Here is a 144,179-nt window from a genome sequence, read left to right as displayed (position 1 = left end):
GTCCTAGCCTTTTCTCTCCATATATTCTACAGAAATCTGTGCTAATGAATTTTAAAGCAGTAGTTGTGGAGAACAAAAATCTGTTCTTAGTGAAATGAAACACAGCAGCATGTTCATCTGTTGTATGCCTGCTAATAAATAGAAAGAAAGACTGCAAAGAACTTGTGGAGGAGCTGGTTACTGGTATCTCTAACAGTAAAATGAGCTATATCCAGAGGCATAACCTATTCACATCCTTTGTGGGGCCATGACGGCTTAACTGAGTTCACTGATCCTTCACCCCCTGCCCTTTCGCTTTTCTCTCCCAAACAAAGTGTAGCCACCACTGGCCATCTCCGTTTCAGCACTGCAGCTCGACTCAGACTCAAGTCTTCCGCATCTGAGGACTCCGGGCCAGAATTGCAGTTAAGCGAAATCAGTGAGGTAGTTTAGAGGGATGGCTTCAGAGCTATTTACAATGGAGGGTGTAACCTGAGCGTTCATGTGTAATAAGGAGCTCTCTCTCCAGTGCTGGATAGCCCTTTAGGTCTGTCAGCATGGCAGAGTGATTCAGCAAGAGACACTCAGGCCCAGTTTGACAACACTGACGCAGACACACACACACAGCCTGGATGAGTCACTGATGCTTATACGTTGCTTTCTCCATGTGGACTCTTTGGGGCAATAATCCCTCAAGATAGAGGGAGACAGTAAAAAAAATCTTCAAGTCTTAACCTTTTACTTCAACATGTTTCATCCACTCCAGACTAAATTCGACGGAACATGAAATTTACAAATAGAGTCCCAAAAAGCTTAACATACACAAGATCACGCCTCCAAACCCCAACAGAGATAAATTAGTGCTGTTTGGTTGACTCCATCTTTCCAAATACTCTTAGGATTTATATCACAAAAGCCTTCCAAAGTTGATAAAGGTACAAAAGAAGAAATTCAAACCAAAGAAATTCATTAAACCTTAGTATTGGTATAATTTGACATTTAATTTAGTATCGATTCAGTGTTTTGCAACACTTCAAACTGCGCAATAAGGAGGACTGAGAATGATTAACAATAATGATTCAGTGTATGGATATTGTGTCAGGGGTTATGTAATTTTGATGCTACTTATTAATCATCCCATGACCTTGAATATATGTTTTTCTTTATCCTTTCTAATTTAGACAAATATTTCCTATTAGTTTTCTTTTGAATGAAAAATCTGTTCATAAATAAAAAGTTGAAATGTGAAATATACAACCATAGTATGAAGATAGGTTAGCTTTTTGTTGTGCTCTATTACAGGAATAAAAGGGAACAAAAAACATGCTTAGAAACAATACAGAAATCAGAAAAAATCATAATATCATGCACATTGCAACAGGATTCCCTCCCAGTAAACAATTAGCCGTTGATTCAAAGTTGAAATAACTTAATGACTGATGTCTAATCAACGTTCTCTTAAGGTTGAAAATTAAAGTTGAATTGACGTTATTAATTGGTTCCGAAATAAATTACTTGTATAAAACGCGTTTTGGACGTCCACTGACGTTATCGATTGGTCACCACTTAACTAACTTATTAAGATGGATTTTGGATGTCCATTGACGTTTAAAATATGTCCTTGACGGACAGACTACTTTTAGACCTATTTTGAACGTCCAGGGACGTTCCTTGTTTGCTGGGTTCCTACTCCATTTTACTCCTTTTTTAACCACAAACCTCATGGCTAGGAAGCCATGTAATAATACTGTACAGCGTTGTGATCATTCACAGCAAAATAGGCCACAATTGTTTTTGAGTATATTGTGAATATCCTTAATAACTTCATAGCATTACTAAGCATTAATAAATAGTCATGACTAACAGGGCTTTTGTGTGCAATGTTGAAACAAATCCATGTAATCATGTTTTTTAACAACATTTTGAAATGTGGGGGGAAATAAGTGTAAATATCTCTTCACATATGTTGATACTGTATTTTTGCTGTACTCCCTACTCCATACAGACAAAGCCAGGTACAGTAATCATTAATTGGGCTGTGATTGACTGTAAACCCAAGATGATCAATGCCAACTTTTAGGATTCAGCATTTTTACTCACATCATCAATGTATTTGTACTGATCACAGCTAAAATGTGAGTCAGTGTATTGCCATGGTAATAATTAACATCCCAGGGAGCGGAGGGATGTTGCTTACACACAAACAGAGGTGTCAAAACCATAACATACCTAGAATTTTTAGGACAAGTGTGTTCCTAGCAGTTGGCCTACAGTGTGTAGCTAGTAAACAGAGGACAGCAGAGGCTTCAGGGATATGCAGCCTGAACACAATCGATTGCATAACTGCAAGAGATAGAGCCTCGGGAAATCAGTTATAAGGACAACCATCACAACATGAGTGATGATCAGGCCCCGCTAACTCTGTACTGTGTGGTTGGTCAAAGCTGAGAAGAGGTGGTGAGGTTTAATCAATAAATTAACAGTGTTTTCAGATTAGTCACTGCGACAGAGCGAGCGAGTGAAAGACAGACGATTCTTAGGAGGAAAATATATCATAAGAGAGTTTAATGCAGTTTGGTCATTCAAACTGTTGTGTCCTAATAGGATTATGGCCGTTTACCGGTATCTTCGGAGGTGGAATAAGAGCGGCACTGGAGGACAGATGTTGCGGGATTTAACTCCCGAGAGCGGCAGTGAGGTCAGCCCTCAGAGAGGTGGACGTTGCCGTAATGCAATGTAACGTTTAAGTGTATCTTTGGCTATAAGGGCAGTTTTATTTATTTATTTTTTATTTTTTATTTATTTTTTTGGCCAGGAAAATAGCAGCTCAGGAACCGCTTTCTTTCCCGCCCTCAGCAGCCACCAGCCCGGAGCGCTGCGGGCGTTAGTTTTAAACACACCCGTCTACGTGTATTTCTCCCACCTTGTTATGCTCTCATTGGCTACAGCTAACTCGCACCCTGTGCTGTGATAGGCTGACCGTTCGCACTCCCAGATAAGCAGCCAATAGTCAGAAGAGTTGGCCGATAGGAGGCGTGCCGTGTCTGTGAACAGGTGTGAAAAAAAAAACAGCGAGGCGCCTCTGCTGTGTGCTCTGAACTAGACTGAACTGGCTGGGGCCGCAGGCAGGAGGCCAAAATGAATTAAAACCAAAAACACAACAACGACACTGTTTATTTGGCTGTGTTATACAGCATGTTAATACGGCACCCAGACACGTTACAAAAACTCACATATCAGTGTCATTTGATGTTGGTGTAAGGAGCAACATGGAGACGAGCAGTTAAACTCTTCACACACACGCTGCACTGATTTCACTGATACAGACCCTTTAAGATTTATCAATCTGTCTGAGAGCGCAAACGAGAGAAAGAGGGAAAGAGGGAGTATGTCGCCCATCGTACCTCGTCCTCTCTTTCGTTCTTGAAGCATAGACATGCCGCTCGTCGCTTGAAGCCCTCGCCATCGTACGTCCTCGTCTGGTTGGGCTTGAACTTCATGACTGCTGCCGCTATAGACTTCCACGTAGGTGATGCAAGTCAGAAAAGGAACGAGAGAAGATGACCGAGTCCAATGAGTTCTCAAGGGGTTAAGTCAGTGAAGAGACCAAGAACAGCATCAGCGTTAACACAGGAGACCTCCGAGTCTTCAGCGGTCAAATGTCCTCACAAACCCTCCATAGACAATCGATATGGACGATATTCACCCTTTCAGCCGCATAAGGCCTGTTGCGTCCATTCTGTGTCCAGTTTCTCCTCTTGTCCGGTATATATATCTGTGTGTGCGGTGGCGTCTCCCACCCCTCAGCTCCAGTGCGCACGAGCAGGAGCACAGCACACACACGGAGAGAAATGAGTCTCCTGTAGGCGGAGTGCTGAACTGCTAAGGTATTTAAGGTCTTCACATCATAACATTTCAAATTTAATTCTCCACACACTTGACCCTGGGAAGTTAAAATGTATTATATAGGCTATTTTAGGTGATCAGAGAGTTAAAAAAACAAACAAACATACAAATAAAATAAAAACTGGTTTATAGTTGTAATTGTATTTATATATGTATAATTGTGCTATTTTATAACCCTTTTCCTTTCTAAAACTGGTTCTACAGCCAGTCGTGGTGTGTGAGAATGTAGTATGTAGTTTTAATTTCTTTTCCACAGTTAAAATGGCCGTTCAATATTGAATTCCATTTTCAGAGTCAGAAAATAAGGAAACATAGCCTACATGACAAAAAAGTACACAGAAGCCTTAACAGCTCAAAGTAAAATTAAATAATCTGTAGGCCTACGTATTGTGTTCATTCATTCATTCATTGGCTGTAACCACTTATCCAGTTCAGGGTTGTGGTGGGTCTGGAGTCTACCCGGAATCAGTGGGCGCATAACACACCCTGTAGGGGGCGCCAGTCCTTTGCAGGGTAACACACACTCACACATTCACTCACACCAATAGACAAAAACACCTATCAACGTGTGTTTTTGGACCATGGGAGGAAATTGGAGCACCCGGAGGAAACCCACACAGACACGGGGAGAACACACCAAACTCCTCACAGACAGTCACCCGGAGCGGGACTCAAACCCCCAACCTCCAGGTCCCTGGAGCTGTGTGACTGCGACACTACCTGCTGCTACCCTTATAGTTTTCCATAAAAATATGCAGGGATACTTTTCCACACCTCTATAGCATCATCTTAGATGTTGGCTGTTTTTGTTTCTCAATCCAGTAAACCCTAACACGTTCAGTGATGCTGAAATCTGGACTCTGGGGCAGTCAGTTCACCATTCTGTGAGCTACAGCTTCTTGATATTTTTGATGATATTTACATGTTTTTCCTCTCACACCAATATCACGGAGTTGTTGTCTTACAGCGCTGAGATAAAGTTGAGATTTTTCTCCTCCCTCTCAAAGGTGACAGATTTAATAATCTGTTTATTGGAGGGTAAAGACTAGTGGTAGCTTCTGAGTGGTTGTCTGGAGTCCCATATATTAATTTAATTTTAACCAAGCTGGGAAAGGATAAAAAACATTTCTAAGTGGAGCCACAGTCTGAGAGATTGTGTATGAATGGAGGAAATGGAGTGGTCAGCCACTCCAAGATGAGAGCATGTAATATTCTGAGAGGTCACCAAGGACCTCTGGGAATACATAATTTCTGAGCAACTATAGGCCTCTGTCACACATGCTTTTATTTAAAGGGATATATGATACCCATTTGCCACAAGAGAACACAGTTCTGGGATCTTAATTAAATGTCTGAGAAATGCTTAGTCAAAAGTACCATAAGGACCATACAATACAGCATATTTTTCCCCCCAATTAAAAGTTGTGTAATCAGTACCTATATTTCCCAGTGCTGTAAATGGATTTGTATTGTCATGACTGTCCAAATAAATAAATAATAATAATAAAAACAACAATAACAAAAACCAATATTAACCAAAACATTATTATTTATTCTTAGCAATTTGTTAAAGCTAGACATGAATCTGGAAAGAGCCGTTACACTGTGCATGTCCAGAGAGGGGTCTGCTATTCGATGATACCCTCTTTAAACTATAAATATTTGGCTTGGTTATTATACTGTATCATTTTGGGGAAAACTCCCTGTTTTTTCCTGTCACATATTTAGTAAAAGTCTACCAAACCAGAGAGAAGTTAGAAATAATGCATTTTCATGTTTAATGTTCATCAGTGCCTGAACACTGCACACTGAGTGAATATTGTTCAAGACAGGACAGAATCTGCAGTTGTTGTAGGTCTGAGGCTACCACTATGAGACTTTACTTGGCGTTTTACAGCATGCAGGCTACTGTATTTTGATGTTATGAACTAGTATTTTAAGTACACAAACACGGAGTGTCTCTTTTATACACATCAGTGTTTGTCTGTCTTGTTTTATGATGTTATATGATCCCACACACTTAATGATAACGTAAGTGTTGCCTCTTTTTTTTAGTAATTTATTTGAGCTTAAATTGAGTAAGACTAAAGAAAGCATTAATAAAAAAATATTTATTAAAGAACTTATTCAGTAAGTGCTCGAGCATATATTAGGTGTTCATTACTATTAGTTTATATCTTACATCTGTATAATCTGTCTCTAAACCTTCATTTTTATATGTGTGGTCAGATTTTAGGTGAAATATCCACCTTACTTTAAAGACTTTAAAAATAGCTATTGATCTGATCACCAAAAAAAAAATGATAACAATTTCAGCTTAAGGCTAAAGGAATGTGAAAATAGCTCTTTCAAAATGTCTCCTTATCAGTGAGTACACACAGTGATGGGCTGATGAAATCACTATTCATTGTCATCAACTGTAGTCACTGTTCTGTATATAAAATAACTATTAAAAATAAATAAAACAATAGAGACATTTATTTACTAAAAAGTAAAATCAATAAATAGTTATTAATTTATCTCTGTTTTGAGGGCTCAATATAGACAAGAGACCAGATGTCTCTGTTAAATAGGAATCAGTGCAACAGAGATGTAATTTTTGATCATTACCTCATCTGCACTGTTGGACATATACTCACACAATGGCCTTAAAATAGAGCGATAGTCTCCCATCTATCCTGTGTTTTCCACTTACCGTCCTGTACTCTACTTGCATTGCATGTTTCATGTTTTCCTGGCTCTAACACTTACTGTAAAAATCCTTTAGCATATAATTAGTAACTCAGGAGAAAAAAAAAGTTTGACACATGGGACTAAGCTGGTCCATGACAGAAGAGACCCTGCATTAAGTAATCTACCTATTCATAAGCATTGCAGAGCAATTACTATTTGAAGCATCAGTTCAGCTCTGCAATGCTTATGAATAGGTAGATTCCTTAATGCATAGGCTCCTCTGTCATGGACCAGCTTTTATAATATCAGTTGTTTAAACACTAACTAATTTTCACCATGGATTCTGCAAAATTAGACAACACTCAATTTCTGTTATGGGAATATGGGAATAAAATTGTAGAGTCTGAAGGAAATAGCTAAATGTCCATCTCTCAAGTTGTCTCAAGGGGTTGTTCTGCTGAGCACAACCTGAGTGGCTGCTATAATGACTCCTCTTGAGCAAGGAAATAAGATTAATGAATTCATTCATTTTCTGTAACTGCTTTATCATGTTCAGGTGCACAGTGGGCCCTGAGTCTACCGAGAATCACTACAACACTCAATTGTGGACACTTTCACGCAGCCATTTCACCTACCACCATGTGTTTTAGGACTGTGAGAGGAAACCTGAACACCAGTGGCGATTGCTCTAAGACTGCAAGGGAAGCTCAGCTTCTCTTAAAATGTAAAAAAATAAGTGATCAAATATATACTGTTGTGTGTACATGTCATTGAATAAATATGAACTACAACGCAATCAACTTTTGTTCAGAATCAGCTTCTTATCACTGGTAAAGACGCAGCTTTACTCTCAATCATTCCCGCAGCTTCACAGTGCTTTAAACAGCGTCCACAGAGTTCAATAGCGAAGTGCAGCGAAACGAGACGAGTCATCAGATAAATGCTGGGCTTTGTCCCGCCCATCGGACGCTCAGCGTCTCTGGGGGTCTATGGGGCAGTGGGCTGGCCTCGGCTGGCCCGGACGCTCAGCTTCTGCATGATGATTGGATGATCTGTCTGAGGCTGAATCCCTTTTTGATTGACAGCGAAATGAGCGAATCAGCGATCCTTTGGTGTAAAGATCCGTGGGAGCACAGGCGGACACACTTCACATGGGCCAAGGCCGTTTAAGCAGCCTAGCTCTGCTGCTTTATCTCATAAAATAAACCGACACATTTTATGATGTGGGCGGCACGGTGGCGCAGCAGGTAGTGTCGCAGTCACATAGTCTGTGAGGAGTTGGTGTGTTCTCCCCGTGTCCGCGTGGGTTTCCTCCGGGTGCTTTGGTCCAACAATCCAAAAACACACGTTGCAGGTGGCTTGGCGAGGTGAGTGTGTGAGTGAATGTGTGTGTGTCTGTGTTGCCCTGTGAAGGACTGGCGCCCCCTCCAGGGTGTGTTCCCGCCTTGCGCCCAGTGATTCCAGGTAGGCTCTGGACCCACCGCGACCCTGACTTGGATAAGCGGTTACAGATAATGAATGAATGAATGAATGAATGAATTTTATGATGTAGGCCGAAATTGAGCTTCCCCTCCTTGAAAGATCAGCATCCACCATTGCTGAAAACCTAGAGGAAACCCACACAGACACAGGGAGAACACTCCCCAAACTTCTCACAGGCAGTGACCCAACACTGGGATTGAACCCACAGCTCTAGGATCCAAAGTGTAGTGCCACAATGATGCCCCAAGAATGTTTCCTTAACTTTGCTGAGCTTCGTGACTGTGTACAAGAATCGAACAGAGATATAAAGCTTGAGAATTCATACCTAAAATTGATATATTTAGAAGGCAGTTTTAAGTATACCTCAATAAATCATCCTTATTTATTTAAGACTTAATTTACTTGCATTTTAAATAAGAATATACATATTAATAAATCGGGTGGCACGGTGGCACAGCAGGTAGTGTCGCACTCACACAGCTCCAGGGAACTGGAGGTTGTGGGTTCAAGTCCTGCTCCGGGTGACTGTCTGTGAGGAGTTTGATGTGTTCTTTACATGTGGGTTTTCTCAGGGTGTTCCTGTTTCCTCCCACAATCCAAAAAAAAACACACATTGGTAGGTGGATTGGCGACTCAAAAGTGCCCATAGATGTGAGTGAATATGTGAGCATGACCATAGCTGGAAGGCAGCTTGCACAGAGTTTAGGAAATTTCAAGAGTTTCCAATTAACTGTGAGACAAACTCCCTGCAATCTTTGTGTGTCATGATGTGTGTATGTGTGTGTAATACAGGTCTTACTACATTAATACAGAGGAGTTTCTTTGGATTTTGCAACTACATTATTTTCTTAATTTACAAACCTGATCACTTGACCATAATTTGACCTTCCTACTGTGCTGTTTTAAAAGTCAGCAAACAATTGCCCCTCAGGGACAACCTCCAGTGGTTAAACAATACACTGATGGTATCACATCTGGAACTGGCACAGGAATACCATAAATAGGGCCCAAGCACTTACTCATGAAGTTCCCAAATTTGACTGAACCAGTTTGTCTGTGGGACTTGTGGTAGAGTGCACACGAAAAGACAAAAGAATGACCAACTTTTGAGTTTTTGTGATGATAGGCAGAAACTTAATATTTGCTAAATTATATGTGTTATTAGCTTGTTGTATTGTTTTGGAATGTTAATGAATTATGAAATCTCTCTCTGTATCTGTGCCATGGCTTTTACTCCATCTGGGCAGAAGTAATGGCACTTGTCCAAGACGAAAGTGGAAGTCTAGATGATGACATGATCATTGGGTGGGAAGACGTTAGAAGAAATTGTACTGCACATACAAAACGTACTCTTGGTGAACTGAATATTTTATGTCCTCTGACAGCAACTGCATAAAAAACCCCTATGATTCCACACTGCCCTACCCATTAAGAGCACGGAGGGTATTTTTCCATAATTATACAGCATGGAGAGCCTGAGTCTGTACAAACAGTTCTTCTTATGTGTTTCAGGGGAGAAGCAGCATGGCCTATACTGGGCTTGGACCGTTGTTGTTTAAGATTAGACCTACAAGCAGAGACATGTGAAGCACTTATGGTAGTTGTCTACAGATAATAGATTTTCTCCATTCCACTCTCTAATCAGAAGCAATGGACTCGGGTGTTTGTATTCCTGAAAACTTTATACATCCATTACATGTTTTAGATTAAGAGCCAGAAGTAAAGAAACAAGGCCTATTCCTCCAGGAGAGTGTGTCTCCTTCACTGGCCCTGGCATATGTGATCTTGATTAGCATTAATGAGATTAAGAGGATTTATGAGATCAGAGCAGCAAATGTCACTGCCAGCTCCCTCAGTCTGTCACTGAGTGATACCTGGAGCCATTGCACCGCTGACTCTCAATTTCAGCTACAGTCCATATGCTATTGTAAGCTTTTCCTAATCACTGTTGGGACTTTGCCCAAAGCCTTTGCATATTCATGCTAATCACTACTGTGGAGACATCCAAACAATCAATTCTAAATTGATCTCACAAAAAAGCACACCCCAGCTCATTTGGTAAATACTTTTTACATACTCTACATCGGCAAAAATGTGTAGACACCAGCTTGCCAGATCATTCTTCTGAAATGATGGCTAATAGTAGTTTGGCTTTTGCTAATGTAGCAGCCTCTACACTTCTGGGAAAGCTTCATACCAGCTATTGGAACATTGCTTTGAGAATTTGAAAGCCACAAGATTGATGATTTGTTCTGGATCAGAGCCAGTAAGTTTTGGAAAGCCACTCCCAAATGCTTTGTTCCAGTGACATGGTGCTCCACTTCTGCTCTACCCAGTGTTGAGGGATATATACCTCTTTAGATAAAGACCATTTAATTCCATACTTTCTAATGGTGGTTATACAATCTGTGTGCACGAATTAACATTTGTGTCAACAATGTATGCACCTTAATGTAGAATTAGTTAATTATAAGATATGCTAGGAAACTTTTGGAAATACAGTTTGATTACATTTAAAGCACGGGTGCTATTGGAGTCAAACTCTCCAAAATATCCTTAGAGGAAAGAATAAGTTATAGTAACGTCATTTTAAACCATCACAAACATTCAAATGATGGAAAAAAAAACATTTACAATGCTAAAGTTGGAAAGTTTTTCCTATGGCAACAAGCAACAATAAATAAAGTAATCTTTTAAGTGAGTCTTATGTAGCTGTATGTACTGTTCTTTAATAATGCGAATATTGGATTGTCCAATATTCACACACACAGTACAGACTACGTTAACAGCTGCAGGGTCACCACCTGCTCATTCATCATATAGCTGTACAGTCAGTGCTATATCAGCCTGAGTCTCTTAGCCTGGATTCCTTCTGTGATGAAAGCATCTCATTGGTGGAAGTAAAATATAGATACTCCCTCTGCACACTCATGGCATGTCTTACAGGCATCAGTCCTTTCAGCACCAGTGGTCCAAAAATAAACTGGGAAACTGCAGGAAGATTTTCACAACTTAAAAGCCAACTACCCTGTACTATGTCCAGTACAACAAAATATCTAGCAGGATTCATTTAAATTAAACATGGGTTAGGGCTAAAGTTTGTAGACACTATTTATAATTAGTTAATTTAGCTACTTGAAAATGTACCCATTGATTACATTTTTTTTCCATGCAGTTTGTAAAATCTGCATGTGATTTAAGTCACCAATGTCAAGTGTGACTAGAGAGTCATTCATTCAGAGCTGGTTTCTAAGTGTATAAAACACACTTTTGCCAAGTTGGCGCCCACTGCCACTAAAATTACCCATAGTACAGCTATGTTTAGGATTAATGTTAAAGTTAAACTGGTGGATATGCTTAAATTTAGGGTGAGTTAGTAGGATTGGGTTAGTGTTATGTTAATGTTAGGATTAATATTAGGTTCAGGCTTGCATTTAACTGTTTGTTATTGATGTTTACATTTCATGTTTTAGTGGCACAAAAATTGTCACACTTACTGGTCTTCTTCCTGCCTCTGACAACTACAACTCCCATAATGCCCTTCTGTTGGAAGACTCACATGCTCACAGTCACCCAATCACAAACGGTTTTCCAGCTCGTTCTCACATGGCAAATGTGAAAAGCAAACCCATGAATCATTAACCCTTGTGTATATAAACCCTATCTGTTTCACTCTAACTTTGTGAAGTATTGCAATCTGTCCATGTTTTGTATTGAGTAGTCCTTTTTCTATCTGTTTTCCAGTGGTTGGATTGACTTCTTGTTTTGATTCTCCTGGATTCTGACTCTGGTTAGAGTGAGTCTGTCTCTATTCACGTCTGCTGTAGTTGCTCTTGTGGTTGCATTATTACTGACAACTGTTATAAGTTCCTATATATTAAAATTCACTGTACATTTTTTATCTGCAAGCATGTTCCCTGCTTCCAATGTTACAATATGACACATTGGTTTGTGGAGCAGTGGAACTGTGTTCTTTGGAGTAATGGAGTATCATTCAGTATCTTTGGGATGAGTTAGAGTGGTGTTTGCAATCCAGAACTAATCATCCGTCTCTTGCTAACCTTATAGCTGAAAGCTAACAAATACCCTCGGATATGTTTCAGTATCTAGTATAAAGACTTCCCAGAAGAGTAGAAGTTGTTACTGAAGGAACATTTTCTCCTAGAATCTAGGAGCCTTATTTTTTGGTGAGTGAATGCAGAGTTATGCAACAATCATATGAACAAAGAAAGAGCCCACCAAGTAAGCTGTCAGTCCAGGCCCCAAAATTGCCGTCATCATTCTTGGCGCAAGTTTAAGCCTGTGGCACAGTATACATGCCTTAAAATAAATGGCCTAATTGCATTTCAACAGTCCCTCAAACTGTATGTTATTCTGTGTTTGTGGAATTCCTGTCACTGTCTGCTGTCATGTCTGCTGGTTCTAAATGAGCTATGAGCCAGAATAGTTAGTTTTTAACATTGTTGGGTCTGACAATGCTGTAAGTTAGAATTTAACATCTGACTAGCTTGTGTTGAAAACATTACAGTACTAAATGGAATGCATAAATATCTATCTGGGCTGCCTTGTGGTTTAGCTAGGGTGTTTCTTTTGAGAATGTGTTCATTAAAAGTGCTGTTTTTCAACCACTGTGATTATACAGAGGCTAACTTCTCGGATGTGGATGGATAATTGTCATCTACCGCTTAACATTAGTCATTTTAGCCTTTCCATAAATATATGTCACATTATTAAGTACAGAATCTTAGTATCTGTAACCGCTTATCCTGTTCAGGGTCGCGGTAGGTCCAGAGCCTACTTGGAATCATTGGGTGCAAGGTGGAGATACACACTGGAGGGGGCACCAGTCCTTCACAGGGCAACACACACACAACTCACTCACACCTACGGACACTTTTTGAGTCGCCAATCCACCTACCAACGTGTGTTTTTAGACCTTGGGAGGAAACCGGAGCACCCGGAGGAAACCCACACGGACAAGGGGAGAACACACCAAACTCCTCACAGACAGTCACCCAGAGCGGGACTCTAACCCACAACCTCCAGGTCCCTGGAGCTGTGTGACTGCGACACTACCTAGTGCTCCACCATGCTGCCCTAGCAGTTATTAGTTAAGTGTTAATATTTTTCATTATTTCATATGCTCTATTCATAGAAGTACAGAACCATATACAGGTCACAAGTACACTATAGACTTAGGCTCACTAAACTCTAATGAAGGCTACCAATGAGAGCTCCTAGCCTTCAGGGAAGGCATTAGACCACATATTAGAACATTACAGTGACGATATTATTGGAATCAGCTGTATAAAAGTAAGACAGCCAGGAAACTGTTGGACTTTTAGATAGGATCACAAACATGAATAATTTCAAACGTATGAAGGCAGTTCCACTGCTCCAACCCCACCCCATACAGGTGGCATTATACCACTCTAGCTGATGTTGGACACTGGGCATGTGCAGCTGCTCCAGGGTCCCATTTCATTCCATGTTGTCATCCACAATTGGTTCACATAAAAATAGTGGAAATCACCTCAGAACACCTCATCTCAAAATCTAGAAATATAACACAGTTAAAAACAAACAAAAAAACTATAAAAAAAAAAATATATATATATATATATATATATATATATAAATAATAAATGGCCCTAATGTCTTAAAAATAAAGCTGCTACAAATGGTTCTTGAGGAATGCCATAGAAATGGTTCTTATGTTTCTATAAAGTGTATAGAAAGGTTACACTTATGAAGTCCCAAAGGTGTTGTTATACCAATATTAATAAATGACTAAGTTTGTCAGTAATTAAAGTCATAAGGCAAGAATAGAAAGGGAATCATTTTCTGTTTTTATGGCTGGCATTAACCACACTTGTAGCAAGCTATGGCATTAAGCGCCATTTATGAATAGTGAGTGTATACACAACAAAAGAGACATTACACTATAGCTGACAGTCTGAGAGCTACTAATAATACAGGGCATTTGAGGCCTTCGACCTTAAACAAGACCTCTGTTTTCTGATCCCACTGCCAGGGCCAGCATGTAATCAAGATAAGCTTTAAGTTTGAGACACAAACACACGGGACAGAGACATTATAATTTACAGATTGTGGGAAAGTACAGCCAAACAACAGATAGCAGTGTAATTGACATCATAACTATAGTCATTGGAGATATTCCTAAAAGCCTGATGTAGGCCTACAAAATAAACAAAGGCCTACATCAGGCTTACCAGACAAGATCTTATAATATCTGAGATTGGTTTGAACATGCCTGGTCTCAGCCAGAGGTGGCAAATTCAGATCCAGAAAGTCAAAATCCTTCCCAGAACTTTGGCTCAACTGACTTGACCCCTCTGAAGCTGGTTTGAGATGCTTAGAGAAGCCTGGAAGTTCGAATGAAAACCTGGATAAGATTTATTTATTTATTTTTTAATATGGATTGTTGCTGGTAGTCAACACAGATTTAAAATAACTGAACTCCTTAGGCGAGCTGCTTCCTATCAGAGATATTCTGTGGCTCTGACATGGAAGAAAGATATTTATATGTCCATGTTTGTGACTATTATTAATCAACTAAGTATTCTGGAGAGCACAAAGTCATACTGGGTGCTATAAAAGCTGCTCTTGCCTCAGAGAGGGGCTGGCATTAATCTGATGCTGGTGCATAAAATACTGCAGCAGTCGTTCTGTGTCTCTGCAGTCTCAGAGGGTTACATAATCATTCATTCATAAATCAGGACCAACCCCGTAGGCCAACTCGCATATAGAAAGAATGGGAGAGCACACAGAGGGATGGGTGAGAAGCAGGAAAACGTTGTTCTGACGACACAGCACTCTGTTTTATAATATAGTTGTCAGGAACGCGGGGCGGACTGACGGAGCGGACGCATTCGCTAAAACACAGATAACCTTTAATAACAAAACAAAGAGACTATTAACAAAAGACAAGAAACGGGGATCCAGGCAGGATAAACGGGACACGGGGAGTTAAACAGGACTAACGGGACAGACAGACTAAAGAACGAAACGACAGAGGAAATACAGCGACAACGTGGAGACTAATAACGGAGAGACTAAATAACTCGACAAAGAACGAGAGAACAAGAGAACACAACAGACTTGACATGATACAGGGAACAATGACCAACAAACAGGAAGTGCAGGAAGGGGACTTAAATACAAGACACTGACGAGACGCACCTGTGACAGATAACGAGGAGGACTGGTTAACAGATGACACGGACGAGGAGGCGGAGACAAGGACATAAACAAAACATAGCCATGTGCTAAAAGCACATGGCCGGGGACAACAGACATGACAGGACGAAGGCGTGACAGATGCCCCCCCCCATGAACGCGCAACTCCCAGGGCGCGTACACCTAAACCCCCCAGGAGTTCGCACAGGAGAGGGCACGGAAAACAAGACAGACTAAGACAAGACAAGGAACCAAGGGAGACAGGACTCAGGACAGGACGGGAACAAACACAGGAGCTGGGGACACGACAGGACCGAATATACGAGACGGGACATGGGACATGACAGGAGACTGACAAAGGGGGGCCACAAGAGACGAGAACAGACTGGACAGGACAGGAGTGGACACATGGGAATTGACGGGAGACTGGACTGGAGACAAGACAGGGGACTGAACGTGGACAGGTGACAGAACAGGGGACTGGAATGGAGACGGGACTGATGACAGGACTGGGTGCTGGGAATAGACGGAAGCAGAGACTGGTGACGAGACAGGGGACAAGACACTGGACAGGATAGGAACATTAGACTGGACAGGGGTATGTGACTGGACAGAAGACAGGACAGGTGACATGACACTAGACGGATACGGAGACTGGACATGACTAACAGGGGACTGAACATGAAACCGGACAGAGGGTTGGAACGGGGACTGGACAGGAGATGGGATTTGAGACAGTACAGAGGGTTGAAAGGGAGACTGGACAGGACTAACAGGGGACTGGACATGAGACAGGACAGAGGGTTGAAACATAGACTGGACAGGGCTGACAGGGGACTGGACAGGACTCACAGGAGACTGGACTGGACTTGGTAGGGGAACAGGGACCAAGACATTCAGGGGGACTGACACAAACACAGTGACCAGGACAGGGACAGAGACAAAGGCTGACACGGGCACAGGGACAAGGACAGAGACAGGAACCAAGACAGGGACAGATAGGGGAACCAATATAACAGGGGGGTGCCCAGGACTGGCTACTGTCTGTGGGGCAGTCTGAGGAACCAGCCTGGGCACAGTTCTGGGGATCGGCCCTGAAGTTCTACGGGCCGACCTACGGACATGGACAGGAGCGGCCGTAGCCACAGTCACGGGGACAGGAGCGGCGGGTGCCGCCATCACGGACACAGGAGCGGCGGGTGCCGCCATCACGGACACAGGAGCGGCGGGTGCCGCCATCACGGACACAGGAGAACGTGCGACGACGTCCACGGAGGCAGAGGAATCTGCGCCGTCGTCCACGGAGACTGGAGAACGTGCGACGACGTCCACGGAGGCAGAGGAATCTGCGCCGTCGTCCACGGAGACTGGGAAACGTGCGACGACGTCCACGGAGGCAGAGGAATCTGCGCCGTCGTCCACGGAGACTGGAGAATGTGCGACGACGTCCACGGAGGCAGAGGAATCTGCGCCGTCGTCCACGGAGACTGGGGAACGTGCGACGACGTCCACGGAGGCAGAGGAATCTGCGCCGTCGTCCACGGAGACTGGAGAACGTGCGACGACGTCCACGGAGGCAGAGGAATCTGAGCCGTCGTCCACGGAGACTGGAGAACGTGCGACGACGTCCACGGAGGCAGAGGAATCTGCGCCGTCGTCCACGGAGACTGGAGAACGTGCGACGACGTCCACAGAGGCAGAGGAATCTGCGAGGTCGTCCACGGGGACTGGAGTAAGTGTGACGACGTCCACGGAGGCAGAGGAATCTGCGACGTCGTCCACGGAGACAGGAGACAGTGCGACGACGTCCACGGAGGCAGAGGAATCTGCGACGTCGTCCACGGGGACTGGAGACAGTGCGACGACGTCCACGGAGGCAGAGGAATCTGCGACGTCGTCCACGGGGACTGGAGTAAGTGCGACGACGTCCACGGAGGCAGAGGAATCTGCGACGTCGTCCACGGAGACTGGAGAGGCACGCGTCGCGCTCACAAAGACAGGAGAGGCGCGCGCCGCGCTCACGAAGATAGGCGCGGCTGGAGGTGCCGCGCTCTCGAGGACAGGAGTTCGTGCTACTCGCCGGGCTCGCGCTGGAGCTGTAAAGGGTTTAGGGGGTTTCACAGGCGCACCCATTAGATCCCCTCGACGTGCGCCCCTGTTAGCCTCAGACCTCAGAGCTACGGAGGTGAGGCTAACAGCCCCTACCCTTAACGCCCCCCCAAAAATTTCCCCGGAACTGAGGGGGTAATCTACCGTCGAGGGGGGAACTCCAGCACGCTTCTTCCGCCGGCTCTTTCGACTCCCGCTGGCGCAACTACTCGATTCACGAGTCGACTCCTCCGGTTTAGGAATCGGAATAGCGCCAGGCAGGAGCTGGAGCCGGCAACTCCCGCTGTAGCAGTCCTTCTGTCCATAATTCGGCTCCTCTGACGTCCTAGAGGCTACCATTGCACGAATTATGGACGCTTGGACTTCTCCTAGCCTCCGAAGGTAACTGTCTGTGCTAGCTGTGTCCTGTCGGTTGGTCATTCTGTCAGGAACGCGGGGACCATCACCATCACGGACACAGGAGCGGCGGGTGCCGCCATCACGGACACAGGAGCGGCGGGTGCCGCCATCACGGACACAGGAGAACGTGCGACGACGTCCACGGAGGCAGAGGAATCTGCGCCGTCGTCCACGGAGACTGGAGAACGTGCGACGACGTCCACGGAGGGAGAGGAATCTGCGCCGTCGTCCACGGAGACTGGAGAACGTGCGACGACGTCCACGGAGGCAGAGGAATCTGCGCCGTCGTCCACGGAGACTGGGAAACGTGCGACGACGTCCACGGAGGCAGAGGAATCTGCGCCGTCGTCCACGGAGACTGGAGAATGTGCGACGACGTCCACGGAGGCAGAGGAATCTGCGCCGTCGTCCACGGAGACTGGGGAACGTGCGACGACGTCCACGGAGGCAGAGGAATCTGCGCCGTCGTCCACGGAGACTGGAGAACGTGCGACGACGTCCACGGAGGCAGAGGAATCTGCGCCGTCGTCCACGGAGACTGGAGAACGTGCGACGACGTCCACGGAGGCAGAGGAATCTGCGACGTCGTCCACGGGGACTGGAGACAGTGCGACGACGTCCACGGAGGCAGAGGAATCTGCGACGTCGTCCACGGAGACAGGAGACAGTGCGATGACGTCCACGGAGGCAGAGGAATCTGCGACGTCGTCCACGGGGACTGGAGACAGTGCGACGACGTCCACAGAGGCAGAGGAATCTGCGAGGTCGTCCACGGGGACTGGAGTAAGTGTGACGACGTCCACGGAGGCAGAGGAATCTGCGACGTCGTCCACGGAGACAGGAGACAGTGCGACGACGTCCACGGAGGCAGAGGAATCTGCGACGTCGTCCACGGGGACTGGAGACAGTGCGACGACGTCCACGAGGCAGAGGAATCTGCGACGTCGTCCACGGGGACTGGAGTAAGTGCGACGACGTCCACGGATGCAGAGGAATCTGCGACATCGTCCACGGAGACTGGAGAGGCACGCGTCGCGCTCACAAAGACAGGAGAGGCGCGCGCCGCGCTCACGAAGATAGGCGCGGCTGGAGGTGCCGCGCTCTCGAGGACAGGAGTTCGTGCTACTCGCCGGGCTCGCGCTGGAGCTGTAAAGGGTTTAGGGGGTTTCACAGGCGCACCCATTAGATCCCCTCGACGTGCGCCCCTGTTAGCCTCAGACCTCAGAGCTACGGAGGTGAGGCTAACAGCCCCTACCCTTAACGCCCCCCCAAAAATTTCCCCGGAACTGAGGGGGTAATCTACCGTCGAGGGGGGAACTCCAGCACGCTTCTTCCGCCGGCTCTTTCGACTCCCGCTGGCGCAACTACTCGATTCACGAGTCGACTCCTCCGGTTTAGGAATCGGAATAGCGCCAGGCAGGAGCTGGAGCCGGCAGCTCCCGCTGTAGCAGTCCTTCTGTCCATAATTCGGCTCCTCTGACGTCCTAGAGGCTACCATTGCACGAATTATGGACGCTTGGACTTCTCCTAGCCTCCGAAGGTAACTGTCTGTGCTAGCTGTGTCCTGGCGGTTGGTCATTCTGTCAGGAACGCGGGGCGGACTGACGGAGCGGACGCATTTGCTAAAACACAGATAACCTTTAATAACAAATAATAACAAAACAAAGAGACTATTAACAAAAGACAAGAAACGGGGATCCAGGCAGGATAAACGGGACACGGGGAGTTAAACAGGACTAACGGGACAGACAGACTAAAGAACGAAACGACAGAGGAAATACAGCGACAACGTGGAGACTAATAACGGAGAGACTAAATAACTCGACAAACTTGACAAAGAACGAGAGAACAAGAGAACACGACAGACTTGACATGATACAGGGAACAATGACCAACAAACAGGAAGTGCAGGAAGGGGACTTAAATACAAGACACTGACGAGACGCACCTGTGACAGATAACGAGGAGGACTGGTTAACAGATGACACGGACGAGGAGGCGGAGACAAGGACATAAACAAAACATAGCCATGTGCTAAAAGCACATGGCCGGGGACAACAGACATGACAGGACGAAGGCGTGACAATAGTACTCAAGGAGAATCTTTTCTCTGTAAGTGATTCTCTGTATGACGTAACAGCAAGGACAACAGTAATACATTTAAATTTGTAATATCAAGTGTATTTTGTAAAATGAAAATATTAAAAACTTGAATAACAGGGATGAACAGCCTGGCCAGAAGTATAAGCCACAGTCCAGTTAAAAGGGAAACAGCTTTTTTTCCCCAAAAAACTATGAAATGATCTCCCACTCTCACTTTATTAATTCCTCTCCTAATATTTATAAATCTCAGTTAAAAAGTTTATCTTTTGTGTTGTGTCTGGCTACATTTTGTATTCTTGTTTTATAATTTCTGTATGATACTGTTATGACTGTTGTCATCACATATAATTGTACAGCACTTTCTTTAGCATCCTACTATTTTAAAAGTGGAGTGGGTTTTCTAGTGCTTTTCATCTTTAACACCCAATACAGAACACAAATAATGTACAATAATGTTAAATGAATATGTTTAAATAAATAATAATTGTATTGATCCAATTCCAAATAACATACATCTTAGAAAAAAAAACACTTTACTAGGACTGAATCTCTCATATAAAAAATGCATGTCGCCACTGTCCAAAGAAAAACATGCATCTCCACTTTTATTCATTTTTAGTTTACCCCATCATTTTAACACCGCAGATGTCCTTCACATTGTATGAAAATTTCATGATGGACCAATAGAAAGGCTCCAAAAGTACTTGAAATATATATATATAATTATTATACATTTTCTAAAGTAATAAATATGTAATCAGGTTATATTTTGTCTGTTTATTTTAAGCAAACATTGGCTGATACTGATATGATGTGAGCAAGATCTCATGGTTTTGGTATGGTTTCAGACTTTATTTGTGCATGCAGCATAACATACTGTCTTTAATCCCTGTTTGGAGTGAACTGAGCTGTTAGTTGACATTCATTGTCTGTAACCACTTATCCAGTTCAGGGTTGCGGTGGGTCCGGAGCCTACCCTGTGGCTACGCCTAGCCACACACACGCTCACTCACACCTACAGAGACTTTTGAGTCGCCAATCACTGTACCAACGTGTGTTTTTTGGACCTTGGGAGAAAACCAGAACACCTGGAAGGAACCCACGCTGACACAGGGAGAACACACTAAACAGCCACCTGGAGTGGGACTCGAACCCACAACCTCCAGGTCCCTGGAGCTGTATGACTGCCACAGTGCTGCCCTTGTTAGTTGACATTCACATTTAATTTTTACCTATCTGTAGTAAAACGGGGACTGTTCCTTTAGTCCTTTAGATTTTTCGTTGTCCTGTAGTTACTTTTTTTGTGATACATATATTTCTTTGGGCAAAAATATGTGTTTTCCCCTATGGAACACTAGGCCACAGCAAATATATTTAATTAATGGCAAATTTAAAAGCATTTTAAAAATTTATGTTGGTGTGTTATGTGGGGAAGAGGATCAGGGTTGGGAGCTTTGACCAGACAGTAAAAAAAATGAGGTCTTATTTGAAGGCCAGACAGCGGCATTCAAATCCCAAAGCAGCATTTTTAGTCCTGGATTTGGTCATTTTCATGGTCATTAATAGGATCCTAAAAAATACTTTAACAGAATGTTTGAAGAAATCACAGTGCATCCACATTATCCAGTGGTCAGTTCTGAGAGAAACAGTCAACATTTGGAAATATAGATGACATATATATATTGATGATTTATCTTTTGCTGTCATTTTAGCAAATCTTAAATCTTATGCAGTGATTGAGTTCTTTAGCTCTATAGAGTAGCCTATTAGTATGGAGTTAATTTAGTGGCCAAACTTTGCAAATAAACAGAATATTATGTTGCCTGACATATGGAAGAGTTTCTCGAGCATGCAGCTGAGCACAGCTTTACGTCAGCATGTCCATCATGTGAGGTGGAGATTCCAGGGACAGAAGGGCTCAGAACAATCTGTTCTTAGATCATTAAAGGATGAAATATTCAGAAGCTACACCCTCCCTCACCCTGGTGCAAATTAAGTATCCCCCACTCCCCCCACCATCTCCCCTGTGCCCTTCACGATGGAGCAGCATGTCATGCATAGTACATGTGAGGTTATAAAACCTGATGTATATTCAATGACCCTGAACCTAATGTGATGCTGCAGCTTAATTACTACATTCAGCAGGACGAAAAATGCTTGAAACCATATCTTCCCACCAGGTTTTGAATACAACCGGCATATTCAGTGATCATTAAATTGAGAATTAGGTTTGCCTTAATAAAAACATTTAAAAAATAAAAGGAGTTAAAATCACCAGTAGTTTACTTAACCAAAGAGACAGGAAATTTGTGAATCTTTTATAGGATGAACGAAGGCAGACTGGATGCTTCAAATGGGTTTAAAAGTAGTTTAATTAAAACAGATTGCTGCAGACAAAAAAAAACAAAAAAAAAAACATCAATGCGCTAAAAATATAAAAATTATTATATACAGATTACATCTAAACCTACAGACAGAATGTTTGTTTTAATGTTTGAATATTTTTAAGCAGATTTTTTTTTTAGCTTTGTCGTTCCTTTGTTGTTCTCCTGTTTTCCACCTGAGGTCAGTCTCGAGCAGAATTGACTGTCTTTGCTGTTTTGTTGTTTATGAAATCTGCCTTCCTGTAACCGGCCTGTCACAGACAACAAAGATGAAAAAAATAATTAAATCCAAAAGGTGTGGTAGCAGCTTCCCAAGTGTACTGCCATTAAACACTGTTGGATAATTAAACACTGACCTTCTTATACTTCCCATGAAGCTCAGAATGCTTCCAAAGAGTCTGCAGCAGATTAGCAGAAGCTTGGCCCACACTGGTGGGTCTGTTGTTATTCCTTGTCAAAGAAATAAAATGAAGTGTTTGTTGAAATTCATTAAATGACAATCCAGAGTACAATAACAGAGCATATGACACATTGCTTGACTCTGATTTTACACCCTGTAAAAGAAAATTGTCCCTGCTAATGATTCCAAGCCAGTCACGAGGATAATTACACTGTGAACTGTGGGAATAGCATTTGTAGGGAGCAAGGCACAAAAGCTTTCAAAGGCCAAAAATGTCATTGTCCATTATCGGTACCTGACCTCATTATTGTGTGGCTGAATTACATCAAATCCTCCCAGCAACATCTAGTTACAAAGACTAGTGTAAAACATTCCCAGAGGAGCACAAGCTGCTACCCTGACACCCTTTATTTCAGAGGAAATGTTAGAAAAGCAAGGGTTTACACACATCTGGCCTTAAAGTGCATTTCTGAATAAAAATTATAATAATAATAAGAAAATTACTGAAGCTAATTGGTTGGATTAGTCCTTTTCCAGGCTCAGAATTGGCCACTCTCTGTGTACAAAGGTAATAATAAATATAAACCTCTACAAGTGTCTCCACTTATTAATATAAGTAACACAATGATCACTGACTCCATATCAAAGTGATCAAAATCAAAATGATTGTAGAACATTGGTTTAATAATAAATAATATTAATAATAAAGCTTTAATAAAAGAATGACATTCTACAGATTCATTAATAAAACTCAAGGTTGGGCAGTGTTTAATTTGACTACAATCCAAATGCTTTTATTTTTATTTTTGTCAAAATCAACTCTACACAAGTGGTAAAGGAAGTACAAGTCTTTGGCTTTAAAGGTGTTTTCATATGTTAGGGCCTGATGGGACATGTAATCACTCAAGGAAGCGTTACTTCTGTTTCATACAACAGGCAAATTTCCCACCAAAATGTAAGACTGATTCATCAGGCTGGTTTTAAAGATGAAAAAAGAAGGTGGAGCTGATTACTCAGATGCTGTACTTCATGTGCAATAATTTTTCAAGAGTATGATTATTTTTAGATTTTTGTTTTCAGATTTTTAGGTACCTATGGTCTTTGGTGTTGATTTTGATGATCCTGGGTAGAACTCCCTTGTTGAAAACAGCATCAGCGTTCTGCACAGATGCTTGGCTCAGGTTATTGAGAATGTGACAGACGGACGTGATCTCCACAGGCTGTTCTGAGGTTGTGTCAGATGTAGGAAGGATGTCTACCAGTTCTGGCAACACCTGCTTAACTAGACAAGATCCAAACAGCATTATCGCAACAAGCTTAAATGGAAATGGTGAAAAAAAAAAGCCTCTCCAAGAAACATGGAAAAACAAAAGAAATTTTGACTTGCCACAGCAATGAGTGCAAAAGAATGAATTTAAATACATATCTTTATTTAAAAAAAATTATATATATATATATATATATATATATATATATATATATATATATATATATATATATATATAATATTTTGTGAGGGCTAAATAGGTAAGAAATTAAGTGCACAGCTAAAATGGTGTTATTTGAGGCCCTAAGGCAATAAGACAAATAACTAATTTTCTCTTCTCTCAGAGAATGGTGATGCATGGTGGTGTGAGTAAATATCAATATTATAAAGAAAAACTGAGCAGTGGTAAAGTCCATATGGCATATGTTAGATTTAGATTTAGTAATGCATGGAGATTTTAAAAGTAGGATGCAGAACGTTCAACAGTATTTCATATAAATGCTAAAAAAAAATAAACGATTTTGATTAATTAATTATAAACATATTACAGTTGTATAACTTTGTATAGAAAAATAGGAACGTGAAGTACTTGATGTGAAGTACTGAACATCTCCAAAATGTTTTAAAGCATTTTTATGTAACGTATTTTTGTAATGAATTAAAAACTGAAACACTGTCTTCCTCTTTGGTCACTTTGGGGTTGTACAGTATTAAATATGAAGATTTTATTTAAAATAAAAGTTAAGTATCAATATGATACATTCCACAATATATTATAAATTACACAAATACACAATATACATTTAACAAAAAACACTTGTTTATCAACCTAATTATATTTTGATAAATCACATACTTGTATTTCAGCTTGTCTGAATAATAATAATGAACTATTGTGTTCTAACCTCTCCTTGTTAACCATTACCAACAGATCTCTGGGTTGAGTAAAGTTGGTAAGACACTCACTTATGTCTGTGTGGAGTTCTTTGAACCGGGATAAATTTCTGAGCAGGCACAATGCAACCCTCCTTACTTTCTCCTCTTCCTCAAGAATGGTCTTCACTTGCTGGAGGCCATTTTCTTTCTGCACTATGATGTGGGCTACTGCTTGTGATACCTGAGGGAAATGGAAATGAGTAACTTTAAAAGAGAGTCTGATTGAAGGTGAGGTAGCACCATTTAGCAGTTTATGGTTCAGTAGAATTAGATGGAAAAAAACAGAAAATGTATGAACAAAGTGTTGCTTAAATAAGAAAACCACCCAGTCTGCCCACAGTCTGTAGTAGTTCACATCTGAAAGGCAAATATGTTCAAGCATTGCTCAGTTGATTCATTTTATAACCTTGACATTACCCCTGCAGTTCCTGCCGTGAGGTTCTGCATGGCTCCTAGAGATGCCTCCAATGTCAGCTGGCGTTTGCTAATGGCCACAAGAGACAGATACATGCGAACGGTGATTGCACTCCACAGCCACTCAGCGCCAATGGGGTTTCCCTGTTCCTCCAGCAGGAGGAGGTCTGAGTCCGTATGCTAGAGCAACAACCAGCAAAATGTGAACACAGCAGAACAAAATATTCTTAGAAATTATGCTTGATTTCAGCGTGCAGTCTTTTACTTAAACATATCATCTGGTTTAGTATGGAGGACCAAACCTGCCAAAATTAAAAATTAATCTATTCACTAATAAAAGTAAAATTAAAATTTAAGAATAGAAAATAAATGAGGAACATAAAAACAAACATTAATTAATCAATATGGGACATAAACCCCAAAACAAATAAATAAATAAAAAATCCAGGGGGAAAATATATGTAAAGAAATAACTTTATAATCTGTATATTTTACATATTTCTCCTTTATTTTGTGCATTTATTACTGTGTATTTATTTCTGTATTGAATCTGCTCAGAGAGGCAGCTGCTTGACTCGATGAAATGGAGCAATGTATATATCCACTTGTTAATTGTGATGCCACCCGTGACATTTTACCATTTCCATCAGTTATGTGAACTTAGTTCAGGAATTTGGAATAAAATAAAATAAATTCAACATAAAAGGAAGCAAACGTTTTTTTGGTAGCATTTTATGCACATTGGCAGCTTATTTTGATCTGCGGTAGCTACCGTGTGGACTGACTGTGCTGCTCCATCTCTGGAGCAGCGTAGAGGGAGCCTTGTCTCCTGCAGCTCTGTCTCTGAGACAGAGTAGCCACATAGTGAGAGCAGTGTCTCCCGCAGCTCTGTCTCTGGGAGCAGAATAACCAGGGAGAAAGAGCTATTTCTCCTGCTCACGGTCAGTCCCGGTGTTCTAATGAGTTATGCTACGGGTGATTCCCTTCTATAAAAAGTAGGTACGGTTTGTACATTGTGGCGCAGCAGGTAGTGTCGCAGTCACACAGCTCCAGGGGCCTGAAGGTTGTGGGTTTGATTTTTGCTCCGGGTGACTCCCCGTGTCCGCATGGGTTTCCTCCGGGTGCTCCAGTTTCCTCCCACAGTCCAAAAACACACGTTGGTAGGTGGATTGGCGACTCAAATGTGTCCATAGGTGTGAGTGAATGTGTGTGTCTGTGTTGTCCTGTGAAGGACTGGTGCCCCCTCCAGGGTGTATTCCCGCCTTGCGCCCAAAGATTCCAGGTAGGCTCTGGACCCACCGCGACCCTGAATTGGATAAGCGCTTACAGATAACGAATGAATGAAAAAAAAGGTTTGTACAGAAAGTCACTGGTGCTAATCAGGTTTTTCCTAAATAACTCGCTAGAAGGTCTGAAAAATCACTAAATCTACCGGCAAAATCATTTGGCAGTAGTGACTAGCGGTTTGGACCTGCTGATGGAGCAAGACATGGATAATCGATCTATGGCATTGGGCATGGATCAACCAATAAGAATGTTTAGACTCCATGAAACATTTATAGACAGCCCCCTTATTATCATATAAGAGCAAGAAAAAATAAATTAATGCAAAAAATAAATAGTTATAGAAATAAAAGTATAAATTATTGAATTAGTACATAAAAATATAAATAAATAAATGAACAAAAATAATGAAATAATAATGAACAAAAACGTAGGAGAGAAAAATACACAAGTAAACTAAATAAACATGCAGGTTAACACTGATATTTTAATTTATTTAATTTAGTTTTCGTTTATTAATTCCTCTGACGTTTTTCTTTTTATTTATTTTTAGATTTAGTATCAATATTATGGATGGAGGAAATGCATTTTATTTAGTAGTTTATGAATTAATTGATTGATTTATTTTTAGCAGGTTTTGTCCTCCATAGCTTAGATCAAAACCTTGTATCCCCTGAAAACATTTTTTTCAGGACAGGAAAAAAAAATTATTTTAATTGGTTTTAATTTTGAGCTTTAATTCATGAGCTAATGGGACCACTTAGCATTTCTCCAAGTACATTTTAAGCATTTCTATTGCCACTGATTTGTTCTGAAAGTGACAATATAAATATATCATAAAACACATTTGAAATAAAGTGACTAACATTGTCTGTCTCAGCGATTTTGGTACTCTTGATACTGAAGCAGCCAGGTGTGTGTGGCTCGAGTGGGAGACTCTGTCCGGACTCCTGCAGCACCGGCCTTAGTGCTTCAGGAAGCTCTGACTCAAACCGATAGGTTAGGTTATGTAGGATACACACACAGTTTTCTAAAGCCTGCAAAAGAAAGAAGTTACAAGCTTAACAAATTTCATAATAAACATGTAAACATGGTATAACAGAAAAGAAATCAGAAAAGAGCATGAAAATAATTAGAATGCCTTGTCATCAGGTTTATGATCTGCAATGGTTCCACGGATGTAATAAACAAGGGAGTCGATGAGACGATCACAGTCTCTCATGGCTTTACGTCCATTTGGACCAGCTGAACTTACATTCCTACAAAACCAAATTTAGGCACATATGAGCATGAATATTCATCTCTTACATGTTTAAATGTGTCTTGAGCACCTTGCATGTATTTAGTCTGTAAAGCTAGCTCACAGGCTGGTAGTACCTCAGGCAGCCGGTAGCATTGAGGAAGACTTCAGAATCAGCCAGCATCTCCAGTTTGGGATCTTCCCCCTCTGAGACACCCGAGCAGGGCACCAGCACACCATCAGTGATAGGTTTTACTACGTCTTTGCACAGCTGCTCCTTCAGCATGTCATGAGAGGACAGATTCCACAGCAGTCCTGAGAGCAAATCCACATTTTGATTCTTTAAGAGGAAATCCACAAAATGTTTTGATCATTTCTGTAAAATTAAGTAATTTATGGTTGTTTGGTATCAAAGCATTCTATATGATAACTTATTTTGTATAGTAAATACGATGGCTATATTTGACTGGGAGACATAATGAAAACTTGTTTCTATCACCAGTCCTGTAAAGAAATCAGTGTAAGTTCTAAGATTTTCTGGGGGAAAAAAATCATAGTACATTAAACCACTCTGAATGAATACTCTCTTTAACATGACATCATTGTCCAACCCCAGGACAAATCCACTGACTGGGAACACGATACCTGCACAATACCTACACACTTTTAAGCAATCAGTTGTCAGTCATGACACTTTTGAGTCGCCGATCAACCTACCAACGTGTGTTTTTGGACCGTGGGAGGAAACCCACGAGGACACATGGAGAACACACCAAACTCAGGAGTGACTGTGACACTACCTGCTGTGCCACCATGCCGCCCTAAACAAGAAATTTTTCATGGTATTGACTTGTACGTTATACCTTTACAGCCCTAAGGAAGAAGCAGAAATTAAAAGGATTTAAAATCTTCCCTAGTGGTTAACCTCCTTCATTCATTGTGGGGCTTAGTATTACAATCTTACACACAACACAATCACATTATTATATACTGAGCTTAATAGTTCCAGGACAGCCTTGGCCAGTTTACTCCCAAAACAGAGGCTAAAACCAACATTTCACCTGTGATACATCTGTCAGTGACTGATATTTCAAGCTGATATTTCAAGTTTGGAAAGCTATGCTCACCAATTACCTATAATCTAAATCATCACACACTTCCATCAAACCACAATGGGTCCTTAATTTCAAAAGCAGACAAAAGGTATGCTACATAGCTTTAAAAAAATTGTTAATTATTTTTTTTTCTTTTTACAACAGGTAGAAATGGAACAATTCAGCATTTTTTAAAGAATCCTTCACCCTGTGTCAGCTGCAGGTGTAACTGAAGTAGCATCTAGATAGAGAGTTAAATAGTGATGGTAATACTTATGAAAGACGGGCTTCTAAAGCCATGGGATAAGCAGGTATCTGGTGGATCCTCTGAACTGCTGTGCAGGGCTATAATTCTAAACCATGGTTTAGTCATAACAAGGAGCAATTTCCTTTGAAGTGTGGACTGTTAGGATTAGACATTTGCATTTGATTCCTGTCCTGACTGAAAGCTGAGTGACTAAAAAAGCATGTTGCTAACTGAAGCAATATGCTTCACAAGCATTAAAAAAATTAACAAATATATGATTTGTTCCAAATTTCCAAAATGTTCCAAAATGATTCAAATTTAATTTATATGTAAATATGTATAATCATGGGGGAAACAAGCACATTATGAAATTAGACTAGTGACTGACCGGTGACCTGTCGTCGTATCTCAACCTCTCTGCTCGCTTTGAGCAGGTGCAGGATCATGTGAATACCATTGCTCTTATGAACCTCCATTTTGTTGTCGCTGTCATCAAAGACGGTGTTTCGTAGTGCTCCTGCTGCGGCTTCCTGCAGCTCCACACTCTCACAACTAAGAAGCTCCAATAGCTTTGGGATTCCACCTAGACGCAATAGCTGAAGAAAAAAAAAACAGATATTAGACTTAAAAAACCAGATTTGAGCAGATGCTTCTGTTATGACAGAAAACTGCTCGGTTGAAAATAACCCCACAAACCCAAATTAGGGCTACATGAAACTTTCATGAAACACTTTATAATGTGCACTGTTATTACTACTTGTAAATGTTCAAATTATGCAATTTAATAGGGAATTTTGACTTACATTTCTCTTAGCAGCTGCACTGCTAAAGCACTGGTTTTGAATGTATTTGGCAGCAGTCACCTGCCTTTCTGTGTTCTCTTGAGTAAGAGATTGTACAGCTGCCTTCAGTGTCATCTCTGTACTTTTCTTACCCCTTCTGTCACACACACACATACACATTATTTTCACACGGGATAAAAATAATTTCTTTAATGCTTGTCATTGGCGATCACAAAAGCACTTGTTCTATAATCATGCCAGTAACGTAATATTAATTTAGATTATGTATTTCTTAATTGAGACAAAGTAAGAAAATTTTATTCAGACTTTCACTCTGCCCTATGTTTTTGTTTGTAGCTAGAGAAGAAGATATTTTAATATGATTTAAATGTGATGAAATTACTGTTGAGTGTACGGACTCATTTTTTGGACATATTTGGTACCAAAACATAACAGAACAAGTCAAAAGTGCAGATTTATACCAGTCAACATAGAGCATGATAAATTAAAATAATGTAATTACTATGAAATTTATTTGTGCATAAATAACCCGGAAACTTGTTGTGAATAGAAATCAAATCTAAATCACAAACAAATGTTTTCATCTTAAATAGCAGTTAACAGCATTAGCAATAGTAGAAGCCTTTAACCTTACCCCATAGATTCGACCCTTGCTATTTGACTGGTCACAGGTTTTTTGACCGTTGCCACTCCATTTGTGTTACCTCCAGCATTGAACTTTGAGGTAGTCTGTGACCTGTGCTCTGTGGCCATCTTCTGTCTCTCTTGCGCATCACAAACCAGCCAAGACAAATCCTGTGATCCAAACAGCTGCTGTCCAGGGTGACTGCGAGAGCGCTGCAGATTCTGCCACTCTGAAAATATCTGATGATGTTCTAACCTGAGGGGAGACCCTTCAGGCAGGAAGACATCGTCAAGCATGTCATGCTCTACAACAGGCTTCCTGGGAAGATGTAGAGTAGCACTCCGGCCAGATATGAAACGCTGGGTGCTTTGCAGTTTCTCAGAGCGAGCATAGTGGTGTGAAGAGGCAGGGCCTTGGAGACGGTCAGCTGTATACACAGATCGCATCGCAGGAAGAGTAAACGCTGCAGAGCCCCAGCGGGAGCCTCTCCGAAATGAACCATACTTTAATGCAGCATAGTCCCCATTAACCTGAGGTACTTTCACAGAATCAGAAACATCCACCCTTCTTGTAGGTTTAAATGAGTCTGATGCATAAGATGAGGACTGTAGAGAAAAATTTTTTTTAGTGTTATTAAATAAATAGTTCTATCAAAAATAGAAATAAACCTATCATCATTATTGTGGAAGGTAAAAAAAAAATCCCTAAAATATACTAATTGTTTACTTTAGGGAATAACCCGTGTTCAAACTTTTCTTTAGCGTTAACATCAGTCCAATGTTTTGGAGAATTCCACTGGACATTTTCAACAATATAGAGTAATAAAAACATACATACACAGTAAGGGTGGGCGATATAATCCTAAAAGAATATCACAAAATTTAACGTTAAAAAAAATCCTGCCGATATGCCAAAATAATTACAAATATTTATATTAATTGCAATTTTTTTTCACTGTACCCCTAGAGGACCACCACAGAACAGGTATGATTTGGGTGGTAGATTATTCTCAGCGCTGCTGTGACATTGACTTGGCATGGCTGCTGGTGATTTTAAACACTGTGTCCTCTCACTATCCACTCTGTTATACACCCCTACCTCGTTGGTCCACTTTCTATTTTCTATTTTACAACCAGAGACTAGAAGCTCATCTGCTGCTGCACAGTTTGTGTTGTTTGTCCTCTAGTCTTTCATAAATGGACACAGGATGCTGTCGGCTGGATGTTTTTAGTTGGTGGACTATTCTCAGTCCAGCAGTGACAATGAGGGGTTAAAAAACCCCAGCAGCAATGTAGTGTCTGATCCACTTATACCAATACAACACACGTTAACACCAAGATCAACATGTCAGTGTCACCTCAGCACTAAGAATGATTCATGACTCGAATCATACCTGCTTTCTGGGGTCCTGACTATTGAAGAACAGGGTGAAAAGGGGCAAACAATGTACGCAGAGCAACGGTTGAACTACAGTCTGTAATTGTAGAACTACAAAGAACTCCTGTTTGTCCAGTGGAGCTAAAAGAATATACAAGTGAGTGTAAAAACAGAGCTGGTCATAATTTTATAGTTAATCTGTTAATACACTGGATATATATTAAAAGTTAAAGATTTTACCTTTACTGATCCATTCCAGAATGGTGTGGTGCTTGTTAGATGACTGCTAGACAGACTACCTGAGAGGGAAGAGACAGAAATAACAACATTTAATAGTCATGCTTGTGAGTCACGCATTTTTACAACTCTGTTTGTCTAGTACTCTGCGTCTGTCATGGAAAGCCTTATGGGGCACAATACACTAAATATACACAAACTTAATTGCTCAATGAATCCAAGCACAACTCACACAACTGTTTATTACCTTGTTATGAAACATCACATTACAAAGCTATCAACTATACAATCATTATTGTCTCAACAGTAATAACACATCCAAGGCCACATTTCATAGCAAAGCAATCCCTTTCTTTCTGGATCTTAAACAATGTAAATAATAAGTAATAATGCCAAATATACTTTGTACTAGATAATACTAGAAAATTTAAAATAAAACATAAACCATGGCACCTATGATGATTATTTAAATTATTAAAACTTTGCATATGGCTACAACTTAAACAGGATTTTGAAGATGTGGCTGAATCCCAAATTATATTCTGTTAGAAATGTACTATTTGTAAGACCTATATAGTGCACTATGCTGGAAGTATGGAGCCATTAGAGACTGAGACATCTTCTCAGGAAAAATAATAGCAGCTACACATGAATTAATCATTGCATTCATTCATTTCACTGCAATTATTCCTTAGTATGCTGTAATTTTCTTTTGGTAACTACAGAAAATGAGAGATGTCTGAAGTGAAACTGACTGTTAATGAACCGTGAATCACTGATTCATTCAATTTGTATTGCTCATTCATATTAATAATATGAACAACGGTGGTGTTTTTTTTTCATTTTCAGACAGAGTAAAATGTATGGAAAATGAAAAGGAAAATTATAAATCGACAGTGGTAACTTCTAAAAAAGTGTACTGTAAAACAACTCAGGCTATATTTAACAAAATACTAATAATAATAATAAAGCTAAAATTATGAAACAATCAATAGTACAATAATCAACCAGTAACTACCAAACAATAATCTTAGCTACGAAAAATAAAAAATACACCTGAATACGTTGTGGACTGCTCCACAGCGACATCTGGCGGGGTTTGACCCCTAATGTACATACACCCCTACAACATCACTCTCTTTTGTTCCACACTATCAATGGTGTATTTGCTTTAGAACAGACGCTTAATATCACTGCAAACGCTCGTTTCAAATATGTGTTTATAAATGTTCTGTATTCACATGCAGGTTTGTAGAAAACACACTACTGGTTAAAAAAAATCAAAGGATCCATTCAAGACTCAGAACAATGAGAAGTGAATTAGATTTCATGGCAGAAATCCATTACATTGAAATGGAGTCAATTTCCTCTATAGAAATTGCTGTACAATACATCACGTTTAAAATGTTTTGGAAAAATTATAACAGGGAGCACTTTTAGTTTCAAATGTCCTAAATCTGCCCAAAGAGGAGCAGTTTAAAACAGAACCTCCGAAACGCGAAGCTGTGTGTTGTTACCTGTGAGCGGTGTCCTCTTTCCTTTCCGGGAGAGAGTGAGCTGCACTTGTTGCTCTACTCTGCCTCGCCGCTCACTCACACTCCGAGAGACCCCCCGAGGACTGCGGTCCTCAGACGGCAGAGCGAGACTCGAGTCAACCGCTTTGCCCGAGTCCTTGGACGATAAAACGGTCCTCACGTACAGAGACTCCTCTGCGGCCATCCCTCTTCCCACGCTCCTCCGGGGAAAGTTCGTCTGAAAGAGTTTTTCTTTTTTGTAAGGGCGTGTTTTCTGTTTGCACTTAGGGCGTGGTCACTCGGACACCTAGAAAGTTACCGTGGCGACCGGAGGGCGTGGCTTACACCGCATAACCTGAGAAGAAGGGGAATGCTGCAGACCGGAGATAAAAAATTTGACAGTATCTCCGCCTACTCTCTACGCCCATTGGTTCTCCGGGCTGTAAAATGATTGGGTGATGCATGAAATGATTGACAGTATGTATCTCCGTCTACTCGCCACATGCTCATTTGTTCTCACACGTACTTGGAGCCTCACCTTAAATTATATAATTCGGTATGGGTTCAACCTGTTGATCTGATCATCAACAAATAAAGACAGAGTTGTTCAACCAGTCCACATATCACAGTTTTTCAATGGAACACATACCTCACACCAGACAACATTTCAAAAATACTTTTGTAATGAAATATCTCTCAGATCCTTCAGTGCATCTATTTTAGATATTCCTCAAATCAAAACAAAATGTATACAGGTGCTGGTCATAAAATTAGAATATAATGATAAAGTCTTTTTTTTTTTCACTAATTCCATTCAAAAAGTGAAACTCGTATATTATACTCATTTATTACACACAGACTGATACATTTCAAGTGTTAATTTTTTAAATTTGATTATTATAACTGACAACTAATGAAAACCCCAAATTCAGTATCTCAGAAAATTAGAATATTGTGAAAAGGTTCAATATTGAAGACACCTGGTGCCACACTCTAATCAGCTAATTAACTCAAAACATTTGCAAAGGCCTTTAAATGTTCTCTCAGTCTAGTTCTGTAGGCTCCACAATCATGGGGAAGACTGCTGACTTGACAGTTGTCCAAAACATGATCATTGACACCTTACACAAGCAGAGCAAGACATAAAAGGTCATTGCTAAAGAGGCTGGCTGTTCACAGAGCTCTGTGTCCAAGCACATTAATAGAGAGGCAAAGGGAAGGAAAGGATGTGGTGCAAAAAAGTGCACCAGCAATAGGCATAACCGCACCCTGGAGAGGATTGTGAAACAAAACCCATTGAAAAATGTGGCAGAGATTCACAAAGACTGGAGTCAGTGCTTCAAGAACCACCACACACAGACGTATGCAAGACATGGGCTTCAGCGTCGCATTCCTGGTATCAAGCCACTCTTGGAACAAGAGGCAGCGTCAGAAGGACTGCTTCTGAGTGGTCACACACACACACACAAACACGCACACAAAGTTCACTGCTCTCTGTTTATAATGATTACACAATCATGTTAAGGTTTTTTCAGGCATGTCAGTTTCTGCTTATTTCATCTCCAGAAGAAGAAAACATTCCTCATTTTGTCTTCATCTTCACCATATTATATTTGTGACTCATGGCCTTAGAATCAATGTTTAATACAGTGTAGATGGTTTTAACATTGTTAATGTTGGATCAAAATTACAGGAGAAGTAAAAATAAAATAAAATAATTATATATATCCATTTATATGGATAAACCTTAATAAAATGGGAATGGTTGGTGACATTAGCTTCCTGTTTGTGGCACATTAGTATATGGGAGGGGGGAAACTTTGGTGAGCATGGTGGGTGTTGTCCATGGCAGCCATTTTGAAGTCGGTCATTTTGGATCCAACTTTTGTATTTTAAATGGGAACAGGGTCATCAAAGTTCATCATTATTTACAAGTTTCTGACCACTTATAAAATGTGTTCGAAGTGCTGCCCATGGTGTTGGATTGTTAATGCAACACTCTTCTCAGACTGATAGCAACACCACAGTAGAAATGCTAGCACAGGATTCCAGTATCCATAGTTTCAGGTGCTGCACATCTCGTATATTCACAGCATAGACAATTGCCTTCAGATGACCCCAGAGATAAAAGTCTAAGGGGGTCAGATCGGGTAGGGTGAACAGATCTGAGATGGTGAAAAAGAGGACACGTCTGGGGCGTGGGCTGTCATTGTATGCTTAGCTGAACCTATGTGTGCTTTTAGGTCTTTAAACACCTTTATTTGCTACACAAAACATGGGAATTTCTTTTTTAATTCTTCAGAGAACTTACATTTACGTTTCGGCATAGCTACTTCAGATGAGGGTAGGTACATGAGCTTTGCCTGACGTAAACAAGGAATGTGCAGACTGACCAATGAAATGTTTACAGAGAAGGTTATCGACCAATAACGGTAACTCTACAATCAGACCGTGCAATCAGAAGATCTTAGGCTACTTCACCACTCTCCCTTCTCACTGAAGCGAACCAAACCGAGTAGGGGAGGGCATGACTAGTTCGTGAACGAAACGCTTCTTGAAATTCTTTGTAAGCTCTAGAAAAAAAAAAATCCCGGACGTTTGTGAAATTCCGCCCGGACATTTTTTTTTAAGTCTAAATAACAGGACATGTCCGGGTAAAAGAGGACGTCTGGTCATCCTAAGATCGGGAGACCTTGGGGGCCATTCAATTGGCCCATGATGACCAATCCACTTTCCAGGAAACTGTTCATCTAGAAATGCATCTAGACCTGACACCCATAATGTGGTGGTGCACCATCTTGGAAAAACTCAGGGAATGTGCCAGCTTCAGTGCATAAAGAGGGAAACACATCACCATGTAGCAATTTCGCATATCCAGTGGCCTTGAGGTTTCCATTGATGAAGAATGGCCCCACTATCTTTGTACTCCATATACCACACCATACCATCAAGATGTGCAGCACCTGAAACTACAGATACTGGAGGCCTGTGCTAGCATTTCTCCTGTGGTGTTGCTATCAGTGTGTGAAGAGGGGGTGAAGAGGGTTGCATTGACAATCCAACACAATGGGCAGCACTTTGAACACATTTTATAAATGGTCAGAAACTTGTAAATAACTCAAGAAAGAATAAATGTACGTTAAAAGCACACCATTGTTTTTCTTGTGAAATTCTCAATAAGTTTGATGTGTCACATAACCTTCTTCTCATTGAAAAAACAAAAGTTGGATCCAAAATGGCCGACTTCAAAATGGCCATCATGGTCACCACCCATCTTGAAAAGTTTCCCCCCTCCCATATACTAATGTGCCACAAAAAGGAAGTTAATATCACCAACCATTCCTGTTTTGTTAAGGTGTATCCATATAAATGGCCCACCCTGTACTCGCGATACCCAGTGGGTTGGTAATAACTTGGTGGCTTCGTGTTTGAATTTGGTGGGTGGCCTTATTACCTTTATTAATTAGTTATTTGATAGTTTTCTGTGTATTTTTCATGTTATTATGGTTTGACTGGTATTGGTTTAAGGGTAGAGATATACGTGCAGTTTGGCCATGCATTCGCGTAGACAACCATCTGTATCGTAACTGTTCAAATACTTTCTTATGTGCTACGCTTGTAACTGGAAGCTTCCACTAGAGGGCAGACCTGAAAAAGATGCAGGTAATTACAGATTTATCTCTGACACAAGCTGCGTTATAATACAGGGGCTGTATCTTTAGGATGCATTTGTAGACCGATTACCTCACAGCGGCATGACTAGACTGTCCCATTTTGGAGGCACCTTCATATGCAGCCAACAAATGTGTCCTCTTTTACAGAGAAACGAAGGATGCAACAGGAATATCCTTCACCAGCTGAGAATGTAGTGTATAATAAATGAACCTTTTATCTCTCATTTATCTCAATCCGTGGTGTTAAACAACACTGGTCTAAGGTAAATACACAGCGAATGAAGCTGAAGCAGAACATATATAGCGATGGTTTTTGTAAAATATTGTTTATAGGAGAGTGTTATTGAGCTCTGTTCATATCACAAAGCTATCATAGTTACTAATATCGCCTTTCCATTTTCCATGATCACTGATTACTGATTCTTACTGATCGCTGTTTATTTTAAAGATTACAGTTATGTGTATTTTGTATTACAACTACTGTGAGGAGAGCACACTGGAGAAAAGAGAAAGAGAATTTTTGTTTGTTTAATTAATTAATTCAATAAAATACTTCAACATCTAGGGTCATCGTAGGGTTTTTGTGAAAAAGTAAAATGAAAGGGTGCACTGATTATTATCACTATAAAAAAAATAACCAAAAACAAGTCAAGAGCCACAAAGATGTTATAATAGTAAATGCAGCAGGAGAACATTCAATCAAAAGGCTGTATCTGTTTCAAATTAAGATTCACTTATGATATTTTTTTCCATGAAATCCACTATAATAAAATACTTTCATCTCCATGTAACATGGTTAACAATGTATTTTTTTAAAAACTAAAAGATCCTGATGTTTTACTTTACTGTAGTGCTAAGTTACTTATTTTGAAATGTGAGTTTAGGGTATACTGTCACTTTAAAAGACTCTGTTTCCTCTGTCATTGCAGAAGTGCTCACCAGCTCTGGTTAAAACACGTATTTCATGTTATAAAACTATACAAAACAAGCAATGCACGGTTTTAACTGCTTGCATTAAGATTGTGAACACAGATATATGTTGTAGTACAAATGTGTACATTGTAAACTGTCCATTTTCTGAGTTTTATCTGAGACATGGGCTTCCCCTATGTGCATTTCAGATGGGCTGGTGACCTGCGTGTCTATGAGAGAGAGAGGAGCATGAATGTTCACACCAGATTTACTGCAGAGCTTTAACACTGTCGTGTATATGTTTATACAGGTATGTAGTTTCCCCAGTTTTTGTTAATTGAGACGCAGCTACAGCATTCTTCAAAGCTTTCCGCCAGTGTGATAGTGTTGATCGCCTGCACTGCTCCGACCGTTTACGTGGGCCTATGTCACAATCTACACACCAAACTGACACAGGATAAGCGAGGCAGCCATTATTCATACACAGACACATAGTTAACAAGAAGTATATCTCTACTCTAGGTAATATTGTGTGTGAAGGGAAATTTTAAATGTGTGTGTTTCTTTTATAAACATGTGCTCATTGAATCACTAGTATATAGTAGTAATCACTAGTATTTAGTAGTAATCACTGATTATTAGTAAAGGTCTTTTTTTTATAAAAAGATGAGCTGTTTTATGAAATGTATGTTGCATTATTCTGTCTTTAGACTGTCTTTAGTAGAAAAGGGATTTGATGGGAGTACACAGGAGTGCAGCTTGAAAGAGTTACACTCCTGCTTCCAAGGCATCAAGTATGTTTTTTCTGTCTTAATGAGCACGAGATGTAGCTGGTTCCTAGAACTTTGTTTTTGTATGAAACTGTTATCTTTTTCTCTCTGATAGGTGGCTCAGCTAAGAAAGAAGGGTTTTTGTTCTCTGTCTCAGAGCAGAGCGGGGCAAAGCAGAGTAGAAAGTTAGTGCATGCTTTTAGCTGCTCTCAATAAAGGTTACTCAAAGACCACTTTCAGTCTCATTTATTATTAGTTGATAATTTCCATGACATGTGAGTCAGGCAAGGTGACTCTTCTTTCAGCCTGAACTGGGTCAAAGTGACTGTTCAGATATAAAACTGCTCCAATCATCAACTTCACTGGCCTCTGATTCACCATCAGTGATGTGGCTTAAGGTCAGTATCGAGAGCACAACAGGTAACAATGATGGCAATCAGGGTCACAGTGGGTCCGGAGCCTACCCGGAATAATTGGGCGCAAGGGAGGAACACAGCCTGGAGGGGGCGCCATTCCTTCACAGGACTAAACACACACACACACACACACACACTCATTCACACACACTCACATTTATGTACACTTTTGAATCCCCAATCCACCTACCAATGTGTGTTTCTGGATCGTGTAAGGAAACCAGAGCACCCGGAGGAAACCCACAGTGACACAGGGAGAACACACCAAACTCCTCACTGATAGTCAGCCGGAGCAGGAATTCAACCCACAGCCTCCAGGTCCCTGGTGGTGTGACCACAACACTACCTGCTGTGCTATCGTGCCGCCAACAATGATGGCTAATTTTACATAATTTTAAATATCATGTATTGTTTTGGCTGACAGAGGAGTGTCAGTTGAAGGAGTGACCAAGAAAGGGAGTGAGGTGAGGTCCAAAATTGATTAGTGATGAAAAAGTTAGTCCAGTATTGCTTTGTCTGAATTATCATATATTTTTTCAGAAGAACTCTGATGCAGAATTAGAAGAAACAGGAGAAGAAGCTGCAGGGTGTGAGGTGAGGTTTTAAAATTGACTCATGAATGTAATGGAATAAACCCAGAAATAAGATCAATAAACAGAAATAATGCCATATCTTTAGTTTTTTATGAGCCTCTTGTGTCTTTTTCTGAATTGTTTTCAAGTGGCTATAAAATTCTCTGACCTCAGTGAGAACAAGGACAGAGTGTCCCACACCTAGAACCAGGGCTGGAGGCTTGGCGAATGTCTGATGGCCAGAATTTTACTCATAGTCCGAAGGAGCAACATGGGTCCACTCTCCCATGGGCCCACCAACGTTGGGAGAGAGAGTAATACGGGTCTGGTGCAATGTGGATCAGGTGGCAGCCGAGGGCAGGGACCCTGGCGTTATGTTCCTTGGTTATTGAAACTGGTTCTTGGAAGATGAAATGTAACCTGGTGCGCACGATTGAGAGGTACCGGCTAGATATAGTTGGGCTCACCTTGAGACACAGTATGGGCTCTGGAACCAATCTCCTCTAGAGGGGCTGCATGCTCTTTCACTCTGGAGTTGCCCAGGGTGAGAGGCATAGGGCAGGACTGGGCTTACTCATAGCCCCCCGGCTCAGCACCTGTATGTTGGGGTTTACCTCAGTGGACGAGAAGGTAATTTCCTTGCACCTTTGGTTTGGAGAATGGTCTCTGATTGTTGTTTGTGCTTATGCACCTGGCCTTCTTAGAGACTCTAAAGGGGGTGCTGGAAAGTAATCATTCTGGAATCATTGTTCTACTGCAGGACGTCAATGCTCACATGGGCAATGACAGTGAGATCTGGAGGGGCATGATTGGGAGGAACTGACCCCTGATCTGAACCCAAGTGGTGTTCAGTTATTGGATTTCTGTGCCCATCATAGTCTATCCATAACAAACACCATGTTCAAGCATAAGGGTGTCCATAAGTACACCTGGCATCAGGATACCCTAGGCCACATTTCAGTGATTGACTTTATAGTATCCTTGGACCTGCGGCCACCTGCGGTGCTAAGCTTCTCAACAGATCACCACCTAGTTGTGAGTTGGATCAGATGCCAGGATGGCTGGACAGACCTGGCAGGCCCAAACGTGTGCCAAGGGTTTGCTGGGAAAGTTTGGCAGTGGAACCTGTCAGAAAGATATTGAACTCGAACATTCGGCAAAGCTTGGCCATGGTCTAGAACTCCATTGTTGAGGCAACTAACCGGAGCTGTTGTTGCATGAGTGTCAGTGTCTGTTGTGGTGGCAATCCCCACACTCGGTAGTGGACACCCCGGGTGAGGGAGGCTGTCAAGCTGAAGAAGGAGTCCTATCGATTCTAGCTGGCTCAAAGGACTTCAGAGGCAGCTGATTGGTAGAGAATGGCCAAGCAGATTGCGGCTTCAGCTGTCGCCAACGCAAAAGCTTGGGTGTGGGAGGAGTTTGGTGGGGACACGGAATACGACTTTCGGATGGCTCCATGAAGATTCTGGTAAACCGTTAGACCACTCAGGAGAGGAAAGCAGTTTTCCACCAACATTGTATGCGGGGGTTTGACCTCAACTCATGACGTCATTAGGTGGTGGAAGGAATACTTTGAGGTTACCTGATTGGAAAATGGCCGACTGGCAAACACAGGTAAGTCATATCAATTATTTTTTAACAATAATCTCTTTTAGGAATGCACAGTTTGTCATAGAGGCTTAGGGTCAGATTACTAACTTGTTAATCTAGGGTGTGCAGAATGGGTGGGCGGGGCTTAACTTCAGCAGCAAATGACTATCTACAAACTAAAGCTGTGCAATATATCGATACATTCCATTGTACATTTTACACGATTTTGAAAATGACCATATTCGTTTGATCGAGTATGCGGAGAATACACAGGTTTCTATCTGAGTACATGCGCACACCCACCTACACATGCGCGTACATCCCCCCCATATATACACACATGCACACACACACCACGCTGTCCTACTATTGTTCTTGTATGCCGCTGGAGCAGTTCTCAGCACATTTGTCATGCCCACAGGTCTACCTCTCTGATAACGGTAAGTAAGTCATAAATTAAACCAGTGACGAAGCTTTACTCTCCCTCAGCCGGAGGGAGGGGCAGATACTCCACGGCTTAAAAACAGAGAATGCGCTTCTCATTGGTTGTCAATTTAATTTAGCCAATCAGCAGCCAGACTTAGCTGGCCAAAATTTAGTGCTGCAGCCAAAGGAGTCACAGTCCTGCCTTCAGGGGTTGGTTTTGTGGCGGTGCTTAGAGAAACAGGTTAGTGTTTAAAATAATAATGATAATACATAAAAATCTTATTTTAGCACCGTGTCTCAAAGAAACTACTTAAACATTTTCCCTCAACACATCAAAGTATTTCTTTATACATAAAAATCACATTAGATAATAAGATTAAAAATTATATCAATTTATGTATATTTGAAGACACCATATGTTTACTTTGTTTTTTAAACAATTAAGCAGCAACTTGGATGTAGGCAGTTTGTTTCTTAATGCGAGTTTACTTGAAGTGTGCACTGTGTAAGAGTGCTATCTAGGAAAATCAGATCAGGACACTTTCTTAGACATACAGTTTGATAATTACGATTAGATAATGCAGCATGATTTTTTTGGTGTTAAAAATAAACACTAATACTTTGACATTATATTTTGTTATGATTTTTATAATATTGTATCGTATCTCGCTATTTTTCATAGGCATATCGAGATATGAGTTTTTTGGTCACATTTCTCAGCCCTAGTCCAACTGATAGTTGAACCTCAGATCCTGGAGGGTGCATGGGAGTTTGCTCAACCAAGTTCACATGTGTTATGTGGATCTGGAGAAGGCATTCGACCGTGTCCTTTGGGGTATTCTATGGGGGGGGGGGGGTTCTGGGAGTATGGGGTACTGGGCTCGTTGCTACGAGCTATCCAGTCCCTATATAAACAAAGCAGGAATCTGGTTCATATGGCTGGCAGTACGTCTGACTGGTTTCCAGTGGGTATGAGAATCAGCACCTCCAAATCTGAGTCCATGGTACTCAGGGAGTACTTGAAAAGTAGGAATGGGAGGAATGCTCTCTCCAGGTTGGAAGTGAGATCCTGCATCAAGTGAAGGCATTCAAGTATCCCAGGTCTTGTTCACGAGTGAGGGAAAGATGGAGCGGGAGGTTGGCAGGCAGATCGGCGCTGTGTCTGCAGTAATGCGGACTCTGTACTGGTCGTTGTGGTGAAGAGAGAGCTATACTGAAAAGCAAAGCTCATGATTTACCTTTCAATCTACATCCCAAACCTCATCTATGGTCATGAGCTTTGAGTAGTGACCAAAAGAATGAGACCGCGGTTACAAGTGGCTGAAATGAGTTTCCTCCGCAGGGCGTCTAGACTCTCCCTTAAAGATATGGTTAGGAGTTTGACATCTGGGAGAGACTTGGAGTGGAGCCGCTGCTCCTCCATGTGAAGAGAAGCCAGTTTGAGGTGGTTCGGACATTTGGTCTGGATGCCTCCTAGACGCCTTCCTGGTGAGGTGTCCAACAGAGAGGAGGCCCCGGGGAAGACTCAGAACATGCTGGGTAGTTTATATGTCTCAACTGGCTTGGGAACACCTCGGTTACCTCCCTGGGGGAGCTGGAAGAAGTGTCTAGGGAGGTCTGGGTTTCTTTACTTACGTGGACCTGTATGGATCTCGGTGGCAGGGACATACATTTATTAAATATAATATAAATACATATATAAATATAATATATAAATACATTTATTGCTTATATTTATTTATAATGCATTAGTTTCAAATTGGACTACATTAAAGTAGAAATTCCTCACAGCAGTCATATTATACTTTAGGAGCAGGATTGCATTACTTTACTGTCTTATCTAAGACTTTCCATGCTTCAGACCAGCCGCCCACACTCCAGCAACCACCAAGTGCCTTGAAGCTGCCCCTACACTGAAGTTCTCACGGACTCCTAACTATTATTACCAGTAGATTGACCAGAGGAGGATAGGTCACCCCTTGTGAGCCTTGGTTCCTCTCAAGGTTTCTTTCTCAGCTGAGGGAGTTTTTCCTTGCCACTGTCGCCCCTGGCTTTCTCATCTGGGGATTTTTACATTTCATGTCAAATCTTTGTCTTACTGGAATTCTGTGAAGCTGCTTTGTGACAACATCAATTGTAAAAAGCGCTATACAAATAAATTTGATTTGATTTGATTATATAAATTGGAATCAGCTCATAGTTAGCTAATGTTCTGGGTACGGGGTGAGCTTTGACTAAGCAGATATGCCCCCCTCCCCAGTATGAAACTCATTCCTACGCCCTGCACATGCACACAGTATTCTCTTCTCATCCTGAAGTTCACTGTCTGACACACACACACACACACACACACACACACACACACACACACACACACACTACCAGCCCCTCGCTTTGCAGTTCAGCAGTGTGTGTGTGCATTAGATGGTAGTAGCAGGTGTGTGTGTTAGATGATGAGGGCCGAATATTGTGTGTGTGTGTGTGTGTGTGTGTGTGTGTATGGAGGTAAAACTTGTCGTAGCGGGTGGGGGGCTACAAAAATTATGAGAGATACCTCTGTGACCGTTTAAATGGTTGAGCTGGGTGCCGAGTGCCAGGTGAAACTCAGCTCCTCAAAGCCTCAACTGCTACTGGTGTCATCAGCGAAGCATCCAAACAGCAGGCATCTAGCAGCAAAGTAGTGTAGTGGCCAGGCAATGTAGCTGGAATCAAGACTCACAAGGGGCACCAATCCTCCTCTGGTCAAACTACTTACAGATTATTAATAAAAATAGAATAGAACATTGTTATGCTCAGGTGTATTGATCTCATCATAGTGGTGATGAAAGGACATACAGTGATGCTGAGTAGATTAATATTTACAGTTCAAGTTAGCTTTTATTTTGTTATTGGGAGTAGAAAACTCTTTTGTAGGAGGTGGTAACTGGTGGGTAAAGAGCTGAAGTGGGTAGAAAGAGAGCCTTATGGTGAGTCTTCCATCAGTATCAGACCGGACAGTGGACAGTAAACTGACTCAGAAAAGAAAAGAGAATGGAATTAGTTTTGTTCAGTATGGAAGCCTGTTTCCGCTACATAAAATAATACAAAAAGGCACCAGTTTTTAGTTTTCATTAATATGCAATTTGCTATCTTAATCTTATTTTGAGATAATAAGTCAATATATTGAGATACTAGTTAATTATATTGAGATACTAAGTCAATATATTGCAATAGGATTTCATTATTTTGAGATACTTAGTCAATATATTGAGATTGTATACTATCTCAATATATTGACTTATTATCTAAAAAAATTCATACTATCTCAAAATAATGAGATAGTATCTCAATATATTCACTTATTATCTCAAAATAATGAGATAGTATCTCAGAATATTGAGATAGCAACTTGCATATTAATGAAAAATAAAAATTGGTGCCTTTTTTTTTTATTTGTTGTGGAAGAAACAGGCTTCCATAGTTCAGGAATATGGAGGAGAACGAATGTGAATATTTTCAGAGTGGGCAGAGGTACTCTGTATTGTATTGTATGTATTTGTACACCATTATCTCTAAATCACTTGACCTCACTGAAGACAATTATTCCCAAATATTTTGAAGATTACTTTGCTTCTTTAATTATTTTGTTTTCAGATTTCTTTCATTATTTTCAAAATTTGGAGTAAATATCTTTAAACAAATACAAATCACAGGCTAAGGGCATATTCAGGCCTAAACCTTTAAAATGGTTTTATTTATTACATTAATTCTAATTAGGGACATATATGATTAGTAATTAGTTTGATTATTATATCATCTATTATTTTAGTAGTAAATAAATAAAAATAATAAACACTCACAGTCCCATCTTCAATTCTTCATTTCACAGAAGTGGACAATAATTCTCTTCTACTCACTTTTACATATGTAATACATAGTGATTTCAGCACCTGTGTTCAGCACAAAATGTGAGCATACAATAATTCCGTAATGATCCTGGTCCTTCTTTTTGATACTTTTTCTTTGTTGCCAGAAACTAATCATCAACATGTTATTTGAAATATTTTAATTATTGCAGATATGGAATCATGGCCCCAAATGTATGAAATAACTGATTTTAATGGTATTTCAACAAAAAGCCCACTTTTATTTGAGATATTCTGTGATTAATATTTAATAATGCTAATACATTTCAGATAGAAATAATTAAACCTCACTCCTTGTTATCCTTTATGTACCATTTCAGCTCAGTATAAGTGTAGAGTTTTAACTTGTTTAACTGGACAGGTTTCACCACAATCCTGACTAAAAATAATTTAAATTGTTTTAGGTTTGATTTACATGAATCACATATGAACTGCTGCTCATGTTCTTTGCGGAGCAATACTGAACTTTTTCCTCACCTCTATTGTGTTGTTCTTGTGTTGCTGCTTAACCCTCTCTGTTTATCTCTATTTTTATTTCGGTTTAAGTGGAGAGCATGGACCTCAGGGATCATACAATTTTTTTATATATTTAATTATTTGTTAATTTTTGGGAAATTAATTCTAGATACATGCACTTGATGAACAGAAATAAGTTAATTACTCACACATAACCACTCTACTGTTCTTTGTTCATCAAAGTTTCTCTGCAGGTGACCCTGAGGTGGGACTGAAATCTTTACCTAAAACTCTTCTGACTAACTCTAAGTGATAAGACACTGTTTATGACCTTGGAGACCAAAGCTAGCGCATACACACTGTGTGTATTTCCAGATGTCCAATCAGGGCATAACACGATATTTCTAGTCATATTCTGTCCATCCTCATTAATCTGAATGCCTTTAATATATTTCTGTAAGTCAATCATATTCAACAACATGCTTTTTGTGAGGTATTAAACCTCTTATCAGTTCATGGTTTTGCTCAGTGTCCTCTACTCGCTTGGCTATTTACTTATAAATAAACTACTTCACTGTGGAGGAAGAATGTTGACTTTTGTTCCTCTGGTTTTTGAGTTTATTAAGAAGTGGCAACCACACAAGGAATGATAGAAGCAGTAAGAAGAGAGGGGCAGGACAGGGGCAATGGCATCTTTATTGGAGGGATTGTGTTGTTGGGATGGCACAGAAATCCACACAAGTTGGACTGCACAAATTCTATAGAATTTTGTTCTGCCACTATTCTCCTCAACCAATTTGATTTTATTAAATAACATTCATTATCCGTAACTGCTTATCCAGTTCAGGGTTGTGGTGGGTCCAGAGCCTACCTGGAATCATTGGACGCAAGGCAGGAACACACCCCAGAGGAGGCGCCAGTCCTTCACAGGGCAACACAGACACACACACACACATTCACTCACACCTATGGACACTTTTGAGTCGCCAATCCGCGTACCAATGTGTGTTTTTGGACCATGGGAGAAAACCAGAGCACCTGGAGGAAACCCACACGGACACGGGGAGAACACACCAAACTCCTCACAGACAGTCACCCAGAGTGGGACTCAAACCCACAATCTATAGGTCCCTGCTATGTTATTGGGTTAAATGCTAATTCAGTCAATGATCTTAAATGCTTAAGTGGTCATAGGTTTTTTAAAATGTTAATATACCCCAGTCGGTTACTGTGCCTCACAGGGCTCTTCTTTACAACTAACCAGGAGATATCAAGGGCAGATCTACTCAGTTTTAAGCAGGGCTTGTTTGGAAATGGCCAGCAGGGGACAGCACTGTAAAGCAACCAAAATAAGATGTACTAACCATAGAGCAATTAAATAATGTGAGGTACTGAAGTGCTAGTTTTCTGATATTTGTGAAATGCTCAGTTCATGACACAGAAATGTTCATGTTTTCGTTTCATTTTTTAAAGTTATAAACAAACAAACAAACAAACAAACAATCACTGGTGCTGCAGGTATGCAAAAACACGTGTTCAAAGGCAGATTGAATTTTCAAGAGTGTGAGTGTGTGGCGCCCCATCCAGGGTGTGTTACTGCCTTGTGCCCAGTGAAATGGGATGGGCCCCTGACCCACTGTGACCCTGATCAGGATGATGAGTTTAAACAAACTGAATTAATTAATTAATTAATATGGTCTGCATCAGTCAGGATGTTCATTGGAACCCCCCCAAATAATTACGTCACTTCGTTAGCTTTGTTAGCTTCGTTAATTAATCCCCATTTTATGCTGAAATAATCACTTTTGGGATTAATACTTAATCTTAGTGAGTAGACAATTTTGCTATGTGTATTTAAAGCATTTTGTTTTTGTAAACAGTTGTAAGTTAATCGAGCTTTCGGTTTCAAGTCACCCGAATTGCTCTTGGCGCCAGAACAAAGGATGTGTCTGAAAATACCAGTCTACACTCCTAATTGCTTAATTTCTCACTTATTAGAACAGACTGTTGCTGGAACCAACATCTGAATGGATTGTGTATTTGTGTATGCAGGTATGTAATAGCCTCACTATAAATGATTTGCCTCTGTGTTTCAAGAAGGAAATATACACTATACAATTACTCACATATATTGCAAGACACAGTGCAGTGTTTATTTAATTTCATTTTAATTGCCGTCCTTCACTGTTAATGAGACTAACAAAAACCTAAATTTCACTTATAAAAAACGGTGGTAGAGTGGTGAGTCATATGGAGGACATGTTAAACTACGAGAAGCACATATCGTGCCATTTTAGCATGTATTAATGCTTGAATACAAATTTCACTGCTCACGTCAGGCCCTGTTACAGACCAATCTGCGTATGGTATAATGTGTGTGTGTGTTTTTAAACATATAGCATTGTCACATTGATTCTATATGGTAACATGATGTATAATTCCTGTAAGGAATGTCAGCAACATTTATGAAAATATATTAGATGATAATCACAAAGTAACTGTCTAGAACTCCTGTAATTAAAAAAAACTACATTTACATTTTTACTAACAGGCCATGGCAGATATATAATCCCACTGTTTTTTACAGAGTTAAAACATTTTAATTTATCAGTTGCTTCCCAAACAGTCTGTACTTTAAAAAATGAGTTCTTATCTACTTTTCAAGGCCATTATGTGCTTCTCATACTCCCTTCCATCCAGTTATTAAAGTATGTCTTTGTAGAGAAAGCTTGGCTCATGTTCATCTTTTCACTCATACCTAGGTTTTTTCCAGGAGCAGTTGAAGATATCACTGGTTTGTGATAACAGCAACATGTACTTTCCATTTAATGACTTTATGAACATTTTAGCCACATGGTTCCACTGACATGATTAACAATGATATTATTTTCTGGGATATTTTTTGACATGTCAGAACCTGACACATTACATGACACATACACATTACTCTGTAAACTTTGCTGGAGAGTTGCTGCAATTGCTGGTTCTATCATCTCAGTGGAATGTCTATGTATGTTTGCAGGAAAATAAGTCAAGAGAGGGGCGACTATTCTGTGCAAGTGGGTTCCTGATTCCAGAATCTTGTCATGGACTCATACAGATCCCAGATGCCGTTTCAGTGTTGTGGCTATATTCCAATGCACACAGGCCCTGAGGGCAAAGTAACCAAAATATTGAATAAGTTGAAAGAGCTTAGCAATGAACTTGCTAGGGATACTCAGAAGGGAAGGGAAGGTTGGTGGTCATGGTTGTTTTCTGGAGAGTGGGAAGCTGTGCTTACAGCAGTAGTATTGGTTGTGTTGGTAGTGTCACTGATCCTGTTGCTACTCTATTGCTGCATAAGACCTAAGATAAAAGGGCTTGTATCTAGAACTAAGGGTTCTGTGGATGGCCAGAATGCAGTATCGGTGAGCACTGACCAAACTGAAGTAATACTAATATACGCTACGGCTCCTGGTGCTGAAGTTAAGGCTTAAAATTTCAACAGGAGACTTCCATTTTTCAGTGAGGCTTTTAATTACAACTAGTTCTTCATTTAATCTCAGCTAATAGGGTGCACATGCTAATACCCTCTCCACATTTAATCATTGTGCCTTTTCTATGTGGGTAATAATCACAAACAGGCAGAAGATTTAACAGTATGACGGCCTTGTGTTGTGATTTACAAACAACTTCCCTTTATATTTGTTGCCACTGTAATGTTTCTGTATTCTGAATTGTGTTTTGAAGTATTGTATGCTGAAATCCATATCACTCATAAATGTGAGTAAGATGGGAATTACACTTATTGGTTACTGCCACCTCTTGAGAATGACCAGGTGTGAAATCTTAATGTTGTTGATTTCCTGTTATGTCAATAAACTAATAAACCAGTTCTTATAAACCTAGTCAGTTATGATAGTAAAAGCAAAATTAATTCATTATCTGTAACCACTTATCCAATTCAGGGTCACGGTGGGTCCAGATCCTACCTGGAATCACTGGGCGCAAGGCAGGAATACACCCCAGAGGGGGCGCCAGTCCTTCACAGGGCAACACAGACACACACATTCACTCACACCTATGGACACTTTTGAGTCGCCAATCCGCCTACCAATGTGTGTTTTTGGACTGTGGGAGGAAACCCACGCGGACACGGGGAGAACACACCAACTCCTCACAGACAGTCACCCGGAGCGGGAATCAAACCCACAACCTCCAGGCCCCTGGAGCTGTGTGACTGCGACACTACCTGCTGCGCCACCATGCTGCCTAAAAGTAAAATACATTCATTAAATGAATTTGTTGGATACAACAACCTTTCCTGTTACTTAAGTGTTTCAAATATACTTGCATCAACTCTATCGCATGTTAGTAAAAGTTTATTTACTTTTGAGGACATTTAATTCTAAACCTGTCATGTTAATAAAATGAAGAGCAATAAAGCACAGCCTTAATTAATTAATTAATTAATTAATTAATTAATTAATTAATACAGTTCAATACAAAACATGCAATGCACCTATAAGCCAGTAAAATATATTCTTGTCATCCATGTTCTTTGTCACACAGCAAGTAAGATAGAGGTGAGGAATAACTGCATATTTATAGATCCTTGTAGACAATGGCAAAGGAGTAGAGTACTAATCCAACTTTAAGGCACTATTTTTTTTGTCTTGTAGACTCGCAGTTTTGATAAACAGAGATGAGTTTGCAGAGGGGCGGCACATTGGTGCAGCAGGTAGTGTCGCAGTCACACAGCTCCAGGGGCCTGAAGGTTGTGGGTTCAATTCCCGCTCCGGGTGACTGTCTGTGAGGAGCTGGTGTGTTCTCCCGGTGTCCGCATGGGTTTCCTCCGGGTGCTCCGGTTTCCTCCCACAGTCCAGAAACACACGTTGGTAGGTGGATTGGTGACTCCAAAGTGTCCGTAGGGGTGTGTGTCTGTGTTGCCCTGTGAAGGACTGGTGCCCCCTCCAGGGTGTATTCCCTGCCTTGCGCCCAGTGATTCCAGGTAGGCTCTGGACCCACCGTGACCCTAAATTGGATAAGCAGTTACAGATAATAAATGAATGAATGAGTTTGCAGGAATTGGTTGCTGCTTTACTGTTCTAAAATGTTTCATGTTCTCTGGGTGTGTAATTCTGTTAGCAGAAAATTGATTCATTAAACATAAAACCACGGAAGGAAGCTAAACGTATAGTTTTTCCACGGTATGGGTGTTCGTATTTTGTCATCTAGCGGCAACAGAATGCAACTAGTGCAGCATTTAAGGTGAAAAAGAAAATCCAAATGAATCTATTGCTCATCCTTTGTATGCCGGATGTGTATCTGAATTTTTTTCACTCGTATTTTGGCATCTGAATTTCATCTACCGAATTTGAGCAACTTCAAAGTATAGTGTTTGAATTTTTTTAAGCTTGAATTTTTTTTATTTGAATTTATTAACCTTATTTATTAACAGTGAAAACAGGTTCTTCAAGAGCACTTATATTCAGATGCCTAATTGCGAAGCAAAATATTCAGAGGTGTATATCTGAAGACTTAAATTCAAAAGCAACAAAATTCAGATGCATAATTTCAGTGCAAAAAAATTCAGTGCTACAAATTCAAAGGTGGTAATATTTCAAAGTCTGATGATACAGATTTGCTTCCATAGATCTTGGTCCCGTGGTTCTACAGTTGCATGGCCAAGTTTTTTTTTTTACAAGAGAAAGACCAGGGTCTTGGAGAGAGACACTGTTTTACAGAGCATCAATTTTTTTGAAGCTTTCATTTTTAGGTAAAAACACTACATAGTGTTCCTTTAAATAAAATTCACTGTGGAGGAAGAATTTTGACTGTCGTGCCTCTGGCTTTTGGATTTCTTGAGAAGTTAACCACGCGGGTAAAGACTGGGGCAATAGCGGAAGATCCCAGACACAGCATATGGCATCTCTGTCAGAGGAGAGGTGTCGGGATGGCACAGAAATCCACACAACTGGATTGTACAAATTCCACAGGATGTTGATTGGCCCCTACACCCCTTCTTCCCCAACCAATTTAAGATATAATTTTATGTTTAAACAAATATATTAAACAATAATTCTAAGCTATAATTTTGAATGCTAATTAAGTCAATGAGCTTAAATCCAACCAAAATTAATTCATTGAAACCAGGCAGGTTCAGAAATGGCCAGCAGGGGACAGCACTGTAGAGCAACAGAAATGATAATGTGTTCAGGAAAAAAAAAACACCTCCAGAAAGAACTGTAATCTCACAAACAAACCCTCACTAGAATCAACTACTCTCCCTTTGGTCCTGATTGCTAAACCTGAACCTGAAAGTCATATACCCCAGTTTATCATTGTTTTGATGCACCTGGGCACATCATCAGTGGTGTATCCTTGGGTCACTGAGCATTTCAGGTCTTTTGGCAATCCAACAGATGACCCAGACAGATTTGATCACGTTCCAGCTTGTGTCCGGCTAGCCCAAATGCCTCTAAAGCTATGACTCTCCTGATCCACAGCCACTTCAAAGGAACTCCTGTTCCCTTGGTGGCAAAGTTTATGGCCCTTCACCTACTGGCTCCTGTGATGCTAAGCATGTTATAAATCCTGCAGAGTGATCTACATGCAGACCGTCTGGATCCCATCCCACCTGGATCCTGGGCTCACACCTTGCTCACCACCCACTAATTTGAAGGGCTCTGCATACTTTGCCCTCCTCCTCTTGTTGGCTTCCTCTATGTCATCCCTCCAGGGAATTGTAATTTCTGCAAGTATGATTTGCTTGAAGGTTTCTGAGATCAGTAGAGTATTTGGCCTCAGCATTGTTTTGGCCACAGTTTAGGAACGTCGGTTGCTTCCCCAGGTCAACTTTCAGCTCCCAGTGCTGTTTCTAGCAGGCCACAGGAGGTGGTTCATTAATCTGATGCTACACTCTGTCTGGCCATGACAAATGTTCTTCTTCACTGGGCAGGGATATTTCCCATGGCTAACTCCATTGTGTATGTTCTCTGCTATGGCCTTCAGTATTGGTCATGATGCCATTGCTAGCCCCTCTCACCCAGGGCTTTAAGCAGCTTTTGAGAATGTGCCCTAGAATTCATTTATTCAGACACAGAAGGCAAGATGGTGAGTCTGCTTTTCCCCAGCAGAACAAGTTGGATGAGCTTGGTAGATCATAGACAGCTTGGAATAAAAATACAAAAATACATTAACCATTTCAACAATATCAGGGTCACTATGGGTCCGGAGCCCACCCAGCACCATCGCATACACCATATACACAGTGCCAGTTCATTTCAGGGCATCGCACACTCTCCCAGTCTCTCAGACACTCACACTGGTAGACAATATCACACAGACAATCTACCTACCAACATGTGCTTTTGAACTGTGACTGGAGGCCAGAGAACCCAGAGGAAACCCATGCAGAGATGCAGCAAACTCCTCACAGACATTGACATGACAATAGCATTGAACCCAGGGCCCTGTTACCCTGGAGTCGTTTGGCAGTATCACTTACGACTGCACGGCCATGCAGCCCACACAGAAATTATTTTATTAATAAATAAAAACCATTCATAGGTACAGGAATTTAAGAAAAAATGAATATTAGAAACAGATTTTATAGGTAATTTTTTTAGGCAGGCATTATATTTCTATTGTTTCTTAAATTCCTGTATTTATTTCATTTTTATTTAGTATATTGTTGTATGTTTCTATATTACTTTATTTATTTTTTATTTTTAGAGCATTTTCAGTGTGGCCGTGATCAGTCAATAGACCTCTCCAGTAACTGCTGACCACATCTGATGATCTTTGTTTTTGCTATGTATTTGTACAACCTTTTCTAACCAGTGCTGCTCTCCAGTTGGTACCAAGGCAACAAAATGTCTGTAACAGTGTATAATAGATTATAGTTTAATTATGAGTTAAATGTACGCCAGAGAGTTTATGGAGCGGACACAGAGAGATGGTCAGTGAACGAATGAACAAAAGCGGTGTTTCTGCAGTTTATACCATGGTTCTGCTGAAAACAAGCTGATCTCCCCGAGACGCGCTATTATTGGAGGAACGCTGTTTAAAGGGGGCGGGCAGTCGACTGCCCGCCCCTCAGCCAATCAGCAGTCGACTGCCCGCCCCCTTTGATTGGCTGAGGGGCGGGCAGTCGACTGCTGATTGGCTGAGGGGCGGAGTGACCGTTGGTCAGTTCTGTGATTGCAAGTCTTGTCAGTGAGCACCGAGTCTGTGGAGGGTAAACACGCACAGAAGAGTCAAACACACCGTTTACTCCTGTCTTACGCTAGGTGTGTGCATTTTTGTAACGTAGTGATATTTGTGCTACGAGTCACTCCGCTTGATCCTCTCCGTTGGAACATGTTTGTGTTCTGGTCGTAGTGTGAGCGCCGCGGACCGCGCGGATCCCCTGAAAACGAGATGAGCGTCACTCCGGCGGGCTGTGGCTCAGCACCGCACCGCTTTGCCCACTACTTCGTCGTCTGTGGTTTAGACAACGAGACGGGCCTGGAGCCCGACGCTTTAGCCGGTAAGAAAAAGCAGACAAACATCTACAATAAGCATGGTAACAAATCATAGGGGATATTTTTTTGTCCTGTTAAACGAGAGCTAACGTTCACGTATAGGTTTTCAGAAGCTCATAAACCTTCGAGGGGCAAATGTGTTTGTCTCTCCCAATTTATTTGTCGGAGAGATTCAATACGTATGTAATTGTCTAGTTATATAGCACTAGTGTGTATTTGTGCGTGTATTAGCACATACCAAATCTGTTCGACTGAAGCAGGCGAGTTATTGGAATTCGTTTGGGAGATATCGCGATATTAACGACCTCCCACGAGCCCGTCAGATTTAAAGGAAAATGTACTGTTTAGCTAAATATCTGCATAATTCCGTCGTTGGCGTTAGCATCGTGGTTGGATGTGAACCGGTCTGTTGTAAAGTCCCAGATGTGTTTACATTTACGTTAATGAAGTTTGGAATAAGGGGTCAGTATATTTACAAAGGAAAAAAAATTTTTTTATTAGCTATTGCATTCGCTTAATGACCAGAGAACCGACCTGTGTTCTGAGTGTTTACACATCGATCAGCCATACATTTAAATTACTCCCTTGTTTGTACATAGATTGTCCATTTTATCAACTCCACTTACCGTGTAGGAACACTTCGTATTTCTAAAATTACAGCTGAAGTCCATCTGTTGCACTGAATAGTTCTTAGCCTGCTTTCACCCTGTTCAATGGTCAGGACCCCTAAAGGATCACCATATGACAGGTTTAATTTAGGTGGTAGATCAGTGCTGCAGTGACACTGACGTGGTGGTGAGGTTATGTGTTGCACTGGTAAAAGTGGATCAGAAACAGCAAGGTTGTTGAATGTTTTAAATGCCTCAGTGTCACTGCTGGATATAGAATAGTCCACCAACTGTAAATAGTCAGCCCAGACTGTCCTGTGTCCACTGATAAAGGACTGGAGGATGATCAACACAAACTGGGCAGCAACAGATGAGCTATTGTCTCTGAATTTACATTTCCAAGGTGGACAAATGAGGTAGGTGTAGAAATACAAGGTGCACCTATATGGTGAGTGAAACTAATAAAATGTACAATGAGTGTGTTTTTAGTAATTCCAGGTAGGGTACATTTTTGCTGATAATTCTAAAACATTGATAAATCTGAAGTAACTTATTTGGGTATGGTTAGCCTTACAGTGCTCTGTACTTTCCACCATGATCTGCCTATAAAGGTCTTTTGTATACATGTGTATTTAAACCAGTCTTATCTCAAAGATATCCTAATTTAATATCTCTAGCATCAGAGAGTTTATTTATAATCGCTTATGTTTTCAGTTCCAACAATTGGAACAATTTAGAATCAATGATTTTAAATCAAAATATTTTGAATTACTTTATGTGCTAAACACTGAATTATGCAGACAAACAATTGAGATTTTTGGGAATCTCTTGTATATTTAACAGCTCCACATGGATTAAAATATGATCATAAATCAGTGAACTTTTTGTTTTCTGTGGAGCTTCATAAGGTGTAACGTATTTCCTTGTGAAATAAATGAGGCCTGGGCATGACTAAGAAATATTACTAGTTTTGGCCTGTCTCATGATGTTGAATACCACATTACAGTCTATGTCAATGTGCTTGGGGCACTTTTGTGTATTCATGTTCTGAGGATGTAGCTCAATGAATATGATTTAATAGAGCTCTCACATTGCTTCATTTGTGTGGCAGTTAGGTTTCTGAAAATTGTACAGTGTTAACTTTGAAGAGTAGATCTGTTTACTAACATAATGTAATAGAAAAATGAAAGAAATAAAGGTGTGGGTTTGGGATCAACATGTCAGGATTTGTAATTGACAGAAGTGTGTTGTGAACAGTGTACACGAGTGCTGCACAGGGAACTTGACATGAAGGTCTGTACAAGATAGCACTGTATCAAAATAAATGCTTGTGATCATTATCATTTACAATATTACTTTATTATGTAAACATGGGTAAAGTTTCACAGCCTGTCATTTATTGCTCAGTTTGCACAGTCCATACATGGAAACTAAGCTGGAAAAAAGGCCTATATTATATTCACTGTTCTTGTTCACAAAAACCAGTGTGTTTGCTGTCTACAGCTATTTACCCTCATCTGTCATCACTTTTTTATAAGGGGTGTTTCAACTTGCACTGTTGCCTGAATGAGGAAAGCCAAACTAAACACAGTTCATCTTTAGTTGGAAAGGCACTGTAGCAAAACAGCTTGTTTTATTTTGTGGCATAAACAGAGGCTAGACAGTAATTCTTGGGGGTGCTGTAAACAAGAACAATCCAAAATTTGAGCCCTCGAAAGAAGGCTTGGAGAGTTGAGGCAGGTTTTAATTCATCTTTGCCAGCTTTTAGCTTCATCTCTCCTGTCCTGTCTGCCCATGATTGTAATGACTCTGAATTGGAATGTCTGGCTCCTTGTAAATCTTGACATCATTAAACAGTTAACTGTGTAGGAGCCAGCTTTGCTCCTACTTCCAAATGCTGTTCCTTTAGGTAAGGTGATTGTGTAGACTGTGCTTAAGTGTGTGTATAATGTGTGCAGAGGCAACCCTGGACTACGAAACCATGTATTTAAGTTGATTTATTTTTAAAAAAATGGCTTTCGACTGTTGTAGTCATCTGTATTTTTAGTTTTACATTCAGAGTTTTTTGAACCTATGATGTAATGAGATAGGAAACAAGAGTTTCCGTCTGGCCATGTGTGTTGTCTTGGTGTTCAGCTGCAGAGCCGGGAATCAGTGTGAAGTTTCTAAAGCTGTTGGAGTGTTTGAAACATTTTACTCAAAATGGCTTTTAAATCACAGCCTATTCTAATATTAAGGATGTCACATGTTCTTAAGGAAATTCAGTATGTAGTTCTCTGTGCATTAGATAAATGTCTGCAGTGTGTTTACTCTGCTCTGGAGCACATTACTAATTGGACACGGATATTATTCCTTATTTTTGTGCTCTACGATTGTAACAATACATAATTTTAGGTTTGATATAATGTTTGTGAAGGGGTGTTGCAAAGATCTTGATTCTGCATTGCTCTCGTTATTTAGCTCCTACACCGATTGAAATGGGGTCAGACAGGTAAAAGTTATGAAATGCAAGATCAGCTATATAGGATGACCCCTGTCATTTGAGTTTGGGTGCGACACGTAAGTGAACGTAAGGGAACGTAAGTGTACCTCGTTTTAGTATTGTGTCCAAAAATAATATGTACTAATGTACTTTTTATTTTACACAGTTCTATAATAACAGTTTACAAATATTCACATTCTGGAAAAGAGAATGTAATTTACCTTATGGGAAAAAACTGGGCTTTTTGAAAGGTACATTTTACACATTATACCTTTTTAGTGACCAATAATGTACCTGTACAGTACCCATTTTTCTGAAAATATAGTGTACATGGCAATAGTAATATGATAACCATGTGCTGTTTTCATTAATAACTGTAACATTTACTTACACAAAAATAAAAACTAGTGACCTTTTGAAATATGGATTTTTTTTTTCAATATGCTGATTTTTTTTTCCTCAATAAGGTTTTAAATGTAGTGTTATTTAATACCATTTTGAAATCTTTATGGTAAATGCAGCCCTCTTATATAAACATTTCAGCTGAACCTGCACCAAAGTTTAGATTACATTCTTTCTTTTTTTTTTTTTTTACACATTGTTTGTTTACTGTTTCTTTATTCATTGTGCTTATTCATTGAAAGTCCTTGGCAAATAAATGTCTGGTTCTGGAACGAGCCTGACGTGGCCCAGATGGTGGTGTCGTTGTAAGAGCAGATCTTCAGACAAAGCCAGAATCTCTGAACAACACAGATTAAATTACCACTTGTTGAAAACCTCTATTGCTGAACAGTTCAGTCTCAAGGGCGGGAAAATATGCTGCTGCAGCTGACCAAGATGAATAGCTCCCAGGCCTTGCAGGCATTGTTCGCTTTCTGCTGTCGTTGTAGCAGCGTTCTCACCTGTGGCCTGTCTTTGTGGTTGGGAAGAAGAGATGCCTCTTCCCTCACTCATCAGCCTCTAATCATAAACTTACTGCCATTTCAAGCCTTTGGAATGTGTAACTAGGGCTGGGCATTGGCAGCTATGGTGAACTTTATCATAAAATGGCACAAAAAATCACTCCAAGTATATAACGTTGTCTTTTTTATTGATTTTGATTTTATAAAGCATGGTTATAGTCAGATTATTTGGTAGAGGTTCAGAAAGCTAAAAAAATCCCTAATATTAAAATAAAAATCATTTTACAGTGAGTAGTGACATTCTGGATGTGACTGTGTTGATTTAACCCTTTCAAAATCTTGCCACAGGCTAATTGAGAATATCTTTGATTTATCTAATTTTAAGACTGTTGCACAGTATTGTACATGTAGACCCTGTGTAAATGTTATTTTGAAAATATTGATATGCATTACCAAGTACCTAACCAAGATGTTATTGGTATTGGTCAATTTCCTAAACCTAGACTCAAAATATTTTTCAATGGGGATTCACGAGTGTTGCTGCAATTACTCCAAGACTAGGCTTTGTCATCCATGTCTGGGAAACTGGCCCATTTGCATATCAGTATTTTGTACACTACTATATTTGTAAATGCCAAAAGGTCCAAATGCAAATCTAGCAAACATAAGAAAACACGGTGGGCGACAGACCAAGAAAGCATAGAGGGAAAAGGGAGATGGATTTTCCCGTTGTGTCCTGGTGTATTTCTGGCTGAATAGAGGGCTGTGTTTCCCCTCTCTCATTGTTATGGCCACAGAGACACATTTCCTGTTGATCACCACCTTATGTTTCTGCATGACTGAATGCATGGCTGTCCAATCCCAGAGGGCTTCCACATGCATGCTGTCTGAACACCCTCCTCTCATGCTTTTTTTTTTAATTTTTTTTTTTTTATTGGAATCAAGCACAGAAATCTTATTCTTTTGTTTTAATTATTGGTTTGTTTCTAAGCTTTGTTTGAATGTAGTAAGTTTGTTGTGCTAACTGGCTGTGCTAATATTTAATTTAAAATGGTCCTTGAGGTTTTTTTTTTAAACTGGATGTGTTGTGGTATTTAAATGAATTCACTTTTGGCATGATCCTCTCTGAATGTTATGTCACTAAATAAGCTCAGCTCATTGAGTTTCTCAAAGGGCTTTACCAACCACTCATTACCGATCTGGTTTAATTTGTGTGTGGAATTTGGATGGCAATCAGCACAGCTTAGTTAGAAGTTGTCTAAGCCACTACCAACTGTAATTCACTAAATGCTGTGGTGGAGATGCTGATGGTGTCTTTTTAAAATGGATTGCCTATATGACGTGTTTGCCCTGCTACTAATTAAAAAAAAATTAAATGGCAATACCTTAAAGGCGACTGCTATGATTGTGGGGAAACTGCAATTCTCTGTGGTTTGTATACATTTTGAAGCTGTGTCCTTTGAGGTGGAATGTATGTTTGAAAAGATAAATGACTGTTGTTTGTACGCTGCTGAAGCTTAACTTGTCTGTAAGTTTTAATTCATTGTTGAAATTACTACACAAACTCATTTGTAAGTCGAGTTGTTTAGTTTTGTAGCACTTTTGTTTACTTCATGCAATTAACAGCCTCCCAAATTTAGAGTGGGTTCCTACCTAAGTAATCAGGAACAGTAAAAATAAGATATTACCCACCTATGGAATAAAGCAATATTCTCACCTCTGGTCATGATTTTCAATGTTTTGGGGCCTCTTTGCTCTTTCTCTGCTATGAGCAGAGTGAAAAAGCCTAGCATGTCTGACTGAGCTACTCTGTGGGTTATTTATTTATGTAAAAATAATTTACTGACCCTAGGGTTTCGTAAACACATTACACCAGTTTTCAGCATGCAGATAGACTGGACGGCTATCAAATGGTGAGGAGACATAATTTGAATTGTAAAAAAACTGTGTTTTTTGGTTCGTGAATATCACCTTTATATTGCAGTCTACTTGTCGCCTCTTACAGGAAGGAAAAGGAAGATTTCAAAAAGGAATTTGGTGATAAGCATCTGGTGATCAAAGTATTTCATTTTAAACTTTAGATGACAAAACCGGATGAAGAAAAAGCCCAGTTTGTGCTATTAGTGATCCTCTGCAGTGTTATACAACAGGGGGTAAAATGTCTTGTGCATAATTTTAAGTGTAGTCTATGGCTTATCAGTTTCTTTTTCATATGGATATCTTCATTTAGGGGGGGAAAAAGTGTCGTTGTCCACACTGCTGAATCTGATTATATAAAGCTTTGCCTTTCTGTCCACAGAGCTTAATTCCTAAGCAAAAACAAAGAATCATGTTTTAAATAAGCTTTTTAATTTAAGTGAAAGTCATCTTCCAGACTCTGTGTGATTTAATTAAACAGGGACAAGCTGTTTCATGCCTCCCTAAGCTCATCACTTAGCCTGGCCTGGAGCAGTTTGCTGTCTAGTGATTCATGTTTACTGCTCTTATGATGTGGATACCTCTGAATTTAAAAACGTTGTCTTGGGAAACCTCCTTCATAATTTACTCCACTGGTGTTTGTTGATGTTTAGTCCATGACTAACCAGCATGTTTTGCTATGTCCTGGCTCGTCCAAATCAGCCAAGTCACTTAATATTTCTTGCTTCAAAAGCTGCTTATGCATAGAGAAGGAAGGAATAAGAATATTGGACCTCTTTCTCTATTGGCTTAAAAAATATTGCCATTGGACAGTTGTTAAATTTGAAAATGTTGCAAACCTGAATTTAATGTATTCAGGAAGAGAAGAATATTTTGTTAATGCAATGTGAGAATCTGTTTTATTCACTGTGTTTTAACTCCTCCCAAATATTTGTTTCTTATACTGATCTAAATTCTATCATTTTTTTATGAATTTTTATTGGCAGATATGTACATAAATACCAGATGTCTGTATCAGATACATTTGTGCAATCCAATTGCCTAAATGTGTTGTATACATGGCAGGAAATGTAGGGCTTATACAATGTTCCTGATTGTTAACTGCTCTTTAAGCTTGAAACAAAAAAAATCATAAGACTCAGAACAAAAGGAAATGGTAGATGGTTATGAACTAGCTCCTAAGTCTATTAAAACTGAAACTCTCCCATACTCTCCTAGTATTTCTAGAGTTTCTAAATTGCCATTAAACAACAAACTTTAATGCACGTGTTCAGTGCTTTCATAACTAAGGACTTGTTTCAGGTTTCAGGTTTCACTTTTAGTATTTGAGTTTTGGCATGGGCTACTGAACACATTTTAATCCAGCTGTACACTAAGCGCTTTTTATTTATTTATATATTTCAGCTGGTGTCAACCATTACAGCCATGTTATTTGTTATAGTGAGGTTTTAATGAGAAATGTATATCATTCTAGACGACTCCATGAATATAAAATACCCCATTTTTTTCAATTTGAAATGTGAAGTAGTCAACTTCAGTATAATTTTATTTACACTTTCTATTTGGATATTCTGCAATATGGCTTTGTGAGGATGATTTAAAAGCTGCATTCCCCATGCAGATGACCCAGCCTTCTGTCGTCTTGCCATTATGGTGTCTGTTTAAGCCTCTGATTCGTTCCAGATCTCTGAAGTCTCTCTTGTTTATAGAGGATAAAGTAACACTTGAGAATGTGTGGAATGCTTGTGTTGGCCTGCTTGGGGAAAAAACCTCACCGCGATGAGTGACCTGACCAGTGCTGTAGAATGAACATGTTTCGTAAATCTTAGTGGACCAAAATATCCACAACACTGCCCTAGATTCAAACTAACACCCATGAGGTATGGGCCAGGATTCTAAACATCTTTTTATTGCTTTGGCACTGTCTTTTTTTTCTTAAAACACACCATGAATGTTATCTACGTAATTTGTAAACTTTTATATTCAGGCACTGAAAACTTGTGAAAAGTACTGAAACATGGCAGAAAATACAGCAATGTTTAAATACTACGTTTAAAGGGGTCTTTGGTAGAAAATTGAGGATTGTAAAGTTATGCACAGATATGAGCTTCTTCCCAAGAGGACTGATTTACTCTAAAAATATTACCAGGTTACTATACATTGCTATACAACTCAATTAAATAACGTAGGCTCTCATGACATTAAGAAAATCTGTGATGTTTTATAATATTATTCAATACTGCAATGACATTATGACGAGTACATATCAGATATGGAGTTCTTATTTCGTTATTAAATGTGTATATAAAAAAAAAACAAATAAATAAATATATAAGGGTTTAAGAAGCAACCACAATCAGAGGAGCATTTTAACCTCTTCAAAAAAAAAGTGTAAAATATTTTTTTATTTTTTATAAACGAGCTGCTGTTGTGAGTCAGGTAAAAACAAATGTTGTTGCTACTGTCGCTTGAAGATTTACCAGGTGGCTAGTTTGTGCTGGAGATCTGTATTTCACCATGTCGACAAGTCTATCTGGCCAATCAGCACTCAGCAATGTTTACACACGTTTAGCCCCTACTCGCTTCACTTGGAACCACGTGCAAGCAGGGGCTAAATGTGGTCACTTCAAGGGAGCTGGTACTTGATTTGGCTAATGGAAAAGCATAAAAGTTGAGCAGAGCCGAGCTGAATCAAGTAGGGTTTTTAACAGTACCCTGCATATAACACTCTAAAATGTTATGTATTTAAAAATTTATTTTTGGCCAAAATTGAATATGCCAAAATAAGTCCCTTGCATCCAATTAAATGTGTTACCCTATTACCCTTAAGAGATGGCTTTATGTAAACGTTCTGACCAATAGAATGACACACTTCACAACAAACCACTCTAACAGATTTTATGCTTTAATGATTTAATTGTGTTTTTTTTTTTTTTAATTCTTCATTACACTATTGTTATTTCAAATAGTTTTATGGTTTTTGAGAGACTGAATTAGAAGTACTTTCTTAACTGGCTAAGACGGGTCTTTTTATTCTCGAGCTGTAACATCTTAAAGAAGTAATGAACTGTAGGACATATTTTAAATATTGTCTTGTTGATCTGACCTTGTATGTGCAAAGAAGTAATAAGAAGTATATATATATTACTTCTTTGCACATACAAGGTCAGATCAACAAGACAATATTTAAAATATGTCCTACAGATAACTAGTGCATAAAATGTTGTGGTCGTATGTGTGACATGTCACGATATCAGGCCAGTATATATATATATATATATATATATATATATATATATATATATATATATAGTACTAGCACTAGTTATCTGAAGCTTCCTTTTGTGGTTTCAGTTCTCTGTGAAACATGCTGCACCTGGCTGGATGACGTCTCTTGCTTCTCCAGATGTTTCAGACAGTTTCACTGTCTCCTTTCTTCACACCCTCACCAGTCTTATTGCAGTCTGATTGAATTAGCAACACTTACACAGGATTTAACACCAGTGCCAGCTAATGTTCTGGTTCTGTGTAGGCAGCCAATTGGTATAGTCCTTAATCCTGTATTTATTTATTCATTTATTTATAATGGCATACAATAGAGCCCTGTATTCTTACTTTTGCAATGCAGTAAATTGTTGGCGTCAAAACAGCAATTTTAGTCTTTTCCTCTACTAATGTAGGGCTGGATGATATGGTTTAAATATCTATCACAATATGTTTCTTACTTTCTGTCAATACAATATAATTCTGATATTGATATGAACAATATACAAGCCACAGAAAAACTGCAGTTAATTAAAAAAAATGACATCATCCTCAAACATAAACCTCTTGGCTTTGTCAATATTTATTTTACTGTTAGTTTAAAAAAATATTGAAATGACAGCAGTGCCCTGTCATGAACACCAGTCAGTGAGAGATGATGTAACTAATGTATGTTGAATTATTAAAAATTTATAGTAGTTATAATAATCATATTGTTATTGAAACATTTTAGATTTTAATATATGTTGAATTATTGTCCAAGCCTAGTCTAATGTAATTCACTACTGCATCATGGTTTGAACCACTTTAACAGATCTAAGAGTCCTTTCACTATTGGTGCCATGCAAACATGGAAGACTGAACGGTACTTGTAATGCTAGCAGATTCAGTGAGTCGGGAGGAGTATTGTTTGCGATTGCAAATGACCTGTCTTCATTTATTGTTGTTTAATGACATTCTTCATTGTGTATTGTAAGTGGAGACGGTGGTAAAGAACTGGCTAGTGGAGGACTATAGAGGGGATATTGTTGTGCTGAATGCTTGGCCATCTGTCCGAGAACTCTGGCTGGGGTAATAAGACAATGGCTATGCTAATGCTGTCACACCTCCTAGGCCTTCAATTGACTTTGCCCTTTAATGAGAGATTTTTTTAAGGCCAGGGGCTTGGAAGTATTGTCTGGTCAGATGGCTGCTTCAATGCCTTTTTTATACATTTGTGCTCAGGAAAGGGATTATACAAGGGGCAGAGTTAAAGCATTTTATATTTCCTCTCTTTATGTCTGGGTTTGTGTACAGTCGAGAGAAATAGTGGGGAGTGGATGTGTAAGCCTGTTAGTGTAATCTCTTCAGACTACTTTGAACATGTCTCTTTAATCTTCCTTGACCTGATCTCTAGTGTGGTGCTACTACTGTTAGTGAAACACTTCACCCTCTGTACAGTTCCATGGCTTTAGTTATTTCTTTACTTGCTTATGTCTTAGCATTTTGTAAATCAAATTATACAGTGCAACCTGGAAAAAAATCTTTCACTGATAAATAACTACTATATTGAAATAGAAGGTTGAATTTCTCTCTGATGCAAACTGCAGCTTCAAAATCATTGTGATGCTATACTGACCTGTACTAGGGAGAAGAAAAGTGCTCAGCACGGCAGAAACAGCATTATTTACCTTTGGAGGAGGGTTGGAAGCCCTCCCTCTCCCATAGTGCTTTTCCACCATTGAGGAACCAGAACGGCTACAGTTTATGAACCAGAAAAGTTTGTGCCCACCTGGAACCAAAGAAAAGTTGTTTTTTCAGCGCGGACCGTGATGTCTGCATATTGGACATATTGAGGTTCAGTAACTCTGAGTTCTGTGTGTGTTTTTGGGGATGGGTTTGGCGAGACACCATGTGCATTGGTCAGGTTTCTCCGCTGTCCACAAGTTCAGCAGGATGGCTCAGAACTCTGTAACCTTTACCATGTATTTTATCTCACCCTGGTGTGACTCCATGTTAAACAAAGTATAAACAATGACCCTGTCAAGGCGCTGACAGTTTATCTCGGTCTCAGGTGGTGTATTCAACCACAGCGACGTCCCCCACTGATGACATATCCTTGGTTCCCCTCTAAATTTGTAGAAACGTGGGTTGGTTCACTGGAAAGAACCAAAGTTCCAAGAATCAGGAATGGCACTGGTTCAAGAACCAGAGTTTTTTTGTTGGAAAAGCACTACTACTATAGGGGGGCCCAGGAGCCAAAATACAAATTTTTACCTAGTGTTACTTTAAAGGTCAAGGGAAAGATAATAAAAATATTAGAGCTGCACAGATTGGAATTTCTTTTGGCCGATTCTGATTGTTTTTTTTTTTTAAACAAATGGCTGGCAGAATCTGATTTTGGCCATTTCCAATTTTCTTTCTAAGAATTATTAATGACAGCATACAGAAACCTTTTACATCTCAACACAAATTGTGCACTAATATGTCAAAGTTTTCTTTGAAAACCTCCTTAATGAAATTAAGAGTTTTAACATTTCCAAATGAAAACAAGTACACAGGGTAGTACATGTTCTTTGTTACAACATTATGTAATAACATTATGGCTTTTGTTGTTTTTTTGATTGCTAATGAATGATAACACTGGCTGCTGGCTTGTACTTGGCTCTGCATTCTCACTTCCTTTAGCTTTAGCCGCTTTGCCAAATTCTGTATAGTCAGTGTGGTTATGCTGTTTCAAATGTTGTATTAAATTAGTTGTTCTGAATGGCCAATCAGTCGGTGCATTTGAGGAGAAAGTCAAACATCTTACTTTTTACTCCACTACATTATGAAAATATGCCGTTCCTTTTGGTTTGTATGAATAAAACCATAACATGTCTGAATAAATCTGACGGATACAATCAGAGCACTAAAACAAGCGAAAGTCAAGGTTCTCCGCCTAAAATCAAGTAATAAGAAAGGTAGACTGAGACTGTAAGTAATGACTTGTTTCCGTTCTTAGAACCGTTATGAATTAACAAAATGATTTGTACTGTTTAGTTGGCAGCTACTACTATTCATTCATATGACATGGTTTAGATGTCATTAATCGCTCCAAACCGAGGATGAGAATCAGTTTCAGGTTTATTTAAGTGTTTAACAATTTACAGCTGAAAATAAAACAAAACCTGACGCGAGGTCAAAACCTGAAAATCAGTACAGCGAGAAGTCCAAAAGGCAAATCCAAGTATAGAAAAAAATAAAACGAGTATCAGGCTAAAAATATAGAAACAGAATTGCAGAAATAGCTCAAACAATAGGCCTTCTTTGCAACTATGAAGACTTAACAAAGGGCTTAAAGGAACACTATGTAATGTATTTTTACCTTTTTAAAGCTTTATTACAGCTTTTTTTTTATTATTTTGTGATGTCTACTTTTACTGGAGTAATATTTTACATTTGAATATCTGTACTTTAACTCTGATCTGAAAGCAGAGTAGAGTTTGATTGTTTTCATCTCTCTGAGATAAAATCTTTAATCTTTAAGCACCTTGCTGCTTTAACCGGGTTCCTGATTTTCTTTTTCATTTTATTTTCATTTGATATCATATTAGAGATACTGACAAATGATCTGTCTTAGGAGAGTCGATCTGCGAGATGCTGTTTTGGCTGAGTAACTTATTTATGCCTCTCACTGGGGTGATTAATGTTCTGTGCGCGAGTGCTGTCTGGCGTCAACAGCGTTAAAACAACTGCTATAATAATATTGCAGTAAATACTGTTATGTCACTTGCTCCGTAAATCTGCTTACATAATGTCAGACCATCTTTATATCTCAATCTGCATCCCATCGAATAGACTAAAGCACCAAGTACCAAGGCTCTCTATAGAGTTGTGATTGCATAAACCACAGTCAATGGCTCATTAGTATTTATCATTGTAATTTAGAGAAGTAGTGTCTCCTTTATTGATCCACTTGGGAAAATTGCTGTCTGCATTTAACTTATGCATGGAATTGGACACAGACGCACACTAGTGAGAAATTCCTCACATGCACTACCAGAGCAGGGGGTGCCCAGGTAGCAGTTTGGAGGTTAGGTGTCTTGCTCAAGGACACTTCAGCCGTGTATGAATTTTCTTTTTTGCCGTCCCAGGAATGGAAACATTTCTCTAAGTTAAAGGGCACAATTGCCCTTGTGTTTTACATGCTTTTGCTGCCCCCCCTCACAATAATGTGTTTGTATTTTTTTTAAATACATTTTGCAATCAATATATAACTTGTATTTGTTCTTTCTGAACATTTAGTTTCTGATGACCTGTTTGGTGTTATGTTTTTATTTGTCCTCTGATTACTTGCAGCAGCTAAGAGCAAAGGCTAAAGCTGAAAATGAAGGACAGGTGAATGACTGTCTGGGGCACATGACAGAATGCCACTAAACTGACGTTTGGTTGAAAAACTGAAATGTTGAAAACTGAAATCATTCTAAATTTTGCAGCTATTTACTATTTCTTTGAAACCATTCCCAGAAGTATCGGCAAAGTAAATCTGAAATCACTGCATCATAGTTTAAAAAAAAAGAAATTGTGATCTCTAATTCTAAATATAGTTTTTGAACCTACAGAGCTTTGCTCATGAGATGTTTCCAAAAAATCAAACCTGCAAAAAGCCAGTCTTCTTGAAGTTTGGTGCATTACGTTATGTTAAGTTTGAAATGAAGTTGATATGACTTGATGTAATTTATGAGCTGATAAAAACAGAATCAGGATTGTTGTCAGTTATTTCTATTGCTTGTGTCAGTAAAAGATATTTACATTTTTATTAAAAACCAAAGATGGCTATGAATGAAAGGGTTAATGCAATTAAAAATAAAAAAATAATGAATATATTTTTCCTGTTACTAGTGTTGGAGCTTTAGGGACAGGGTGAAGTTTTTAATGGTTGTAGAGAATGCACAGTAGCTGTTGACAGCAGGTCTGTTTGCATGAGCCAGCGTGTGTCAGAAACTGAAACCAGCTGTAAATGCAATGAAGCAGCTAGCAAGACAAGCCCTCTGGGTGGGTTTGAATAAGACATGTTGACATTAAGCACACGTGACAGTATTTTCTCCCTCAGAAATAATACTATTTATAGAGCAAATATGTGCATGATTTTTGAACAGTTATTTTGAATATTTTTTTCAGTGTAGTATTGGATTATTTAAGAGAATTATTGCTTTCAAAAAACTATTTTAAATATTTGCTTATCATAATCATCATCTTTTTTTTAATTGGTCTCACGACAAACCTCCAGACCTCCCTGTCCCTGTTGCTCTTTCTAGCTCTTCCTTGGGGTCCCCAGACATTCTGAGGTTCCCAGCGCTACTCACCTGATCAGACTGAGCCCAGCTATCCAAGGGAGGAAACTCATTTCAACTTAATATTTGGGGAATTCTGCCATTCTGGTCAAGTCTTCTACATGCTTATGCCTTAAAAGCAAAGTCTACAATTGTGGAAAAACACCTTTCTCTTGTTTCTTTGCATTCAGAGGCCATATCTTTTAAGGTGGAATGGTATGTTTGAGGGGGGAAAATGACTGTTTTTATGTGGCTGAAGTTTATCTTGTCTGTTTTTATTTATTTTTTCTTGTAAGTTTTTATTCACAGCATTAATTACCAGAGGAACTCATTTTGTAATTGGTTGTTTCGATTTGTAGCTCTCTTGGCCTGTGTTTACTTTTATGCGCTTAGCAGTATCCTGTATTTGAAATCAGTTCCATCTACAGCAAATAAGTCAATATTACCTATGGAATAGGAATAGCTCAATATCCTCATTTCAGTTCATTCTTTTCAACTTTTGGATGCCTATTCTTAGTTTAATCACTGATGCCTTTTCTCTGCTGTGACAACAGAGGGAATGTCTAGCATAGTGGACCAAGACCCTTTGGGTTTTCCTTTTTTTTTTTTTAAACTTAGTAAATGCGTTAGACTGGTTTTGAGCACAAATGGTGAGGAAATATCCTCAATTTTATTTTTTTAAAAAAAATCTTTGGTTTTAAATTTGTGAACATTGCCTTTTAAAGCCACTGTTCACCCAGTTTTAGTGATCTGGAATATATTTTAAATTAAAAGATGGACCATGTTATAATGAATATACATTAGAGCATCTTAATAGTGAATGATGCTGCAAAAACCACTCTCTCTTGCCTGCACAGAACTGTTAGGGTGGGTCAAATAATAAAATGTGACATGGCACCAATAGGATGAGAAACAGCGGTTAAAAAAAATGTTTTCTATGAAAACCTTGGCTGGCTAAAAAAAACCCAGCAGTTTCAGGAAACTTGTTCTCCCTGTAGTAATTTTAATGCACTTTAAACGCAGTATAATCACTGAGGAGAAGTGTACAATGTTTAATTACAACCACCCCTCTGATAAAATACTAAAGTCCTCAAAGGTCTGCAGAGACTAACTCTGCTGAACATAAGTGTCCCTTATCAAGATGAGTGATGTAAACATATCGCGAACACTGGCTGCTGACCCAACACTGGTCAACCAAACTTGGTCCCACCCAGGTTCAACTGAAGAAAACTCTCAAATGTCTGCACCAGATTCTCAGAGCCACTTCAGAGCACATTCATCAGAAGATATGGAGATGATAATGGTTAGAAGATGAACATGAAAACGAATGGACAGTGGCTAAAATAACTGCAGAGCTTTCCAACTGTCTCAGTAATTTCAGCAAGGGGATTGGATACTGACCCCCGCAGCTGCCTCTAGGTTTTTGAGTTCCTCGGTGTTCCAATACCTGACAGTGTTCCTTTAGATTTCAGAGCTTCATCACCCTTGCCAAGCACGGCCTGAACCCTCCTTCCCCTCTTGAGCTGCTAAAATGTTTTCCAAGACCTCTTTAAAGCTGCTTGCAAATCAGAACTATTTCACTGAATATAATTTGCTTTTCACTTCATTTTAGCCATGGTCAGTTTCACTTATGGCCAAGCCCCATCACATACTAACACCTGGTTACCTAACTGAGATAGAAAATGCAAATTTTAAAATGTATTCAGACCTAACCTTTGGCATGAAAACATTATTTTGTAAAAAATTTAGACAAATAGCAGCACAGTGGCCTAACAAGTAGTGTCGCTGTCACCCAGCTCTAGGGACCTGGGGTTGTGGGTTTCAACCCTGCTCCAGGTCACTATCTGTGAGCTTGGTGTGTTCTCCCTGTGTCCACATGGGTTTCCTCTGGATGCCCCAGTTTCCTCCTACTGTCAAAAAAACACATGGTGTGAGTGTGTGGTGCCCTGTGATGGACTGGTGCCCCTTACAGGGTGTGTTCCTGCTTTGTGCCCAGTGATTCCGGGTGGGTTTGGGACCTGCTACAACCCTGAACTGGAAGGAAGTTTAAAGATGAATGAATGAATAAAGTTTAAATAATTGAAAATCTGCAATTGTCTGTGTATTTCAACAACCACACTGGCTATTTTAGCCAATCATATTTTATAGAGTTGTCTGTTTTTATAATAGTGAAGGGTTTATACATTACTTTAATTGATTCAAATGTACCCATGATGTTATGTTATTAGGGATCATTGGCTGTATAATCCAAATGTGTTTTAAAACTCCTCTAAGTTTGGGCTCTGGGCTTCTTTGTATTTTGTGAAAAGTGAAGTGTGTGTGTGTGTGTGTGTGTGTGTGTGTGTGTGTGTGTGTGTGTGTGTGTGTGTGTGTGTGTGTGTGTGTGTGTGTGTGTGTGTGTGTGTGTGTGTGTGTGTGTGTGTGTGTGTGTGTGTGTGTGTGTGTGTGTGTGTGTTGCACTTGAATGATCATTTCGACTTTGTTCCTTGAGTAAGCTCCAACACATCAGGTAACCTGTGGCCTCAGATAAGAGGACAGCTACAGGTCATAACACTGATTAACTGTTGAAGTGCTAGTTTGAAAAATTTGGCATTCATTCTACAGTTTTTTTTATTTATTTTTTTTAAAGATGCTGTATAGACAGGCCTTATGTATGTGGAGGGTGTTCCTAACAAAAGCAGCATCATTCACTATGGTTCTTCATTCAGGAAAAAAGGAACAGTACAGGCACATTATTGGTCACTATAGGTGTAAATGTACTTTTTAAAAGTCCATTTGTGTTGCCCAAAGACAAATATTTATAAGCTTTCATTATAAAACTGTATAAAAAAAACAAAAGTTGGGGAGATGAAATGGAGCATATGAAATCAATGCAATGTTAAAATCTACAATTTTATGATAGAATAAGATTATGTTCCCTAATTAAAGGTACTGAATGTTCGGTTTGAGGGTACCATCACAATGACAGCAAATGGGGACACAACAGTGTTTGTATGTTTATTTTTTTTTTTAAGGTCCAAATGAGGTACTGTGCCTGAGCAGACTCTGTAATTAGTGAGTGAGTTTTCTTGAATTTGAAGTATGTAATGAATTTTAATGGAATATGGTAATCATTCTGTTTGAGGCCCTCATTATCCAGCCTGCTGCTTTACAGTTATGTCTTGTACCCAGAACTGCCTGAGCTTGCTTTTAAAGGTGTGTGTGTGTGTGTGTGTGTGTGTGTGTGTGTGTGTGTGTGTGTGTGTGTGTGTGTGTGTGTGTGTGTGTGTGTGTGTGTGTGTGTGTGTGTGTGTGTGTGTGTGTGTGTGTGTGTGTGTGTGTGTGTGTGTGTGTGTGTGTGTGTGTGTGTGTGTGTGTGTGATTGATTAATAAAAACACACACCCATAGATATCAACACACAGAGCATTATATCATGAAAAATGTAACCGTGATCGATGTCAGATTTATAAATAAAGTTTTGGTGATCTACTTGAGACAAAAGCTCAGTGACGCTTGGCCAAGGCTTATGTGTTATGTAAGACTGATTTACATGGTCAAAGGCTATCCATGAGGCATTGTTTTGTCTCCTTTATTAGCACAAAGGGCTTGAAATAAGGACAAATCAATTCTAAACACTGCAACATTGGAATTTTAAACCTACCGGACCATACTGCTATTCCATTTTCATCATATAAGGTGACAATGATTGTGATGGTTTTGCAGATAATTACATCGCTTATGCTTGTGTTTCATTAAGGGATGATCGCCATGTGATTTGTTGGTAGTGGCTATACTAGTGATAGTGGTTTAACTACTACTGATGTTTGTGGTGTTCGCGGTTGGTGATGATGGTAATAGTGGTCTCACTAGAGGAAGCTTTGATTATGATGAATTGGCAGTGTTAGTAATTTAACCAATGATTGTTTTAGTGATTGTGATTGTGGTGGTTTGGCTGCTAATAATGGATGTGTTCAATGGATTTTAGTGCAATGTTTCTTTTTTTTTTAATGCTTTTATTTTGGGCATTTTCACTTTTCAATCCATTAGTAGTAGAATATCCCGCTGCTTTAATTATCCTCTATGTTGCTGTATTTGATTTATTATTCCAGTTCAATAGATTGAGTTCTGGGGGCATGGGTGGGAGGGGAGAGGGATTTGCATTTATATTTTTGGATGACTAATGTCTGTGAATGTTTGCTGTATTGTTTTTATATCTGCAGGACCCCACTGAAAATGTAATGTTACATTACAAGAGGTTCTTCTTTTCAGTAAAATCCATAATGGTTTAGTGTTCAATGGATGGTGGTGGTACTTGTTTCACCACTGGTGGTTTTGATAATGAGGACTATGGTTATGTTGGTAGTTTTCCTACTAGTTGATGGTGATCAATATGATGGTTGGAGTCATGCTTGTTTTAGTAGTGGGGGTTCACTGATTCGGGGGGTTCAGGGCTAGTTTGACTGATTACAATAATTTGTAATGCAGCCTGGAGTTTTACTGGGTTGGTTGTGATGGTGGTTGGAAGTAGGTTTACAACTAATGGATGTTTATTTATTTAATTTCATTTTTGTTTATTCATTAAAACTTCATTCACCTGCTTTCAGGTAAGCAGGACAAGTGCTTCCTTTATGTGCTAAGCAATGACACTTACAAGCACACTGTCTGAGTCACGTTCTAATTACAGTCTTGGCTGTTCTTAAGCCTACTGTTGGAGTATGAGGCTGACTTTAATAGTACATATGGGTTACTTGTGTATACTTTACTCATGGGTTTGGTCCATTTTGTCTGCCCCTTAAAATTGGCAGAAATGCCTCAGTCTGTTTGTAGCCTAAATATGAAGAGATTTTGAATGGCAACCAGTGTCAAAACAAAAAGAAAATCTGGTTTGTATCTTAATTAACCTTCATTTCTGAAATATCTTATTCACCCTCTGTGCCGTCTGTAATTATTCCCAGTTGATTTTCATTGAAAGCATAGCTCCTGTTCTTGAACTGACAGCTCAGTTAATCTCTCATCACATTCCTCATTAACATTCATAGTTGGAGGCTTCAGTTCCTCCACCTTCATCCGACTTACAAGCTAAAGCTCACTGTTGATCATGACATTGCTGTTTTTGACATGCACTCAGTCTTGCTTGTTTTAATTCAGTTTGTTTGCTTCTCCATATTTTGCCTTGTTTTGGTTTGACATTTTGTGTGTCTGTCTGTGTTTGTGTTTGTGCTTGTGCCATCCCAGCTTTGTACCAATGGCTAGAGGCAGACCGTCAGGGCAGGGAGCCAGAGGACGTGGCTGCAGGTAAACCTCATTAAACACGGTTATAATCAGCAGAATTGCTAACCCTTACTGCCCTCATTACCTTTCCTTTTGCTTTTCTGTTCATTGTTATGCATTATTCATTTGACCACCCCTTCCTGCTTCACTTCTTCCTAGGGCTTGGCAATAAATAGAAAATTAATCAAAACTGACATTTGGAAATTCTAATTGTAATCTTGCCTATATTGATTTTTCTTTTATTCTGTTTCCCACTGTTTTCATGTACTTTCTCTAAAACCATACCACTGGGCATAATGTCATATGATTCAGCCCCATCCAATCTGCTACATGGAAGCAACACGGAGGAGAACCTAAATACAGAGGCCTACTGAGCAACTTGAGGAGCTTGTACCAAATAAAAATACTGTGTCTGTCGTCTGGACATGTTTTCACTTTAGTGAACATACAGTAGTCAAATGTAAACACTGACCAAAAACAGTTTCAGGGATCAAAGTTAATAGCACCAGTCACCAAAAAAATAAATCCCAGCTTTAATACTTGAACAACAAACCTAAATAATTGTTAATTAATCCTAATCGAGGTAAAATGTTCAAATAATCATGATATTCATTTGTGGTCATACCACCAAGCGCTACTCCTGTCCTCATTCTATTCCCACTCATTATTATTATTATAGTTAAGTCGTTGCGGCTTTTATTTCACATTACTGCCTCTTTTCCACCAGGTTAGCCTATGTAGGGCTGCAATGCTGAAATGTAGGTCATTCTTCTCTGAGCTTGTTATTGTAAATGAGCTTGCAGTTCTCTGCTGCTGTTGATGTCAAATCATTCTCCTCCTCACGGCTCCTGTTTATCCTTAATGCTGTTTCAAACGTGGTGGGGGTTGATGCACCTTCTGGTTATGTCTCCTATTTTAAACTCTTCTTTTGTAAACACTGTACTGGAATAATTTCTCTTTCATTTCATTTATATCTGATAATGGGCAAATGGTTATATTTGGTTAATATAATATAAAAATATTCAGTGTGTTCATTGTAAAAAATCTTGTTTCTAGGAAAGTTGGGACATTGTGTGGGAGTACTCAAACCACCCTGTTGTCACTAAACAGAATCTGCTATTGCATTAAGGAAGTCCCCCTAAACAAAGAGAAGGCTATATGTCAATTCTATGCAGAACTACTAATGAGTTCTCTGGGCCCAAGCTCATCTCAGATGGTCAGAGGTGTCCATGTTTTCCGCTTTTTATGAACAATGAATGTTGTGTTTTGTCCATGCTAAATACTGTTATCAGTGACAGGTGCAAAAGCCAGCATCTCTCATGATAATGGAATGCATTAGTGACCACAGCATGGGTGACTTGCATATATGAGAAGTTTTCTGTTAATGTGGATGCTTAAGTCTTGTATTTATCCAGAATGGGCAAGAATTCAACTTGCAAACAAGTAACCGATAATATCCTCAGTTCCCAAATGATGAAACATTGTAATTAAAAGTAAAAAGTGATGTAACACATTGGTAAACATGCCTCTGTCCCAAATATTCAAGTATTTTTTTTGTGAGTTACAGGCATTGAATTCTAAATGTCTGCATAGTTAAAAAAAAAAAATTACCGTCAAGTTTGACAGTCAAAACATTGGAAAGCTTTTCTTTATGCTTTTGTCATTTAAATAAAGCTTCAAGAGAATATTCCCTCTCTCCCTCCCTCAGTACTTTTTTTTTCCTCTAATTCTTCTTCCTCCTCTGTTTTGTCTCATGCCTCTTTCACTCTGCCCCACAGCAAGCTAACCTCATGCTGATCCTCTAATCTGTGCTGCTGTGTGCCCTGTTCCTGTCTTGCTCACTCATTGCCTGTGTTAATCCCCCTCTTTATCCCTCACCTGTGCGTGTGCAAAAGTTAATCCAAAAATGTCAGTAAGTTGAAGCTATAAGAAATGTTCTCTAATAGCTGGTCCACTGTGTTTAAAATGATTAATTTAGAAGCATGCTACAGCCCTCAAATCTGAAATGATTTCAGTTACATTAGATGCAGCATGTTGGTAACTTGACCATTAATTATTATGAATAGATAAGCAAAGGTTAATGTTTATCATGAGTACATTTTTTTTATTGAGGTTGTTACCAAACAACTTCATATTAAATAGAACATCCAGAAATATGTTGAACTTGTAGTTTAGTCTACATAATGAAAGCTATTATTAAATAATACTTATTTTAGGACAAGAGATCTTGTGAGCCTAGTTTATAAACATTTTTCTCCACTATGGTCATCTACATTTGTGTTTATTATGTATATAGTACATATAAGTGCAATATCCAGATTATTAATAGTGAATGAAGTGTGTGTGTGTGTATCAATCATGGTTTGTTATTTGTAATCAGAAAACTCATAAGCACAAAAAAGTATCACTTGTCCTAAGTAATATATCTTGATTTTAATTGCCTGTGACCATTATAATGTGCATATCCACATTTAACCCATCTCTGGCAGTGAACACCACACACACACACTAGTGTACTAGGGGCTGTGAACACACACCCAGAGTGGCGGGCAGCCATCCACGATGCTTGGGGAGCATTAATGGTTCACTGCCTTTCTGAAGGTCACTTTGGCCATGAAAGTTCCTGCCAGTCCTGGGGATTGAGCGGGCAGTCTTCCAGTACCAAGCCCAGTTCTCTAACCATTAGACCAAGGCTGCCCCTGTATAGGCAGACCATGTATAGTTTGATAAGCAGAATCCTAAAACACTGACAAGGTTTAACTTAAGACATAAAAGAATGTTGTAACACGTAGTGACTCTGTTGAATACTTCTTGAGGAAATGTGATCTAACTATTTGTAGAGGATCATTACCAGGATTATCATCCCCAACAAGATTTATATGTCAGAGTACTTTCGTAATTAGACATGCAAAACAAACAAAAGGCCAGCTTAGTTCATGCATTTATAATGCTTCCTTTTCTCTTCTCTGCATTGGTCTTTCTCACTGTTTATGACCAGACTTTTTAATTATAGTAATCAAAATTTGCTCTGCTTGCTATTTTCCCCACTTTTTTTTTCTCATGCTTTCCCTTTTCCTAGGTGAAAACTTTGACCAGAGTCCTCTAAAAAGGACATTCAAATCCAAAGTGCTTTCCCACTACCCAGAAAACATCGAATGTAACCCTTTTGACCAGGATGCTGTTAACATGGTGAGTGTACAAAACATTTGTAAATTAATGTGATCATATTTTCCAAAGTTTTGCCTACATAGATTCATAATATTTGCAGCTTGCTATGCAGACTGTCCATGGTTATTATTTGAATGTCCAATTCATCTCTAGACAACAAAAGCAAACACTGTTTTTGCATTTGTTACTGTGGCCATTTCTCCATTTCTGTCATAGTTTGGAATCAAAGCTAATACTTTGCATAAAAACAAGGCAAATATAGTGAAAACTTGACTTACGAATTATCCGAGATACAAGCGGATGCTCGGGCAATTTTGTTTTTTAAATTTTATTTATTTACTGTTTTTTTGCCTTTTAAGAGATCTGAGTTATGAGCGAGTGAGCTTATGCCACCCCCCACTAGGAAGCCCAGCAAGCATTCAGTTCACTTGGTTATCTTGCTGTCTCTATTTTATCGCAGTTTTTTTTTTTTTTTTTTTTTTATAAAGCAAGTAAGTTATGTTAAGCGATGGTGCAAGAAAAGGAAAACTCCTCCTAACCTACTCCACCAGCGTCTTCGTCTGATCTGGTAAAATACACGTAATAAAACCAGTTTTTTGCTTTACATTCTATTTTATTATGTATTATTGTTTTATGCATTATTTGTTGTTTATAAATTTTTCTTATTTAAAAACACGTTAAATTGTGTTGAGGTTTTTTAAGGGGGGTGGGGGGGGGGGGGCTGGAAAGAATTAATAGTATTTCAGTTAATTTTATTGGGGAAATTTTATTAGATAATTAATTAATTTATTAATTAATTGTGTTACGAGCTCGGTTACAGAACGAATTAAACTCTTAAGTCAAGGTATTACTGTATAGACATTTAATTTCAATAATAACATGTTCTCTGTCTTTTTAGTTATACTTTGTTGGTATGGTCAAGTAGTGATCTGTCAGAAAACATGAGTCTTTAAACAGTCTTGGATAACTTTAATTTATTTTATTTATGCATTAAAACTATTGAAAGATGATGTGTCAGGTATTAGTCAGTATATTTATGATCATTTCATGTTACAGCTTTCTGCTGTTATACATACACTAGGTCAGATTATTTCACAGTGTTGTTGATAGGAACCAGATGTTTGAAACAAAACCCCTCTAAATTAAATTGTTTACCGATAGAGAAATTTTGAAACGAAGCAGTGCAGTGTGGGCCTTGATGTGTGTGCAATGCTTTGCTTAGGGTTAGACTTTTCCTCTCATGCCACTGCAAGCCTAGGGCCAAAGCACACTGGACAAGGTAGACACTACCTGATATATCCTTTTGTTCCGGTAGAGTGTAAACTCCACTGAAAAGTGGCATAATGGAACAAAATGCCTTTGGCCTGGACAGAGCAGGAAAAGGAGCAGCGTGCATGATTCAAAATAGTGCTCATCTATCATTCAGGATGAGAACATTTGCAGTTAGAGAGGGAGCCTGACTAACAGACGGGGCTAAATCCTCCAAACCTAACGCTTTTTCCCCTCAAGCTGCTTTCTGTGATTTTATTTAAGCTACAGATGCCTTTGCTCCATGTGTAATCTTTCCATATTCAACCTAAATACAAGCAGAACAACTTTGAAAAATTGGCTCCCTCCACCAAACATGTTTTATTTGTTCGTGCAACTGACCAGCTGCATTAATCATGCCAGAGATCCACCTCCTACACCTGCATCGATTTTAGTGTGACGTGCATATCAGGCCTTTCCTCGCTTAATACAAACACATCCACTCGTCTGGCTCTTCAATGCTCTGGGGTAATGTTACGGTCCATGGCCACTGAGAAGTAACTGGACTCTGACCTATCATTCTCATGCTGCAAGGTCATTTTTTTCCCCCCATCCAGAGTGTAAACAGATGCTTTCCACTGCCGATGGAGCCATCAATTATTCACTGTGGTTCTGAGCCTGTGTCAGGCCACTGTACAAAAGAGCACGAGAGCGGGCTGTTCTGTCCAGCAATGATGTTTTTACTGTGTATTGAGGTTCTTAGTGTACAGTAATTGGGAGCTGGTTGGGAGGGGCGGGTAATCATGGTGCTCATTCTTAGGACATGGTCCACAGAATCCGAAGTAAAGCTTCTCTCATAATTGCTTTTCAAATTGCAATTCTTATCTCTCTTGTATTTTCTGTCTGTTTCAACCATTCTTTCATTTTGCTTTCACTTTGCTTTTGTCTCTCTCTCTGTTGTGCTCTCACTATCCCTTTTTTAAATTCTATAATATATATATTATTTTATATAAATAAAATATAAATCATTTTTTTCTTTTTGTAAGGCACTAGATATTCTTTTAAGCTCTTTTCCAACTTACATACAAACATTGGATAATGTAAATAATGTGATTAAAAAGTGACATTCACAATCATAATTAAAATAAAAAAGACCCACTTCTTCTCAAATTAAGTAGATGCTTCTTTACCATTTGCTAGCCCTCCTATCTGTTTTTGTGCTGGAAACCAGTTTAATGTGTTTATATAAATGAGTAAAAAAACAAAGCAGACATGCTAGGCTTCATCTCTCTGCTCACAACAGAAAAACAGCAAAGAGCCCTCTAAGCAGTGAAAATCATTAGAATATGCTTTATAGGTGGGTAATATTGACTCATTTTTGTTGTTTCAGATTATTTAGGTAGGGACCCACTCTAAATTTAAATGACACTAACTGCATGAAAGTAAACACGAACAACATTTAAAATGAATAACATGAGCTACAAATGAGTTTCTCTGGTAATTCACACTGTGAATAAAAACTTACAGACAAGTTAAACTTGTCTTTACGACTGTCCCCACAGTCGCAGACCTTGGAATTTAAGTCTGAAATGAGCCGCAAAATTATTTGTAACCTATTTTTCTATTAAGAAAAAGCTTTAAATTCTGACTTTCAGCTTGTGTAATAACTCATGGACTAATCAGATGCAACCAAACTCATAAAAATCAATTGAATATATTTTCCAAGTTGTTCAGTCCTGATTGTGATCAGTGTGAACATGAGATTTATTACCCACTTTGATTGCACCCCTTGGTTGTAATATTCTAATAAACCGTAATACTTAAGTCAGCTTACACAGATGTGCTTTCCTGATTGCTAATACAATAATATCCACCACAAAAGCACATTATTATACTAAAAAAAACATTGCATGGCTCACTCTGAAGTTGCTTCTGATTAAATTCCATACACTGAAATGGTTTGGGGACAGCTGCATGCTTGTGTCTGCTGAATAATGTGAGAGACAGGCAGAACTAATGAATTAGCCATAGGGGCCCAATATAGTCTCTGAGAGAGTGCTGTATGTCATCCTACATAAATCTTAGTTTAACCAGTATTCTTGCTTATATACTGAATATTCCCCTCAGTGATTGGGTATGATGCATCTGTATGAAGACTGTCTCCCTCTTAGTCATGTGATGTCCTTCCGCTGCCTGTGCATCACATGGCTTAGCAACACAGATTCCTTCCCTAGTGTAGAACGTACACTGTGTAGAAGTATCCACAACGCTTTGCTCACACATGGCACTGAAGATTTTTCCTCACCTCTGTGTCCTCTCATTCCTTCACAGATGTGTCATTTTCATTTCATGGTTTTCAACAAGCCTTGTAGATATATTACAAAGGCTAACCTCAGAAATATGAAAGCCATTAAGCGGCACAAGAAAACCCACAATGCAGTATAGACTGCTCCAGTGCGCCCACCTCTTTTCTTTGTGGTACTTTTATGTAATGCTTCTGAAGTATGAAGCATTCCCTTTCATCTGTTCTCACTTTCTTTTCAATCTTTATTTTGTATTACTTTTGTTTTAATATTACGTATAATTTTTTTTCTCTAGGTATATCTCCCTTTTTCTTCGTTTCTTTCTTTCCATATCTTTCTTGGATTTCTGTCTCTCTTGTCAGCCTTCTCTTTTGCAAATGTGTGTGTTTGAATATTAGTCATCAGTGAAATATTCTAATAAGTTGTCAGATTTAAATCTGTTTACCCAAATGTTGGTGCTAATAATACTGGGTGGGGGGTGTGGACATTTTTTATATATAAAATCAATGTAGAATCATTTTAATATAAATTTGCAACCCTGTTCTCTCTTTCTCCACAGCTCTGCATGCCTAAGGGTCTGGCATTTCGCACTCAGAGAGACAGCCTGGCCCCTCGCTTCCACTCTTTCCTTATCACGCGTGAGGATGGCTCTCGCACCTATGGCTTCGTCCACACCTTTTATGAGGAGGTCACCAGTGCTCAGATCCGCTCAGCCATGCAGACACTTCACCAGATGCACCACGCTGAGCAGCACACTTCTTCCCACGCATGCCCTTCATCATCGTCATCCTCATCCTCTTCTTCCTCCAGTATGGACTCTCTGGCCAGCAGCTCGGATGAGGCAGAGTCTCCCTCCTCTCGTGCAGGAGGTCAAGGAGTCTGTGGCTGCTCAGGTTCAAGTTATGATTCAGAACGGGATACTCTCTATGTCTCTAAAGCGATCTGCCTCATCACGCCTATGCCCTTCATGCATGCTTGCAGACGATTCTTATCTCAGCTGCACAGGGCTGTGGTTTCCCAAACCCCTCCACCGCTTCCCCTTGAGAGTTACGTCTACAATGTACTCTACGAGGTCCCATTGCTGCCCCCTGGACGCTCCCTCAAGTTCCATGGAGTGTATGAACCTGTCCTGTGCCAGCGGCCAGGGCCCAATGAGCTCCCGCTGGGAGACTTCCCTCTGGGTGAGGCCTTCCAGCTGCTGGGGGTGGAGAACCTGGTTCAGCTCTTCACCTGTGTCCTGCTGGAGATGCAGGTCCTGCTCTACTCACAGGGTGAGCCATCTGCTCAAAGGTGTACAACAATGAACTGTTGTAGGCTCTCATTTAGGCCCATACTTAAGTTCCTTGCTCATAACATGTTATTTTTGTAGTCCTTACTGAAAATGTGTGCAAGTTAAATAAAACCCAATAGTTCCGCTCAAGTTTTTAAAATTATCCACTCACTGTCGACATTAACACACACCTCGTTAGTCCTGATAAAATGGACAGTGAGTGTAGATGCAACGTAGGTGTTTATCTCCAGTTTAATCCAGTGTAGATAATGCTGCTAATCCAGTATGGCTAATGCTAATTTAAAAATTATTTTTTAAATTGTTTTGCTCCCACAATCTGAGTTTCCTGGATAAACACAACATTAAGGGCTGGGAGGATCAGAGAGATCAGACAGCATTACAAATGCACGACATTAGATTGAGATAATTAGACTGGCAAGAACAACATCAGGATGTGTGCCCAAAAATCTGTGGGCTTATAACATCAGCTCAGACTCCCCCATGATGAGCAAGTGAGTTAAACAGATCTATCCTTTACTGGTTAAAAAAAACATTTTGTGATGATTCAATGTGTGAATAGCACTGTCTAATTGTAGCTACTGTCACAACAAACCTCCATCACCCTAAGAAGATTTTGGGGAAATGAAATGTACATTTAATGTATTACGTTTGTAGTAGTTTATGGGAGGTGCCAAGAATTGTTTGCCAATGTACAGTAAGCAATAAGTGATTTATTACTTTTGTTGTATACTTTTGATTAATGCAAGTTAATTATAGTTATTACTTGCACCACATCTAGTCTGGCTGGATCTATTTTAAACCGCTAACTAGGATTGCACAAAATTAAATGGGTGGGGGGATTCACAAATAATCCACAAAACCTTTTAAATTGCTCCTGATCATGGAGATGGATTGGAGGAATTTGGCAAGCATTCCCTCAGGCACCGTCATAATATCCTGTCCCAATATGACCTTGTGAGTTGTGAGGCATGAAAATTCATTAGTCTTTTCACTGCTTATCTGAATCAGCAAAAGAAGCATCTTCATAGGCCCTTACTATCTCAGCTGCTTGCTTTCATCACTACAGCATGGGTCAAACCCCACTAAAGTCAGCTGTGATGTATTCGCGCCTCCAACCCTGTCTCTGCAGTGCCTTTGATGTTGAGTGGGAGGAAGTGTAAAGACAGGAGAAGAGCTAATGAATATTCCATTGCAACGCAGTGCGTCTTTAGCTCTGTGAAAACTGAGTCAGTACGCATGCAAATTTGGTCTTTGGAGATGCTTTGAAATCATTGAGCTGGATCTACAATTGAAGCAAGTGTTGTAGTCAAGATCATCAAACCCATGTTCGAATGAAGATCAGTTTAAGAGATTTTTTTTTTCACCAGAATATAAAATTAATAGGAGGACAGTGGATACATTTGAAATTCATTTGCAGTTCACCGAGAGGCTAAACCTAAAATTAAATGTGTTTGAGAAGAGCTGTGGCATGTTTTGCCAAACTGGATTCAGATGTAGAGAAAGGGCTATTTTTATTATTTATGAATGTATTGTTGTTATTTAGCAAGGAGGCTAACAAACTTGATAGAATTTAACCGGTTTGTTTTGGGGGGGAAATTTCCAGAAAAGTTTCTGCAAGGCTGCAAGGTTTTGATTCAAGTAATCCAGTCCAAAGGTCAAGCCACCAGTTACTAACAGTGTATGTAAACAATTGAGTCATTGAAAATATGATACATTTGAAATAAATAAAGCCTGAAATAAATCAATATCTTGGCTATAAGTTTACAATAACGTCTTGTGGAAATATGATGAAATGAACCCAATATTACATGATATTTTGGTGTTGTAAAAAAAAAAATAATAAATAAAATAAAACAGCTTAAATCTTTTGCCTAGGTGTATTTAAACATTGGGTTTTAATTATATACATATTCAGTACAACCTAATCATATCACTTGGCTTTGCTTTAAACAGCTTTAGAAAAGTTGTGAATTGTGGTATTGAGTTATGTTCAAAACATGACTGTGAATAACTTTTAAACTAGATTGTGTGGTAAGTCATAATTATACTGCTGCAGACAAATAGCAAATTGTGTAATTATTCTTTTAATTGTAAGTTAAAATCCGTGATCTCAGTGTGTAATGTGACATGCTCCACATGGACAGATGTGGTGCCTTAATGACCAAAGACACTGTGCGCTTGTGTGTTTGTAGATTACCAGCGGCTGATGGTGGTGGCGGAGGGGATCACTACGCTGCTTTTTCCATTCCAGTGGCAACATGTATATGTGCCTATCCTTCCTGCTTCCCTACTGCATTTCCTAGATGCTCCTGTGCCGTACCTCATGGGTTTACAGTCCAAAGAGGGCACAGACCGCTCCAAACTGGAACTGCCTCAAGAGGTAACTGTGCAGACACTTGGTTAAAGGATACTTTTTCCCTTCATAATAAATGTAAATTAAATAACACAAGCAAAATCAAAAATCAAGATTCATGTTTTACATAACAGCATGGCCTACAGCTGGGGTCCTCATACTTTTTAATCAAAGGGCCAGCTCAGTTTTTTTTATATTATATTTTTTTTGCTTTCAGTCTTTGGGAGGCCGGATTGTAGCCAGAGAAGAAAACTTCTAGGAAAAAAAAACTATATACAATGTTATGAAATTAAAAGCATTTTTATATTTTCTTTCTAATATTTTGAAAATATAATGTCATTGTGCAGTACGGGATGGCAATTTGTTCCCCCTGCGCATTACCCCTGAGTTTCACGGTACACGTGTGTGAGCGCGCAGGGACCATTTCTCACTAGAAAGCACATATATTGAATTTAAAAGAGCTGGATTGAAGTGGCCATAAAACTCCAACCTAGCTGGTGGCACTGTCCCAAGATGTGGACGGCGTTGCTCACATAGCCATGTTAGGGAGAAACGGTAAAACCTATCCTGTTAGTGATGTGGGCTCAGGAGGCGTAACGAGATCTTTATTGTTTGTACCACATGGACTAGACACTGATCATTTTGGACGAATATTATAATGCAAATTTCCATCAATGATCAATTCATTAGTCGTTAAATTGGTATTGAGACATGTCAGTATCATCTCTACCCAACTCTTCGCCCTTGGCCAGATGACATGCTTTGCTTTTGTAGTTAAAGGGGCTGGTCAAACAAAAGCAGCAGGCAGTATTTTGCCTGTGTGCAATAGTTTGAAACCCCCTGGCCTACACTGTCAGAAACCACCTAAGCAAGTTTATTTAAGGCACTTAAGGGAAGGTTGTGGGGGATTTATGTGAAGTTTTGCTATGGACAAGGAAGCTGGAGGACCTCTGTTTCTTAGCCGGTGAAGAAGTCATAAACGAGGGGTACAAAGGAAACTGATAAGAGAGAAAGATTTGTAGGGGGTTGTAGGAGGGGTTTCTTGTGTGGTTCTTTGACCAAACCTAAATATTTTCATAACTCTGTTTTGTGTGTACAAATCACACTCAAAACTAAACCTGAGATGCTTTTAGGAGGTGAACTTCTGAGAATGATGGTGCAGTTCTGAGTGGCTTGGATATGGGCATGGAAGGCAGCCCCCCTAAATAACTGCAGATTACATAATTGGACAGTGTGATCAGGGAGTTCTGGAGGGTAGACACTGGGTATTAGGGTCTGGATGGGATTAGTATGGAATGGTTTCTGTGGTGAAAAGTCAGTATGTGGGTTGTCAGAGACATAGAAGGTAAACCATAGGATTCACAACAAATTTCTTTAAATTAACTGGCATGGCAAAAGGTTGCTAGGTTTAACAGGGCTCGGTAATGGAACTTGTAGGTAGAGTTGGGGCTCCCAGGAAGCAGAAGAATTATCAAACTCAGACAAAACATGGACGAAGTCGTCAAGCCGAGGGTGGGCAAACCATTATTTGGAGAAACCAAAGTGCTGATTAGATCCAAGATGGCTGTGAGGTAGTTATTTGGGACCTGCCCTCTAGAGGAGAAAGCAGAACAGAAGATCATGTAATGACTAGAGAAAGCAAGCACAAATATAGGATTAATCAGAACTGATGATGCGTAAAATTGTAGGGTGAGAAGAATGTCATTAGTGTCGATGGTGTCGGCAGAGGAGAGTAGCAGCAAGTATATAACAACTGCACTTTGGAGAACATGCTGATACAGGCTGGAAAAGGAGGAGTAGGGGTTTTGGTTGAGTTGTGGTTGAATATGGAGCCAGTATGGCCACAATGAGGCAAAGCAGGGGAAAGAATCATCGAGAGGGATTGGGATATTAAAATAAGAGGTTGAGGAAATTGATGGAAAAGCCCAGTGTGAGAAGCAATAGGTAGATGCAAATGAGTAAAGATATGTGTAGCAAATGCAAGCATTTTAGCTGTGGCTGATTAAGACTTCTCGGGGTTCAGCTCTTGGAGCGCTGGCATGTTGCAAAATTCCCCCCAGATAAAGCTGCATTGGTGAAGCTATGCTGTCGTGTCTAGAAGGCGGAGCAATCTGTAATACTGACAGCAAGCATTTAAAATGGGTACTGCACTCCAAATTCAAAACTCTGGAGAGAGTTTTCTGCCCCCTGCCCCTTTTCCCCAGACATGAAGCTCAAGCGGGTTACCCGATTGAGTAAACATGAATATACACAAACAAGTGCGTTCAAGAAATTTGGTTGTTCGTATCTAAAAAGAAATATACCATAATCCACCTATTTACACAGAATCATGTACATTATTTCACTAAAATATCAACCTACACTAGCAGAAAGTAATAATGAATGAGCCACCACCATTTTGTCTTGTATTCACCAGCATCATATATGATTTTTCCATTTCCACCTCAGTGTTCCATCTTAAATGTCATTTTAACTTCTTATTCACAATTTTTGTTTAGTTCTATCTTAAATTGCTCTGTTTACAAGGCTAATAATAATGGTGTCATTCACCAACTACTTTTTTTTTAAACAAACTTTATTCCTCGCTTTCTTTGGTTGAGACACAAACTACAGAGTTTACACCTTTTAATTCACACATACGTCACTGTACTTTATATAGTTTTTTGAAAATTACTTGATGTTACCTGTTTTAGGAGAAAATTAGCCAACTCTGCATTTGTCTTGTAGTCCTGCTGGGCTCTTAGCTGTGTCCGTTATTCAAATACATTTTCAGTATTTCCCATAGTAAAACTGGCCATGCTTTTTAGGTCCGGTACAAGCTAACCTTCTCTGTTCCCTTGTCCACTTCCATGGCTGCAGCACACTGCCTGTTTTTTTAATTTTTAAAATTTTTTAAATTTTTTAAATTTTTTTTATTATTATTATTTTTTTATTCCCCCCTCTTTCCCCTCTCTATAGTTGTACTTATTTAGTGCCTTTCTACACTCCATAGGACGCCTTACAATCAATACTACACAGAACACAATTTCATTCAACACTCAATCAGCACACACAGTGGCAAGAATCAGCAGCCAAATGCACACAGCATACTCTCAACCAGGAACAACTGTCCTCTTGGAGGACTGCATCCAGCACATCCATGCAATATGGAGTGCCAACCTGTATCTGGGCATACACACAAATACAGACATTTATTCACTCATCCCAGAACCATCATTAGAGTAGCAACTTCACCTAACCAACCATGTTTTTGAACTATTGGAGGAAACCGGAGACCCCAGAGGAAACCCAAGCAGACACAGAAGGAATATGGAAACTCCATCCAGATGGGACTTGAACCCAAGACTGTGCTGCTCCTGGCAGTCAGGGCTGTGAAAACTTAGCTGTGATTGAACAGAGGTTGGGATCACTGGATGAAACACCAAAGAAGGATTATGCAGACTGTAGCACTTTTTTGGGGTTGCCTGTGCTTCAACTTAACATTGCTGTGATCGCTGATGACACATACTAATCACTTTATGATTTAGTACAGTAAATATATTACAGATGGCTCTCAAGATCAAGAGATTTTGACTCTGAATCTGACTTGAACTCCAAGTTTATGAAAAATCTTTTCTTTTTTTTTTAAATGGGAACAATATCATGCGTATTTAATTGGCTCAGACCCTACTGTATGTTAGGCTTAAATCACTGGCAAAACTAAAGAAGCCCCCTTCAGACATTGAACATATCTTGGCTAGCCTCATTTTGGGGCAAGAGACACTTGTGTAAATTGGATCTACTTTGCCAGACTATAACTTTAAATTCATGCACTCGCTAACACACATCCTTGTTCCAATGCTCTGTCTTAGTGCCAAGGGCTGTCTGGAGACAATGTTGAACTGATGGCTGATGTTTTACCCTCCTATCTAATTGCTTTGTTGCATTGCTTTGCAGTGGGTTAGAGTTAAATATTCATAGCTTGCCTAGGATCCTTAAGAATCCCAAGAGGCTATTCCCACTTCCTCTCTCTTAAAGCCCATTCTCCATGCCCCCAACCCCTTTGTCTGTGTTCCCATGGCGCACAGCATCAGATTTTGTTCATCTTGCTATTGTTTGTCTAAGTTAAGCAAGTGTGGTGTCCTTGGTTTTTGAGACTGAAATTTGTACTGCACCTTATTCTCAAATACATCTTTGTTCAGCCCTGTTAATACGCATCTCAAATCTGAAGAGAGAATTGCTCCTGTCCTTGCTGTCTTTGGTTGCGTTCGATAAAATGTTCCTGTATTCTTGTGTTGTGTGTACTTCCTAGAATATGTGCTATGGATGTTAGTGTGTAAACTTTTTAGAGAATAATTTAAACAATGAAATAACAGTCTTGCGTGCTTTTGTGTTGCTGTAAGTGTAGCTAAATTATCTGTTTTCAAGTTTGAAGGTAGTTTTTGAAACATAGATACCTCCTTGCCTACTATTGCCCAGCTATTGAAGAAGCAAGATAGATAATATATTTCTAATAATCTGTGCAATAAAGTCTGTAATAATCTTTAAAATAGGTTATTAATTAATGCAAGAAGGCTTAACACTAGTATAACGTATATATGCAATGCATGAACATTATTGTAGTAAGGAAACACAGATGGATGGAAACAATTCAGTGTCCTGAATTTCAAATTCTGTCAAATCGGTGAGGTTGTATGGATACAGTGCGGTCTGTCCCCTCCATATCTGTGGCAAATTTTGACTGCTGTTCATAATTCTTGTGCCACCCTTCACATCACATTGAAAGTTCCCAAAATGAATTCAGAGCTAGGTTTGTCTGCATTTCAGTCTGCTGCAGCCAGAGACTGAAATTCGCTGCAAAATCTCTGAGACTCTTATTGTAAATAAGAAGCTGTTCTTAAAAAAAAAAAAATAATCAATTATAAATTACATAATATAAAAATACATTTATATATAAATTACAAAAACTGCACAACACCATAAATAGTTTGCTTTAAATTTTAGGCTTGAGTAGCCCTTTAAAAAATATAATAAAATATATATATATTTTGATTATGTAGGTGATTGCTTAAGAGTAACTTAAAAGTAAGATTACCAAAAAAAAAAACATCATGATTGCACAGCAGCTAGTGTCGCAGTCACACAGCTCCGGGGATCTGGGGTTGGGGGTTTGAGTCCCGCTCCGGGTGACTGTTTATGAGGAGTTTGACATGTTCTACCTGTGTCCATGTGGTTTTCCTCCGGGTGCTCCGGTTTTCTCCCAAGGTCCAACAAACACAGGTTGGAAGGTGGATTGGCGACTCATAAGTGTCCATAGGTTTGTATGTGCAAGTGTTTGTGTCGCCCTGTGAAGGATTGGTGCCCCCTCCAGGATATGTTCCTGCTTGCGCCCAGTGATTCTGGGAAGCATCCGGTTCCACCGTGACCCTGAACTGGACAAGTGGTTACAAACAATGAATTAATCAATGAAAAAAATAATTTTCCTGCAAAACAAGACTGCATATACATTAATAATTCAACCATAATATTAGCTGTTCGACTTGAACAAGTGAGCTATTGACTGAAACTTTAGATACTAGATACTTTAGATAACTTCAACAGAATTTCTGTCAATAAGCTGCTAGGACATAAGGATTTATTTTTTAATATATAATGTAGGATGGCTCATTATATTTTTTTTACAGTTGCAGAATAATACTTATGCATATGCTCACTCATGCTCCTTTGTCAGCATATCTTTCTTCTGGCCTGTCATTAGCACTAAAGCTCGACAGCATGGGCAGTGCTGCTGTGTCGCTTGACTGATTTATTTATACAGCAGGAGAATAAGGACACACAGCACACTTGACTGCATGTGTCACTGTGAAGCAGGGCGAACTGAGTGAACTGTGTGAGCTGAACTCCTGAAAGCATTTCTTTCATTTTTTCCCCCCCTTCTCTCAGTATTATTTCCATTAAAATTTCTTTCTCAAGGCCACTGATGTGCTGCCTTTTCAACTCCCTTCCATTTACAGCAGTATTCCTTGGTTACTGGAATAAAACCTTGCTTCTCCATGTCTTTTTTATTTATTTATTTATTTATTTATTTTTTCCCCCTCATATTTTGACCTCACTTGAAATACCAGATACTGTGTCAGGAATTCATAAAGAATGGACCAATACAGTTTGGGGGGGCATGGTTGTATTTACAGTGACATTCATAACTGTACTGGACACTTACTATTTCCAACTGGGGCAAGTTGACCACGGTTTTCCCAGCCACACTGCTTCATGTTTTTTCTGGTCTAACATACCTGATTTAGCTTATATGTGCAAGTCTGGACACATGGAGTATGTTGTTAATGCTGCTGTAGCTGCTACTACTGATTATGATGACCCCTGATATACACCCTCTTCCTGTCCTGGTTGGCGCATCACAATTCAAATGTTTTTTGTCTTTAATGCCATGCTGAGACAGTTGCATCAGTTTGGGCATTGAATGAGATCTTAATCCCCTGATATTCGTCTCACTGCCCTTAATACACTGAATTTTATTTTTTTCTGTATCTTTTCTTTTATCATGTGTACTCCTGCAGTTTGTATAAGTTGTGCTTTGCTTTCACATTCCTAAACAAACAAAATAATAAAACTAGGGCTGGTAATTGAGTAAAAAAAATAATTGCTGTGATTAATCACATTGTTCCTTAAGCATTGTATAATGGATCTTAAAATATAAAATAAAAGATGCAATATAAGATCAACACAATGGAATGATATTTATATTTGTTTTAGCTTTAGCATCAGACATGAGCTTTAATAGAGAAAAGCTACAGTGCAGCTTGTGGCTCAAACATGGATGGATTAAGCAAGGTTGATGACTAAACATGAGCTCTGTGTGTTTGACAGAGGGAGAGAGAAGGAAGTATAAGATTCAGATTTTAATACATATTTCAGAATAAATCAAATGCAATCTACTTTCTGAACTGTGTTTACATCACTACATAAAACTGCTAATGTGTTACAAGGCTCTGTAAAACGAATGAATTATGGGAGGAAGTTGTGGCCAAATTTGGTAAAGGATTAATTAGCATTAACACGTTCATTTTGGCAGCATTAAAAAATAATATACATCAACTGCTAATCTCCTGAATGAATATTACTAACATTCAAAACAAATATTTGTATATAGCATATTATTATAATCATCCAATGAATAATATAAAGTGGTCTTGTTTTCTCTCTGGAGCTACAGGGAAATAAATCTATCATGTACAGCTGTATTCAATAACACTAAGAGTGTGTGTAAAAACGTTGAATTAAAATCATTGCATTCATAGATTCTGAAATATACACAATTTAATGAAGCACTATGGGTTCTAATTTGCCAGTTCCAACTTAAACCTCAGCAAATGTAAATACTGTTATGCTGCATAATGTGCTGCTCATGAAGAATGGTACTTTTTATCATATTGCACACCACTAGACTAAACTAAGACCAATGGTGCTGCTGCTGCTTTATTTTTAGAATTTTCAGTCTGTTACATACTGTCTTTTATCTACACACCGTTTCAGAAGCCGTGTATCTAAATCAGAATTTGGGGCAATTGTATGATGGTTTAGGTATTCAGATTGCATAATGCGTTTTGCATAATAATTAATTTTAATAATTAATTTTAAATAATAATAATTTTTAAATATTGTTATTGTAGAATCGAGCAAGGACAAAACAAAGGAAGCAGCCTTCTTGTGCAAATGATATTCTGTTTTAACCAACAACATATGCGTTAAAGGAAAAGTGAGTGTAATTTAAGTAGTTCAGACCAGTTTAAACGGGATTTTGGAAAAATAACTTTTCATATCTCCCCTCTCTTCTCAGGCCAACCTGTGTTTTGTTGACATTGACAACCACTGCATTGAGCTGCCAGAGGATTTCCCCCAGTTCCCCAACAAGGCAGAGTTTATTCAGGAGCTGAGTGAGGTGCTGCAGAACTATGGTCTTTCTCCAGATGGGGGCGTCCCGTCAACTGCACCCACCACATGTCAGGTATGTGTGACAGGCACAGGACTGAAGACTACAGCCCTGAAAGAGCTGGTGGATGATGGGAGAAATGGGAACCTGCCTGGTGAAGCTTTAGACGTCCTAGAGCTCCTGCAGGGAAACCCAACTCTAGAGCGCCTTCAGGCCCTGGCCAAACGCACAGGAGTGAAGGTGGCACGTCTGGAGGCACTGGTGGCTGGGCAGAGAGCTTTAGGGGAGGAGAATGTAGGGGGAAGGACTGGCGTTGAGGAAGAGGAGCTGAAAAACTCCAAGCTGAATGTGCAGTTGAGGGAGGTGTTTGCTGCACGGTTTGCCACCATGTTCGCTGACTACGAGGCATTTGTCATCCAAAACTCACCAGACTTGGAGTCCTGGCTCACTAACCGAGAGCAGATGCACAACTTTGACAAGGTGTGTGAATAGGTGACAAGGGCAAATTGTATGTAACATGTTTTTCCATACAAATTTCTGCCAAATATTTGGCTTCTGAAATTTTATTTATTTATTAATGTTTTTTTTGTCTTTGAGCTGCAAGGCTAATTTAACTAAAAAGAAATAGAAGCACAGACACTAATTTGCATTTACTTGAATGATTTTTGACACTATGATATAATGTGGCAAAAAATGTCTAAAAGCAAGATTAGCCTGAATGAATTTTACTTTAATTCTGTCCGCTATCTCTGTCATAAAATGTCAAAATGGAAGGCAGGCAGTTTACTCCATATCATTTGCTGAGATATTAGCTTCTGATTACCTTGCTCACCTAGTGGTGTGGTAACATTCTCTCTTTTTCAGATGATTGTTCCCTTTTGCAGCAGGTGTTTTATTGTATTCCTGGCTCTCTCTGTACTCTCCCCAGGCGTCCTTCCTTTCAGACCAGCCCGAGCCCTTTCTGCCTTTCCTGTCTCGCTTCATTGAGACTCAAATGTTTGCCACCTTCATTGATAATAAAATCATATCTCAGTGGGAGGAAAAGGAGCCCCTCCTGCGTGTGTTTGATGGACGTATTGAGAAGGCTCGTCTGTACAATGTGCGAGCACCCAATCTGCGCTCCTCTGTTTACCAGAAATGCACTTTCCTCAAAGAGTCTGGTGAGTAGGTGCCTGGAGCCATTCACAATCCATTATATATTTATAAGGATTTCATGGCTGTTCATATATAGTACATTTAGAGGTAGAAAGTATTGTGAAAAGTGCAGACCATATATTGCTTTTTTTATTTTAAGCATTACTCACACATGGCAGTTGGTCACAACTATGTGAATAGTAAATAAATGGTGTGATGCTAAACAGCTGAGCTTCTTAAATACCAGAACTGTATTCTTGTTGCTAAGACATAACTTCATAATATTATTTCTACTGAGCCCCTAAGGTGACATAGTGGTTGCTTTTAATAAGGCCTAGCTGCAAAATAATACACCGAGGCCACAAAATTACATATTTGGGCCACAATATAATCTATTGATATTATTTTGTGGTCTCAAAATATAATGTCATGGCCACAATTATTTTGTTGTCACATTATATTATTTTGTATTATGGCAATGCCATGTCACCTTACGGGCTCTGTATGTTTCTTTTTTTTTATGTTCCATTAAAATATGCTAAAAGAAGTTAAACCTGAACAGCATTTGTCATTAATTTTCACCTTCTTGCCACATGCAGTTATTTGTATTCTGTTAAATTAATAAAGCAGCAATAATATTCACACACTCATTAATGTGTTCTGCATAGTCACAGGATACAAAAAGCTGAAGCCCTGCATGCTCTGATTCCAGTTCCCTGAAACTACAAGATTTTTGTGAAACTTGGAGAGCATTTTTAACTGAAATTCCTTCTGCTTTTTCAATAAAATCAGAGTGCCAATAATGATGGCAGTGGGATGAGGAGTTGGCGGCTAGTCAGAGAGAGATGAATAGAGGAGAGTGTAATGAAAGGACTGAACAGAATGTCCTTATGAGTCATATAAAAAAAAAAAAAGAACTCTTAGAGGCTGGCAGCGTTGCAGTGTGCCATCACTGAAGTGTGTATATGTACTTTGTGATGTGAGCTGACATATGATCACATGGTGAAGTTACAGCTGTTTTCAGATTTGCTGCTTTCAATACCAAGTGCAATACAAAATGATATTTTGGTACATATACTGACGTTATGGATATGACCAAAATATGTATCATGATATATTTCATAATTTCAGTCAATAGAGTATAATTTTGCTATAAATTGGAACAATATATAAGCTAAATAAAAACTGCAAAGAAAACACAAGAAACATGTCATCACTGGTCACACATAAACCTTTTGGCTTTCAATATTAATATATATTTTTTATATTAATATATTTAAACTAACCTTAAAATTAAGTGCAACAAACTGATGACAGCTGCTGGTAATGAATGTCAATCAGTGACAGCTGCTGTAAATGATGTATATTGAAATATTGGAAATATATTTTAAAATCATGTCATTGTTTTTGAAACATGTTTTATATATATAACTATTGTCAAACCTTAATTTAGACTCTGTGTACTACATTGCTAAACAGTGGTGGAGAGTAATGAAGTACATGTAATTCTTTACTGTACTTGGATGAGCAATCGGTAGTCTTGACACCAAGCATTTAAATTCAGAACTATAATAGTTTAAAAACGGTGGAAAGAGCTGTCTGCCTCCTCCCCCCCTCGGAAGAAACTCGAACAGGTCGCCAGTTTGAGGAAAACTGAACGAACAAGCAAGAGACGAATTTAAGAACTTAGGCTGTAATAGTGCAGAAGAATGTGCTATAATCAACACATTTTACACAGAAAAGTGTTCATCGTGTCACTAAAACATCTATCTACCAGTGAAACGCATATTTGCTGTGTACTACAAGCTTGATTTCTCTTTTCCACCTTAAATAGGTGAATATTTAAGGCTTTTCAAACACAATTCTTAAAACTTAATGCTTAATTTGCTAAAACACACACACCATGTAGAAACACACATGAATCTGCATCAAAATGTTTAAAACAAAAAACAATGGTATTTACACTTTTCAATGATGTTGTTATTTACCTATGTTCACGTGATCATTTCATTGCTGGGAGACACTTTTTGTAGACCTGACAACATAGTGGACTGTAAAATGATTGGACAGAGGGCTGTATGATGGGCAGGACCTCGGACGGCAAGATCTGGGCACTTTAGCAATGCTGTGAGAGGCAGCAATGTTTTAGCTTTGACTGTTTCCTTAATCTATGATCACACACCCTGGACATTTTATGACTAAGTACAGTAAATATCCCAGGGTGCACATGTACTTTTTTGTGTATATGTATTTTAAGTATTTTCATTTTGGGCAAGTTTTTACTTTAACTACACTACCTTTCAAAGTCAAATCTTACTATTTACTCCACTACATTATGAAAATCTGCCGTTCCTTTTGTTTTGTTTGTGAATAAAATCATAGCATGAACAAATCTCCTGGCTCCACAGAGCACTCCATGTGTGAATTTGAGACGGTATGTGTTCATTTTCAGTTCTTAGAACTGTTATGAATTAACAAAATGATTTGTACAGTTCAATATTTGACTGTATTTGAGTCATCAGTAAGTACTCTTCTTACACAGTGTATGGATCTGTAGATAACACAAATCACACAGAGGGTGAGAGTCAGTTGGAGATTTATTAAACACAATACGTGAAGCGAGGTCAGAACCAGAAGAAATATTCCAAAACCCAGAAATCACCACAGAAAGATATACAAGTCCAGATTTCAGAAGAGTCCGAAAAACAAAACCGTAGTCTGTTTAATAGACAGATGTCTCAGAATGGCAGAAATAGCTCAAACTATACTCTACACCTATGTTGACAATACAGAGAGGTTAAAGGAACACTGTAATATTTTTACCTTAAAATTACAGCTCCAAAATCATTGTGATGCTTCACTAAACTGTAATAGGGAGAACAGAATGTCTGTCATTGCTACTTTTGGCTAAGCACTGCAGAAACTGCACTATGTAACTTTTGGAGGAGGGTAGGTAACCACCCCTTCCATTCCCTCCTATGTACTAGGGCTGAATTTCAAGAATCTTCTTCAACTCTATGTAGTACACAATGTAGTGGTATTAGTTTTATGAATCTTTAAAGTGCACTATTTAGGGAGTGAATTGTAGAGCAGTTAATATTTCTGGACTTCTTGATTTGAGCAACTTGAACCATGTTTGTCCGACTGCAGACCAATCACAGTCGATGCGGTGAGTTACATTTCTGGAGAGGTGCACATCAGGCCACGCTGCCTACGGCATAGGTTCAACACAGAAGCATAAATTGGGCTTAATTCTCAGGGGCAGCACACAGCCTCGGGAACCCAGAGTGACACTACAATCTTTTCATCTACAGTGTGTAAAACATGAGTCTTGTTACAAAAATGATAATAGGATATTAGTCATGTATATGCCATAATACGTAATGGTACTTTTACTTTGGATACTGAAGTACATTTGAAGATAAATACTTTGTAGTTTTACTTAAGTGGAGATCTACAACAAGGACTTCTACTTTTACTGGAATAATGTTTTACATTATAAAATATTTTATTTTACAATTATCTGTACTTTTTCTCAAATACATGGCTTTATCCACCACTGTTACTAAACCTAGAAATAAGTAGATGTCTTTTTTAAAAGATTCCTTCAGTTGGAGATTTTTTCCAAAGGGCTCATGTAATCCTTATTGAATATAAAATCATTTCTTCTTTCCAGCTCAGGCCATTGAGCAGCGACTCATGAAGATCGACCACACAGCCATTCACCCCCATTTGCTGGACATGAAGATTGGCCAGGGCAAGTACCAGCAGGGCTTTTTCCCCAAGCTACAGGCAGATGTGCTCTCCTCGGGCCCAGCGAACAATAAGTGAGTTTTTGTACAAAGGCCCATTGTCAAATATACACAAGATTGGGGAGAGCTCATGAGAGCATGCTCAGCACTGGCACTCAAATCTGTCCTTTGTCCACTCCACCCACACTGTTTATTTAACCAGGTTTCCTGCAGCACTCTGGCACCATATCTGCAAATTATCAAGATTTCATTACAGAGTACGGACTTCCAGAATGATGAGATGAATAAAATATACTGTTTAAAGAAGGGATAAAATCCAATATGATGTGTCTTGCCATCACGGTTTTAATTTGTGTATGTAACTCTCTGAAACCTTAATCCTAATGCTAAATCAAATCAAATCAAATTTATTTATATAGCGCTTTTCACAACTGATGTTGTCACAAAGCAGCTTCACAGAATTCCAGTAAGACAAAGATTTGACATGAAATGTAAAAACAAATGTAAACCCTCAAGTGAGCAAGCCAGGGGCGACAGTGGCAAGGAAAAACTCCCCCAGCTGAGGAAGAAACCTTGGGAGGAACCAAGGCTCACAAGGGGTGACCCATCCTCCTCTGGTCAATCTACTGGTGATGATAGTTAGTAGTCCATGAGAACTTCAGTGTAGGGACAGCTTCAAGGCACTTGGTGGTTGCTGGAGCGTGGGCAGCTGGTCTGAAGCGTGGAGGAGGGTCTCGACAGTCATCCATCAGTGTCCAGACAGACAGGTGGGCAGTCGTTTACTCGGAAAGATGTAAAGGGATGGAATTAGTTTTGAACTGTTTTGTTTTTGTAAAGAAAATATGAAAATTTCCAGAGTGTGGCTAATGACTCCGGCAGATCTGACTATGACAGCTTTAACTAAAAGGAGAGAACCAGGAGGACACACAGAAACGGGAGCATCCTGAAACACTGGCATCCCTCCGCTCCACCGTCAACAAACCTGAGTGATCGCGAGAAGCGGCGGGACGACAGCACCAGCGTCTCAGTATACTATAATTCCCTGTGTCCATGGACCCCCGGGATCTGCCGCCTTTATCTATGGGGGAGCATTAGCTACCAAAAGATAAACTAAACAAATGTGTTTTTAGCCTAGATTTGAAGATTGCGACTGTGTCTGAGTCCCGAACATTTTCTGGAAGATCATTCCAGAGTCTGGGGGCTTTATAAGAAAAGGCTCTTCCCCCAGCTGAGGCCTTCTGAATTCTGGGAACAATTAAAAATCCAGTATTCTGTGATCTGAGTGAACGTGGAGGCTCATAATAGGAAATTGTATCTTGAAGATATTCAGGAGCAAGCCCATGTAGAGCTTTATATGTTAATAACAAAATTTTGTAGTCAATGCGGAATTTAACAGGCAGCCAATGAAGTGATGTTAAACTGGGCTGATATGTTCAAATTTTCTAGTTTTAGTGAAGACCCTAGCTGCAGCATTTTGAACTAGTTGAAGTTTTCTTAAATTGCTGCTGGTGCATCCTGACAGTAGTGCGTTACAGTAGTCAAGCCTTGAAGTAATAAAGGCATGTACTAATGTTTCTGCGTCCTGAAGGGATAAGGCATTTCTAATCTTAGCAATATTGCGAAGATGTAAAAAAGCTGTCCTAGTGATACTACCTATGTGTTGATCAAATGATAAATCCGGGTCAATTATGACACCAAGATTTTTTGCTGCTGAACCAGGTTTAACTGGAAAGTCAGCTAGATTTAAAATTAAATCTGATAATTTATTTCTTGCCACTTTTGGACCCAAAAGCAGGACCTCTGTTTTGTTGCTGTTTAGAAGGAGGAAGTTACGCAACATCCAGCCTTTCACGTCTTTTACACAGTCCTCTATTTTCTTTAATCTGTGTTTGTCATCGGGCTTGGCTGAAATATACAATTGTGTGTCGTCTGCGTAACAGTGAAAGTTAATGTCATGGTTTCTTATAACTGTGCCTAGCAGTAACATGTATAATGTAAATAATAATGGTCCTAAAATAGAGCCTTGTGGAATTCCAAATCTTACTTTAGAATAATTTGAATTTAGATTGTTTACTTTTACGATTTGATAACGTTCCGTTAAGAAAGATTTGAACCATAATAGGGCTGTCCCTGTGATTCCAACCATGTTTTCTAACCTTTCTATGAGAATATTGTGGTCTATTGTATCGAAGGCTGCGCTTAGGTCAAGAAGCACCAACAGGGATACGTGGCCTTGATCAGAGGCAAGAAGAAGATCATTTGTTATCTTGACTAGAGCTGTCTCTGTACTATGATGTTGCCTGATTCCAGATTGGAATTTTTCATATATATGATTCTTATGTAGATATGAACTAAGTTGTTGGGCCACAGCTCTTTCTAAGATCTTGGACAGAAATGGCAAATTAGAAATAGGCCTGTAATTAGACAGTGTACTAGCATCAAGATTTGGTTTCTTGATCATAGGTTTAATAACTGCTAGTTTAAAAGCTTTGGGTACATGGCCCAGACTAAGGAATGAGTTTACTATAGTTAAAAGAGGATCAATAATAGCTTGTAGTACTTCTTTGAGCAACTTTGTGGGAATTGCATCAAGTGTGCAAGTTGTACAGTTTGCGGAGGTGATAATCTTCTCTAGTTCTAATTGTGGGAGTGGGTAAAAGGTTTCAAGTCTTTCTTTTACAGTTATATTATGTTTTATATCATTCACATCGGGTGGCAGCAAGGATGGATTTGATCCTGTGGCTTGAGTTTGTTGTCTAATATTCTCAATTTTATTATTAAAAAAGTCCATAAAATCTTTACTGGTGAGCGTTGCTGGAATTAGTTGTTCAGAACCTGCTTGATTTTTTGTAATTCTAGAAAACACACTAAACAATGCTGTGGGATTATTATTATTATTATTGGAGATCAGTGAGGCCAGATATGCTGAGCGAGCTTTAGTGAGGGCATTTCTATACTCTATAAGGCTGTCCTTCCAGGCAGAATGGAACACTTCAAGCTTGGTTGATCGCCATTTCCGCTCTAGTTTTCGTAATGTTTGTTTTAAAGTACGGGTCTTATCATTATACCATGGTGCGAGCTTTTTCTGTCTTATACTTTTATGTTTAAGTGGTGCTACCTTTTCTAAAGTAGATCGACAGGTATTTTCTAGGTAATCAGTTAGTACATCTATGTCCATTGGGTCTGATGGAGTTGGAACTGGGGTCGATAGTTCTGGTAGGTTTTCTATAAATTGTAGGGCGGTAGATGGTTTTATTATACGCCTTGTAGAATAGCGAGGGTTCTTACATATATTATGGCTAAAACGTAGCTCATATGAAATTAAGTAATGATCGGAGATTGCTGAGGATGTGTGCTAAATCACACATTCACCTGTGTAAGAGGCTTTTTACAGAACTATATAGAATTTAAATATTTGAATGAGAGTAACTGTTAATGAATGGATGTTTGGCAATTGCAAGGAGGAATAGAAATCTTTGGCTGATGTCCGTATACATTCGCATGTGTTCTGTTTAAATTCCTTTGACTTTGCAAAATTGGCACATTATAGTAATGTGGGGGTCTTTTTTGTTTTTATATTAACTTTGTATTCATCATGTTTTATGTTCTTCTGGAGTATTTTTTTTTTTTCTCTTCCCTTTTTTGTTCTCTAACAATAAGTTTTCTGCCAGCAGGTGGGCAAATCGCGCTTGTACTGCTCAGCGTAGGAGGGAGTGGTCCAGGCAGCAGCCTGACCACCTCGGCCTGGACAATGACCTCAAAGAGGTACAGAAGAAGCACCTCCTTCCGTCCCTATTATCCATTCCCTTTCCTTCCCCGTCTTTTATGTCTGTTTTAATTTGCCTGGGTGCTTTTATTTTTCTGCCTTGCAAATCCAATGTAGTTTTCCTTTTCATGAAAATTATGCTAGGGGCAAAATAACTATGAATGGCTCCTTTATTCTGTTCAGCTTACTGAGCAGCTGCAGAGAATGACCTCCCTAGAAATGAAATGACCTATTTGCAGAGGAACCTAAACTAATTTAGTTATAAAACAGTTTTAAATTTGCCATACATCATCACACGTTAATGGCAGTTTATCAGAGTGCCATTATATATTTAAGCTGAATTTATGCAGCAATTGCTAGACTCTATTACATGCCCATTATTTCGTTTGAAATCCGTTTATGAATCTGCTGCTTACATTTCTATTATTTATTTATTTATTTTTCTGCCTACACTGTTTCTTGTTCATTTTAAACTTCTGTTGTGCTTCTTAATTTTGTCTTTTAAAGAAATTATTTCCTTAATTTATTCTGGCAGGTCTTCCTTTTGTTGTCTCGCCTGACTATGTTCTTTATGTGCATGCTGCCTTTTTTCCCCCTTTCCTTTCTGCTGTCTTTCTTTTATTTTTCTTGTCTTTTGTTTGTGGCGTCTGCCATTTGAATGCTGTGGGTGTGGGCTGTCCAACTCCGCAGCAGGTGGAGGGCTGTTTGGTGGTGCAGAATTCTATGGCGTTCTGGGAGTGGGACAAGGCCCCACCCCCTCCCGTTAAACCACCCAAAAAGTCCTTCTCGGCCTGCTGCCTGGTATGTTGAGGCCTGCCATTGTGTCAACCCTGTTTCAACATGCCTAGACCCTTAACCCGCAATTCTGTAGCAACATAACCCCCGGAAGCCTTGCGTGAACACTGAATGATCCATGACAACTTCACCTGTTTTAGCAGGAGTTACAAAGCTTTCATAGCATCCATCCAAAGTTTGAAAAAGTTTAATGCACCTTGGCTCAACGCCGTTACAGAAAAGCTTTCACTGTCCCAGACTATTTTGAGCACAGGCTTTAAAACCCACTTCTAAAACCCTGGCTAAACTAGGCATGTCACAATCATAAAGTTTTAACTGACTGTATTTTTGAGTATATGGTCTCATTAGATTAAGTCACATGCAATTTATTCTGTACATATATGTTCATACATTTTTTTTTCTTTTATTGTGTATATATAGCTTTTATGTTTTTGAATGTTTCAAACCTGTGAATCGCAGTGCATGCAGAGAGTGAGTTCCTGTCTAACATGCTCTTGTCTCTGCAGAAGTACATGCAGGAGGCGCGAAGTCTTGGGAAGAATCTGAGACAGCCCAAGCTCTCTGACCTCTCTCCAGCTGTCATTGCACAGACCAACTGGAAGTTTGTGGAAGGCTTATTGAAGGAGTGCCGGATGAAGGTCTGTTTCAGTGCCCCCATACCCCCACCTCCACTCTCTACTTATCAAACACACATGCGTGCACAAACACATACAGAGCACATGAGAACATCTTCATTATTTAATTGGAACTTTCTGAGAACAGGGAGACCTGAATTATATATAAATATTCTAGTTTGTTTCATTAAGTTCTGCTTAACACTATTTCTTATCACTGTTTCTTCAATTAATCTTTCTTTTGGGTGAAATTGAAGTTTTTTTTAATGGTCGTTTTTGCAGACTAAGCGGATGCTGGTGGAGAAAATGGGTCGAGAGGCAGTGGAACTGGGACATGGAGAGGCTAATATCACTGGACTGGAGGAGAACACACTCATTGCCAGTCTCTGTGACCTGCTAGAGAGAATATGGAGCCATGGCCTACAGGTCAAACAGGTAAATGTTGATGCAATTAAAATCAAATATGGGGGGAAAAAATAGTCTGCATTTTAATGTTTTATTTTTTGCAGTTACTTGCTGTTGTCACAGCTCATTAAAACTGAAAAGCCTCAAATATTTGATGTTTGTTTTTGAAAGACACATGAAAAACACACAATACATACATTTTGTGTTATAACATTGTTTTTGTTGTGGATTTTTAGGGAAAGTCAGCATTATGGTCCCACTTAATGCACTTCCAGGCCAGAGAGGAGAAAACAGAGCAGCAGCCTGACTTTCAAGGTCTTATGTACTTACATCCACACATTATCACAGTGTATGCTCATACTTGAACACTTGGTTGAATCATTTGTATTTCTGCTCCTGCAGTGTCTAATGGACAGGAGAGGAGAAAATCTGAGTCTTCTGTTGGCCTGCCAGCTCTGCGAGTATCTGTAGTGCAGGACATGAGGTGAGATGTTAATTTGAACACCCCAAATACACTGACATGCATTTTAATGTAGCCTCAGTGCTTTTTTTAAGATCTTTCTACAAAGCGAGGATATTTTTATGGACTGTTTCCATATATTCTCAACAAATCTGAGTACATGTTAATATCACACTACAGTGTGGGACAACCTCTTATCTCAATGTTTTAGCTTTGTTTTTTCATTTTTTTTTTCATGTAAATTGAAAATGCAATCTGCCCTTTACACCCTTTTCAATTTAAAATTTCATGATAAACTGACCACTAGAATGATCCAACACTACTTGGAATAAATCCTCTTCGCATTTACTTTACGTTTGTGTCTTTTGTTCTAACAGTAAAAGTAGACAGGGGAGCTGAAATACCAGCATTATATGTTGAGGAACAGAATGCTTGAAAGCTTTTGAAAGTTTCACAAAGCTATCTGAACGTCCATTTAAATGCGCTGACCAATGTTTTATAGCATGACGTCTTTTTATTATCAGTCCAATCTTGTCAGATTTTAATATGTAAAACAAGTTAAATGATTTCTTCCACATTCAGAATGTTTCTTCCTTGTCTTTCATCCTTCCCTTTATTCTTTTCTCCCACACAGGCACATCCAGAACATGGGGGAGATAAAAACGGACGTGGGCCGTGCACGAGCCTGGATCCGTCTCTCACTGGAAAAGAAGTTGCTCTCTCAACACCTTAAACAGCTCCTGTCCAACCAGGCCTTAACCAAGTATGACACACTCTCACAAATAAATAAACCAAATAAAACTATTCCCCATCAAACCAGTTTCAGCAGTTAGTGGAAATAGTATGAAATAGTAGTAGTGATGTTAATTTCATTAACATAATATTTGAATGGATTTAATTTAAAAGTATTTATTATAATTTTTATTTAATTACTGTTTGGTTAATTTTGACAGTCCTAATCATTTGGTACAGAGTTTAAAAACACCAACTTCCCTTAATGTATACAACATGTTTCAAGATGAATGGACCAAAAGAAGTGGGCAAAAATGACAGATATTTAAAATTTGGAGGTTTTGTTAAGACCTTTTTGTTGTGATCTGTGTATATTAAGTTTTTAACACATCTGCAGGAAACTGTATAAGCGCTATGCCTTTCTGCGCTGTGAGGAGGAGAAGGAACAGTTTCTTTTTCATCTGCTGAGTCTGAACGCTGTGGACTATTTCTGCTTCACCAGTGTCTTCACCACCATCAGTGAGACCATATGCACTCATAAAAAACACACTAATGCATCTAATGTGTTTGTGATCATGAGGCACTCTTAACATAACTTTGTAATGGAGATATTTTAGGCCTGGTAAACTACATTTCCAGGAGGACCAGTGTATATATCCACTTGGAGGTGTACTTAGTCGAACAGTCAGCCAGTTAATTGTGGTTGTGTTGTCTTGTACACAACACCTGAGTGTTTGGTTGCTTTTAATTAGTGTAAGCTATCTGCAAGCATTTTACAGAATTTGTTAGTTTAAATATACTTTGGGCTGTGATAAATATACTTTTTAGGAATATTATGCTTTTCAAGTGAAATGTTGACAATTTAATGTACGTTTTATGTTTGTGCCTTTTAACATCACTTTTTTTGGGGGGCTGATAAAAACTTAGAAAGCATAAAAGCATGTTTGTTTTCTTCCTCCTTTTAAAAATCAATAGAAGTAGGTTTTTTTGTATCATGCACTCATCATTAAATCTGAGCTCTTTCCCCACTCGTCACTAATCTCATCTCTCTTCAACCATGTGGTAGTAATATTCCTGACAGAATTCAAATAACATTAAAAAAAGACTCCTTTTATGACTGTAATTGACTGGAGATAAAACTGCCTGTAGGAAGCTGTCATTTAAGATCTCTGATGTGGTAAGCTTGAGATGATATAAAAAATCTCATGGTCAATACAGCCACATTGTGTTTGCACTTTTGAAATTAAGAGGCTGTAGTCTGCCTTATACCTCTTCCAAGAGGGATTATGTTAGTGTATTTAGAAATGATAGTTTCTTTAAAGGCTAGAATTTAATTCACTAGAATATGTGAATGTTTTTTCACACCAGTATTATTAACTGCTATTCAGCATGCTCTAAAGCTGTATTTTATTATTTATTTATTTATTTTTATTATTTCTTGTAGTGATCCCTTACCGGGTTGTCATCATCCCTATCAAAAAACTGAGCAACGCAATGACTACGTCAAACCCATGGGTGTGTGTGTCAGGTGAACTGGGTGACTCTGGCATCATGCAGATTCCCAAGAATGTTCTGGAGATGACTTTTGATGTGAGTGCTCTGGCATCATACTATTATTGTGCTTTTTATTTTATTATTATTATTATTATTTTTTTTTTTTTTGCAGGTGCTCTATTCATCTCAGTGTTACAGCCATTAGAACTAGCTGAATCAGTTCCTTCTCTTATTTTAGCCTGTGCATTTTCTGTTTTTCATCATTGATGTGCAATATTTGGGGCATAATAAAGGCAAACTGAAATATTACATAAAACTCTGTACAAAAAGTTTGTGACATGGAACTATATGATTTTAAAAAAGTTCATCGTGTTCTCTATCATACAGAAGAAATATTTAGCAATGCAAAGAACCTTCTTAAGAATTTTCGTTTCCAGTTTTAAACAAAATAACCTCTTACTTAGGACTGTTAACTAATATATGAATTATTACAGAGGCCCTAAATTTAGATAGAATGATAATTGATGTTATTGATGAATTTAATTTTATGTCCTAATTTTTATTTTTATTTATTTATTTTTTTTTAATGAATGATTGCTAATAAATCACAATGGTTCATTCTTGATTTCCTTGACATTTATCAAAGTGCTACTGTAGAATTTAATCTTTTAAATATAGTTGTATGTTTGTTCCAGGTATATAAATACACTTGACAGCATATATTCTGTGTCTATTTTGGAGAAATGCCAATAGATTTCTGGGGTGATAATTTGTTTAGTGTGATAATTACTGCTGGAATATTTTCAGACTGGAGTGTGCTAGGATATCAACACTACATGTCATCAAGTCCATGAGGTCTAAATTTATCTGAGGCTTTTATTTTGGCAGGATATTTTTAATCCTATTTAAAATGTATTAGAGTATAACTGATAAGTACAGCAAGATAGACTCCTCATCCTACATTTCCAATTTTTTTTTCCTCTGACACTGAATGACTAATGTGCTTGTTAGTTTCCACGGTGATATAGACTTGTTTGTTTAAGTGGGTACTGCTAGAGAAGGCCTTACATTATAGAATCAGAGTATGTGGTGAAGCCATCTTAAACCCATGTCTCAGTGGGAAGCCCAATGTGAGGAGAGCCAATCACTGCCATTTCACATGCTGTCAATCATCCATCCTGCCTTAACTCATCATGTCTCCTTTCCCAGTCTGCCTTTAGGCCTCACACGCACATCTCCGCCCTCTTCAAGGTTAGGAGAACCATATCTCCCCATTTTCCTTTTATCTCTCTCCATCCATCCATTTCTCTTCATCAAGTGCTCTCATATACGCTTGAAGACTTTTGAGAATTTAACAGTAGCTTGTTTGTCATTTTCATGCAGATTTTCAAGGTGTAAAACATGTTTTACATGAAAATTTTGTTTAACAAATACATTCATTAAATACAACCCTTTTTAAAAAAATTTATTTTGCAATTTCCATGCAAATGGCATTCAAAACCATAAGTGTTTATAAATCTTGATTTTGATCTATAGGCGCTATGGTTTTCATGTGTAGAGTTGCAGAGTAGATGAGTAAATTTTGAGTGTTGTAGGTTGACAAATGTTAACACTTGGGCTTAGAAAGAGGAATCTTCCAGGATTTTTAGCGTAATTACTGCCTGCCACATCTGGAATACCACAAAAAATAATTTTTTTTTTCCATAATAAAAGAAGATTTTTATGGTAAAACTCATGGATTTAAAATTATTGAAGGGTCAGTGAAAATGGTCATGTTCTTCAGTTGTGCTAATTAACTATATTCCACAGATGTGGCAGAAAGATATTAGAGTGAAAAGCACTGGAGTGTTCCTTGAAAGGCAGTGTTTGCTATGTCTGTCCCCTTCTTTTACTAACACCCTCACTCAAGAGCTTCTTCAGCCACTTACAGACACCTTAGCACTGCTGACATTATACACCCTGTGTATGTTCTCACACTCTGTGTGTGTTTGTGCATGCTGTTTGCAGTGCCAGAACTTGGGAAAGCTGACCACCGTGCAGTTGGGTCATGATAATGCTGGGCTCTTAGCCAAGTGGCTGGTGGACTGCGTGATGGTCCGCAATGAAATTACAGGACACACATACAAGTGAGCCGTGCCTGATATTTCTCTTTCTCACCTCGTCAATGGTCACTTCCTATGTTTTATTTATATATAAAGCACCTTCTTTTTTCTCTTTGGTTTAATTTCTCCTGTTGGATCTTTTGCGTTGCCTAGGTTCCCTTGTGGTCGGTGGCTAGGCAAAGGTGTGGATGATGGCAGTTTGGAGCGAATATTGATTGGTGAATTAGTGGCTCCATGCCGTGATGAGGAAGCCATGCGAGGAAGTAGTACTCCACCTCCTCAGCGCTCGCCCTCACAGCTTCGGCGAATCAGCATAACCTCTCTTACAGGGCGGGGCAACAGTAAGTTGTAGTTTTGATGATGATTTCACATACAAAAGGATCATCTTGGGCGGCAAGGTGGTGCAGCAGGTAGTGTCGCAGTCACACAGCTCCAGGGACCAGGATGTTGTGGGTTAAAGTCCCGTTCCGGGTGACTGTCAGTGAGGGGTTTGGTGTGTTCTCTCCATGTTTGGGTTTCCTCCCACGGTCCAAAACACACGTTGGTAGGTGGATTGGTGACTCAAAAGTGTCTGTATGTGTGACTGAATGTGTCGCCCTGTGAAGGACTGTCGCCCCCTCCAGGGTGTGTTTCTGCCTTGCGCCCAGGTATACCGGGAAGTCTCTGGACCCAGTGCGACCCTGAACTGGATAAACAGTTACAGACAATGAATGAAGGATAATCTTGCACTGGTGGACAAAAAAACATTTAAACAAAGTACATCCTAAAAATAATAGCCCTCCAATAGTGCATATAAGGTTTAAATTGGGTTGGACAAATACTAAATAAAACTTGGCTTAAACGTTTCACACAGAGCTGATGTGGATTGTCCTGTCTGTGCAGCTTTAACAAAACTTTGTTTTTCTTTTGTTATTCTGTCTTTGCTGGCAGTTAAATACAACACTAGAGAACAATAAAAACATGTTTGACATTTAACAGTATGTTCCCTGAGAATTAATACTTCATGTTAATGACCGTACCGTCCCTGACATTATCTGTATTGTTCTCTCTAGAACCAACAACAGACCAGATACAGGAAGCCATCAGTGAGGCCGTTAATAACATTGTCAAGCATTTCCACAAACCAGAGAAAGAGGTGAGTAAATGTTGCACTGTGAGTTTAACTAGGTTTTGTGTATTTGTGAATATTAAATGATTCTGACTGCTATTTCTGTCCTTTTTTTTCCCTTCTCTTAGAGAGGCAGCCTAACTGTTCTGCTATGTGGAGAGTGTGGGTTGGTGGGTGCATTAGAGCAGTTCTTCTACCATGGGTTCCGCACAGCCCGTCTTTTCCAAAAAAATATCTTTGTGTGGGACTTCATAGGTGAGTAAAAGAACTTCTGCAGACTTATAAGTAAATAAACCACTATGCCATGAGAATTACTATGTTTCATCTCCCTTTTAAACAGTACATTTATTTACTGTGTATTCTTCTGGACTCCTCAAATGTGTAATGTTAATGTCATTGTCCACTATCTCCTGGCTTCAGAGCTGGTGCGATTACGTTGATGCACACTCAAACTGTCACTGTGGTGGTACAGTTAATGGGTGGGCGATATTGCCATAAAATTATATCACAATTCTTTAAAAATTTTACTAATTTCAAAAAAACACTATTGCAACAAAATAAACGTTATATTGCTATTAATTATATTAAATAAAATATATTTTTACACAATACCATGGTTTATTGTACATCAGTTATTTCGTAACCAAACCACCTCCATTTGACTGAAGTCACTCCCCCTTTTTTTGGAGGAAATTCCTTCTCCTCAAAGCCACTTTCCACTTTCCGTACCTCACTGTGTCTAAATCACTCATGTAAAGAACGTAGGACGTGTTATGGGTAACTTCATGATGTCATTACGTAAACAATATAGACTTTTATCTTGTTTTAAAAATTATGACAATATTATCGCGAATGGTATGATATGACACAGCCCTAGTACATATTCAGTATTTTTAATTTGGTAAAATAACTGTACCATATTCTAAATTAATTGTACATATACATAAATGTACATAATTTTTAGTCTCAATTATATACATCTTGTTTCGACTCCAGGATTTTGTATTTTGTTTATGTTGAGATCAGTTACATTATGAAAGAAATATTCACTTCAAGAAGAGAATGTAACATGCCTTTTAGGAGGAAAAAAAGTGGATTCTAAAACTACTACTGTAAGCTTTATGGTTACAATTTCTGTACGCTCAGTGAACAGTAATGTGCCTGTAGTGCAATTTTATTTCTTGCAGTGAAGGTAATTATGCTGGGTTGCACATCCATTAAAACTGTATGCATTGTCTACCTTACGGTAGTAAGGTGTGCCATGTATGTCAGATTCCTCTTGTGAAAGCAGTGATATATTGAATATTTTTGTCACCTTAACCACTTGTCCTTTGATTAAGGTGGGGGGGGGGGGGGGGGGCATCACACATTTGTAAGATGCAAGGTGCATTTATTCTCAGAAAAATACTTTTATGTGATGATGATCCATTTGCATTGCTACACTGATGTAATGGATTACCGACAGTCTGTGAATGTAATTTGAACCATCTTCAAATAAGTTGTGGTACTTTTCATGTATTAACAAGAGAATTGAGCATAGTTTGAATGTGTGTGCAGAGAGATCAGTGGTATATATGGAGAGTGCTGATCAAATGGGGGATCTACAGGAAACAGTTGAGCCTCTTGGCCCGACCTGCAACTCGCTCTGCCGCTATGCCAATGCCATTAATAACACCTCTCGCAACATCGGTAAAGATGGCAAGTTCCAGCTGCTGATTTGCCTTGGGGCAAGGTAAGGAAATCCACAGAAGAGGGGGTATATATATCAGTGGCGGATGCTGGTCTTTCAAGGAGAGGAACTTCCAAGAAAATTCCACTACCAACAAGGCGTCTTTTCCAGGGACTTGACTAGTGTCCTCTCAATGGCCAGCAGAGCTAGGCTGCTTAAACGGCCTTGGCCCATGTGAAGTGTGTCCGCCTGTGAGTGCTTTGTGACGGTGGAGGGGCTCAGCAGCACCTGCTGGACAGAAACTGCGATAGAAGTCAGAAAGAGTGATAGAAGTCAGTCTCCAAACACAAGCAGCTACAAAAAAAACCACCAGAAATAGGAGCTCGATTTGTCGCTAATCGATTTTAACAAAGAAAATGCCGCTAAGAGGTTTAAGAAAGTCTCCGGTTCAACTCAGAACAGAATGAAAATTTAATGGTCCCACAGATCTTTACACCAAACGATCGCTGATTCGCTCATTTCGCTGTCAATCAAAAAGGGATTCAGCCTCAGACAGATCATCCAATCATCATGCAGAAGCTGAGCGTCCGGGCCAGCCGAGGCCAGCTCACTGCCCCATAGACCCCCAGTCTCATTTCGATACTGCGTCCACACTGTTTAAAGCACTGTGAGGCTGCGGGAATGATTGAGAGGAAAGCCGCGTCTTTACCAGTGATAAGAAGCTGATTCTGAACAAAAGTTGAGCGCGTTGTAGTGCATATTTATTCAATGACATGTACACACAAACAGGATATATTTGATCACTTATTTTTTGACATTTTACTAGGGGAAGTTGAGCTTCCCTTGCAGTCTTAGAGCTATCCTATATATATATATATATATATATATATGTATGGCCATATTTGGTAAGATGATTATATAGCACTAAACAATATTAAAACTTTTTAAATTCCTGTGTGTGTTAGTGTATTAACACGTTAATATTTACACTGAAAGCTATACCTTAAAAGAACACTAGGTAGTATATTTATCTTAAAGTTCCAGCTTCAAAAATAATTGTGATGCTCCACTGTAATAAAGAATAGAGCCTTGGTCATTGCTACTCTAGCCTCAGCACGAAAAGTGGAAAAGTGCACTGTGTAACTTTTTGAAGAAGGATAGGAAATCACCCTGTCCCCTTCCAATAAATAAATAAATGACAAATAAAGGAGTGTATCAATTCATTTTTTGTCAGCACAATTAGGCTCATATATATTATATCATATTTCCACATCAAAGGACAAAAGCAAGCCGTTTAATTCTTATGTATGAACAGAAGCTGAAAATATACATGTAAGGATTATGTTGTGTCTGTGTAATCATAGATCAACTTTCCCTCTGTCCCTGTTCAGAGATCGTCAACTGTCTAACTGGCTCCCCCTGCTGGTGGAGTGTCCAATCATCACGCGGATGTACGAGGATACAGCACTGCTGCGTGACCAGATTGCTGTCAGTTCTCTCATTGGCATCCTGCATTCGCTCCATGACTTCCCCATCACCCTTGAGACCTCCCTCACCAAGGGTGTGGACCTGTAGCCCATCTGAAAACTGTTTCAAAAATCAGTTTCCGAAAACCCTCCTCGGCATTCCTCGTCCCTTCTGCCAGCGTAGCTCTAGGAGCTGTCCTCCAGTTCGAGACTACAGGGCTAAAGACTGAAAAAAGCTTTTATTCAGCTGTCTCCCAAACCACACTTGTGAGGTTCACACAGAAGAAGGCATTTTGTAGCAAAGTCGGGGGTTCTTTTTTTTTTTTTTTTTCCCCTCTTTTTTTCCCTTTTTTCCCCCCTTGTGGATTTCTGTGGATTTAGGTTCTGTGCAGCCTTTGACTGCAGAGAGTTAATTTCTCCTGTGTTTGCCCTCCAGACCTTCAGCCACCATTTTAGATTGCAGCATCGTATTAACATAAACCCACTACAACAGAGGAATTTGCTACAAATAGCACTGGTATTATTATTATTATTATTATTATTATTTGACGCTTATATCTAACATTGACAGACTGGTTGTGCCTGTGTGCTTTTCTACAATGGGAGGCTAAAGCTAAATCACACTTGCACAACACTTATAGACAATTAAGAGTATTGCCCCCAAGAGGATATTCTCATTTCAGTTCAGCCTTGCTTATTGGTGAGTGATCAACAAGGAAAATATCCGCCTCAAGACTGTTTTAGAGCGGTCGTCTCAAAGATTTGGCTCTGCTGGATTACTTAATGTGAACCTGTGGTTGTTAGAAGAGACTGACATTCCAGCAACACCAAGAGAAAACACTGTAGTGAATCTCAGTATGTGTTCTGTCCTTTTGTGTATGAGAGAGAGAGAGAGAGAGAGAGAGAGAGAGAGACTGAATGTATGTATATGGTTATAAGAACAGGAAAATGTTTATTTTGCCATTCAGTATTAACTTGGTTTGTGTTGAAAGAAATCAACATTGAGCTTGAATATTATATTTAGTAGAAAACACTGGAAAGTGGAAAGCAATAACGCACCCTGTCATCTCCCACCTTCATATAGACAGAAGTATGTATTCACAAACAGCAAGCTGTCCCTTTCTTAATAATTTCCTACCCACACTGATATTGTCATGGATTTTAAAGGCTTTGGCCTCTTCCAATGGCAGCAGACTCTGGTCTTAGAAGAAATTCTGAAATTCATATTGATTTTCATACATCTCAGTTCCTTCAACAGCCCTGACAGGGCCTTTAAAGTCACATAAACATAGATTAAGCAGAAATATTAAATGTAAGTACTGGAAATACTGGAACAGATGCATATAAATATCATGGACAGAAAACTAGTTATGGTCAATGAATTTTAAATAAATCTTTTGTTAATTTCTGCAGATGTAAAGTGATCGCTTTTTAGCTCAGAAGTTTGAATAGACAATTGCCTGTGTTTAAGTACGTGAGAGGGTGCATGAAAAAGCTCAAGCACGTTTTTATTTTTTAAACATCTTTTGATAACTTCTATGTATTTATTATTTGTAACTTCTGCTTTTTAAAACACTGGTTGATTTTCTTTTTTTTGGGCAGTGTGTTCAGAACTATAATTTGTATGTGATACTGTATCAGTTATTTATTTCCCAGTGTTATCATCAGCTGTTTAATCCTGGCTGGTTCAAATTGTGTGTATAATTGGTATACATTTGCCTGTATAAGACTGAATGGAATCCAAATGTCTTTGCCCCCTTCCTCCACTGTTGTTTAATCTTTGTTTGCATTGGGAAGAGGTAAAACGCTGGATCATTCCCCTTTGTCTTCTGTGCTTATTGCATGCTAAATGTTTGTGCTCAGACCTGCAGCTGTAGCTGTAGATTAGTGAGTCCAGTCTCAGGCTCCAGTCCTCTCCTGTCCTTTTTTTAGACCTGTTCCAGGGTCTTGGCCTAGATCTTTTACCCTTTCAAGTACTAAGCTAGTTCTGTTTTTTTCCTCTCACCTTGATTGCGTTGTGAACTTTCTTTAATGGACATTTGAAAAGAGTAGATTCTTCCGTTTGTCAGTAATGGGTAAATGATCACTGTATGGTTCATGATACTTATGAAACATCTCATTAAAATTGCTCCATCAACAGTCTGCATTATTGTCCTCTTTTATTATTATTTTTATTCATTTTTTAAATTAGAAAGCAAGAATTTTACTTAACATCATTGGGAATTATTATCTAATGCAAATCGAGGCAGGTGGAACTGTTTTGAAAAGCAGACACTGTACACCCTTCCAGTAAAAATAAATAAATAATAAAAAAATACTTTCCCACATCATTCTCAGGAAAGCATTTCCTAACACACACAGATTAAGGGACTTAAAATCATGTTCATACTGGTGTTCCTGGTGAAAAATTTTGGCTATATATATATATATATTCTTCATTGCTTCCCATAATATTGCCAGTAAAATCTTTGTGAAATTAAAACTTTAATTTAGTACAGTCTCTTTAACATGATTTTGACGACATAAATGTCCTAGGGTCCTGTACTTAATATAAATGCTCAAAATAATGTCGTAATTGAGTGGTAAAGACATTAAGGCATTGCATAGTGAGTAAGTGTTCATTTGTGATCCAGCCATTGAGAATGATATGAAAATATTTCGACATACCCAATATAAATAATCTCTTCAAACACACATCCAGAGAAACTAGAACTTCAGTAACAAACCAGGACAGTTTTCAATGAGACCTCAAGTCAAGTGGATTCTATTGTCATTTCAACTATATACACCAATGAACCATAACATTACATATTGTTGCAATGCTCACTGTCCATTCTTTCAGCTCCACTGACCACACAGGAGCACTTGGTAGTTCTACAAATACAAACTGAAGTCCATTTGTTGCACTGCATACTTTGTTTGCCCCTTTCACTCTGTTCTTCAATTGTCAGGACCCCAAAGGAAGTACGTATGTGTTGGGTCTTTGATGTGGTGGCAGTGTGTGTTGTACTGGTATGAGTGGATCAGACACAGCAGTGCTGCCCTCAGTGTCACTGCTGAACTGGGAATAGCCACCAATCCAGAATTTCCAGCCAACAGCGTCCTGTGTCCACAGATGAAGGACTAGAGGATGACCAACACAAACTGTGCAGCGACAGATGACCTACTGTCTCTGACTTTACATCTGCAAGCTGGACCAATGAGGACACTCCAGCAGCACTGCTGTGTCTGATCCACTCAGACCAGCACAACACACAACCACCACTTTAGTGTCACTGCGGTGCTGAGAATAATCCACCACCTAAATCGTACCTGTTGTGCTCTGTGGTGGTCCTGTGTGGTTCCTGAACATTGAAGAACAGGGTGAAACTGGGCAAAAAATATGCAGAACAGTAAGATATAAGTTTGTAATAATAAAACTACAAAATGCTCCTGTAGGGTCAGTGTAAAAACAATGCAAGGCAAAATTATAAATGTTATGGGAGGAGAAACAGTGCAGTTAACCAGACCTTATGGGGTGATGTAAGAGAAATAAGGTGCAGTATGCTATAATGATTTAGCTGTACACTATCCAACACACTTTTTATCATTAATTTTTAAATATTACACTTCATATACTTTTTTCTATATCTGCTTTTCATTTTATGAATTTCTACATAGTTGTTTCAGAACTGTTCTACACTCATCAGCTATGATATGTTACACAGAGTAGGCTGCTGTATCTCTACAGTTTGCTGTAAATATAATCATAGTTTTGGCACCAATGACACTCTTGTATGGAGTTCAATGGGTGTTTCCAGTGGCCTTTTAATGAAAGACCTGTCATGCCGTCTGGACAGTTTATGTATGTTAATGTAAATAGTGAATGCATATACATACATGCCTCGCTCCACAACATGTATTTTATAAAGCATGCAATGCAATTCCTTAGAATCGGGTTTGGGTTGGACATAATGAGAGGAGTTAGCAAAAGCGAAGACAATGAAATCTCTGGCTATATCAAATAAATAAACCTATGTTCACCACTTGAATTTGGAACTTTTCTGAGAAACTGTTACATGGAAAGTCCCAGACAATTAAACTGTTTGCAAAGTATGTTTGCAAAACCTGTATTTAGATGCATATTTTACAACACTATAATAACAAACTTTCATTGCCAGCAAAAAAAGTTTATTTACATTGGTTTAAAAATGATTGGAAATTGATTTATTAAAAATGTTTTTTTTTCAGTATGCAGTGAATCATGTCATAAAGAATTCAAGAGTCAAGCAGCTCAGGAGCTACACAATTTAAAATAGTCCCATTTTAAAATGCAATAATGCATATTTATTACAGTGAAGTGCTTTTAAAGCTGACATATGTTAATTTTCCATTTAAATTTGCCAATCCTTTAGATTTACAGTGTGAGTACTCATATAACACAGTTAGACTGAGATTAGCAGTCTGAAATAAATGTATAATTTCAATATCTTAAACTATTACATTTTTTTGTTGTTGTGTTTCACGTTATATAATATTTCATACTTCTTAACTGAGTGAATATGCTGTACAGCTAAACACACAGTGTTGACTATAACAAGTTTATTATGGAGCAGAAGATAAGATAACCTCAGTCATTTTGGTAGAAAGCCTTGTGTTAATGGTTAATGGGTTAAGATGTAAAAGTGTACAGCCTATTTTAGCTCTCTTAGAGCAGCTAAGGAAAGTGTTGGATATTTTGTGGCTTGGTGGATATTTAACCACACCATTTCTAATATAGTACTATCAGAAATGCTAACTAAAGTAAATAACAATATCTTTTAAACATGTTATATGCTCTTAAAGTCACGAGCGGTTATACTAGATGAGTAGGAATCAGAAGGAGAAGCTAAATTCCACTGGATGATTAATTTGACTTTGCAGTTATTTTTATAATGTCATGGATGTCTGTGTACCAGTGCAAAATTTTAGCATTCTTTGGTTTTAGATTAAAAAGCCACTTGTTTAAAACAAATCTTTAAAATTAATTTCTGTTTATTATTTTTCTGGTACATTATTTTTGTTAGGGGTAGATTTTCTCCTGCCCCACTTTACCAGTGACATATTTGTAAAGTGGGTCAGGTTGTTATTGTTAAAATGGGACGGCATATTAAGGGGAACTTCACTGTCCAGCACTTGAATTGACTTTGACCTTTGTCCATGTATTGTATAAATGTTTTTTTTTTTTTTTTTTTTCTTCATTTAAGTAACTCTTTAGTTATGATATTTTAGCATTCAACAAAACTACTTTTTTTGGTGTGTATGTGTGTGTCATTGTCTGTAACCGCCTATCAAGTTCAGACAAACGTTTTAGTCACCAGTTCACCTTCCAACGTGTGTTTTTGGCCTGTGGGAGGAAACCGGGGCACCCGGAGGAAACCCACACACACACGAGGAGAACACACCAAACTCCTCACAGACAGTCACTCGGAGCGGGACCCGAACCCACACCCTCCAGGTCCCTGGACCTACACTACCTGCTGCGCCACCATGCCGCCCTATTATTATTTACAGATTTAATATTGAATTATACAAGAACGTAGAGAATGTCTCATTTCAGTAACCAGAATGAACTCATGAGTGATATAATTTGCTTAAAAACAATATAGATATAGCTTTGAAATAGCCTCAATAACAAAAATGATTAAAAACACTGGAATATCACATCAAATGTCTTTAAACAATACATAGAAATGAAAGGAACACTAGATAAATTTGATATTTTTGCTCCAGGGCCTGTTTTTTGGTCAGGTGATGTTTTTTTCCATTTTGATTTTTAATAGTGTAAATCACAACCTAAGCCTTTTAGATAATGTTGTCATAAGGTTAAATTATGGAAATAAATTAGTCTCAAAATACTTTACAAATGCATAAATGTTAATCCACAAATAAAACACAAGCCACAAATATGTTTCACTATTCACAAATGAATACATCCCAATCTGTGTCTCACGGTCTGCAATTTGTACAAATACAGTTACATTCATACATGCATGTTTTGGGTTTTCATAGATATATCACGATTTTATGCGAAAATAAATACATTTGTTTAAATTTACAATGAATATATTTGTAAAGTCGAAGTATCGAATTTAAAATGTATTTTTAAATTGTAGAATCTGGGTTTGTGAATCAAGTCACTCACGTGCTTTTCGTGACGTGCATTTGTTCATTTCCTCTCGCGGGTTTTTGGTTTTTGAGACTTTCCTCTCGCATTTCACACGATCAAAATATAAATGCAACCTGATCCACAAATGCGGCGAACAAGCTACCGCTAGGTGGCACTGTTGTTGTAGGACGTGTGGGGCCACATAAACAGAGACGTATTTGCGCAACCTTTAATGTGGAAGTTCGAACAAAAAGCCCCCAATCCGCTGAATTCAGCTTCATATCACAGACAGTTAGGAGGGGGATCACTGGGGAACACTTTTGAAGGTGTCCTAAATGTAACGACGTTAGGACTAACACCGTGTTACGTATTGGACTGATATGTTTCGTAATTTTGAGATTGGATTGTTAAAACCGGTGATTTGTTTCAAATAGATTCTCTCCCTCATCCGGAGGGAGGGGCAGATACCCCACGGCTCCGCAACTGAATATGCGCTTCTCATTGGCCATCACTTTTATTTAGCCCATCAGCAGCCAGAGTTAGCTGTCTATATTTACTGCTGCAGCCAATGGAGTCATATTCCCACCTACAGGGGGTTGTTTTGCTCGGCCCTGACAGCAACAGGGCAGTCCTGAGACACTGGGGAAAACATCAGTGCCACCCAGCGGTGGCACATTTGTGGATCAGGCTGCATTTGTATTTGGATCGGGATCACAAACGCAGATTCTACATTTTACAAATAAATTTTAAATTCGATACTAGGACTTTACAAATGTTTGCAATGTAAATTTAAACAAATGTATTTATTTTTGCATAAAAGTATGATATATCTATGAAAACCAAAAACATGCATGTATGAATGTAACTGTATTTGTACAAATTGCAGACCGTGAGACACAGATTGGGATGTTTTCATTTGTGAACAGTGAAACATATTTGTGACTTGTGTTTTATTTGTGGATTAACATTTACGCATTTGTAAAGTATTTTGAGACTAATCTCTCTCCATATTAAAGTTACAGTACAAAGTGTCAGAGAAAATGGCATTTACAAAACTGTCCCACTTTAGAAAGCAGCCCTCACCCTGCTTCAGTATAAGTACCAACAGCAAAATTGTGTGTGTGTTCAGCTGACTGTGATGTGCTGACTGTAGTCTCGCGCCTCCGTCTCCTTCATTGACGATGATAATGGAGTAACGGACGGCAGCTCCGCCCCTGCTCCGCGCGCCGCAGCATGAGTTTGAAAGACGGCGTGTCCTAGCAACGGGACCCGCCCTCGTTTCCCGCGTAATTTTCTCTTCCATATATGGACAATAAGAACGTGGACGCGGCGTGACGTGACGGGATGCGTATGTAAATTAGGTTGATTGAAGAAATTCAGAAAATGGAGGCCGGCGCGCGGCGCATGCGCACTGACTTTACTACTGGCAGACAGACGGAGAGTGAGACGGAGAACGGCGGCGTGCTTCGGCTGTGGCGCATTGTTGTAGGACCAGCCTCTGCGGCGACTTCACTTCACTTCTCCGAGTTTCCCGCTGGATTCGCTGTTACCGCCGAGGGGCCGAGGTAGAAGAGGTGAGTGTGAGACTCTTAATGAAATTACTGCGCTGTTTTTTGCGCGCGGAGCGTTGTCAGTGCATCTGTGGAGTGATAAAGAGAGATCTAGACACAGAGGGAGAAAGAGGGGGGCCCTAAATAAGTTTGTGAGTGAGTATCCAACTAGACGCGACCGCATCAGTCGCAAACTGCCGCTTTAGGCGGAGAGTCTTAATTCTGGCACTTGTGTAAAGTGTACAGTTAAGTGCTCTCAATCTTTGGTCTCGTTTATTTGCGCATTGGGCACGTGCGCTGCGAACCATACGCTGAATGCCGTTGTAAGGCGCGCACATTTCTCGCTGATGGTGGTCGTGTTTGGTCACAGATGCGATGCTTTGATCTTTGATTCAGCGGATCGGTGCTCTTTTTAGAACAGATCTGGCTCGAGCGTGCGTGGGCTCCGGGGCATGCTTCTTTTACAGAGAAGGAGGGAGGCAGAGGGCAATACTTCGTCCCTTTAAATGCAACGTCGGTGTTCTCATCTCCTCGCGGCGGTGAATTCCATCTGTCGTCGTCTAGTTCAGCGTGGACCCCAACTTATTCCGTAAACAGAGGTACCAGAGCCGAGCGCGTTTTTGCGCGCAGAAAAACGGCAGTGAAGTCAGAGTTAAGTGGCTCTGTTGAATGTAATGTGTCGTTGGTGCAGAGACTTGCTGCATGTGTGCGTGTGGTCTCACACACCTACTCCACTGCTGCTGGTGGGTGTGCTTCAAAACAAACTGCATTTCAGCGCGGGACAGCCTGCATTTAGCATTTATACTGAGGCAGGTCAGAGCGCGGAGCTGTAACTACAACAATAACACACTGATTATAGAGCTGCACAAGTCACTTTTAACCCCGGGGGTAGGCTACTGTTCGCTGCTTAGGAATAGATGGACTAATCATAGGTTATATTGACCCATGCCATCTGCTTTAGTAGGGCATCTCCAGATTTGATTTTAGTAAACCAGCTGATTCTTTTACAATTATATACAATGGTTAAAGCATATATAATCAGTTATTTACAACAGAAACACCATTTAGCGAAGCATCCCGTTTTCCTACAAAATCTGCCGTGATGAGTGATGGAGGCGGGGATTATTACAGGACCGTGTTGGATGGTCTTTTTCAGAATCTTTAAAAATGATTGTTTCGAAGTTGCTTTGTCTCGTCTCGCATCAGAAGTGGTTTAACAAATCCAAGAACCACAAACGTTTGCAACATATTGGTTTGTGAAGCATGACTCTACACTATAACTGACTATAAAATGCTCAGTGAACAACACACAGAGGTTAACGGGAACTTGTCTTCAGTTCGAAGGACGTTATACGGATTGAGTTAAAGGGTTAGTCAAGGTTTGTTTCGGGGAGATATAGCGCACCGAGTTTCCACAGCGATGGTGTGTGTGCCAGTGTTTGTCGGAGTATGAACTCGTGGACAGAAGGAACTGCCGTTGAACACCGAGCGTTAGAGAGGAGCGGTGTTCGGTTCATGGCCGCGAGGAGTCGACTCCGAGTAATTTACCAAGTTCCATGAGAATCGGTGAAACGAATAAGACAGTAATATCGATTATAAAAATAAGTCACCGAAAAGCAGGTCAATTGAAAATACAGTGCACGTGATATTGAGATCAAGGGAAAAGCCGGAGTTTAAGGGGAAGCTGGCGGATTGGGTTAGTTTTGTTCCCGACTCTTGGCTCCCTTGGGAGCACAGATGCTTCAGGGCTGGAGAAGTTAAGTCTTTGCCACTGCTTTGTTATAGACTTTACCTTCAGCTGTGTTCGACATTTTCTGAAGTAAAACCCATCCCGGGTGTGCATGTGTGTGCTATGGTAGGATGTGTTTTCATAGTTAAAGAATCTCTCTGTATGGGTAACGTTACACCTGAACGTCTGTGGTTGAATAGAGTCTGAATCTTTCGAATCGACTCTGCCCCCGAGCTCGGAGAGTCGTTATGGCGCACGCACGCGGCTCTCTCTGTGTTTGTGTGTGAGCGCCATACTTCCGCGGCGAGGCGGGTACGGCCACCTCCACTTCAGCGGGTTTTCGCGGTTTTTTTTATTAAACGGTTCCACGGGCTTAGCTCGGAATAGCAGCGATGCGAACGGAGCTCGGAGTTCTGGCTGTTTTCGGTGTGTTTTGTCGGTCACACGCTCGGCCCGCGTCGAGCCCCTGTCCTCCATCCCTCCTTCTCTCAGCGCAACGCGGCCATGTTCAAACTACGTCAACGAAGCCGTGTAACGTTACACAAGCGGAGATGAAGGGGTGGGGGCGAGACAGACAGACAGAGAGAGAGAGAGAGAGGGAGAGAGTGAGAGAGACCCAACGAGGAGAAACCTCCTCTTTAGTCATATTATATAATTGTTATAAAAATGTAATTACATCTGAGAGACTTTACGACTAATGTTTTTTTCTAAACACGCCGTAGTGAAACGTTTGGACAAACATTAAAATGATACGGTAAAGGCCCTATTTAAGCTCCGATGTTTGGTGTGTTAGTGCTAATATGTCCTCTATCTGTGTATGTGTGTGTGAAAGTGTTATATAAGTCTAGCTTTAGTTCTACTCTCAAGACTGACACAACACATCACACACAAATCCTCTCTAAAATTGTGGAAGTATGAAATGTGATCCAAGTCACCAACATGTGCTTGTAGAAACATTGTTTGACTATGAAACATGCCCTGACTGCCCACGGTCAAAATTCAAATTAATTGTTTAAAATTTTAGAAAAAAATCACACCCGTTTTTTTCTTTCTATGTTTAAGTGTACAAATGAGTTTTAAAGCTTTGTTTGACATATACGTGTAATTCAAAGTGCAAACATTCTCAACAAAAAGAATCCCCCCCCCCCCCCCCCCAAAAAAAAAAGTAGTTTAAAAATGGCAAGTGAGAGAGTTATTCATCACTGCATTCGTTATGAGTTCCACTAAGGAAAAAAAAAATGCTTCAGAAGCATGTGTACCTGTTGTTGGCGATACTATTGTATTATCGTATCCAAAAATACATGTTTACTTTAGATTATTTAAAGATGCTGAAGCATCTTTCACAAGCATAGTGAATGTAATAATACTTATTTTTTAGGTTTTCTTTTTAAATACATATAAAGATAAAAGTCAAAATGCTGAGTGTGCAAAATCAAAAGGAATTCTGCGAGTTTGACTACACTTATTCAAATCAATGCACACCAGTTTTGCAATGATTAAAATGTGGTGCTCTTGTTGCAGCTTCTACAGTTTCACCATTGGTTATCCTTGCATTTATAGATGTTTGGCTTTCATAAGCCGAAGATGTACCGCAGTCTGGATGGCTGCTGTATTTGCAGGGCGAAGTCTTCCAGCTCACGCTTCACAGATAGCAAACGCTACGAGAGAGACTTCCAGAGCTGCTTTGCGTGAGTTGTTGATTCATTAGAAGCACGTTTATGTGGTTTATTCATGAGTAAGATCACGAGAATGTCAGTGGGCTGAAGGCTGTCTTGTTTTGAAAATTGTTTGTTTTTTCTTTACAACATATGACACGTGTATTATGTGCTCTACCAACTTATTTGTGTGTTTATTACATTTTCTGTATATTATATTTTGTTTCCAGTGAAAATAATTTTATTTATGCGTCACTGTTTTTATTTTATTACTGGAGTATTTCTGTTGATGATTTCAGCAATGAAATGTGCCAACTTTGTAAGCTCTTAAGAACTGTTTTTTTATTTATTTTATGGCCTGATATTCCTGCAGACTTGGGGAAACTCGCTCTGGTGAAATCTGCAATGCTTGTGTACTGCTGGTAAAACGCTGGAAGAAGCTTCCAGTTGGATCCAAAAAGAACTGGAATCATGTAAGCTCCCAGAACAGCAGTTTAAAGGGACACTCTGTAATATTTTTACCTAAAAAGTACAGCTTTAAAATCATTGTGATGCTTCACTGACCTGTAATAGGGGAATAGAACCTCTATTGTTGCTACTTTGGGCTCAGCACTGCAGAAACTGCACTATGTAAATTTTGGAGGAGGTTAGGAAACTATCACCCTCGAAAAAACCCAAAGCTTACTTAGTGTTCCATTAACATTTTATTATGATATTATATATACTATTGAGCCACATAATTTTAATGATTATTTAAAACAAAAGCACACACAATGTTCAGTTAAACATCTCTCGTGTGGGTGTTTTTTTAGGTGGTGGATGCCCGCGGGGGACCCAGCCTGAAGATGACAGTGAAGTCTAAGAAAGTGAAGTCTTTCTCCAGGAGAGTCAGGCCAAGTCAAATCTGTCGCGTGCAGAATGAACTGAAAAGAAACAGTGAGTAAACATCACTCATGTGTATCCAAGCATTAGTAGACAGATATGATTGTACAGTGCAGCTGGTGTTCTGTTCTGGAACCATTCTATCCAGAGTATCTCCACAGTGTATGTGGCACCTTTTACATATTATTCACACAGCAACAAAAAATAAAATAAGAGAAAATATTACATTTCAAAATGACATATGTTTTTTTGGCCAACAGATTCTGATGCTCACAGCACTACCTCTAGTGCCAGCCCGGCCCAGTCTCCCAGCTACAGCAACCAATCAGATGATGGCTCTGATTCCGAGCTTACCCCAGGCTCTGGCCGATCGCCAGTCTTTTCCTTCCTTGATCTGACATACTGGAAAAGGTCAGTGTTGCAGAGTTTGTATATAGTGAAGAATCAAAATCAATAGTCTTTGCTAAGGAATGGAAACAAAGTGGGGGATTTTTTTTGTTCATGCTTCGTTCACACGTCTTATTTGCTGCAGGCCTTTTTTTAGGCTTTTTTTTTTTTTTTTGGTCTAAATCAAAATAGCATGGGTGAAAGGTGCCTTAGACCATGGTCAGGACCAAAGGACCAGACCAAAAATAAATGTCTGGTTTGAGTGCAGTTTTTTTGGTGGTTTGGACTTTAGGAATAATTATGGGAAAATGGAGCAGTATAAATGACAGCGACCAGGTGATTAACTCACTGCCTTCTGTCAAAAGTGTACAAAACTTTAGAACCCTTTAATTTATCTGTAATTCCTTTACCATAACCATAAAGTACTGTCTTGCATCATCAGTGAACAGTAAACATCATCTGATATAAAATGTATGTAAATGGTTTGGAGTGAATTTTCTGAGGTGTAAACATGAGAGAGATTTAAATATAATACATATCGATCATTCTGTTTTCATGATGTGTGTTATTGTAAAAACATAAAAAAACAACTGCAATTCCCACTGCATTACCTCTGCTGTATCCCAAACAGCACACTAGCAAACTACATAGTGTATAAAATTATTACTAACATTATTATTATTAGAAGGCAATCAGTAGTGTATCAAGTATAGTGCATGTGGATGTGATTTGGAACACAGCATTAACCAGCTAGCATGTAGTGTTCAAACATTTTAACTGAAAACAAGCTGCTAATCAAGTATTATAAAGATTGATTAGACAGTGACGATATGAAAGTACTGCATGTTTTTTATATAACATATATAAATATAGTTGCAACAATATTAATGGCAAATACATAGTAGAAATGAATCTGTTCATTCAGACGATGTTAAGTATATTGGAGACACAGCAAGGACGTCCACTTGTTAAGTTGCAGTTTAAAACCAAAAACGTACCGGATCAAATGTATACAGTGTAACAAAACATGAACCTTGGTTTGGACCTTGGACTTTTGTGTGTGTAAACGCCCTTAATGACACACAACACCTGCAGCTGTAAGGATTCCCAGACTTCTATTCTTCAGTCATAAGTGCACAAGTGTCATAATAATATTATTAATATAATTTTCACAGTAACGAACCTAAAGATTTGTAACTTAATAATACATTTCAAAGAGTTGAAATGGTTTAACTGGAAACGAATATGAACATTTGTGTCTCCTGATCTAAATAGACTAGTCTGTCATCCTCTCGTGTTTGTTCTTATGTCTCTGATGTTCAGTTTGTCTCCGTATTTTATGCAGAGAGGGCCACAATGGAAATTAGTTTAATCTTTGAAGATTGAAGTGTGTGAAATTGCTGTTGCGCTGCATTATCTGTATTCTTAAAATGATTTTAATAATCAAATTCAATCAATCAGCTTATGATTGGCAGGTGTCTTAAGCTTGTGTGTTTTCATATGTCTTTAGGCAGCGGGTATGCTGTGGCATCATCTACAAAGGCCGCTTCGGAGAAGTGCTGATCGACCCCCATCTCTACAAGCCTTGCTGTCAGAAGAAACAGGAGCAGGAGCAAGAGGAAGAGGAGGATGATCAGGAGGAAGAGGACGTGGAATTGGCTAAAGAGGAGGAACAGGTTGATCAGAGTCTTCTGGCTTCTCCTCTGCCACAGCCACTCTCTCCCACTCTGCCGGTCAAACCTGAGGCAGTGGAGGAGGAGGAGTGGTGATGGCCCATTTACAGAGAACTGATTCGGCATTCTAAGGAAGCCTCTGAGTGCCTGGAGTCAACATGGTATTTCAGCACTCTTCAAGAACTCCTCTCAGATTGCCTTCAATCCAAGAGCAGCTGGAAACTTGTCTGTATTTTTTTTTGTTTGTTTATGCCGGTGGGGTGGACATCTGTTTCTATGAGTCTGCTGATTTTGTTAGAACTTTTCTTTTGTATGTAAACTTTAATGGGCTCCCTATTGTTCAAACCTTCATTAATTTCCTTTTGTTTTACTCCACACTGCTTACAGGCTTTCTCCCCTTTCTTCATGTCTTGTGATGTTTTGTCTCTTTGTAATAAGGATCTGTCTAATGTTTAATATGCTGGATCAACATACAACATGAAGACGTAGAGGGACAGTAAGTGCTCAGCCAGAGGAGGGAAGACTTATAAATAAGTTTTGATTCACAGGATTGAGACGTTGTCTAATGAAGCCTCAATTTTGTTACGTTCTCTGTGCCTATTTGGCCAAAAATTTGGGGACACATTCTCATCCAAAATTTCTTCTTAAATTCAGAATATAACCGTTTTTCTTAACCACCCTTTGCTGCAGTAATAGCTTCTACTCTTCTAGAGAGCCTTTAGACTAGGTGTTAGAACATTACTTTGAGGATTTGATCACATTCAGCCACAAGAAGTTTAGTGAGGTCAGGTACTGATGCTGGGTGATTAGTCTTGCATACCAAAATTGTTGGATGGTTCTTCATCTCTCCAGAGAACACATTTCCACTAATGCTAGGGGCTTTTTTTTCTAGGGAGATTTCATGCTTTTCTTAAGGGAACACTAAGTAGTATTTTTACATTAAAATTGTTGCTCCACTGGACTGTTGTAGGGAGAACAGGGCCTTTGATGTTATTACGCAGGGCTCAGCACTGGAGAAACTGCAGAAACCAATTCCCCCACCCTCCCCAAACACTTCATGTTACAGTGATGTCACAAGTAAATTACACTGTGCAAATATAAGGGTAGTCCAGGAGTAAAACTACCAAATCTTACCTAGTGTTCCTTTAAATTAGCTTAATTCAGGAATTATAGGGAGTACCTATGAACATTTGGACACAGTGTACCTAGCGATTTCCTCAGGCTTAATTTTTGCTTTGGAACTCGGGCTCGAGCACTGATTTCAGCAAAAGTTCTCACTTCTGTTTTGACCTCAGATACCGTAGGCCAGTCAGCAAAACTGATCCCAAGTCTACGTTGAACTGCACATGTACTCACTCAGCATTACACTGTTGCTGGGACCAGCTAAGCAAGACCAACCAAAAAATAAAACAAAAAATAAATAATAAAAACATTTCAAGGTGTTTATAAACACTGTTACATAGAATTGTAAATATTTAGAGCTGTACATTTTCAGCAATATCCTTGACATGCATGAAAGCGAAGCAAGCCATTGTCCTTAAGAGAATCTGCATGAATATTGCATGGCCTTCTAAAGAGTTCCGGATTATTTTTTATTTGCTTTAACTAATCTTTTGGGCAGGTTTTTTATACAGCACTAATAAAATAATAAATATATATTTTTGTAGATAAATAAAAACATAAAATACAAAAATTAAATTCACTGCAATGTGCTGTTTAAGATATCAGAATTTCTTTTAAATTATGGGCTTAAGTCAATCACATTGAAAATGAACATTTTGAATGAAATACAACCTTGTTTTATTTATTCATTTCACTGATTATACTCATTTTCACAAACAGTACCTCCTGTCTACTTCTGTATATGTAAATACTGTACTGAAAACAATATTTCACACTTTTGTAATGTTTTGTAAGGACTGAGAATATTTTTGAGTGCTTTGTGTGAAATTAGCTCATTTTTTGTCTCTAGGTTGGTTTCTTCAGGGATGTTGTTCTTTTTATATTAATTTCCATTTTGTATCAAAAAATTACTGAAAGGTCTAGTCTCTTTTTTATTGTCAGGTTTTTTTTTCCAAGTTTCTCTCTTTTTTGTTGATCAGTAATCCTGTTAAATCTGGGCAAATGGTCTGGTGTTTTTCTTTCTTGACCTGCATATATTTCCTTTGCATTCCAACAGATGGCACTAGATTAGAGTTGACAGTACACTTTGTTACTACTTCAGCATCATTCAGTACTTATTTTCAGAATCGTTTGTTCATTGCTTCCTTCCCTGCTCCATGGACAGTTGTAACAGGTATTTTACTGATGATAAATAATGCAGGGCAGGTCTTGGTCAATTAAATTAGTTTCTTCCCAATTTAGTTGAACTAAGCCTCTGGACTAATGTCAAATCTGAGTCCAGGAAACTGGCACCTTAATCTCCAAACAACACTTGTATTGCTTTCTGTTTGTAATTTGGAATTTTGATTGGCGTTGAACTTGGATATTGATGTTTTCCTGAACGACATGGGGTTATTTTGACGGTCATTTCCATTTTCAGCCTTCGTGGTGTGTACATGGAGCTCTAAATCTCTACAGAGATTGTTCTCTACATCTACAGTCCTCTCTGATACAGCATACTACTTCGTTATTTGTAAATACGTTAAGATGATGAACTGAACGGTTATGATAATCTCTTTGTGTATTATTTATTTCATATTTATTTACAACACTTGTCAAGGTTTTAATTTTAGTTGATTTTTGATGGCAGCAGAAGTAATCCATGAGAACACAGTTTATGGTTTTACATGGATTTCACAGTTCAACATCAAGGTTGACTCTGATTTATTTGCAAACACAAGGAATATGCTGACTATATGTTATAATTTCTTTCCTTCAGGTAAAATCATGCTCAGTACGTACCTGTTTCTTTCCTTCAGTGTAGTCCCTTAGTTGTCGTACTCTACAGGCATGTATGGTAGCTATGCACTTTGTATTGACCTTATTAGAGATATATGAAGCAGGTTTTGTATTTTTTTACACACTCTACTTTTTACTTGTTCCTCAATAAATGTAGCTTGTGATGTTACTGCTTATTGTTTTGTGTTTTTCTGTACCCGATTATTGCCCTTCCACATCTGAATGCTTATATTTCATGCTACATACTACAATATGGTTGGGCATTTGACAATAAATGAACAAATATCACTTCTGTACACGCATATTTAGGAGGAGAGTGAGAGGTTATGAGAGCGTAGTTTTCAACGGCCATGGCTGAGATTCCCTGACTTCTAGAAGAATTTGTTTATGGAGGGTAATAATGTCTCAGTATATAACAATGTGAGGATTTATTTCAGTAGAAAAATAGGACACACAGCCCTGTTGATGCACATGAATTGAGTTAATAGTGAATGCCTTAGCAGCTTCTGTGTTGTGGCAGTATATATTTCCCTGGGTGTGGGAGTGATTTCTGACAGCACTGTTATCTATAAAAAAGCTTTGAAGTAAAAAAAAAAAAAGGAAGTACAGTTATTCATTTATTCAGAAGATATTAATAAGATTGCCATGTATAACAGAAGCCACTGGAATTAGGTCAGAGGAAAAGAAATGAACAACAGGAGAAGGAGAAATGAAGAGAAAATAAGACTATTGTGCAAGACCTAGTAGACTGGCAAAACTTTGCATCAGATAAACAGTCCCTAAAGCTTTAGACTTTCAGAGAGAATCAAACTCCAGTCTTTATGAAGATCTGAGAAACATCTGACAAAATATTCAGTTATTTATGTCTGCACATCCATTAAGAGAAACAGCAATGGGTCAAGCTGTCAAGACCACAATTAAATCTCTAAAGATTTCTTTAAAAACTGTTAGCTTTTTCTTTGTAAAAGCTTTTTGAGACCCATGGCTGAGCATTTCACTTTGAAACCAAAGTGTTCCGAACAAAGTCTCAGGCAGATACAGACATCCAGGGTTTCTTATATCATAAATCTATGGAACCAGTCATGTCAGTTTGTGGGACAGGGATTTTGAGAGGTTTTCTAGAGGGGTCAGTGGATATTGAGATGGAGACTAATTTCATATTCATAGATATGCATACATTCATAGATTCACAGACATGTGACTGCTCAATAATAAGACACACCCCAATATTGCTGTCACATATAAATACACTTATTGCATTATTGTCACATTTGCTGCATTTTTATTGGAGATTTCTTTTTAACTGTATTTAATCCCAAACCCATATTTTTGTGTGAATCTAGTCTTGCATTACCAGACTCTCTAGGGAGTCTGGTACCTTATATACCAATATACCAATCACAAGTCTTTCACGTTGAACCAGTAGCAGAGCCAGTACAAAACTATACACAGAAGTGCATATATGTACAGAGAGACAGAAGGAAACTGGCAGAATCTGGGGTGGCAGCGGTATCGCCTTATTGGAATTGATTTTTACAGCACAGTACTGAGATCAATAAGGAGAGGGAGGGGTGGGTTGTTTCTTACCCTCCAGCAAATGTTACATAAAGCAGTTACTGCTGTGTTGAGCTCAGAGTAGCAACCACAGAGGGTCTGTTCTCCCTGTTACAGGTTACAGAATTCTAAAAAGTTTTAATGTTGTATTGTCCCTTAAGTGATCCTCAAAAGAACTGCACCTCTCTCTCTCTCTCTCTCTCTCTCTCTCTCTCTCTCTCTCGCTCTTTCCTCCCTCCTCCTCCTCCTTCCTCCATTTGCGTGATGACATCATGATTAGTGGGGCAGCTGGCCGCTTCTGATGAAGAGCTTAAAAGGTGAGAGGTACCTCACTGTTGAATCTCCTGACCAACCGCCGTGTGTTTGTGTGAGCGAGAGAGCACCGAGGACGGGCTCAGTCTTATCCCCTCTCACCGTGAATGAGTGACTTCTGTCGACGGCTGGAAACACCACTTTTCCCTCCTGAGGAGTGCATGAGGTCAGTCTCTGGCTCTCATTCCTATCCTCACTCACACACCGGTTTTAGGCTTAGTCCCAAATCTCTTCTTATACACAGTGCACTTCCCAGTTCACGAGACTGTCTTCTACACCTGAAAAAAACGGCATTTTATGAGAGAGGGGTTGGTGCGTGTAAAGGCTGTGTATAAATAGGTTTCCTTTCGACATGGTGCAGTCTCTGGGTCTATAAGCTGTATTTTCAAGCCCTTCATAGTGCTCTTGAAATGGCGTAGGGAGCGGTTTGATATGCAGCCACTAAGTTAGCATCTTCCCTCGGCACACGGGGTTTAACTATCCTTCAGTGATACGACTAATGTTCAGTGAATTATGCCTGTGTTTTTGTCTTAGCTTAGCTCAGGATGGTTCAGCAAAATTGTCGGAGTGTGGGAATCTCATAATTGCTTAGTCGTTGTCAGTGAAAGCTTTTCTGTTACTTATGCTGTGGTGAGTCGGAATTGTACATAGGCAAACGTACCCCAGCTTGACATTAGTGTATGAGCGAAGTTTGGTTTTGGTTTATTTTTGGTCAAAGTCCTCATTCGGTTTTTTTATGGTTAAGGAATCCCCTTCCCCTCCTCCCTTCAATGACAATGCTTTCCTTGCGTTTTCCCACTAAATGCACTGTCACTCTCAGGGGTGGCTAAAGCCTTTGAACTTGTGCTTATAGCTGAATATATCATCTTACATAGCTGGAAATTTTGTGCTTCTGTTCTATAGCTGAAAACATCTATGCTTTTTGTTAACAAAGCTTTGTTACATAACTGACTATCTTTAGCTGGTCATCTTGTATGTAGCTGGATCATTTAATGCTCTGACTGTCTGTTGGCCTGAGGTAGCTTTTTGTGACTAGAAGAACTCTGACCATGGTTCAACTGACCCTGTCTCAGGCTTTGGATACCCCCAAACCCCCAGAGTTTGTTGACAAAATGGATATGAGTCAAGATAACAGTCCAAAATGTGAGTCTCCTCCAGCCCTGCAGCTCACCCTCAACCCCTCTGCCTCCATCTACCACGGCTACAACACCTACATTGAAAATGGCCTTATCTGTCTCAGACATAAGATTCGAAACCTTGAGAAGAAAAAGGTGGGTTTGTTTGCTTCAGTTATTTTTGACTTTGTGACCTCATACAGACCCTGATTAATTTGGTACTGTTGACTTGAGTTAATGCAGTGCTTACATGTCTGATCTGCAGCTGAGACTGCAAGGCTACAAACAGAGGCTAAAGAAAGGACAGGCACTTAATCGAGACCAAATGGTAATCCTTCTGCTATTGGCGATATTGTATTTTCAGGATGCAGTGAGAATGCAAGTTTATTGTTATAATGATGTTTGTGATAGGATGCTGTCATGAGGTATGATGAAGTGGGTCACAACCTGAACTTTGCCAAAGAGCTGCAGAAGACCCTGTGTTCTCTCAGTAATGATGTAAGAAACACCTTTTGTCACAAAGACCTTTGTAATTCTATGGCAGAATAGAAGTTAATTTTTAATACTTATGTTAATAATTTATTTTAGAAAATGAATCCTGCTTTTCACACAATTGTATAGTGTCTTGGTCATTTGCAGGTTTTATTCACTATTTGAAAAGGCTGTTTTAATTACTTGTTTGAGCGAAATAAACTGTGGTGGCTTTTTTGTTTTGTAGCTGTTGAAGGCTCAAAAGTCTTTGCAACGTGAACAGACTGTGAGGGCAGAGGAGGAGCAGAGGCGACTGAGTCTGATGCTGCAGGTGCAGTACATGCTTCGTAGTCTCCAAAGGAATGACATTCGGAAGAACTTTTGCAGCACACAAGAAAACTCTGACTTCCTGTCCACACCAGAATTGGAGAAACTGCTGGAGTTGGCTTCATTACTAGCAATTAAAAGGGATGAGCACATGAGGTTTGTAGGACGGATGTTTTGAGGGCCACTAGGGAATCTGAAACGTTTGGTGTCAAGACCCGATATACAAATGTGACATTTAAAATTAACAGAACAGTTTGCTTATATAAACTGATTTGTGATATGTTAAAACGGACACCTTTTCATCTGGCACTTTGAGTTCTGATTACACTTGCTTTCTTTGTCCCACAGTTTAGAGCATCAGATGGAACAGGCTTCTTTTGTTTACCTAGACCTGCTGGAAGGGAGTGATAAACCAGTTGCTGGTTCAACATGTGAGTTTTCACTGGATGGTTTGGGGATATTTGCCCCAACTGTTAATGTAGTTATCTGCTTAGATTTTATTATATATATATACAATATATATATACTATATATATATTAATTTTTTTTTTTTTTAATCAAACCATTTGGCACTTGGACTTTTTTTTGGGGGGGAGGGTGGGGTTCTCCTAGTAAATGCTTGGTTTGGTTTGTTATGGAACAAAATGCTTATTCCACCCCCCTCCCCCCTGCAAGATAAATGTTTGAAGGAGAAGTTGCTGAGACTGGTGGAATGTGGTTTCTTTGATCACATCCCAGCTCCTCAAGAGGACATGGATGATGGTGCTGACAAACAGAATTCTGAAGCTACAACCAGGCCCTGTGGCCGTTCTGGTGAGGATTTCAGACCTTAAAATATACCTGTTTATGCAGAGATTTACAAAGCTTACTTCCCCCTCCCCTTTCTCTCTTCACCCAGCACTGGTCAGTTTGAACTCAAATGAAGTGCCTTCAAAAAAGGTATGCTTAACTTAAAGGTTATAGCACCATTTCTATAATTGTAGCTCCTTGGCAGATCACACCATAATCTGAAGCAGATTTCTAGTTCAGCTGGGAGGAATTAGTCAGATCAAATATGCATGGAAGTAAACATTGGCTTAGATTTTCCATGAAACAAAGCAGTGCAGGAAGACTTAAACTTGGATTTAGTCTTCAGAGATTTTTAGCCCAATACAAGGAGTTCTTCAGAATCTAGCAGGTCAGTAACTTTTGAATGATGCCAGTTTCTGAACAGACGCTATCTGCCTGAGGTGGACCTCATTGGGCCTGGTCAAAAGGAAAAGGACATGCTGGCATCAAATTGGAAAACAGAACTTTTGACTTTGAAGGAGCAGGAACCACCTGACTCTTGGGATATGGAGTTTTATGACACTCCAGCATCCTCCCAGGTAGCGTTACAGAAACCTTGGAAAGGGGCAGCAGGATTCATGCCAAAAACCCTAAACAATATGAAGACTTCTGAGTCTGATCCCCAGCAGGTGAGAACTTGTTACTTTCTTGTCTTTATTTCTCCTATAATTGTAGTTTGTTCTCTGGGAATTCTTTTGCTTTTGAGTCACAAATAAAGCTGTGCTCAATTAACCCCACCAATTTTATTTTCCTAATTAGAAAAGGCAGAGAAAAAATAAAGGGAGCAAGGGATCAAAGTGTGTAAGTTGGCTTACTTTTCCATTTATCTCAGATTTTCAGTGTTCTGTTTAAATCAACCAACAAGCTACATAATCTCAATAGGATGATGAAATGGTTGCCCCAGTGGAGGTGTTCAACTCATCTTCCTTGGCCAAAGATCCCACACTACGAAGTCAGCAGCTAGACCTCCTTATGGATCAGATCACAGGGTCCTTTAGCTTTATACAGGTACTGAGCCACTTAAGTGTGTGAGAAGGATTTGGTGATAAAATGGCATATCAGGTGCGACACTGGTGTTTTGGGTGGGTTAAATAAATATATATATCATTTTTTTTTTTTAATTGCTACTTTAGGATTCTTTACTGGATGGAGAGGTGTCCCCCACTGATGCTCAGTCCAAGAGGCTTCACCTATCTCCTGGTTCCAGTCCAATTGGTATGACATGGTCATTTGTCTCCTGATACACTAACACCCAAATGCCCTTCTGGTTTTAAATTATACTTTTAAGTTCATTGTAGTGCTAGGAAGGATTTTGCCTAGCACTTTTAAACCAGAAATTTGGAAATGGTCCCACAGTGGTGTAGGAATTGGCTAATGTCTGCTCAAAAGCTTCCTCTGTGTACTTCAACAAACCCAAATGTCTGCTTGGTGTGTAATCTCATCCCACAGCACAGAGAGAACAGAAAGCCTCAGCTGACATTCTGCCTCAAACCCCAGCTAATGCTCTGCCTCAAACTAAGCATGTAAGACCATAGGTCATTTTTAAACCTTTTAAAAATCATTTAAGTGGTCTTCCTCATGCTTGGATTTTTGATTTTCTCATGCCAGTCGACTCCCCTTCATGACTGTCTGGTCTCGGATGACAAAGGCACTACAGCTAATGGTGATCGGACTCAGGACAGTTTGGACTTGGAGCTGCACAGTGGAGATATCACACATGAGGACCTCCAGCTTGATGTATGGAAAGCTTAATGGATTGAGTTCTTATGTCTTGTATAGTAAGCCCCTTTATATCTGCTGTTGATACTACAAATGGCCAAATCACAGATAAATCCAGAAAATGAAAGGTGTGCTATTAGGTGTTCAAATGTCAATGTACAATATATTTATAAATCTAAATTTGTTCTGTCCTTGGTACAGGTACTATGCGGCCTGTACCATAAAATGACAAGAGCCAGCAAATAGTTGCACCACTGATTTGTATACCTAATGAAATGCTATTAAAATGATAGATGTATCATTATGGGGGCAGGGGAACATCCATCTGAATTGTATATAATGGTTTGCTGTGTTTGGTTACAGGCAAAACAAGATGAAAGCTTCACATCTCCACCCCTGTACCGCAGGGAGTCATGCATCTCTCTACCTCTTAATGACAAGAGCATTAAACAGGTCTATTTACATATCAATTTGTTTTCCTTTTCTGACAAGATGGCAACTTGCCACTAAGCTCTCATTTCACTACAGAAGGACAAATGGCAATTACTGAAAATCTTTAAATTGGTATGAAATGTAGCAGTTTTCTTTCCTGCTGTGAAGTTGCTGTATTCTATGTCAATATGATACCTTGGCCTGGCTTGCTCATTCTTCAGTGGTTGTATACTTAATATTTCACAGACAGGAAAGTTTTGTAACGGGGAAAAGCCAACACTTGTCTCAGCACAGACCTTCTCCACACCACCCAGCAGGCAGTCTCTCACCATAACCAACACATCTCCCTTCAACAGTATTCATTCTGTGAGTACATAGTATGACTTGTGATTATAAACGTTGTAAATGCAAGGTAAATTTTTTTTTTTCTTGAAGACTTCTCTGTGGGCCAGGTGTTCAGTGGGGAGACTCCAATCTCTCAGAGCTCCAGGCTGATGTCTGAAAGTGGCTTTTCAGGGTCCATGAGTTTAAGCTACAGCAAAGCAAGCACCCTGAGCTACACTACTGCCAGCACACAGACACCCCCAGAGTTCAGCCTGCCTCAGGATGACCTCCAGATGGGTAAAAGTGTTTAAATCTTTGTGGTATTTGTTTCAAATGCCATATTCAGAAAATATATTGCAGTAATGAGTATCTAAATTTTTTCCAAACAAGTGACAAAACAGGATTTCTCCATGTTTTAAGTATATTAAAACCTTTACAGAATTTATTTTTTTTTTGCTGGTACAAAGGTGGGGGATTGTAGTTCATGGTATATTTTACTAAACACAGGAGCCATCTTGCCCAGACAGTTTTATTCACTGTTTCAGCCTTTTAGTCAAATTTGTTCATGCTGTTGTGTACAGTCTGACTAGATATATAAAAAAAATACTTAGTTTTTGCATTCAAATTCAACCACAGCTACAAGCCGTTTGAAATGTACACAAATACAAACCCCAGCAGTTGGTAACGAGTTTGTTACTTTGCCTATAAATGAAATAAAATGACCTTTGAAACTGACATTCTGAAATGTGGTGTTTCAAATTTAGAGGTCTGTAAACTTCACACACTAACTATGTAAAAGCAGTAGGTATTATCAAGGGGAGTTTTCTTTTTAAAGATCTTCAGTTATGCCAGTGCATGTTCTTTCTTTCAGAGAGTGCTTACCTTTCAGAGAGTGAGATTAGTGCTACTAGTCAGATTTATCAGTCTCCTGGTCCCTCCTCAGCCCCTCTGTCTCAGTCCAGCCTCAGTCAACCTTATTACCACCGCAGTTCACTCAGAGGTACGGCACGTGTTAACAGGGGACTTTCACACTTCTACCGTTCACCAGGGGCTTCCAGAGGTACCTTCATTCCACTCTGTCACAATCTTTAAATTTTTGCATGCTCCCTTCCCCAATATTCTTTGGACAATTTTAGTTTTAATGGTTTGCTTTTAGTTCCTGCTGTTTAAATGTTTGAGAAAATGCACCCTGTAATTTTGTCTTTTTTAGGAATCAGAATTGAACTTATAAATGCTTTCCCTCCTACACTTGGCAGGTGGTTATGAGGTCCATCGAGTGAACACACGTGCCCCTGGTGGAGGCGGCGTTGCCCAAACCCACAGGGAGCCTGGATCAGTGCTGTACAACTCACAAGTAGGAAAACTGCTCTTTCCAACACTTGAATTTTCTTCCAGAACAAAACCATGAGGAAGATCAATTTTTCCTTTGTGACTGTTAGGAGAATGGATATCAGCTGAACCACAAGCGAGCTGGAGGCACAACAGCTCAGAGAAACGGATCTTTTGGTAGGTCTGAATCTTTAATTAATGGTAAATCAAATGCTATGACATAAATACAACTAGTTCACCCCCTTAAAGCACCCACATTTTACTTATTTCCCAGCTATTGGGTCAACAAACTGATCTTGGGTTTACACCAGTAACATCGCTTGTTGCTCATACCTGTAACAGTAAAGATTAGTGTTCCACTTCCATAGTTGATTCTTAGACTCCAAAGATGCTGAGTTGGAACGGACTCTTGGCAAATGATTCCTAAATCTCTACTACTTGGGTGCACGACATAAGCTAACTCGGCCACAGTGGGGTGCTAGAGCACAGGCTGCTATTTTTAATGCTCGTAAGGTGTATTGCAAATACTTAAGATTAGGGCTGCAACTAATTATTTTGATAATCGATTAATCTCTTTTTTTTTTTTATCCATTAATCGGATAAAAAGGAAGACAAGCCAAATTGTTACTAGCATATTCAGGACACCACCAGTGAGAACAGCTGCTTGCTGTGGTGTGCAGATCTTCAAAACAGTCAGCAATGCTGGGCTGTTTTTTATCTGAGGTGAGAGAGAAAGTGTAGATAGTTAAGTTAATAACTACTGCTCTAAAATGCAGGCAAATTGAAATGACATAAATGGATATTGGGTGATGCTGCCATGTGCTGAGAATAAAAGGGAAATTCAACTAACACATGATCAGATATTAAGATATTTAAGATTTTAGAGAGCTAATGTTGTCCTTGTATAAGGAACACACAATCTGCCATTATTAAAAATTAGTGTTTACATGAATTAACCTAACCATTACATTAATTTTATATTTATCAATATTTAACACATTGTATGTAATGTAATATATACACTTGGCTGTAATACTCAAACACTAACACGCAATGCCAGTCAGAAGTATGACAGCGTTTTAGGGCCACAGCGTTTATTTAAAAATAAATAAATATTCCGAGATTAAAGTCAGAATTCCGAGAAAAACTCAGACTTATTCTGAGAAGCTTTATTCCGAGATTTTATTTAAACCCTCAATCGATGCACGAACCCATAGCATGTAGTTTCACATGATACAATTAATGATCACGAAAATGATGGATCCAGAGCAAGTAGAACGCGCCCACAAGGCTCCATCACGTTACAGCTCGGCCTCGTACAAAAAACTAAAGCCTTATGCAGGTTTTATTTATTAAACGCATTCACACGACATGACGCAGCCCCTGACTGAGATGCATACAAGTCCGAGCCGTAACGCGATGGAGCCTTGTGGGCGACGGAGTTCTACTTGCTCTGGATCCATCATTTTCAGGGTTTAAATGCTAATCGCATTGTGGTCCTGATGTGGAAGAGGACTGGGTGTTTATTCCTGAAATCTATACCATCGCATGACTTGAGCAACACACTGCATTCCACTTACACTGTCTGCTCCATTATGCGCAGCAAATTATTCCGAGTTTTTTCTCTGAATTCTGACAATCTCTGAATCTTGTGTTTTTTTTTTTTTGTGTTTTTTTTTTTTTTTGTTTTTTTTTTTTAAAACAGTGGCCCTAAATCTCCGTCATAGAAAAGACCTTGGAAAAGGCTTTAAATATATTATTTTAAAAAAAGTTTGGGGGGAGAGATGTTAAGGCTTGTTCGCTAAACGCGAGTGTAATAGCAATGTACTAAAATGTTTAACTACTCCAGCAGGCTCTAGTAACACATGGCTTCATTTTCAGATGCTCATACAGTGATGTTGTGCTGCTGTGCACATTTTGCACCTAACGCTGTTCCTTGAAGGCGTTAATGTAAAGTGTTCCCATATGTTTGATGGCTTGGGTCATACATTTTCTCTCCGCTTGTGCTAACATTATCCTCTGCTGTGACCGCCTATGCCATTTTTCAAACCCTTCCAGAGTTTGTCATGTGTATAATAACTTGGACCTAACTAATCAATTATTAAATTAGTTGCAAACTATTTTAACACGATTTTAATCGATTAGTTGTTGCAGCCCTACTTAAGATCAGCTGCAGGGAGAACAAACAAACCTTCATTTGGACAGTTTTGCTCAACCCACATTGCTGTTTGTCACACTATTTGCCTTTTCCTCAAATGTATCAGTGTTTGCAGGTGTCATTTTAAAATCTTTCAATTTTTACAAATACAGCTGAAAAGTAACCTGATTCATTTTACTTAAATGGCTGCAGCTTCACAGGGTGTTTTTTTTATTTATTTTAAAATGAATTGTAAACTTGGGTACATAATGTTCAGCAACGTTTAAGTAACACAAATGATTGACCTCATCAAAAATGACCAAAATACACTCAGAGCTCTGACAATGGTGTGGGCGTGGCCCAATATTGAGTGCATCACTGACAGCTCTCTATTACTGGAGAACAATGTTACCCTTGCAAGACAGCAGTTGCAGGGTTTTTTTTCCCCCCTGGGTCTTCAATTGTCATTATACAAGATACACAAGGCAGATAGAATTGTCATTATACAGCTGTTCACTTAAGAACCTAGAGATTTTTTATTGTTCTGTGCTGCCGGGAAATTTATGCTAATGAGCAAACGTGCATATTCTGACACTGTAAGTTTAGAGTCCCAAGATTTAAAAGCTTGATTAAAATTTATGAATGTCATGTAAGCTAGAGCTTAAATGATTTGACTGTTGGCTAACGTACAAAAACTGACCTTCACATAATATAAAGGAATATTTCATTGTGTTTAAACTTTGATCGTTGTTGCCGGTTATAATTGTCCAACTTTTGCTGCAGTCCAATGTTTTAATTTGTTCATGCACACATCCATATCTGAGCTATATTTAACCGTTTAATTGTGCAAGAGTGTAGTACACATGACACCACTCTGTGGTCTGTTGTATTGCACTAAGCATACCTTGCAGTTCAGTGCATCAATGTTCTACAGTTATGGTCTTCAGATGCTTGTGAATTTTGATAGCTTTAGAAATGTAATGAACAGGCCAGTGATTTCAAATGACAGGTCCTTGGGGCACAGCTGGAGCAGCCAAACTAGCAAAGCTATGGTCTCCCCCTGTGTTTACTGCAGGCTATTAAAGTTCCTGAGAAAGTTGTTTACAGCAGGGTTCCTCTGTTCTAGTTCTCAAAGGCAAGAGTCCTGCAGTTAAATTAAACTGCTTCAGTACCTAATAAACAGTTGGCACAAATGACCAACCATAGTTGGCAGGATGAGAGCAATAATGGAGCATTGTAAAGGGACCCTGTTTTGAAATGTTTAACAATTACAGCCCTAGTTTAAACACTTTAATGCCCTCTTTTGTGCTGTAGCAGGTTGGAGTGACTCCTCTCAGGTGAGCAGTCCAGACCGGGATGGGGGATATTTGCTGGACTCTAGTCATGGTGACTCCCTCTCAATCTCACCCATGGTTATGCCAGTCACTGGTCAAAATACACATGCTCTGCTGCCAGTTCACGTTTACCCAGTGTCCCAGCAGCTCCGTGTGGCCTTTTCTGCTGCCCGCACTGCCAACTTTGCTCCTGGGACTCTGGATCAGCCAATTACCTTTGATCTGCTGCACAGCAACCTGGGTAGTGTCTTTGACGCCTCCTCTGGCCGATTCTCATGCCCAGCTGCTGGCACCTACGTCTTCATCTTTCACATCCTAAAGCTGGCTGTCAACGTACCGCTCTACATCAATCTCATGCGCAACGAGGAGGTGGTGTCTTCTGCCTACGCCAACGATGGAGCGCCAGACCACGAGACAGCCAGCAACCATGCAGTGCTTCAGCTGTACCATGGTGACCAGGTGTGGCTACGGCTCCACCGTGGTGCCATCTATGGCAGCAGCTGGAAATACAGCACCTTCTCAGGTTTCCTGCTCTACCAGGACTGATCGTCCACATCCAATGTTAATATAGGCACATACCATGGGGGGATCTGTTCAGCCTGCTAGTGTTATTGCGCTTATTGCCCACCAAGTCTGCGGTGAACATGCAGTTGCATGCCAAGTGTTCCTAGTAGTAACCTTTTGCCCTAATGTTTAGACTCCTTGAAGTGTGCATTTTTGCTCTTGGGCATTTATCTTACATGGTAAATACAGTTTAAATGTCATGCTACATCCTTATTGCACAAAGTATTTGCTGGATGAGGAAGCACCTTGTGTTTTTCATTCATATGCAACTGAGTTTTTCAGTGCTGGGAAGTTTAACCCCTAATGCCCTGAACTAGTTTGTTCACTTGAGATGTGGGATGTTTCTGAGCCATAAGCGTGAAGCCATGTCTTGACTTGTGCCTTTTTTCTTTGATTACTGAGCACTTGAATTGCATATGAATGTAGATTTATCTGACAATACTTGACATGTCAAGCACTTTAAAAGGGGACACTTGAGTGTGCAAAGAATACTAATTGCCAGTAAGGTAAACAACCAAATGGTCCTTGTGCCTGAATAAAATGTTGTGCAATTTACTAGTCTGGTGCCTCGTTTCATGTCCTCAACCTTAAACCTCATGTTGCAGTTTCTTACCCTCTAAAGGAAATTTCCCTTTCACTAAGAGCTCTTTTCTTATATAAATGTTCAATCTTGATTAAACTTGAACTTAAGTTGCTACATTAAACACTTTTTGCATCAAGTTATGAAAGGAATGTCCACTTTTTACTTAAAATACATTTAGCTTTTATATGACATTAAGATCTAAGTTGCTGCCAAAAGCTCCTGCAAAAATTAAGTTTCAGCTCTCTAAATCATTGGCCACCAATTGATCCTGACTTCTAGATGCTTAAGGAAATAGTTGAGTAGACTCCCCTTCACTGTAACTGTGACTATACAGGTGCTGGTCATTAGAATATTATGAAAAGGTTGCTTTGAGTAATTCCTTTCAAGAAGTGAAACTTATACTCATTCATTACACACAGGTTGATATTTCTAGTGTTTTTCTTTTAATTTGACTATAACTGACAACTAAAAACCCCAAATTCAGTATCTCAGAAAATTAGAATATTGTGAAAAGGTTCAATATTGAAGACACCTGGTGCCACACTCTAATCAGCTAATAACTCAAAACACCTGCAAAGGCCTTTAAATGTTCTCTGTCTAGTTCTGTAGGCTACACAATCATGAGGAAGACTGCTGACTTGACAGTTGTCCAAAAGATGACCATTGACACCTTACACAAGCAGAGCAAGAAACAAAAGGTCATTGTAAAAAGGCTGGCTGTTCAGAGCTCTGTGTCCAAGCACATTAATAGAGAGGCAAAGGGAAGGAAAAAATGTGGAAAAACTGTACAAGCAATAGGGATAACTGCACCCTGGAGAGGATTGTGAAACAAAACCTGTTAAAAGGGAAGTTCCACAAAGACTGGACTGCAGCTGCAGTCAGTGCTTCAAGAACTACCATGCACAGATGTATACAAGACATGGGTTTCAGCTGTTGCATTCCTTGTGTCAAGCCACTCTTGAACAAGAGACAGTGTCAGAAGTGTGTCGCTTCCACAAAGGACTGGACTGCTGCTAAGTGGTCCAAAGTTAAGTTCTCTGATGAAAGTAAACTTTGCATTTCATTTGGAAATCAAGGTCCCAGAGTCGAGAGGCACAGAATCCCCATTGCTTGAGGTCCAGTGTAAAGTTTCGACAGTCAGTGATGGATTGAGATGCCGTGTCATCTGCTGGTGTTGGTCCACTGTGTTTTCTGAGCTCCAAGGTCAACAAAGCCATCTACCCGGAAGTTTTAGAGCAATTCATGCTTCCTGCTGCTGACCAACTTTATGGAGATGTAGATTTCATTTTCCAACAGGACTAGAAAGCTACCAGTACCTGGTTTAATTACCATGGTATCCCTGTTCTTAATTGGCAAGAAAACTCGCCTTACTATGGGGTATTGTGAAGAGGAAGATGCAATAAGCAAGACCCAACAATGCAGAAGAGCTGAAGGCTACTATCAGAGCAACCTGGGCTCTCATAACACCTGAGCAGTGCCACAGACTGATCGACTCCATGCCATGCCGCATTGCTGCAGTAATTCAGGCAGCAGGAGCCCCAACTAAGTATTGAGTGCTGTACATGTTCATACTTTTCATGTTCGTACTTTTCAGTTGGCCAGCATTTCTAAAAATCCTTTTTTTGTATTGGCCTTAAGTAATATTCAAATTTTCTGAGATACTGAATTTGGGGTTTTCATAAGTTGTCAGTTATAATCATCAAATTAAAAGAAATAAACACTTGAAATATATCAGTCTGTGTGTAATGAATGAGTATAATATACAAGTTTCACTTTTTGAATTCAATTACTGAAATAAATCAACTCTTTCATGATATTCAAATGTTATGACCAGCACCTG

At 39.4% G+C, this 144,179-nt stretch overlaps 5 protein-coding genes across 23 annotated transcripts in view; 3 read left to right on the top strand and 2 right to left on the bottom strand.

The window, feature by feature from the left end:
- The window catches only part of nudt4b (nudix (nucleoside diphosphate linked moiety X)-type motif 4b), a 16,479-nt gene extending 12,710 nt beyond the window's left edge, over positions 1–3,769 (bottom strand). Inside the window, exon 1 of the mRNA XM_066668408.1 lies at positions 3,384–3,769. Coding sequence (XP_066524505.1) covers positions 3,384–3,479 — 96 coding nt within the window. The 5' untranslated portion in view covers positions 3,480–3,769. The remainder of the gene's footprint in view (positions 1–3,383) is intronic.
- An 18,443-nt stretch (positions 3,770–22,212) lies between these two features.
- On the bottom strand, positions 22,213–33,963 carry pkp2 (plakophilin 2). Of its 3 annotated transcripts, none has more exons than XM_066668506.1 (14): positions 33,677–33,963; positions 32,163–32,221; positions 31,383–31,406; positions 30,555–31,150; positions 29,921–30,056; positions 29,506–29,713; positions 27,914–28,091; positions 27,678–27,795; positions 27,403–27,573; positions 25,256–25,432; positions 24,869–25,019; positions 23,728–23,917; positions 22,592–22,685; positions 22,213–22,486 (listed from the first exon to the last, which is right to left on the bottom strand). In XM_066668506.1, exons 1-14 carry the CDS (start codon positions 33,876–33,878, stop codon positions 22,418–22,420), a joined length of 2,373 nt encoding a protein of 790 aa, XP_066524603.1. In that variant the 5' UTR covers positions 33,879–33,963; the 3' UTR covers positions 22,213–22,417. The 3 variants fall into 3 exon arrangements, with proteins under 3 accessions (XP_066524603.1, XP_066524604.1, XP_066524605.1); XM_066668507.1 differs by having other exon boundaries at positions 29,921–30,053; XM_066668508.1 differs by lacking the exon at positions 31,383–31,406 and having other exon boundaries at positions 33,677–33,961.
- A 20,643-nt stretch (positions 33,964–54,606) lies between these two features.
- dennd5b (DENN/MADD domain containing 5B) lies at positions 54,607–114,539 on the top strand. Of its 11 annotated transcripts, none has more exons than XM_066667348.1 (24): positions 54,607–54,906; positions 74,584–74,643; positions 77,699–77,808; positions 81,898–82,609; positions 84,822–85,009; positions 92,817–93,389; positions 93,838–94,069; positions 97,720–97,870; positions 101,470–101,560; positions 102,252–102,362; positions 102,863–102,994; positions 103,253–103,405; positions 103,612–103,690; positions 103,778–103,859; positions 104,470–104,598; positions 104,965–105,086; positions 106,012–106,157; positions 107,271–107,312; positions 108,069–108,187; positions 108,317–108,504; positions 109,216–109,298; positions 109,400–109,526; positions 110,829–111,003; positions 112,332–114,539. In XM_066667348.1, the coding sequence occupies exons 1-24, from the start codon at positions 54,798–54,800 to the stop codon at positions 112,513–112,515; spliced, it is 4,098 nt and encodes a 1,365-aa protein (XP_066523445.1). In that variant the 5' UTR covers positions 54,607–54,797; the 3' UTR covers positions 112,516–114,539. The 11 variants fall into 11 exon arrangements, with proteins under 11 accessions (XP_066523445.1, XP_066523444.1, XP_066523436.1 ...); XM_066667347.1 differs by having other exon boundaries at positions 101,467–101,560; XM_066667339.1 differs by lacking the exon at positions 102,252–102,362.
- Positions 114,540–119,954: 5,415 nt separating this feature from the next.
- On the top strand, positions 119,955–129,462 carry sinhcaf (SIN3-HDAC complex associated factor). The gene is made up of 6 exons (XM_066669992.1): positions 119,955–120,107; positions 123,373–123,500; positions 123,841–123,940; positions 124,280–124,403; positions 124,610–124,760; positions 126,247–129,462. The coding sequence occupies exons 2-6, from the start codon at positions 123,373–123,375 to the stop codon at positions 126,503–126,505; spliced, it is 762 nt and encodes a 253-aa protein (XP_066526089.1). The 5' UTR covers positions 119,955–120,107; the 3' UTR covers positions 126,506–129,462.
- A 1,730-nt stretch (positions 129,463–131,192) lies between these two features.
- caprin2 (caprin family member 2) lies at positions 131,193–142,355 on the top strand. 7 transcript variants are annotated; one of them, XM_066669701.1, is made up of 21 exons: positions 131,193–131,342; positions 132,250–132,447; positions 132,557–132,619; positions 132,703–132,789; positions 133,010–133,245; positions 133,438–133,520; positions 133,765–133,902; positions 133,988–134,028; positions 134,292–134,546; positions 134,677–134,718; positions 134,800–134,925; positions 135,051–135,132; positions 135,367–135,440; positions 135,526–135,654; positions 136,000–136,089; positions 136,315–136,434; positions 136,521–136,689; positions 137,264–137,452; positions 137,649–137,746; positions 137,832–137,898; positions 141,176–142,355. In XM_066669701.1, exons 2-21 carry the CDS (start codon positions 132,289–132,291, stop codon positions 141,736–141,738), a joined length of 2,811 nt encoding a protein of 936 aa, XP_066525798.1. In that variant the 5' UTR covers positions 131,193–131,342; positions 132,250–132,288; the 3' UTR covers positions 141,739–142,355. The 7 variants fall into 7 exon arrangements, with proteins under 7 accessions (XP_066525798.1, XP_066525802.1, XP_066525800.1 ...); XM_066669705.1 differs by having other exon boundaries at positions 137,336–137,392; positions 141,173–142,354; XM_066669703.1 differs by having other exon boundaries at positions 133,828–133,902; positions 141,173–142,353.
- The last annotated feature ends 1,824 nt before the right edge of the window (positions 142,356–144,179 follow it).

The sequence above is a fragment of the Hoplias malabaricus genome, chromosome 4, assembly GCF_029633855.1.
Source record: "Hoplias malabaricus isolate fHopMal1 chromosome 4, fHopMal1.hap1, whole genome shotgun sequence".
In the NCBI taxonomy this organism is placed as follows: Eukaryota; Metazoa; Chordata; class Actinopteri; order Characiformes; family Erythrinidae; genus Hoplias; species Hoplias malabaricus.
This window is presented reverse-complemented; position numbering and strand designations above follow the sequence as displayed.

Coding starts and splice junctions, on each gene's coding strand:
- caprin2 (XM_066669700.1), top strand. CDS start 132,289: ATGGATATGAGTCAAGATAACAGTCCAAAATGTGAGTCTCCTCCAGCC. Junction 133,521..133,764: donor ACCAGTTGCTGGTTCAACAT/GTGAGTTTTCAC, acceptor CCCCCCTGCAAG/ATAAATGTTTGAAGGAGAAG. Junction 135,133..135,366: donor TCCTGGTTCCAGTCCAATTG/GTATGACATGGT, acceptor CTCATCCCACAG/CACAGAGAGAACAGAAAGCC.
- dennd5b (XM_066667347.1), top strand. CDS start 54,798: ATGAGCGTCACTCCGGCGGGCTGTGGCTCAGCACCGCACCGCTTTGCC. Junction 104,599..104,964: donor TCCAACCAGGCCTTAACCAA/GTATGACACACT, acceptor ACACATCTGCAG/GAAACTGTATAAGCGCTATG. Junction 107,313..108,068: donor ACATCTCCGCCCTCTTCAAG/GTTAGGAGAACC, acceptor TGCTGTTTGCAG/TGCCAGAACTTGGGAAAGCT.
- sinhcaf (XM_066669992.1), top strand. CDS start 123,373: ATGTTTGGCTTTCATAAGCCGAAGATGTACCGCAGTCTGGATGGCTGC. Junction 123,941..124,279: donor CCAAAAAGAACTGGAATCAT/GTAAGCTCCCAG, acceptor GTGTTTTTTTAG/GTGGTGGATGCCCGCGGGGG. Junction 124,761..126,246: donor GATCTGACATACTGGAAAAG/GTCAGTGTTGCA, acceptor ATATGTCTTTAG/GCAGCGGGTATGCTGTGGCA.
- pkp2 (XM_066668506.1), bottom strand. CDS start 33,878: ATGGCCGCAGAGGAGTCTCTGTACGTGAGGACCGTTTTATCGTCCAAG. Junction 31,407..32,162: donor TCTGGAATGGATCAGTAAAG/GTAAAATCTTTA, acceptor ATATTCTTTTAG/GATTATATCGCCCACCCTTA. Junction 30,057..30,554: donor GCAAGGGTCGAATCTATGGG/GTAAGGTTAAAG, acceptor TGTGTGTGACAG/AAGGGGTAAGAAAAGTACAG.